This window comes from Dipteris shenzhenensis, chromosome 30, assembly GCF_047967505.1.
Source record: "Dipteris shenzhenensis isolate YYH24624 ecotype China chromosome 30, Dip_SZ_1.0, whole genome shotgun sequence".
NCBI lineage: Eukaryota > Viridiplantae > Streptophyta > Polypodiopsida > Gleicheniales > Dipteridaceae > Dipteris > Dipteris shenzhenensis.
The window spans coordinates 38,018,719-38,162,897 of record NC_141625.1 but is presented as its reverse complement, the minus strand read 5'-3'; the positions used below and the strand labels follow the sequence as shown (position 1 = coordinate 38,162,897).

Genomic DNA, 144,179 nt, shown 5'->3' with positions numbered 1-144,179 from the left:
CTATTTTAGGATAGCACTTTGTAGCAATGCAATTCATTTTAGTATAGCACTGGTTGGTTGTAGCTAGGAGGTTGGTTGCACACTAGGATTACAAGATGAATGGCATTTAATTCATTCATTTAGGATTCGTGGTCACTTGCTCAGTGGCTAAAATGTGACAATAGATAAAAGAGAACCAGCCTAAAGAGGACTGTTTTAGTATAGCACTTTGCAACAATACGATCCATTTTAGGATAGCATGTCAGTAGTGCAGGAAAAGTGATCACCACCATGGTGGTTGGTTGCACACTGGGATATTAACTACCACAAGCATGGTGGCTTGCTTCTACTATTACAAGATGAATGGCATACATTCTTTCATTTAGGATTAGCTCAGTGGGTGAAATCTGACAATAAATAAAGAGAACAAGCCTAAAGGGGATTGTTTTAGTATAGCACTTTACAACAATTTTAGGATAGCATGGCAGTAGTGCAGGAGGATAAGTGGTCGCTAGCACGATGGTTGGTTTCACACTAGGATATTAACTACCACCAATGCGATGGTTTGCTTCTATTATTCCAAGATAATAAGTGGTCACTAGCACGGTGGTGGTTGGTTACACACTAGGATATTAACTGCCACCAATGTGATGCTTTGCTTCTATTATTACAAGATGAATGGCATATAATTCATTCGTTTAGGATTTGTGGATTAGTTATGGGATGTACTAAAATAAGCGCGGTGGTTGTTTGGGATATACTAAAAACAAGTGTGGGATTTATCATTTGGGATTTATAAAAACAATTACAAAAACAAGCGTGGTGGTGGTTTGGGATTTACTTAAAGAAGTGTAGTCTTAAATATATTTTCCATTTTCCAAGATAAGTGAAATATTATTTCCTTTCAATAAGACTACTTAAGGCTTTGTTTATTGTATGTTGAATGCGCACCTGTGGAGAGGTTGGCTCTAATCCATGTTACAACATCATGGGCATCATTGAGCTTTCCTTGAGGGAATGTTAATTGGTGTTTAAATAGAGCTCACTTAATAAAAGCACCACATCCATCATGTTCACCCTTGCCATGGCTAGACCCAAAGATATTCCACATCATGTCTAGACCAGTCAGGGATTTGAACCTTGAGACAAAGTAGAATCCACAGTCTGGTCTAAATTGAGAGGATGCACCATCTGATCACACCCAATGTTGTTTTATATTTTCTACATTGGGATCTTATTTTTTTAGCCATTTCAAATGCAGTAGAAAAGCATGTTTCACAAATAAGGTATCATGTTTCCTATCATCTAAAATGTAGAAATGGTATGTGCATTGCACTGACCTGGACTCCTGTGAGTTAGCAAGCAAATTGGCATCAGTCCTAGAAGAATCAAGCAAATGATTGTATGTGATATGCACAAGAATTTTTATCTACTTGTTGTACCAGTGAGCACCTTGTATCTCATCTTGTTCTTGAAGTGAATAATTTTCTACAAAATCTATGACAGAGACAATAGTGTCGTGGGGGAAATTGGCAAGGCATGTGCTGAACTACTTATCCTGCCAACTGGCCATGAAATTGTGAAACACATATTTTGGGATGAATTGAACCAAGTGACCTATAAGCTCCCTCAGCTGAGTGCTCTTATACGATAGTAGCCATCTCTTTTTATCGAATCATCAACATTTAAATTTTCAAATCCCCTCCATTTTAGAGCAACAAGGTTGTCTTCTTGCATATCATGAAATTGCCTCTTCTTCATCTTCAAACTGCAATGCTTGCATGTGCCATGAATGCATTCAATGTGGTGCCAATCATGATTTCCCTTTGGACAAACCACTGGCTCCCACAAAGACCTTAGGCTACAAAAATGGGTCTCCCTTGCAACACATGATGAGGATTCAAGTGGCCTACAGAACGCATTCATCGAGGAGACATGGGCCATGGAGCAAATTTTCTCCAACACAACCAAATCTCACGTCATTCATAGCTTTCCACGCCAGGTCAAAGGATATGTGTGTTTTGCGACAACAAACATTCCTGTCTTTGAGTTTCTTGATGTACCAGGGCTTAAAATGCTCAAAGCTCCTCTACCCAATTCAAATGTCATGAATCTTATCCATAAACTTGAGATAAAGCTCTGTCTGGCTAACCCAACATGCAGGATTTATAGTACATTGAGCCCCTTTTTTTGTAGTACTATGAGGAAAACAAAACAAAATCGAGTACATTGAGCCCCTTTTTTTGTAGTACTATGAGGAAAACAAAACAAAATCGAGTACATGCAAAAATGCGATCTAATTAAACTAATCAACCTATAGGAAAATAAAACAATTTTGACCCTTGGGTTGGTTTAATATAGTCACATATAATGAATCTAATAATTAAAATAATCAAGGATCTACTAGAAAAACAAAATAATTTCAACCACCACGTTGGTTTAGGACAATCTCAATTTCAACAACCAAGCTGGTTTAGGATAGTCACACTTTCAACCACCGGGCTAGTTTAGGATAGTCACAATTTCAACTACCAGGTTGGTTTAGCCTAATGTTCACAACTTGACATATTAGACAATAACAAGTATATTTCTTTTCATTTTTGAATTTCACAAGTAGACAATACCAATATATTGCTTTTCTTTTATTTATTTCTGTTCAACCGCAATTTCAATCAGTAATTGTTATTGACGTGAACCAACACCGGTTAAGGACAATCACATTAAGTCCAAGCTATCCCAATCTAGACATTAAGTGGTATATGAACCGAACAGTAGGAAGTGAAATTTAACTAATTTAAGTACTAAGAAACACAGTAATTTCAACCACCGGGCTTGTTATCAACTAATGTATGTTCAATCACACTGGTTCAAGATAATCACATAATTGGTGATTGAGCCAAACCAGCCATGGTTGCATGATGTTCTAACCACTAGGCTTGCTTAGTTTTTTTTTTTAATATTTTTATTCTATTGCGAAATATATTGTTATTAATTTTTGTTCAACCATGTTGGTTCAAGACAATTACATAACTGGTGTTTGAGCTAAACTAGCCACGATTGCATGATGTCTGAACCACCAGGATGGTTTAGGACAATAACAATGTATTTCCGTTCTATTGTAAAACATATTGCTATTAGTTTTTATTCAACCACGTTGGTTCAGTACAATCACATAGATGGTGTTTGAGCTATGAACCAGCCACACAGTTGCATGATGTTTCGACCATTGGGCTAGGTTAGGAAAATCACATTAAGTCCAAGCTAGCCTAGTTTAGAAATGAAACAAGTAAACTATCCCAAAGCTCATCACAAACAGCCATCAGGCTGGTTTAGGCAACCACTGACCTATGTTATATTAAGCATGTGTATGATCTACTTATCAAACACCTTGCATCCCATTCACTTTTTATAGACGCCCTTTCTATTTGGATTAAGTCTTGTATTTTCATGCCAAAACATCATCAGTCTAGCAATGACTTCTGCACTTAGGATGTCTCTCCTTTTCTTGCATTTTGTTAGAGCCCACGGACTTCTCGGATTGGGATGATCGTGCATTGCTTCCGCTCTATGTTTAGTTGTTGGAGCCACGTTGGTCCTTTTGATTGACCATACCAAGCCCAAAAACTTGGCCATCCTCTACTTATGTCAGTCGCCTACCAACCCTAAGCATTACAACTCTCTTCTAAACCTTTTCTATCCCTACAAAATATGCTCTAGCTCTTACAGCCTCCTGGAGTTCACCTTATAGATATGTACTGTTGGATAAGGGTTGTTCACCTCCCAACCTATGAGTCCCCAAATGAGAGAGCATGAGCACAACATTGGAGGCCCCTTAAACCACATTTGATATTCTCAATAAAGTGTGTCCTTTGGTTAATAATAAGGTCACGTAGTTTACTTTTAAATGATTACTTGGTTGCATGTATGTATAGAAAAAAATCTTGAAGTTTTTGAATAAATTGTTATATCCTATACTCTTTGGGATGCATGCTTCACGTGTAGCATAGCACTTGTAATTCTTTAATGGTCTCATTCTAAATCTTTACTCCATATCATTATGGTCTCATGTTCAATTTGGGAATGTGTAATACAACTTCAAGACCAAGTTTGCCAAATTCTATTGAGCAATGCATAAGTTATGGGTCAGGCAAGATACCTATATACAAAAAATGTCCTGAACCTCACTAAAAATGGCTACACCCAAGCAAACATTGACCCTCCATACCATGTTTACAATGATTTTATAGGTATATCATATTCAAAAACTTATTATTTCTCATGTGGCCATTATATGCATCCTCATTCTTGACTTTATGTTCAAAATGTTTTTCTATACTTGACATATGTATATGACTCTTATTGCATGTCTTGGATCTAGAAGCCAAATAATTTCTACAAACATGATTTGGCACATTATATCAAAGAGAAGTGGTGATCTATGGTGACATCCTATCAGTTGTGATGCATGGAAGCATGTTGATGTGACATAGTAACAATTTTCTCTAGAGCCCCAAAACTTTCCTTTGGGATTTTCTTGGGATGGTGCTAACCAATTTGGAGCAATGGGCAATCAAAGGTGTGTATATGATACCTTTAATAACTTGCCCCTTTGGTTGTAAAGAAATGTTTCATAATGTTGATATTGATCATTCCTGGTCCAAAGCGAGTGAACTCTGATAATATTGATGTTTATCTTAAGGCTCTATGGTCCCAAGCATGTGAACTCTAATAACATTGATGCTTATCTTAAGGCTATGTGATTTTCATATTTCTTGATGAGTAATACATTTGAGTATTGCATTTTATGCCACTTGGTCTAACAATGCATGAACTAGATCATTGTCGGTGAATTCATCTTATGATATCAATGCACCTGCTCCATTAGAAAGGAATTTTACCATGAGAGGTATTATTTTATAGACTATTCATGATCCACCTACATATGGTTTGCTTGCAGGATGCTCCATAAAGAGATATGTGGGATGACTTGAATGTGGAGCACACTTTAAGGGAAGGTGATCACAAGCTTTAGGGGAAATGGTTTATTATGGCCATAGACTATATCTACCTATGCATCACCACTTTAGGAGGATAGAGAGCTTTTGATGGATATGTGGAAGAGAGACCACCATGTATCCATGAAATTCCCATTGAAATCATGGAAGCTTGCAATACTAGAAACTTTTGCCTAATGAACCTAAAAGGAAAACATGTGAAGACCCACACAAGAGCATGGGATGGAAGTGACTAAGCACCTTTTATACTATTCTACCATATTGGAACGTTCCATTTCTTTGTCCTTGCCATAAAATTTGTACTATGCTTATTTCAAATGTGTAAGATCTAGCCTATATTCATTTAAAATTTTTACTATTCTTGTTTTAAATGTGTACGATATAGCCTTTATTCATTTTTTAAATCCATGCAATTTATTTGTTTTTTGGCAATAAATCCATGCATTTTAGTATACCTTCTTGTAAGATTTTGGGATCTTACTACATGCCACACAATAGACATGATGCATGTAGAGAAGAATATTGGAGAGAGTTTGTGTAGACATTATGAAGTAAGAAAAAATATGAAAGGACCTTTGGGCAAAGCCAACTCAAAGAGACGGGAGCAAAATTCTATTACTAGTAGCTGCACCATACACATTTCCAAAGGAGGAGAGGGATATATTTTTACAACTTTTAGTTGGTGTACCCATAGGTTATGGATCTTATTGGGAATACCATGTAGGAGATAGAAAGGAATTAGCTATGAAATCACATGATTATCATATATTTGTGCAACATTTGTACCCCCTAGCAATTAGATATTCATTATTAGAGGGGGCATGTGTTGCTATCATGAGGTTACGCCTTCTCTTTGGAAGGTATGCTATAAGGAAGTTGATCCAAGGGATTGTGAAAACTTGCATGGGGAAGCTTTTTGGCATTATGTTGCTTGGAGAAGGATTTTCCACCATTGTTCTTTGACATGATGACTCATCTCCATATTCACCCTTTAGAGCAAACAAGATTATGTGGTCTAGTTAGGGTTGGTTAGATGTATTTGTTTGGAGAGGTATATGAATTACTTAAAAGCTTATATAAAGATTTTATCAAGGCTAGAGGGAAGCATTGCTAAGGGATATGCTATAGAAGAAGCACTTGGGCTTACAATAGAGTTCTAGAATGAATTTGAGGTAGTCAAATGAGGGATTGAATGAAACTGAAGGTTACAAAGATGAGCTAAAGGGAAAAGTTATAAGGGTAGAGCTTTCTTCAACCATGCTACTATAAGCCCACACTTGCACTCTTAGCAAATATTGAACCATGGAGAGAGTAATTCCACAATGTTATTTTCCAGCCTAACACATTTCTTTCTTGTTAGCATGGGTATCATACTCGTTTATCTCTTTCTTTTGTGAAGTCTTAGCATGCAACTATGTGAGAAATATATATTTTTTAATCTAAAATAATTATCTTTTGCTTTCACAAAGTTTGAAGATGAAGGGAATCATGTTGAAACAAGTACAAAAGTATGAGCAAAAGAGTTATACTACTTCAAAGACTTTCTCGATTGGCTTTCAAACAAGGTATTGTGCTACTAAATTCAATTATAGTTAGATCTAATTACATCTCATTAACAAGCTAATTTGCTAACTAATCATATGTTTTCTACTTTTATATTAACATAGCATCTTTTATAGATTTCTAAGCCCAGTTTCTAAGCACAGTAACGATGTGCATGTCTTGTTGTTTGAGTTGTAAATGGAGCTAATCATAGATCACAATCATATTCTATAATGAGCTACAAAGGATATCAATTTAAGATTGAGAAGGCTAATATTGGAAAGGTCACACAAGATTCAAGAGTTGTAGCTTAGTTTGATACTTGGAATCGTAGTAGTATAGAAGACAAACAACCAATATTAAGGTGCTTTAGCAGGAGGTTCTTAAGTCAAGCAAGGACATGTCTTTAGAGGACATGGCCATCAAATTGCAATCCCATATTCAAAGGAGATATCTTCAAGCAAGCAAGGAGATCTCTTTAGAGGATGTGGCCATCACATTGCAGTCCCATCTTTGTGGATAATACTTAGTGTTCTCTTCATCCCTGGTCATGAGTGGGAGGTTAAATACTCTCGTGTGAAAAGAGTTGGTGTAAGTAACATGCATCATGAAAATGATATCTTGCCCTAGTCATTAGGGTAGCCGCTAGAGTCATCGCCTATCCCCCCATCATCTGACTGCAAATGAGCAACCCAAATATTATAGGTGGTGATGCTGGCCATCATCTCCCAAACACTATTCTCTGGTGAGAATGTTGTTGTGAATAGGTGGGTGGTGCTGCATCAAAGACCTCTATTTGGGATACCTGGTGGCCATGGATCCTATAAGTTGGTGACATTGGGTCAATGGAAAAAGTGTGCGTGCCCTCTATAAGCCATGCTATCATCCCCCATGTGAAGTATCTCTACATCTGCTGTGTGCTGGCCATAATCCAAAATATCATGATCCAGATTCTCTGCATAGCCATGCAGCCCCACAGGCAGTGCGAGATCGTCTTGAGTACTCCCTCTGCACAACAAAGACATTTGCCATCAACTCACATCTACTCTAGCCAGGGACCAAAGCACAACCCTCCATGAACCATCGACCAAAAGAAATAGGAGACCTTTTGTGGGCCTCAAGCTGGTCTAGAGGTGAGGCCAAAAATGTGAGATGACCTCTGTGGGGACATCCTACTCAACCTAGTGGTGCTCCCTCGATGGGGAATCAGCCTTAAGAGGGAGCCCCACCCTGTAGAAGCAGTGGAGACAAGAAAGGAGAGTCTCCTGGAAGAAGTGGATCTTGAGGGGTACCCCTATCCACAAGATTAATTGGCCTAGCATTGAGGGGTCCAAGGAAAATGAAGCCCCTCCCACCATGAGATGGGGATCAATGCGTCAATTTGAGAAATTTATCAATCTACTTCTAAACCATCTATACCATAAAGCACCAAAATTTCACCAATGCATTCTCCATGTTCCCTCTCTCTTCCCTTTTCCTCTCCCCACCATCCCCTCCTTCCCTTCTCCCTTCCTTCCCCTCCCCTCCTTCCCTTCTCTCTCTCACCCCCTTCCCCTCCCCTCTCTCTTTCCCTCCCCCTCCCCTGCTTCTCTTCTACCTTCCTTCCTTCTTCTCACACTTGTATTCTTGAGATACTATACATGTATAAACTTATGAGGCTTGGGTAATATAAACAGTCCCTCCAGGGATGCTTTTGCATTGAATTGTGCCTTTCTCTCCTATGCAATACCTGTTGCAAGGTACACCACACAAATTGGCAGGAGGCATCAAATGGACTGTTTGATGTGGACCCCTTTGAGGGAGAGGCATTGGGATGCCCAAAGAGTGCCTCGAGATGTCTGTTCTAGGTTTTGAATGCAGTTATGGTCCAGTTTGTGGCCGAGGAAGATATCCTACTTCTTCTGGCTGGCCGCCCATGGAGGCTTGCCCATTGGCCCATGTTTGGAGAAGATGTGGGTGGAGGGGCAGTGTCCTTGTTGCTCTGGTGGCTTTTTGGAAACGATCCTGCACTGCCTATAGAGCTATCATAGCATAGCAAGGATTTGGATGGGAGCCCTCAGGATCATGACCCGTATATAGAGTCTTCAAAGGGAATACACTTGGGGGATGGTGGCCTAGTTGACTGAGGGAGGATACGCATTCCAAATTGATGAGATCTCCTTAGATATAGGGTGAGAGCATTCAGAGGATAGAGATCCATGAGGCAGTCCCTCCTACTAGCCTGGCTCCTCCTTCTCCTTTGGAGGACAGCATATGGGAAGTAGTAGCTAGTATCACTGTGTGGAACATTTAGGTTGCTCGCTACAGTCTGGTGATGGGTGAGCATCCGGTTCCACTCTTGGCTACCTTGGTCACCATCTGGCAAGATATCATCTACACCCTCTATGCCACCTGGGAGCGTGGGACCCTAGGCTCTAGGGCGATTGTCGTGAAGCATGCTTGATTTTGCAAGGCTTGGCCTATAGAAGTTTTCTACATTTTCACTCCATGAGCGATTCACTGGTTGTATAGTCCCCCCACTTGGCTGTTAGCCCCACTACCAGAGATCCCCTAGGCAGTGAGTTGGGTTTCTTTATAACATGCTAGTTTTTTCTTTCAGCCTTTTCTCAAAATTTTCCATACTCAGCACCTTCGGGGCTGGTGTTTTGTATGAAGCATTTCAAGCATTCATAAAAGGTTCCTTTCTTTGAAAAAAAAAAAAAGGCCTACCCTAAACAACCCCTCTAGTAGTATTCTGGAGTTTATTACCCTCAGACTACCTTGATGTCCTAAATGATTACCCCATCACCAGGAAGATGTCAATCATGACCCTTCAGCCCTGGAAAGGGGGTTCCATTGTAGCACTTGATAGCCCTTCCCATTAGTCCTCTTTGGCCAATGTTATTTGGTTGTACACATTGTACCCATCCATGAAAATATATCTCATGACTAGCTACCTCATCTAGGATGGTGTTCGTGAATGATTGTAGTGAGTATATCTTTGATGGAATGCTCATTTAGCTTCTTATAGCCAATGTAAACTCACAATCGCCATTCTTTGTTAGCACAATAATGATTTTAGATAGCCAAGTTTTTTGATGGACTTGGTAGATGAATATTGCCTTGAGAGTTGGTCAATCTCCACCTTGACAGAGTTGGGGGAAAGTTGGGGTTCATTTGGTATTGTTGTTGTGATGAATGGACTTCATATCTTGGATGAGATGTATTATTGGATCAAACTTGGTGGACCATGGCACCCACTTGGGAAGTTCTTTATTGATCTAGATCAACTTCTTCACATAGTACTTCATTGATTCCTTTTGAATGCCTAGCCTTTGGTGATTTGTCCACTATTGTTGACTCAACTGATTTTAGTTGGTGGCTATTCTTAGACTTGTTTTTTTCCTTCTTCAACTTTTGTGAAGCGTTTTAGAAAATCCATGTGTAGCTTTTGGCTTCTCGCATTCTCTTGGTTACTACCTATAGTGCATCGATTGTCATGACTAACATGATATTGAGCAAAAGCAGCTTCTCCTTGATGTCTGAGGCATGCCTTCTTCCACCTTTAGACATTCAAGCTTGTAGTCTCTCTTGATTATGCCTCTAAGCATTGATATTCACACATCATTGCCTTCTATTAAGGTATTATCTTTAGGATGACTGGATGCTTGTAAGATTGGATAGGATTTTAGGGACACATTTACATATTTAATATGTGGAACCTTGTGTATATTGTGTGGAGAACCAAGGAGATTTATCTCTTACAAGGATGTTGGCTAATGAAATATTGATGTATTGGCCTTGACTCTTGGTTGTGTGGTCTCCTCCATCCTTATCCCTCATCTTGTGTATGATATCTTCTCCTCTTCAATCTCCTCAACATGGTATCAAAGACCTGGGCTATTTCATTTAGATATTTTCCCCCTTTTTGCTAGCCATTGAAGAATTCTATATTCATCTCATTCTACACTACTCTAGCTAATGCTGCCTTCTCATGTCTAGAGCAAAGTAGTATAGCCAGCATACCTTATTAGTGATAGTGGCACAAGATAAGCAATAATTCTAGAGCAATACTAGATACCATAAAGACAAAATGTGGCAATGCAGCCAACAGCAACATGCAACAAAAATGCAACTAGCAACACACAACCAACCAACAAGCAAAAGAGAAGGCCATCATACAAAGTAGCTTAGCAATGAAATAAGTAGGAAAGGCAACGCAAGAATTAGTAGTGTCATAGAAGTTGGTAGTAAGGAAAGGATCAGTAGCCCATCACCTCAAAGAAGCATAGCATTAAACAATGATCAAAGCATTGTAGTAAAGCACGAGTAGCAAGCTAAGGAAACCAATATAAATAAGATAAGAAAATCAATGCATCAAATAGGAGTAAGCATCCCAAAGCAACTTGTATCACAAGAGCATCATAATAGTAACCTAGAGCAATGTTAGTGCTTCATGAAGTTGTTTTCTAAACTCACAAGAGCTATAGATGCTAAGGCATGATTTTTCACTGCTATAGTGGAAGACAAACACGTGTCTTATAATGTATATTTCCATCTCAGAGGCAGAGTTATTTCCTATATTTGAGGCATTTTTTTATTGTTACAAGGTGCCTTATAAGTTCAATCTACAAGTTGCTGCTTTCTTTAGAGACTGCTACAAGTTTCTTCTCTTTATTTGGCTAAGAAATTGTAACGACTTCTGAGGGCTATTCTATTGCATTGTAGAGTTAGATTTTCACTACTTTGTGGGCATTAGTTCTTGGGCTTTTTCTTATCATATTCTAGCCCAAAAAGTCCTCTATAAGTGTGGTTTTTCTACATACAGTTCCCATGTTTTTGGGACTATTATTGTTATCTTGGTTTGAAACTACCATGGTGTTGTCTATATTGAGAAGTCTAATGGAAAAGGTTACATTCATGGAAAAAACTAGTTGAGTATCTATTAATGTTCTAGGGTTTATGGCCATTAATCAACAGGAAGAAGGTACCCCATTTAATGAAGGTACCCCATTTAATGAAGGCACCCCATTGATGAAGGCAAATGAATTGAAAGGATGATGAATGATCTCAAACCATTATTATGCTTCACCTATATAAAAGACTTGTCCAAAATTTTGATGAGCTCTCAATGACAAAGGAAAAGTAGGATCAAGTGAAGAAGTCACTGTTCTAGTGATGGTCTTTTATTTAAGTTAATACCATGATTCTTATTAAACCAATTTAGTTAATACCATGGCTCTAATTAATATAATCTTGTAATAAATCTTGTTTCAAAAAGGCTTTCCACATTTTTTATATCACTTGATGTTGTACAATACTTGTCTTTGGTTTTGTATTGAGGGAGGGTATTTAGATATTATCTTTATCTCAGGATGATTAGATGCTTGTAAGATTAAATAGGATTTTGGAGACATGATTGCCTATCTAATAGGTGGAACCATCTATGTATTGTGTGGAGAACCAAGGAGCCTTATCTTTTGCAAGGCTATCAGCTAATGAGCTCTTCTCTCTTCTTATCAAGACCTTATTAGGCTATTATGAGGGTCTCCCCTCCCTAGTTGTGAAGCAACTTGGCACCCTTTAGAAATGGAAATTCCAACAGCATTGAGTACCCTCCTGTGCTCTCCATCTTGAACATGGTCAACATGATCATGAAGTAGGCTCCCTAGTCTTGATGTAGTCTTGATGTAGACATTAGCATGCCAATTATGAGCATCACTACCTCAGGTTCAACCTATTTAGAGAATCTGATGTTCATGCTTGAGTCTCCATTGATCGTTACACCACTCCATCCACTATGTGGTTTGGGTCAATGTTTGCTTGGGTGTAGCCATTTTTGGTGAGGTTTAGGACATTTTTTGTATATAGGTATCTAACTTGACCCATAACTTATGCATTGCTCAACATAATTTGGCAAACTTGGTCTTCAAGTTGTAGTCCACATTCCAAAATTAAACATGAGACCAAAAAATTATTTTGGACGAGATAATTAAAGCAATATAAGTGTTATGCTACATGTGACCAAAAAATCATAAAATAAAGATTTTGAATGAGATTCTTAAAGCATTACAAGTGTTATGCTACATGTGAAGCATGCATGAAGAGTATAAGATATAATAATTTATTCAAAAACATCAAAATTTTGTTTTGCACATACATGGAACCAAGTAATCATTCAAAAGTACATTACATGAGCTGCTTCTCAACCAAAGAGAATACTCGTAATTGAGAACATCAGGTATGGTTTAAGGGGCCTCCAATGTTGTGCTAAAATTATGCATACCCATTATGGGCAAAATCCAAGCTTGTGGGACTACTACATGGTGGTCTTAAGACATTGATAATTGGTGATATTAGTATCTAGATTTACCCTAGAATGGAAGAATTTGAAAATATGCACTCTGTGCATTTGCAAAGATCTTTTAATAAATCCAAAACTATTTACAATTTTGTATTTTTTCTTTTTCCATGCAATTCCTTGCTATATGGCTCATAGGCATGTCAAAGATCATTTCATTTCATAACACCAAGCACCCAACCTAATAGCATACCCTTTGTCCTATTTATGTTTTGAAGCATCATAGGCCACATTGTATTTGCTTGGGGGAAACCGGTATATCTAATTTTGCTGACATGTATTGCCAGAGGGGAGAAACCATGGTAGCTAAAAAATTTGCTACCCCTGCGCAATTTCAAAATTTCACACATCTTGCTCTACAAATCTTTGAGTATTAAAGCACATCCAACCTCTTGCCACCCTGCAGCCTGCACTGTGTAAAGTCACCTTAATGTGACCTTGTTCCTTGCACACACTTTGGTTTGGCATTATCTTCCTTACTTGGATAAGTTGAGTTCTATTCTTTGCTTAGCTCACAAGCTAGCTTATCTCTATTCTGGTGGTCCTATTTTGGTGGTTCACTGATCATCGCCATGGCATCAATGGCAAGATACAACTCATCATGGCTTGCAAGAGAAGCAAACAGAGGCTGTGAGATAGGAAAGCTAAAAAGCTTGGTCAAGGCACAAAGAATAGATTGTAGGGCGAGGAAAGAAATGGCACCATATTGAAATGGCAATGGAAGTGGAGGGAGAAACATTGAGTAGAAAGAAGACTCCTTGCAGAGCAACAATAGGAAGCAATTATAGATGCATGTAATAGATCATTGCCATCGGAGCAATGAATATGATCTATGGTCTCATGATTGGTGGGAGAATTTGAGGATGCAACATTAGGCCATTCAGGTGAATATCAGTCTTGAGTCTTCACAAGCTTTAGCATGCACCCTAATATTTATAGAGTGACAACCCTACCAACATCCTAGGAGATGCATGGCCAAGAGATGATGCTCTCTAACCTGAGAAATGGCCTATAGAAATTGGAAGGGGTGCACAGATTAGATCAACTAGCTATAAAGAGGGCCACATTAGCTATGTTGATATCCCCTGAAACAAGGGAGAAAGGGCTTGGGCACACGTTAAAGTTGTCAATTAGAAGGACCAATGTGACTCCAGTGGTTGGAGGCAGAGCAAAAGCAATGCATGATCATCTTGATCTGAGAAGTCTATGGGCTTCAAGAAAAGGAGTGATAGCCTAAGTGCAGAAGTCATTGATATAGTGACAACATTCTGTCATGAGAATACAAGAGTCTTTCCAAATAATTAGGACATCTACCAAAAGCATATGGGACATAAGAAGTGGGATGAGCCCATCATACACAGGCTGGTGGCTGGAGCAACAATATATAATTGAGCTAGTTAATGTGATTGTCCTAGATTGAGTTTTGTTATTGTCTAATTGATGACCGGCCCGATGATTGAAATTGTTGTGTTTTCCAGTAGTCAGATTAGTATAGTCATTTAATTTTTGGGCAGGTTTGAGTCATGTACGAGGTGGCTTAGAGTTAATGTGATGGTCCCGAACCACCAGCTCGGTGGTTGGAGCATCAATATATCATTGAACTGGTTCAGGTTAGATACCAGTTATGTGACCTAAACTAGCCCAGTGGTTGAAATCATTTTGTTTTCTAGTACAAAAATTGTTTTGTTTTCTAGTAGCTTGATTAGACTATGTTTTTGCAAGTACTGCATTTTGTTCTGTTTTTCTCATAGTAGTGCAAAAAGGAGAAATAAGACCATGTTGCATGTTGTATGTTGTTCTTTGCATGCCAAGATGGAAAGGCCTTGAAGAGTGAATACTACATGCACTATATCATACTTTTAGTAGCTTGAATACTACATGCACTTTGTTGTTATGCATACATATGGTGTATACTTGTGAATATCATAGCTTGAATAGTATTTGCATTATGATATATGCAAACATGTGAAGACTCTGAATACTAATTCTAGAAACTTAAGTTGTACTAAGTCTTGCTATAGTTTAGTAATTGTTCTTTGCATGCTTGAAATTTTATTTCCTACATGTTGGGTGAGCAGAGGGAGTTATAACTCAAGTTAATGACTCAGACCTCTAAACTTTTGATTGGGCAAAGTAGATTTGAGCATTGTAAGCCCTAATACATTAGGAAAATCAAAGACTAGAATGTGTGTTGTTGCAAACACACATAGACTTTGACTTGGCCTGGCAAGATTTGAATGACTTGAGATCTGGTTGTGTTGGAGCATTGCTCCATGGAGATATATGCCCATGTCTCATAGATGAATGCACAGTGTGGAGGCTACCTTGATCCTCATCATGTGTTGCAAGGTAGGCCATGTTTGTTAGCCTAAGTTCTCTATAAGAGCCATTGGTCTACCCAAAGAGAGACTCTGAGGGGCATCGCTTTGAATGCATCCATGGCACATGCATGCATTGTAGCATAAAGAAGACACAATTTGATCTCCATTCTAATGAAATGAGGGAAGACACCCCTGTTGCTCTAAAATGGATGAGATTTAAACATGTTAATGTTGAAGGATTGGAGACAAAGAGATGGCTACTATTGTATAAGAGCAGTTAGCCAAGGGAGCTACTAAAATGGAGGAGATTTAAACATGTTAATGTTGAAGGATTGGAGACAAAGAGATGGCTACTATTGTATAAGAGCAGTCAGCCAAGGGAGCTTATAGATCACTTGGTTCAATCCATCCCCAAAAATATACTTCACAATTTCTTGGCTAGCTATGACAAGAGAAGCAATTTAGGACATGCCTGCTAATTTTCCCCATGACACTATTGTCTTTGTCATAGATTTTGTAGAAAAATATTCATTCCAAGAACAAGATCACATACAAGTGCTCACTGGTATAAGCACATAACAATTCTAGCACATATCATGTACTATCATTTGCATGATTCTTCTATGATTTGCTTGCTAAATCATAAGAGTGTAGGTTAGTGCAACACACATACCATTTCTACATTTCGGATGATAGGGAACATGACATCTTATTTGAGTAGCATGCTTTTCTATTTCATTGGGAATGGCTAAAAAAACATGATCCCCATGTACGAGAAAATATATAACAACATTGGGTGTGGTCAGGTGGTGCTTCCTCTCAGTTAAAATCAACCCTTGGATTCTGCTTTATCTCAAGGTTTAAATCCCTAATCGATCATGGCAAGGAGGAACATGATGACTGTGGTCTTGCTGTGGTGCTGTTATTAAGTGAGCTATGTTTAGACACCACATAACATGAACTCAAGAGAAGCTCAATGATGCTCATGATGCTTTAACATGGCTTACAACCAACCTCTACATAGGGGTGCAATCAACATACAGTAAACAAAGCCTTGGGAATAGTGTAGTGTGTAGAGTGTTCCATGAAGTGAAAGTAAATGAGGTGCAAAGGAGAAAAAACATGATTGTGAGGCCGTTAAAGAAACTCATAGTTTGCACAACATATGGGGATTTTAAAACAACGACCTACTCAACAAGAAAACTTTTGTGTTTCTACAGTGCCTGCATCACAAGGGATCATGACAATTATGAGGACATTGCAATTGTGAAGAGATGGGAGCCAGTTCAAGTTTTCCCTCTATGTGAAGATGGGGTGACAAAAAGTGGAGAGACAAACAATGACTCGCCATAGCTTAGGGAGTGTTTTGATGACCTCATTGACTATCTGAAAGAGGAGGATATCTTTGAGCGAGGGAGATGACCCATACTTTTTCTATTGCAATGTATTAAACCCATCCATTAGTTTGAGGAAGCATTAGGGAACAACCTATGAGACGTGCAATGTAGTACAAAAGAACATCCAAGAGAAGCCACAATTACATTTTGTTACATAAAAGTCCACAAAAATTTGGACAAAAGAAGGGCAAGATTGTCTTAAAAATAAGTTGAGACACGCATGAGCACATCATGGGGTGTCTTGGAGTAATGGATGACTAATACAAGAAAATGTATTCTCATTGCATGCGTGTAGGTAATCCTAATGAAAATGTATTCCATTTAACTTAGGAAAATGTATTTACGATTAGCTTATACAACCACGATGCTTATTTTTAGTAAATCCCAAACAATCACCACACTTGTTTTAGCAAATCTCAAATAGTAAATTCCAAACAACCACCACACTTGTTTTAGTAAATCCAAAATAGTAAATCCCAAACAACCCCACTCTTATTTTAGTAATCCCAAATGAGGGAAAATTTATGCCATTTTATCTTGTACAACCACCAGGTTGGTGACAACAAATTCTAAACAAATGAATTATATGCCATTCATCTTGTAATAAGTAAAGGAAACCACCGCACTAGTGGTAGTTGGTGGTAGTTAATCCTACAAGACTTATTGCATGCAACCAACCATCGCACTGGTGATCTTATAACATGTATTACCATAGTGCAGGTTTGTGATCCTAATAGCTTGTATAAATGCAATTGCTAATATGGACCTTGAGAGTCTCCTTTAGGGACAAGGGCCATATTGACATGCCTCTGGACATAAATGGCATGTTGATATGGCCCTTGCTCCTAAAGGGGATCCTTGAAAGGCCATATTGACATTAAAGGGGACCTCGCAAGGGAAAATGATACAGAATATATGAATGGGACTCATATATTGTGTGCAACAACCACCGTGCTGGTTGTGACCCTATCATTTTTGTCAAATCCAGGTGGAATTTTACCATGCTGCAAAAGGCAAAGGTGTTTGAAATGTTGTGAGGACCCCAAAAAGCCAAAAACCAGCCATGGCATGAATCTGGGCATTTTGGGAGGCCCAAAATGCCCAAATTTGCACTGTGGCATGTTTTGGGCTCCTTGCAACGTCCCAAACACTTTTGCCTTCTACGACATGGTGAAATTCCACCTAGATTTGACAAAAATGATCATCAGAGTGCCCAAAATTGGTGAAGAGTATAGAAAATTGGCTAGAAACAATGGTTTTACACAATTAAAAGGATGGAATAAATATGTTAAACCGTAACATCAATGACTTTTAAAAAATACAACCACAAATTAATTAGATGGAATAAATATGTTAAATTCATCAAGACAACGATGACTTAAAACAAATAAGAAAGACATGTACCCATTAAAGACATGTGTCCATTGAAATATATGTTTATATTTGAGAATGTATTACAAGAGGCCTCATAGGCTATCTTTCTTCTTAGCTAGTTCTAAAACATCGAGAATAGGGGTCTTTGAATCCCCAAGTGGGCTCCTACATGTAAACCTAGATGTAACAACACTAATATCCTCCTCTCCTACTCCCAATGACATAGCTATTGCCATCAATGCCCTATCATCAAAATATTCGATCCAAATGCATTGGCGGCAACCAAGCGGTGGACCAAAATGCCCTTGTTGCATTCCAAGTGATGTTCAAATAGGCAATAGCATCCTTTCATTTCAACAAAGATAGGCCCTTGAGGAGAAAATTTGATGTGGAAGACCATGAGGTGTTGTGCCACATCACCCATGTAATGGGCTAAAGAATGATCTCGCCCAAATGCACTATGAACACTCCCTCGTCAAGATGAGAATTCATCGACCTCAAATGCCTCCTGCAACAATTCAACAAACATTAAAAGACCAACAAAACAAATTAACCAGATACCATCAAAAGACAAACACTACAGCACCGTCAAATTCTATTTCTTTCTTTCATGCGATGTTGATGGATCTTTGATGTATATTGCTCCCCCTAGGAAGTGGAAGCTTTCTTCTATTCTGTCCTAGAAGTGGAAGCTTTTGCATTAGAGGGTTGTGGATCATATATCGACATGTCTGCATCCCTTTATCATAAAGTCTTCCATTTTTTGGCTTTCGGAACCTAAAAATCTAGGATCTTTGACACTTGTGCCAACATCGAACCTAGATAGAACTTTGAGTACCTCATCCTCTTGTAGTCCAAAAAGAACCTCTATGTCATGGAGGAACACATACTCTTCTCCAATCAACGATGGAAGGGGACAATGACCATAAGTATGATTTTGGGTTAGTGGTCTCCAATGTAGATTCTTGCTCTACGCTTGCTGGGGGCTCTATGTATATTGCTCCCTCTAAGAAGTGGAAGCTTTCTTCTGTTCTATCCTAGAAGTGGAAGCTTTTGCATTAGAGGGTTGTGCATCATATATCGATGTGTCTACATCCCTTAGTGAAACTAGCATCGTCAATAGAAATTCTTCCATTTTTTGGCTTTCGGAACCTAAAACTCTAGGATCTTTGACACTTGTGTCAACATCGAATCTAGATAGGACTTTGAGTACCTCATCCTCTCGTAGTCCAAAAAGAACCTCTGTGTCACGAAGGAACACATACTCTTCTCCATCAACGATGAAAGGGGTCAATGACCATCAGTTTGATTTTGGGTTAGCGGTCTCCAATGCAGATTCTTGCTCTATGCTTGCTAGAGGCTCTTGGACTAGGCCCAATGCTTTAGCTGCTGCTTCCATCTCCTCCCTTGTATGGTCAAGCTCTCATCCATGTACAGGTTAGATTCTGGTCTCAGATTCTGGTCTAGGGACAAGGATATCAATAGTTCTAGTAGGGGGGTGCTTGATGCAATGAGGGCTTGCTAGGGGCTCTTGGACTAGGCCCAATGCTTTAGCTACTGCTTCCATCTCCTCCCTTGTATGGTCAAGCTCTCATCCATGTACAGGTCAGATTTTGGTCTAGGGACTAGGATATCAATAGTTCTGGTAGGGGGGGTGCTTGATGCAATGAGGCTTCTTCCTCTAATTCTTTTCCCTAGAGAAGAAAGATGAATGTCATCTACCATGAAAGGAATTTAGTCTTTGTATTTCCCATGATCCCTGCTTCCACGAGGTCATTTAATTCTAGCATCCTGAACCCTTCCTCTATAGCATTATCACAAAAGTGGGCCAAGCACTTCACAAACTTGGGTTTGTCTAGGAATATATATTTGATGTAATCTATCGAAACCCATCTTTTTGAAGACTCATCAAGTTGATATGCAAAATCAATGAAATTCTCTTGCATGTAGTTAATGAGATCTTTGAAGTCATCCTTGGATCACATATATGTGCCTAAAACATCTAAGGTCCTATTAAACACCAAAAAAGGCTCTTCCTTGCAATCTGCAATGCAGATCATGAGATGAAATCATGGAGCACATCTCTTGCTAAATCCAGAGAAGATAACGACTGAGGGAGTGAGATAGTTTTAAGGGTGGAAGTATGTATGGCTCTCTAAAAGTGAAAGTGAGAATCTAATGTAAAAATTTCTCTTACCTCGAGTCTACACACACACATTTTCTTTACTTTACAAACACACACATGCACACACACACATATACACACACCCACACACATACTTTTTTCTTTATTCTTTGATTTGACCCCCTTCTCCCCTTAGGCGATATTGTTCTTCTTTAGTTGATGATGTCTTTATTTTTTTTTATGATGCCCTTGAAAGTATTAGGTTACTTAGAAGATATTCCTAATGATTTATTTCTTCTTTAGGTAATTTTGTTCTTCTTTAGTTGATGATGCCCTTAGGTTACTTAGAAGATCAAAACACACACACACACACACACACACGCACAATTCTCCCCCTCCCATTTAGTATGATTTTTTGTTCGATAAATCCTCTACTTTTAAGTTCTTTCCCCCCTCCCTTGTGGTGGTTTTTTTCATGAAATTATTGAGTCATCTGCTGTACCCAGGTTCCCCTACCTTATGTTTGGAAAATTTTATATTTTTTTTGGGGGCAAGATGTTAAAAAAAAATTTCCCCCTATTCTTTATCTTATGGAACATTATTATATCTAGGACCATTCTTCATTACTTTCTGAAACTCTTTAATTACAGGCCTATTCTACAGTTTTCATTTCTATAGTCATTAAAAACTTGTTTAATTACCCATGGTTCTTGTAAGATATTCTTCCACTAAGTGTTTTTAATTCCCTTATGTTTGGAAATCCTAAAGATCCTAAAAATTAAAACAAATCATAAAATGCCCAAATTTTTTTGAAAAAATTTAACATGAACACACAGGAAAAAAGCATCAAAAGAAATTACACCTCCTTTTGAATGTCCTTTATTTTTTGAAACCAAAACTAGGACATGGCAAAAAAAATAAATTTTCATCTACACACTTGTTGGACCACATAGTTTTTGTTCTATGCATATGTATATTTTGAAAACAAGAATAGACAAACTTACCCCTCTATTGTCTTTATTGTTAGAGTCAAAAGGAAGCCACTGGCCATTTGCTTTCTTCCAACACTTATACTGAAAAGCTAAATACAACATTTGGCATGGTATATGGTATCTAATAACCACATTGTCCTTACATGTGTGACATTGAAACACATCACCATTTAGTTCACATGACATGGTTCCCCAATTTATCCAAGTAAATCTTCAAGAGCATTTTCATCTACACGCTTGCAGGACCACACAATTTTTGTTTTATGCATATGTATATTTTGAAAACAAGAAGCAAAAATGTGCAGAGGCATAAACCAAGATAACCTTTCTCATTTGGATCCAAATGTGAACTTCATGGCCATGCCCACATCCTCTCTCATCCTTGTACAATTGCAATGTCCTCGAGTCCACCATGCTATAATCCATGTCTTGAAGTTGTGGTGGTGCAATGCTTTAAAGATGGCCATAGCTTGATGATACATGTTTCCTTATACGAATACACATTCTTGGTGGCCATAGCTTGATGATACATGTCCTTAGAGTGATACATGTTTCATTATACAAATAACACATTCTTCTTTTGCAAGGAGGCCAACTTCTCCCTAGCATGCCTGTGCTTACCTAAATCCTCATGAATTGTAGTGAACTTTCCTATGAATGAATCAACTGGTTCCCAATCATCAAAGTCTGAAGAGGGAAAAACTCTACCATGAATAAGAGCTCTTATAAACCAAACATAAAATTTCCAAATGGATTCATTACATAGATAGAAATACTCACACTGTGATGGTATCCTAGATTGATTGAATGATGGAGGCAGCTATATATCTTTTCCCATGTAGATGTGTTGCACTTTTGCAAGCCATCCTTTCTTCCCAAACTTGAACTTCAAGATGCAACCCTTCCACTCATGCAAGATATCACCTATCTCATTCAAGCTATAGGTGCAAGGGATCCACTAATCCAATGCATTTCTAGTGTTGTGGAAGATACAAGAGGTCACAAATTGCAAGGTCTTATAGCCCTATTCCTCACCATACTTTCAGAGGTCACAATAGCAAGAATTGGACTTTTATAGAGGGCAGTGTAGCTTGGAGGGAGAGAGCATCTCCAACAGAGGAAGGGGGGGGGGAGAGAGAGAGAGAGAGAGAGAGAGAGAGAGAGAGAGAGAGAGGCAAGTAGGAGAGAGCAACTATTATAGAGAGAGACAAAGGAGCTACTATAGCCAAAATGAGCAGAGGACAAGGGGCTAGAACAAGAGGAAGGGGCAGAGAAAGAGGGGCCAGAGGGCAGATGCAAGAGAGGGAAACCCCATATTCAAAAAATGGAGGGAGAAACAAGCTGGACCAGAAGAGTGGACTAGAGAAAGAGGGTAGGCCACCTAGAGAGAGGAGGGGAGAATCAAAACTCACCCAAGAGGGCCCACCTCCTCTTGAATGCCATTTTGGGTTGATTTGGGGATGGTACACATGGGAAGAGGGTTAAGCATAGGTTAGGGGGGGGAGGATGGTTTGGGTGGTCCCTATTATAAGGGAAACAACCAATAGGGGTTTGCCCACCCTCTACCTCAACATACCATTGTCCCACACCTTGGAACACTCTCATTTGGACACCTCAAATCCCTCCCTAATTATCCCTTGAAATTAGGAAACACTAATTGAAGTCCCTTTTGAGACCCATTTCTCCCCTAATGAATGCATTCAGCATGTTGTAGAGCCATTTGTAAAGACCCTTCTTTTTTGCTCTCTGATCTTCAAGAAGTTCTCATTCTTGCTAGCCCTTGCTCTACGTTGTCCCCATCCATTCTAACATCTTCAAGCTGCTAATACAGCTACTTGATGCACTTTGCTGCCTCTTCTTTTCTATGCCTTTTCATCTTGGCCATTTTTCCAACAACCTCAGCTTACTCTCATGCCTGTAAGTCCTTCAATTCTACCTCTTCTACCTTAGCTTCTGTACCCTCCCTAAGCATTCTCTCATGTAGCACTATCTTTGCTGCATCGGTGGATTTCATATTTAGAAAAGACATCTTCTTATCATATTGCTCAAAAATTGATTTGAGCTCATCCCCATTAGGTGCATTATTGCAACTATGATGTAGTAAGACGACAAATTGGATTCACCATCCATGCAATTGTTGTAGCAAGATCTCCATGCATGAGGGGCAATGATTGATGAGACATGCATGCTTACGAAGATGGAAGATGTCCTAACAAGCAAGGTAAAGAAAACCCATAACAAACATAAGCAACAAAGGCCTATGAAAAGTTGAATCAAGAAGGTGGGTAATGCCAATTAGCTGAGGGTGGTGGGAGGGTGGTAAGGTGTAGTTCTTATCTCATTTTGTAAGTCATCTTTCACTTCTTTTGATGTTTCTCTACTTTTTCAAAGATTTTTAAAGGAGTTCTATCATATGTCCCTTTTTTTAAAAATAACTTCAAAAAGTATGTAACAATTATGAACTATCATCATATGTTTCTAAAAGCATGTATAAATATGCATACAACATTGGTATGGTAGCCTTACTTGACATGTTGTATATCCAAGTGAGACATTTGAGGTATCAATGGATGTAAGTACTTACCTAAAACTAAACTAATTTCATGCAAGTGTTTTTCCCAAACTTTGACATAGCAGACAACCGAGACACATAACCACAAACATGAAGCCCGATTGGAAAGGGGTGCAATTGAGGGTATGAATTGAAAAAGATGAAAATTATGTTCTATCATCTAGGGACATGGGAGACAATTTTGATGATTGCAAAAAACATAAAGAGAGACTCAGTGGCTATATCAATGAGTATTAAGGATGGATATTTTTGGGGAGCCTTTATTAGATGGGTCATATGTATCTACTTTAGTAGGATCTCCAAATGTTGTAGTCCAGTTTGGTGTTGTGCACCCCTATGTTTGTAGTATAATATATACTTGTCAATGTAGCGAAACAATGTCCATACTAAGTGTAATACTTGTGAAATAGTGCCTTTAAGCACTCCTTTGAACACTTAGGTTTGGGTCTCATTATTGAGGCAAGTATCATGAGCTAATTGATTCTTTGTATCTTGGGTGTTAGATATCAATGCTCCACTCTCATGTAACTATGGAGGAACCATCTAACTCTACTTGTAAGCCCCCCATATGAGGAGAAGGCATTTGAGTAGCTAGGTTATCCGGTAGGTCTTGGTTTGGACACCAGATGGGGGCCATGTGTGGCTTGATGGCTGGACAGCTTTAGATAGAGTTGGCATACTGCCAACTAGACTACATGCAAGTGCGGGAAGGCATCCCATGATTGACCGCACTGAGGGTAGATGGAGCATTTCCTGAGGTAGCCCACTCTCAGGTTGCGAGGCCCATTTGGAGCCCCAGATGATCTCGGATGGCTCTAGGCCGAATGGAGATCGTAGATAAGTTTTCTATTCTGCGCAACAGTTCTATCATGTGGTCAGTGGCCTATTTCGGGACCGACCTCCAGTCGGCCATTTTGGGCCAACTAGGTCGGTCACCCAATTAGGTCTAACCGACTATGACTAGTGGCTATATAAGAGCAAGCCCGTGAAGCCCATTATCATCACTAGCTACAGCAACCTAATTCCTTAGCATCTAGCCTCCGTCCTCTACTATTTCCAGCACGCCATCGAAGCTTCTCACACAAGAGTGCACGGTTGGGAGGCAGCACCATCTATTGTATCAGTTTTACAGTAATCAAATTTTTGATTCTTCATACTATCTGCTTTTCTCTCTTGCATAGGAGATCCTGTTATCTGTTGAGCACAGACATTGTATTGTTTTCTTACATGGTATCATAGCTTGGGCTCTAGCAAGAAGATTTGGTAGTGTGTTTCTGTTTGCAAGCAAATTGTGAGAGATGGCCTAGCCCGCAAGACTATGAATCCCACCATTCGAGGAAAGCAAAAAGTTGGATGGCACTAATTATCCACTCTGGAAGTTCAAGATGAAGACCATCCTAAGTACATACGAGCTTTGGGATACTGCTACTGGGGTGGACGTGAAGCGGTGGACGTGAAGCCGGTTGCGAGACCGGATCCAGCCAATGCAGGATAATAGATAGTACCAACTACGGATCAAATTCTTGCATGGACAAGAAGAAATGCAGATGCTCTGTGTTCTATTGTCTGTAGTGTAAGTGATTCTGTCATGGCATTAATTCAACATGTCACCACAGTGGAGGAAGCATGGACGGTCTTGAAAAATCAGTATGAGACCACGAATCAGATGCGAATTCAGAATATGGAGATTCAACTCACGAATGAGAAACTGTCTGAGTCTGAAACGGCAGAGAAGTTCATCATCAGGGTAAAGAAACTGCGTGATCAAATGACTGCGATTGGCATCACCATCACTAGCAAGAATCTAGCACAAAGGTACATACGGATTCTCCCACCAAAGTACGATGGTCTTGTTATGGTGCTGAATACACAGAACAGAAATCCACCCCTCAACTTTGAGGATTTCAGCACGATGCTTCTGGAGGACGAGATGCGTCAAAAGACAAGGACTGGAGAAGATTCGGCTTTCTCGACTGGATCAAAGAAAGGTAAGGATAAGGACTCTGGTAACCCATCTTCTTCTTATGATAAAAAGAGAAAGAAGAAGATCAAGTGCTTCTATTGCAACAAGGCAAGGCACAAGCAGAATGAGTACCGGAAGAAGATTGCAGATGAGAAGAATGGAGTAAAGAAAGAGTCCAGCAACAATGCGCAGGCAGTACCAGTAGAGTTGTTCAATTGAGGAGATTTGCAGGGAGGCAGTTCATGTACCTACGAATGAACCTTGGATTATTGACAGTGGTGCATCATGCCACATGACCAGTCGTAAGGATTGGTATACCTCTCTACATCCGATAGGGAATGACATCCTGGTAGCAGTCAACAATGATGCAAAATGTCTAGCAAAAGGAAAAGGTATGATTGCTCTCAAGTTAGATGGAGTTGTAAAATAGTTGTCCGATGTCCTTTATGTGCCAGATATCAAGAGGAACTTGTTGTCCGTTTCTGCGATCACGGATTGGGACCTTAAATTTCACTTCGATAAGAATGGCGCACAGATTTTGGATCTTCAAGGGAAGGTCATTGGTAAAGGTACACGGCGCAACAACATCTATGAACTCTTAGCTTTCAGTGCTCGAGCCGATGTGAGTAACACTAAGCTATGGCATGAGAGGTTTGGTCATCTAAACCTTAGTTCTTTAAAGGAGATGCATAAAAGTGGAATGATTGCAGACCTACCAGAAATTATAGATCTGCCCAATGTATGTGAAGCTTGCATGATGGGCAAGCAGCATCGGCAGCCCTTTCCTAAAGAGGCCAGTAGGGCAAAGGCTCCTCTAGAGCTCATTCACATGGACCTCTATGGAAAGATGGAGATGGAAGCTTTGGGTAGTTCCTACTACTTCATGACGCTGATCGATGACTACAGTAGAAGGATATAGATATACTTCCTGAAGACTAAAGATGACGCTTTTAGTAAGTTCAAAGAATGACATATAATGGTCGAGAAAGAAACGAGGAGGAAAGTGAAGAAGTTGAGATTAGATAGAGGTGGTGAGTTCACATCAAGTGAATTTGAAAATTACTGCAAAAGTCACGGGATTAAGAGGCAGAAACCCCCACCACATACATCACAACAAAATGGAGTAGCAAAGCGCAAGATGCACGTCATCTGCGAAATGGGCAAGAGTATGATGAAAGGGAAAGATTTACCAAAGACTTTCTGGGCTCAAGCATGTAACACGGTAGTTTATATTCTGAATCGTAGCTACACGAAGGCTATGAATGGGATGACTCCACTGCAGGCCTTTTCTAGTAAGAAACCTTCAGCTGCACATTTTAGAGTTTTTGGATGTGACTGTTTTGTGCATGCCCTTGATGCTAACAGGACCAAATGGGAACCGAAGAGCCGGAAGTGTATTTTCTTGGGCTACAGTGAAGAGGCGAAAGGGTACAGTCTCTATAATCCTGTTACCAAGAAGGTAATAGTAAGTCGTGATGTGGTCTTCTCAGAACAGCTGCATCAATTAAAGGAGGATGCTTCCTTCCCAGACAACCAGGACCAAGATATCCATCCAGTACAACCACCAACAGCAAACCGAACTCCCCCACTTGGGAAGATTCAAGATAAAGAAGAGGAAGAAGAGCCTGTAGAACCACAATGGCAACGGCCATTTCCGAAGTGGGTAAAGTAGCTTTTGGATGGCAGAGAACCTCCAGCCATTGAGGAGGATTCATCTGAACACCGCCGGTCCAAGAGATTAGAGGAGCAAAGAAGGGCACAGGAAAACTTGGTCAACTACGCTTTGATGATAGAGGTGATTCATGCTTAAGAACTCAGGTGTCTTGAAGAGGCATAGGGTGATGATAGGTGGATGGAGGCTATGCAGTCAGAGTATGGCTCCATAATGAAGAACAACACTTGGGACCTTGTGGATCGACCACCAAAACGTAAGGTAATCGACACCAAGTGGGTGTACAAGACCAAGTACAAGTCCGACGACACGTTGGATAAGTACAAGGCTCGGCTCATGGCAAAAGGATTCACACAAGTACATGGTTTTGATTATTAGGATACTTTTGCTCCCACAACTCGACCAACCACAATTCGTAGTGTTTTGGCTTTAGTAGCACAGGAAAGTTGGCCCGTGTTTCAGATGGATGTAAAATCTGCCTTTCTGAATGGAGATCTCAAGGAGAAGGTATACATGGAACAACCACTAGGTTTTGTGATCCCCGGTTTGGATCCCTGGTTCAAAAGGTAAAGTCTGTAAACTGAAGAAGGCACTTTATGGGCTAAAACAGGCCCCACGAGCATGGTACCAGCGGATTGATGCCTACTTTCTGCAAACCGGGTTTAGGAGGAGCGCATCTAATGCAAATTTGTATATCTATAGAGAAGGAGGCAGGTGTATGATCGTCGTCCTTTATGTGGACGACCTTATTATAACAGGGAACCATGAAGAGAAGATCTTGCAAACAAAGCAGTTGCTAGGAAGAGAGTTTGAAATGACAACCCTCGGACTGATGCATTTCTGTTTGGGGATTGAAGTTTGGCAAGAGCCAAAACAGATCTTCATTTCACAGCTGAAGTAGGCTGGAGAGATACTGAAGGCATTTGGCATGGCTGAGTGCAAGACAGTTGGCACCCCTATGGAGGTTGACGTGAAGCTCTCAAATGAGGATTCATCACCACTGGTGGATGAAGCGAAGTACAGAAGGCTTGTGGGCAGTTTGATTTACTTGTGCAACACGCGACCGGACATCAGTTTTGCAACTGGTGTATTAAGCAGGTTTTCCAATAAGCCCCGGGAGAACCATTGGAGGGTAGGGATGTGGGTACTGAAATACATCAAAGGCACACTTGATTATGGCATCACCTATACCAAGGGCAACATCTTGACCGGATTCTGTGACTCAGATTGGGCAGGAGACGTGGACAGCAAGAGATCAGTGACAGGTTACTATTTCTCACTTGGATCTGGAGCTGTGTCATGGGTCAGCAAGAAGCAACCTACAAGTGCTCTTTCTTCTACTGAGGCTGAGTACAAATCAACATGTTTTTCTTCTTGTGAGGCAGTGTGGTTGAGGAGGATTTTAGGGGACATGAGTGCAGTGCAGGACAAGCCTACACAGTTATCATGTGACAATCAGAGTTGCATGGCAATTGCCAAGAACCCTGTGTACCACACTCGCACAAAACACATTGAGATTCAATATCACTAGGTCGACTTGGTGTATTGTCCAATAATAGAGAATGCTGTAGACATCTTCATGAAGGCTCTTGGAAGAGACTTGCTGGAGATGCATCTTCATCGACTTGGCATTGGGTCGAAAAAGTAAGTTCACTTGCAGGTGGACATTGAGGGGGGGTGTTAGATATCAATGCTCCACTCTCGTGTAACTACGTAGGAACTAGCTAACTCTACTTGTAAGCCCCCATATGAGGAGAAGGCATTGAGTAGTTAGGTTGTCCGATAGGTCCTGGTTTGGATACCAAATGGGGGCCATGTGTGGCCTGATGGTTGGACAGCTTCAAATAGATTTGGCACACTGCCAACTAGGCTACATGCAAGTGTGGGAAGGCATCCCATGACTGACCGCACTGAGGGTAGATGGAGCATTTCTTGGGGCAATCCACTCTTGAGTTGCGGGGCCTGTTTGGAGCCCCAGATGATCCCGGATGGCTCTGGGCTGCTGAACGGATAGTGTAGGTTGGTTGTTCTATGCTACGCCACGGATAGTGTAGGTTGGTTGTTCTATGCTACGCCACGGTTCTATCGTGTGGTCAGTGGCCTATTTTGGGACTGACCTCCAGTCGGCCATTTGGGCCGACTGGGTTGGTCACCCAATTGGGTCTAACCGACTACGATCGGTGGCTATATAAGAGCAAGCCCGTGAAGCCCATTATCATCACTGGCTACAGCAACCCTGATTCCTTGGCATCCAGCCTCCATCCTCTACTGCTTCCAGCATGCCATCGAAGCTTCTCACACAGGAGCGCACGGCTAGGAGGCAGTGCCATCTATTGTATCAGTTTTATAGTAATCAAATTTTTGATTCTCCATACTATCTACTTTTCTCTCTTGCATACGAGATCCTGTTATCTGTTGAGCACAGACGTTGTATTGTTTTCTTACATTGGGCCTTGTTATGTATGTATCAAAAGCATTGGAGAATGAAGGTAGCTGTGCATTGATGATTAGAGAAAATATGCTTAAATATACGGTTATGTTAGGATGATGGGTTTAGTAAGGTAGTCTAAGAAAAATATCTAGAAGCCTAGATCCCCTTGGGATCCCCTCAAGAGCATGCTAGTCTTCTTGTTATCTTGTGCTTGGATTTGTGGCAAAGCTATATATGTTGGCACTTGTTCATATGGATGATCTTGATGGACTCATGCTCACTTCCAACTTATCCAAATTGTGGCAAAGCAATATGTTGACACATGTTCATATGGATGATCTTGATGGACTCATGCTAGGCTTCCAACTTATCCAAATTTGAGGTGGTTGTTTGGAGACATGATAGAAAGCTAGGGGTAGCTGCCATGTCCTAACAATTCAATAGATGCCATGATGAGGGGCATGATTGGCACTATTTGCTATGCCCCACCTTTCTTCCTTTCATTAATAGCATGTATAATTGTTCTTTAAAGCATGGTTCATGAGGTGAACTGAACTATCCTTTAGAATCTAAAAGAGGTGCTAAGAATGAACACTTTGTGTTTTCAAGGTGTATGTAGGCTTACTTTTCCTTCACCTTTTTAGTGAGCATCTTCTTGCCTTGGTGGTTAGATCACCATTTTCTTCTTTTGAATGACTAGTAGAATAGAGCATGGCTCACAAAATAGATCACCATTTTCTTCTTTTGAGCGGTTACTATAATAAAGCATGGCCAACATCACTAGCAACATGTTTTTGTAAAGTTTTGGGGTGGAAGGCTCTAATTGTCTCAAATTGCGGGATTCTTATGATCTTATTGCACGATTGATGCATTTCTTCTCTACTTGGCTACCAATGTGTAGTGCGAACCACACATTGGCAGATTTGATTTCCCCTTATCGGCATGTCTATGCAACTTTGAAAAATGTATAAATCTTGTGATGATTCCTTACGTTGCAAGATTCAAACAATGGAGACAGCGTGTTTTGATTTGTTTTATGCTACCTATTGACATGCATTTGGTAAATAGTAGTTAGATGTTAATTGAAGTATTGCAACCATCTATTAGCAATGGATGATTTGAACTTCAAACACTTGTTATGATTTTCATAGCTTCAAAGCATTGGGTAGCATATGCAATTAAGACAAGCAACAATGAAACCATGCAAGAAGAACCTTGGCACTAAGATAGGCATGGGGTAGCTTATGTCATTAAGACAGGCAGCAATGAAACCATGCAAGAAGAAACTAGGCAACAAGATCTTTAAACTTCCCCTAGATGATTAGAGACACATTGGTAGCCCATTAGATCCCTATCTAAGAACCTAAGAACCATGCTGCATTATCCAGAAGACCGTGGGAGATAAGATGGAATCCACCTCCACACGCTGCATAGAAAATCCTCTACAGACTGGCATTTGATCTTCCGAGTATTCTCTTTTTCGTTGTAACAGGCTCATGTCGAGTAGCTGATCCAACTTTTGACGCAGTTTTTATGCCGCATGCAGTGGCACACTGGCAGCTGGCTGATACAACGGTTGCAGTCGTGCAGATTTGGTGGAGAAAACTTAGCTTCGAGGCACCGTCGACGTTATCTTGCACAATGTCGCAGTAACATTTAAATCACCACGCTGGCCGTAGCAATATACAAGCAGGAACCTTCCGTGTAGAACTATCGACACGGGATTCTGGAAGCACTGAATCGGGCTCGCAATGTTGACATTTGTACGAAGGGATTGTACCCGAATGTGATGTGGGTTGTCTGTTCGAGCTCTCCAGAGCCCAGACTCCCTGCTGCCGGGGCCGTGCCCACAGTCCCGTGACGAACAGTCAATTCGAAACTATCCTGCTGACAGGGGATAGCGAGACTGCGAACACATGACACGATTGAGCAACTAACTGTTACCAGCTTTCCGTTGTGCTATAAGATGTATAGAATCCTGTGAGTCGCGTCCACGGTACTTTATGTCATATGAATTGAAAAAAAGAGATGCTAAAGCGGACTGAATAGAGTTGTACGTGAAAGGTAGGCTTCTGATTGTTTCGGAAACGCTCTCAGACTGTAAAAAGGCGACAAGGCTGTAATCTGTAGCTGTCAATTCTCAAGCTTTTTTCAGATGATCATACCAGGCAGGCTACAGAGGCCAGCCTTTTCAAAATTTTTGCTGCTATGTCACGGGTACTTTCCGTGGGTGCTACCCTCTCTTTGCAGCTTCATCTTAGAACTTAGATCCAGTGCACACGCAGGGAAAAATGCGTAGCCAATGCTCACTTGATGCGACCTTGAAGCTCAAGATGAGGCTTAGTGCACACGCACAGGCTGGAGCGCAGCCTGTGCGCAGCTTGTTGAGCAAGACTTGGAGGCGCTACAAAAGTCTCGAAACACGAGCTGTCCTTTTCCAGCGATTTATCCTTTCTAAAGCTTGTCGTGCTCTAACCACCGGCTGCTGGTCTGTAGTATAAGTGAGCTTCCCTCTGCCTCCCCTCTCCTTTGCTCTGCCTACCGTCTGCTCCCCTCTGCATAGGTGATGTTCAGTGCTCACCAAACCCAGTTGAGCATATAAAATTCCCTGTTGAAATTGAAAAATCCCGGTTGGAGTTAACGGTTGCCTTTTATTTTAAGGACCAGGATTTACATATTTTAGTTATAAATCCCGGTAACACTATAAATTTTTATGGACTTTTATAATTTCACCCCGGTTCGATCTTCGTGGTACCTTTAATTTTCAAGGCTCAGAAAAATATTTTTGTCGAGCACTGGTGATGTTGGAAAGGCTACCGATTGCTTTAAGTCAGCTTGGAGTTGAGCACTGGTGGCCAAACCCACACGCCAAAAGATGGAGGCGTGAAATGGAGCTCTGACTGCGCACATCTTCTCCCTCAATATTAAAGTGTGTGCCCCAAACTGCATTGCGACCAACCACGCTGAACTGGTCACGTGTGCACTGGCTCTGAATTAAAGACTGGGAACTAGTTCAAAAATCTGACAAGACTCTTTGAGTGAATGTCAGAATGTGTAATTGGCCATCGAGACACATGCAACGAAGAGACTCAAGACTCGTCAGGAGTAAAGTCTGTATGTGCACCTTTACCATTGGCTGGGCAGAGCAGCTTCAGCAACTATGGATTCCTGCAGGAGCATTGACTTTGCAAGGCCAGAGACAAATGGCATTCTCCCATTAGATGCAGGAGAAATGGCACTCTAGTTGCCAACCCTTCAACCTCCAGAATGGAGGTACAAGCTTGAGCACCAAAGTGGAGCTGGAGTTGCTTTGGAAAATCCTATAATCAAGCGTGTGGGTAGATTTGAGCATCGGTGCTCCATTTCGCATCCAACTAATTAGGGATTGCCATTTGGCTCTGAGCATTGTCTTCAATGCTCCTCCAACAGTCAAGAGCCTCTGCCCAGCCAATAAAACACATCTCCCTGGAGGGTCATCAGCTTTGCAAGAGTGCAGCTCTTTGCAGGTAGTCAATATGCTGTAAAGACTTTCCCTCATTTGTTCACGTGAAAAAACTCATTGAAGCTCACAAATGCACATTTTTGGCCTCATGGGTAGAGACTCTTAGAAAATGGATATATGCCATCTTTCACCGTAGTCTTGAAAGGTCTTTACTTGGGAACCGAAATGCTTAAAAGTAGCCTTTAAAGGAAGGTACATGTTCAAGGTTTTAGATGTTTCGATGTAGGGAGTCAGTGAAGCAAACACGATACATGAATAGCTGATATTGTAGCTTCAAATAAGCCTCCAAGGTTATGATCACTATAAATAGCTTAAAACACACCTCAAAGGCTTTGGCATAGTGGTTTGTTTCCAATCCTTTTCTTAGGCACCCACTATTACCAAGGCTTCCACTTGAGTCCATGGTTTCAAATCATGGAGGCACTCGCATTCAATGCTTCCATCCTAGTTCTAGCAAGAGCTCATGGTTTCAAATCATGGAGGCACCAACCTTCAAGCCTTTCATAGTAGTTTTATGGTTGCCCCTAGGGTCTTGTACGATAGGGGGAGAGTAAACCCTCTCATGCCCTCAAGAGAGGTATGCTTGTGGCCCTCTCTTAATGGAACCTATGCACACAAAATGTAGGTAGGAATGATTCAAGCAAGTGCATACACATAGCAAGTTGTGTGGGTGAGTTGTGAATATTTTCTAAAGCTTCAAATACACACACATAGGACGCGATTCTTTAGATCCATGAGAAGGTGCTTCATATGTCATAACCATATTGCTAATTCATTTGGCCAAACTTGCCCATTTAGTTCCACCCGGTATGATAATGGTAGTTATCTCACAATAACTCTGCCCCTTATAAAAATCCAATAGGGTGGGTAAGGGTAATTATCTTGCAATAACTCGTGCCCCTTATACAGACCCAAAATTTGGGCATAAATTCTCAAAATGTTTCACTTCACCCCACTACACATCTTTAAGTTCACAGATATGGCAGTCCTCCTTGATCTTCCCCCTTGTCCCCCTTCTTGGAACATATGGCAGTCCTCCCCATCGAATCTCCCTCCTTGTCACCCTTCATGGCACAAGGAGCCTCACCTTTTGTGCCCTCACATCTGCCTATTTTTCAGATCCAAACATCTCTCTTTCTTATTGGCTTAGTTGAGCACAACCTATTGTGATCACATGTATCTTGAGCCCTACATCTTTAATCCCAAAGCTAGCACCTAATAGTGCTTCCTTCTTACATCTTGCTAAATCGTAAATAGCCCCATACTCCATAAACTATGGCATGAGGTGGTGTGGGAGACCTACTGTTACCCAAGCACAACAAATCATGCAAAGGCTCAAACCTTTGGCTCAGTCTTGCAACAAAACACACTCAATAAACAATATGTAAGCTCTTATGTTACATAAAGCCCTTGAACTACATGACGAGTATGCTATCATTTCATTCCATCAAGAGTTCATCCCAGATTTGCATGTCTCACTTTGCTTGCCTCTGGAGGTTGTATGGTTGCAAACATGAACTTGTACACATAAATGAAGGTTTTTGTGTATAAGAGTATGAATTGGAATGATAAAGAAAGACAATGCTAAAGTCTCTCCACTATGATGTACATGCTCAGCCAGAAAGACAATGCTAAAGTCTCTCCACTATGATGTACATGCTCAGCCTAATAGGCTTGGATGTGTTATGTGTGGGGAGAGGGGGGGGATCCGCCACAATCGATTTTCTTTAGCTTTCATAACAAATTGAAATACTTGTAAGTAATTAGGTACATATCCCTTTACGTAATACATTATATGCATTATACTAAAAGAAAGTAAACATTGTAGGAGAGAGCTGCTTATAATATAGCATTGTTTCAAAGGGTAACAACAAAACTACACACACAACTATCCTAGCCTAGGGGGATTCTGGAAACAACAATGTATGTAGCCCAAGAGGTTTGTGGAAACAATAATGTATGGCACATTCTCTTTGTCTTCATTCTAATTTCATGATGTCCCTTACCTATGTAGTATGGTGTCCCTCCTTTTTGATGAACAAGAAGGCCTTGCATGCTCCATTGTGGGCTCCCTCAATTGAGCCAAGTTCTCTTGGAAAAGATTAGCTTCCTCCCATGGTGGCCCCATGGTGTTGCATGGAGTTTCCTTGAGATTCATGTATTGCACCTAGCAAGATCTTTGAGCATCTTATACTCATTTATCAATTTCCCTCTTCTCTTTTTGTCTATAGCATTCTAGGATTTCACTCTCTTAATTTCTTTCTTTAATCTTAGAGTCAGTGTTGCTGACAATGTGAAGCAGATATGGTTTTGGGATGGTAAAGCATTTGACTATCAAGTGCAATAATTGATAGTTCATGATCCTCCATATTCCCATTTGAAAGTAGGTGTTGATCTCAAGTAGTTGTTGATCTCCACATTCCCATTCCCAAGTCAGTGTTGATCTCCACATTAACATTTTCAAGCAAGTGTGGATCTCTACATTCCCATTCTCAAGCAAGCGTAATCTTAAGCAATTGATAAATAAATCATGGCCCTCCACATTCTCATTCTCAAGCAAGTGTCAATCTTAAGCAATGGATAAATAAGTCATGGCCCTCCACATTCAAGTAGGTGTCAGTCTTCTACATGAATTTTGATAACCTCATGACCATATATGGTTGTTACTTATTTGATGTAGGGAATTAAAATCTATCCTCGTGTACCACGCATATAAAATATATTATGAAGTAAAAGCCTTAAGATTGCTTTAACTATATTAACATTAATACTAATCATAGTAAGACTAAGTCCATGTTAGGCTAAATTGCTTGAACACTTGCACACTATATAGCACAATGTACCTTTCTCAATATGCCCTCTTGAAATGTGCTTTGTAAGATGATGGAGTAGTTATAATGTTTTTTGGATTTTGATCTAGAAACATTTTGAGCTGAAAAATTTACAAGAGAGGAGACTAACCTTTAGAGGTTTAGTTTAGTGCTAACACACTGTTGAGTTGCAAATTAAATTGCAAAAGGTGCACAACTTAACCACTATTTCCCCTCTTAGGTTGTGAGCTAGAGAATAAATGTCATTTTGGACAAAGAAGACAGTTGTGGATAAAAAAGAAGTATTACCCTTAAACAATGAGTTATAAAAAACGATAACAAAATCATGCAAACGACAATTCAACTCCATTTTGGGGAAAAACACCAAAAAGTGTACCTTTATTCATTATTTTGGGACAAAAAATAGACTTCCATGTGAAACATTTTTTTAAAACCACTACTTTGATGAGAAAAGAATGCATAAAATAGTACTTTTGTTTGACTCGAACCCAAAAATGCTAAAATTTTGAATTATAAAAAGAGTTCTATTATTCAAATTGGAAAATAGGACAAATTACAAAGAATAATAATTCTTCCATTGAACGAGGAGAGTCCTTCCACCTTTTGCTTTGAAATATCAATGGTTTTTTAGCACAAATATCCAGAACTTTTTAACTCAAATACATACACAAGAATTTCTATATCCTGCAAATTAAGAATGTCCACACAGCGATGGGTTTCACTTTTTGTTCCTTTTTTTCTTTGTTTAATCATATCTAGATCATACTTTCCCTTTAGTGCATCAATTGAATGAGTTCTATACCAATGTACTTCCACACCACTAACAACATTGCCCTCATAGATAAGCTTTGTGACTTTGTCCAACCAAAATGGATGATTGTTTTCATCATCAGTAGCAAGAGCTACTATCATTGTGCCCTCATTTAGCTCATTCACATTACCCTGCCACATTTCCTTCTCTTGTAGACGATGTTTGGTTGATTTTGTAGGGCCAACATACATTTCCCTTGTTTCTCCATGGACCATTGCTAATAACTCTTCTCCAATTGGCATGTCATTGAGTGTTGCACTACAATCCATGGCACTGATGTTAGAAACTTCAATTTTACACTACAAAAATGGTACATTGAGCTGAATTGCATCATTTTTGAACTCCTCAATGAGTCTCTTATTGTAACAAAAAATGGTGCCACCATTGTAGTGTACTTGCAAGAAAATATGCATGTGCACCCCACACTACCTCCTTAATTTCATTCAAGCACTGAAGAAAATCCATTGAACAATTATCTTTTTGGGACCTTGCTATCTCACCTATGGAAGAGAGTAGCATGTGCTTAGCTCGAACTATTGCACGTGCTAGAATGGATAATAAGAACTTGAGTTCCTCTTGTGGGAGCCAAGTTTTAGAGTTGGAATACTTTTTGCTGTAGATCCTATTTCTCTATTTTAAATTGATGTTGAAAGCTACGATCATTGAGCTGCACAAATGAGGCATCATAGACACCTTCTCTAGCTGCATATGATCTAAAATCATATGTCTCCAATTACTTCAATGGTAGGCATTAGAACATATGCATCTTGTAGCACATTGCAAACATGCAGAAGATCGAAGGCACTTTTCTTTGCAAGTTTGACAGAGAGCCTACTGAACATCTGATCAATCTGATCATGTGTGTATCCCACTAACAAGAACCCAATTTTATTTTTTTTGAAAATCCCTTTATGCACTAGCATGTTCAAATATGCAAGTAGAACTTGATTTTTGTTCTCTCTACTTGTATTCTCTACTTGTATTGTCAAGCTACAAGTAAAATAGGTGCCAAATTGACCAGGCCATCCATCAATGAGCTTTTGAAGTATTGTAACTGTCAAGTTTGAATCATTATGAATGTTAGGAAATTTGATGAACACTCTTGATGACAAGACACTGTTGAACACCAACGCTCCAGCAACATGCAATTGGATGATGTGTTCCTCCTTCACTTTTTGGGAGTGCGTATGAAGTGAGGTATCATGTTTTTTTTTTAATCCATACCATCAATGACGAAGCCCAAGTACTTTTCTTTCTTCTCCAAACATTTTTTCATATGCTTTACCAACTTTTGCCTTTCTATGCCTTGTTGTTCTCAATGTATGAGAAAAATGCAAAAAAGATGCGAACAATGTTTAAATTTCAATTATTTACCCTTTAAAAAAATAAAAACCTCTTAAGAGAAACTAATGTACTCACCCTTGTCTTCTTTGGTCTTTGCGGTGTCTCTTTTTTCTTTCAATTCTACACAAATTTGACAAACGCCCATCTTGCTCTTCTTAGGAATTTTCACATGAGAGAAATATTGCCTCCAGACTCTCAAGAATGAGGGAAGGGAGAGAACCTCTTGCATACTCTCCTTGAATGTATCTACATAAAATATTGTAGACTTCTTTCCTCCTTCTTTCTTTGTGAAACTATCTGGCAAATGAGTGAATGTAGAATTTGGGAGGACTTCCCCTTTGAGCAAGACAAAACTTTGAAGCCATTGTCTCAACAATGAAAGTGGTGGTGTTTCTTGAGAGCCATAAGTTGGATGAAACTCCTCAACTTTTTTGCTTGAAATTATTTTCCCCATTCTTAAGTTTCCAATGGAAAATACTTTCATGAAGCTTGGCCTGCAAACCATTATGACACTTTCGATTATGTATATAGCCAAATGTCCATCATTATGTAGTGCTCAACATCTCATTTTTTATGTTTTCATGGTCATTGTAAAATGTAATCTACACACCAAAGATGTAAAAACATTAGTTGTATCTCTTATTTTTGCACAATGAAAATTTGAAATAACCATAAATCAACTTACGGTTCATAGTCATCATCATTTGTGCTGTCTAGCCAATATTTTCAAATAGTATCTTGTGAACTTTTTGATTTCATATCTCCCGGCATCTTCCAAAACCACAATCACAACTTTCCCTATAGACTTTGCATCTGTACTTTGAAGTAACCGTGTTATTGTTGTAACTTCATATAATGTGAATTTGACTGTGCGAGCGATGAGCTATGTGATAATAGTATTTCAATTTCCTTTAATATCAATGAAGAGTTAATCAAGTTTATTTGTACAAATGAAAAAATCTTGATTCTAACAAAGTTTTCTTGGTTGATCAACTTCTCATGTTTACTAATGAGGTCTTTATCAAGTTGTTATGTAATTGTTGTTAGACCATCTTAGTCAGCTAAATCCACTCTGATACTAAGATAAGCTATATTCTTGTTCCACTCCTAAGTTCCATAACAATTCAAAATCATTCCCTCAAATATAACTCCTTGCTTATTTGGTATTATCTTTTATTTGTATAGCTTCTAGTTTTGAAGTTTCTTGTTTTCGTACTTTGTTTTACATTGGTATGTAATTATGTTTGGTTTTGGCGCTTTCATTTTCAATGCTAGACATCATTTTCACCTCAATAATGAACTAGAGCTAAAGTAAACATATAAATAATTCATGGAAATAAGAAATCATTACATATGAGGCACATACAAAGAATGTAGTATAGACTAATGTAATATGAAGAAAATAAAAAAAAGAGAGATTGTCATATGTACATAATTTCTTTTCAAGGATAGTGATATATTCCATTTAAAATAGACAAAAGGCAATTATGTGTGTGTGCGTGCATATGCACGTGCACATGTTCATGTTCATGTGCATGTGCATGTGCATGTGTGTGCATGTGTGTGTGCATGTGTGCGTACATGCACGTACGTACATACATACATTCATATGTGTATGTGTGTGTGTGTGTGTGTGTGTGTGTGGGGGGGGGGGGGGGGGGGGGGGGGCTATTTGGCCGAAATCTTGCTCCACTGACTCAATATTCTTTGCTCCTTTTTTGGATTAGATATTGGGCTCTTTGGACTTTGTGGACTGAACATAACATGGCGTATCTACATAGATAGTTTACTCAGCCATATTAGTTCTTCAGAGCCTCCTTGAGGCAATCTATTTATGATGCCTATCAAGAGGGTGATTTTCATACCTCTTGCATGGAGATTGTTTTCTTGTGTTTTTGATGTGCATGAGATTCTACTCTTTCAAGAACCTCTTTGTAAAATATTGAAACTATAATATTATGACTGTGGAATTACCCCCCCAAAAAAATGTGTGTGTTTTAGACTCAACAAGACCCCTTTCCATAGTGAAATGAAAACAATGTAGCTCAAAAGAGAGAGCAATTGAAATTAATGAAAAATATTGAATGCTAATGTTTTGTCAAAAGATCAATGAGAGGTAGGCATTTTTTATAAAAAATTGTAGAATGAACAATTGTTCAAAAGGTCGTGCTTTGATAAGTTGTGGCAAGCATCACTTTTATTAAAGAGGGGAGCCTGCATACCTACCACCATCTAACAAGAGAAACATGGTGAGAACTAGTTAAACCTTACTTGGGAAGACAGGTGTCATAAACACTCCTCCCTTGTTATCGGAGTCACAATAAAAATAAACCCTTGACCACAAACTTACAAAGCTACTTAGTAAAAAAAGTATGAGTGCAAGGTTGTAGATTTGGGGTTAAGAGAATTATGGGGATAATGAAGTGGAGGTGTGGTGAAAGAGTAGACACGGGAATTGCAAAAAAATTTGAGAACTTTAAGCTTTGAAGGAAAAAATTAAAGTATTATGAGCAATTAGACGGTAGGGAGAAGGAAGAAGTTAGGAGAGACCATTTAGAGAACATTAGGAAATATGGATAAAGGACGCTAGAAAAAAGGAGGAAAAGAGGTATATAGAAAGGAAGAAAAGGAGAGAGAGAGAGAGAGAGAGAGAGAGAGGTATATAGATGGATAAGAGGGGGGTTAGTGAGCAAACTAGAGTGTTAAGTAATTGAGATAAGATTTAGAAAAAAGAATAGTAAGGCACTTTTACTATAATGGTGGGTTTTAAAAAATTGTTGAGCAAATAGGCAAAATAAAGATTTAGAAGAGGGAGAAAAGAAATCAATACCTAAAAGGGAATAAACAGAGAAAATTAAAGAGGGAAAGAGTTTAAATACATGAATAAACCGAAAAAAGGGGGGGGGAAGGGGGGGGAAGCTCTAAAGTACCTGAGCTTGAAGACTCTGTTAAGTCCATCGAAAGGTACAAAGCTCTAAAGTATATGAGCGTGACAACTTGGGTGGCAGTAGAAAATCGAAGCATACTTTCTCGCATGGCACAAGGCATACTGAGCAGTGAGCGATTGGGTTGCAGTGCAGCAATCGAGGCTTCAAGACGCATGGAAGCCTGTGCTAAAGGGGTCACAGCAGGTGACAGCAGGACTCGGGACACACACAATTTGCACAGGTGGAGGGAAGAAAGGACTACCAAATCAACAGTTTTTAATGCACAGCAACTTAGCGAGGTTTGAGCGAGCAAGGGACTAGAGGCAACTACTAGTAGGGGGGCGTGGCATATGCGGGTGCGTAGTTAGAATGATAGGCATGAGTGAGGTAGGGAAGAGGGCTTATATAGGTGAGGGGAGTCTCAGTTAGGGATGGGGGGTCGGGAAACAAAGTCGGTTTTTTTTTTGGTTTGGTTTAGGGAGTAGTTTAGCAAATAGTTAAGAGGGGATAATTAGGAGTTTAATTAAAAAAGGAAATTAAAAATAGGAGATAAGAGAGATAAATAAGATACTAAGTAGGGATCTAAAAAGGTAGAGATTTACTAAAAAATCAAGGAACCAAAGAGTTAATTAGGAAAATAAAAAAACAAAGGGAAAAAGGAACATTAATAAGGAAAATACGGGGAGGAACGGGGCAAAATTAAAGGGAGAAATTAGGATAAAATTAGGATAATTTAAGGAAGAAATTGGGAAAATTTTAAGAAAGAAAATTAAAAATAGGAAAATAGTGAGAAAAAGGAAGTAATTAGGGACTTTAAAGAGAAATTAGAGGAGAAATTAGGAAATTTAAGCAAAATTAGGGGGAATAAGGGAGAAAACTAGAAAAAAATTAGAGGGGGGGTTAGAAAAAATAAAAATATATAGGAGAATTTAAGGGAAATTCAAGCAAAATTAGGGGGAATAAAGGAGAAAACTAGGGGAAAATAGAGAGGGGTTGGAGGGAAGGAAGGGGAGGGGGGATTAAACATGGAGATAAATAGGGGGAAGGGTTAAAAAGTAAATTGAATGTAAAGTGGGAAAGGGATAGTAAGCGTGTGTGTGTGTGTGTGTGTGTGTTTACATATATCCAACCTATCAAGAACAAAAAAAAACCCCTACAATGTGCTATGGAAGAAGCTGGAGCATGCCAAGCACCTGCAAATAATGAACCTACCTATGCATTTCCAATGTGTTGATTGGAGTGGTAGAATCCCTACAATGTTACGGTTAGGGCCAATTGAAGAAAGGGAGAATTACATGAAGTCTAGATCTTTAAAATTACATCACAAAATGAGGTTACAAATTAAAGTCAATATGTAGAAATAACATCTCACTTTAAAATAGTATATATTCATATAAAATCATAGGAGTGTATATGTTCATGTATAAAAAAGCATGATTATCTCAATGAGTTACATAAAGCAAGCTTTCTACATAGCTCAATGCCTTGTTCATCATCATTGTGTTTATAGAGGATATTGCCAAGCATGTATTTGTTAAGAAATTTTTACAATTGTACTTTACTTGCTCTTACGAAAGTGACCAATGCACCCATAAATTTATGTCATACTTGCTTTACGTTCTCATTGACAAATTTCCATGAAACCTCTAATGATTCAAATCTAGTGTTGTATATGTTTATTGGAGTGATTTGTTGAATCTCCATAAAATCCAATGTCTCAATGATTCAATTGATTTTTAGAGTAAAATCCAATGTCTTAGTGATTTTTTTAAAACCTATGACGATACCTTCTAAGGTGCAATCAATTTTATTATTTGTGATTCGTGATTATACACTAGATAACTAGTAAAATGCACTACTAGCCAATGTAGAAATATCCATAGCATGATAAGGAATCAGAATCCCATGGATGATTTTTTCCTAATAGTTTCATTAAGAAGTGAAACTTTTATATTGGTGTCGAAAGTTTGTATGTCCTAATAAAAATAAAGGTTTGAAACATCATTCGCCAGGATTTGAAACTTTTATGCGAAAATTTTTAAAGTGTCGCCAAGATTTACAACTTTTTCTTCAAATTTCAAAAGAAAATATATAAAATTATAATATCTTTTATCAAGATTATGAAACTAAAAATTTTCGCTTGATAAACTTTCACTAAGATTTTATATTAAATATAAGAATAGCTTCAATAAAAACATCCTGTGACAGTGGATCTCATGGGGGATAGCCCATTGGTCCCTAGTTAGAGCAATGTGGGTAGATGGAAGATGCTTCTATTGTGCAGAGGGAGTTTTGGAGATGATCCCCCATTGCCTATGGGGATGCCTTGTGGCTCAAAGGATCTGGCTAGCGCCCTTCAAGATTGTGTCTTACAAGTAATGGATGCAGCAAGAATTCACATGGGGGATGATTGCATGGCTCACGATAGAGGGTATGCCTTCTCGATTGATCTAATTTCACTAGCATGTAGGGTTTTTCCATTTAGCAGGAAATTATCTTTACTTTGTGCATCATTTGGGAATGTGGTGCTCTAGGGTCAAGAGCTATTGCTGAAAGGGAACGGTTTTGCAAGTCTTGGCCTGTAGGAGCCTCATACACCCTTTCTATAGGAGATAGTTACTGGATGTGTCGACTAGCACATTGGTTATTAGCCCCTGCCTTGAAGGTTCCATAGGCAGTGGGCTAGGATCTTTAGAAATAGGTTGGCTCTCTCCAACCAATTTTTCGCTTTGTACTTACCATCCTTAACTCCTTTTGGAAGATGATTTGTATGGTGTTTTTTAGGGATTAATATAACTCTCCTTCTTGTGGGAAAAAAATTTGATAATGGATCTCTCTTACCATAGATCAGTAGTATGTCCTTTCATACTTGTAGCAAATCCATCATATGAAAGGATAGCTATACGCTTTCTTGAGAGGTATAGCATTTCCTGTCATGCAATGAACCAATGTTTTGGTTCAAACTCGTCTCCAAACCTTGATAGTATTAAAGCATAGTATAGCAAGTCAAGCCGATATAATAAACCCAACCGTATTAACTTTTCCAAAATTGCTAAATATAAAGTAGATTCAATAATTGAAGGATTGAATAAGAGTGTGAAACCTTCCAAGTTTCATTAGTCATCATCTTAACATGCCTATCATTCTCAAACCGTTGAACCTTAATGTTAAGAAAGCTCTTTATGGTACTCTAGCCTTTTAATCCACAGACTTGGTTCTTGAGCTCATCTTGCAACTTGCAATCCATATAAATATTTAGCCATAGTATTGATTAAGTAATATGTTCATAAAACAACTAAGGCAAGGAGGATGAATCTACTATTTATCTTTTTTATATATAGTTTTGGCATTGTTGAGCTTTTAACAAAACTAGGATATGCCAAAAAATTTGCTAGAGGAAACTCCCAAGTAGGTATAACAAAAAAAAAATCAAACTAGCCGAAGCGATGATCATGTGAATGAAGCCTACCTTCTTGCATTTTGAAAGAAGCATTTAGTGATTTTCTTCTTGCAAGAACTATAATAAAGCAAGTCTTTAAAATTAGCCATAGAACCTGTAATAGTAAACAATAGATATTTGCTTAATAGATATTCAATAACATCTAGATGCCAAGAAAAAGCACCAAAGAAAGCTATCACATACATAGAATCTAGAATGAGCGATATACTATGAGTTTACATGATGTCAATTTGTTTTACTAAATTGGTAAATTGTTTTAGGAGCAATTGAAGTCCATTTCTTCTATTGTCTTTAAAAATTTAATATTGGTTAACCACTGTTCCTTGTGTGTGAAAGTCCAAAAATTAGGTACATGATTCTCTAAATAAAAGCTAACCTTACAAAGTTATAAGACTATAACTTAAAGAGAAAATATCTAATGCAAATGTCCAAGGTCTTTTTATAGTATCATCATATACCTCACGAGCTAACTAACCCTTACTAAAAGGGTATCTCTTTCTATTTATATTCTATTCTTGTATACTAAAAGACATGACAGATACAAGCTGGTCACATGAGTTACAAAAGCATATCATGACCATCATATGCAGATAAATCCTTGTCTTTGAAAGATAAATATTTGCTGCAATCAAATAATACCCATGAGCCACACTAGGGATTTCGAACAATGTTTCTATGTAAGATGCAGAGATTGTTTTATGAATTTCCCTACTACAAGCTACACTTGTCAGCTATAAAAAAATGCATATGAGATATATAGGCGGTGCTGGCTTTGAAGGCTAATTGTTTCTAGCAAAGATAAAGGAGATTGAGGCATCAATCCAATTAATTACTATGTGGCCAAACATTTTAAAGGGAATGTAGAGACGAGACATTCAACTTTTATGAAATAATAGACCATGCAAGTAAATCATAGAATACTAGTTCACTCAATCAATATATCTATAAGTCCACCACATTGGGTTTTTATGCCATTTGTCAATGAAATACATGATACAAGTTTTTTCAAGAACCCCACAAAAAACTCATGCCCTGCAAGTTTGCCTTAGATGCGAAGCAAACTCTTTCAAATAAAATAGAAGAAGTTGTGGCTCTAGTACCAAAGCTTTGTTTTTCTTTTGCCTTGGCCTTTGAATTTTGCACAAACAGGTTGGATCCATAATGAGATGCATAGTGGAAATTCTCTATTGGACTATGCATTTGACAAGCGAGTATACATTGGCATCTTTGATTAGGGACGTGCAACACATGTGACAAAGTCAAAGGAGAACTTGCTACTTAAGCATTCTAGTGAGACAGATAAGCATGTCATTTTAAGGTATGCGTGTCGTGGATGATGTAGGTGAGATGAGGCCGCAACCACTACTTCAACTGTGTCTTTGGAACGAGCTAGTTTTTTAAATTCATACTCAACAAATGTGGAAAAAACCGATAAAGGTTGAAAGAAAAAACTAGCCTGTTCCGAAGACGGTCTGTGTGTCATTCATGCAACTAGGGAAAGAACTCTACTATGAGATGACAAAACGGTGCAGGTAAATATGATTTTACTAGGGCATTTCAATATGGTTGAGTCTAAAAGAAACATATGGCAAGGACTTGGCAATGTCATTAGGGGCAGTGAGCTGACTGTGTGGAATTCACTAAAAGAATCTTATGAATTAGTTGATATGTCGAAAGACACTTCATTCAATCAAATAGGCCAAAATCACAGGAAAGCTACAATGAGGCTAGAATAGACAGAGCCTACATATCAAGAGTACTATTAGATGAAGCTTTAACTTGCAAAAGTAGTGCCTTGTTGTCTCTCCCTTTCTCGAACCCCAAACCCATCTTGTTTATTCTAGATAAATGGGGTGGGGGAAGAGCTAAATCATGGTTTAAATCCAACCCTTGTTTCTTCCAGCTTCCTTATGTTCAAAACAAAGTATTTAGTATCTGGCATGACGGAGCATGCCTCCTATTCTACTAAGGAGTGCATATGAGTGAGGTCTCCTATTTCACTTGGGTTTCCTATTTTGGGAAATTGTGCAAATCCCATTTTTGATGCTATGTAGGTTAGGTGAGATTTTGAGTTACCTCTCCCTCTTATTTTTTGGCATTTGTTACTAATAGGTTCCTTAAGATGTATGTCCATTTATGAGGGAGATTGCATCCATTTCCTTTAGTGACAAATAGTGTGTCCTTCCCCCTTTGTGGACTCTATGTCTTGTGGGAAAGGATGTATGTGCATTTGTGAGGGAGATTGCATCCAATTCCTTAAGTCAATGATGAATTGTGTGTCCTCCTGCACGATTCCCCCTTCGTGGACTCTATTTCTTGTGGGAAAGGAGTGAGAGAAACCCTCGTGATCCATGGGGAGAGAGCTCTTGAGAAGAGGTGAAAGGTTTTGAGAAGGGCTCCCTCCTTGCTATTCGGTGGCACTCTTTTGGACCTTTTCAAAGACGAAAGCCAAAGTTTGTCAGCTCAACTCATTCGCTCCTTATTCCCCTTGTGACTTAAACTTCACTTATGACTTGAACTTTTTTTCAATTATCTAAGAATCCATATGGTTGTCTATATTCATAGGTAAAGCAATAACAACCCAGCGAAAATAGGCATTACCTGTCCACCCAAATGTAATTATGATGTTCTAACACCTAGTTTGTTTGGATGGTGGCAGGTAAGTGGACCGTGACCTCAAAACCTGGACCCCCTAAGGATTCGACATCTTTTTCAATATTGTGTTTGTAAAACTCAATATTATTAAAAATTCTTAATTTTGGTGGAAATTTTTGCAAACTCTAGTTGTTGCATTTTTCAACTTAGATGTCTCAAACATTTTTTCCTTATATGTTCCCCTTTTTTTTACCTTTCATCCAATTGATGGAATTAATTGTATGGCTCAATTATTGATGGGACTTTTTAACACACACACACATCCCCAGGATGCTTGTGATCTTGGAGTTATCGACATTTGGATAACCCATGCAAACATTATCGGCTTTGACCCCGTGTCACTGAAAGAAATACCTATCGACTTCTTATACCCTATAGGGAGATTAGGCATATTATATTAGACCCCTTAGATTATTTGTTGACCAACTATGTGGTCCCATGGTCATGGGGACCCTTTTATACTTCGAATTTTTCAAAGTATTGATAGTCCATGGAAACATGTGGTCATCTTAAAGTCCTTATGGAAGTATATGAGTTATTGGAGCACTCCTCCTATGTATTGTATACCATATATGGGCATACATACACTAGACCACCATGATATCCATGGTAGATAAATTCATGATGGCCCAAAAGTACGTATATAGTTGATATGAATTGAACACTGTCAGTGGTACCATTCACCTATTACTAGTACCATATATCTCCTTCATAAATGAATGAGATATTGAGTGATATAGTGGATATGGACACTCTATATCTCTTTTGACTATTGGAGATAGAGCCTGTACATATAAATGGACATGCATTATAATATCAAACAAGAGAAAGGTATAGTTAAGGCATGGCTGTATTCAAGAGGAAGCGGGAAAAATGGGAATCCAACGTGCAATTAAGGCATGGCCGCCCTCGAGTAGTACATTCTCTTGCCATTCTCCTACAAAGCTTGGCTATTCAATAGCCATATTTCCCCATGCTTCCACACAATGAATAGTCTAGAAGGTACACTGGAGACTTCCTCCATACATGCTCGAAGCCTGTTTTATTTTTCTTTGACCTCAAAGGTCTCTACCCTCCTCCTTCATGTGGCCCAACAGCAACACCTATGACTGTAGAACAACTACGAGTCCATGGAAGCCACAACGTGAATCCATGGAAGATACATCATTACAAGTCCACAGTTCAGAGCAATGACGATGCAAAAAAGCTCAAGGAGATTAGCCAGGTATGTTATTTGACCGTTTGTGCCCTCTTGCACTTAGTCTTGGGCCATGGTTCATCTCTATGTGAGGACCCAGCTCTACATCTACAACAAGATGTTCTCCATCCGACTCTGTGCACCCACAAGGAGGCTTCTCTTGATTTTCGGTAGAAAATGAGCCTGTAACTATGCAACGTCCTTACACAAGGGTGTCTTGAGTTCTCGCTTCTGGCTATTACCAACATACTTTAGGATTTTGTCCCGAAATTGCATCACGTCGATTGGATGGGAGATCGATGTTTTATCTGAACTACCCTGAACTATCCTAGATCTAAGAACTCTGGGAAGCCCACATAGGAGGCTCAGTCACGTTGTTTACTTCTCCTATACTCTTATGTGCTATTCTTTTGTTTACGTATTGTTCTTCTACCCGCCACTGGCTTGTGGCATTATTCTGAGCTCTCAAACAATGGATTTTTAGTCACTCTCACTCTCATTATGGTTCTTGAAACATTATGGACTCTCTTGATAAGCTTTGGAGATGATAAGCTTTGGTCGAATGATAAGTCTGGCTACTAGTGCATAGATATAATGCCTATGACCCGTGCTTGCCTAAGGGATCACCATGTGATCGTTTCATCGTGGCTCTGCATTTTAGAGCTCCATTTGGACTACGTGTTCGGCTCATGCTTCATTTTGGAGCTCCATTTTAGACTATGTTCGGCTCATGCTTCATTTGGAGCTCCACTACGATCATGTGTTGTGAGCAGGACTTTACTCACCCTTAGGATTACCAAAAGTGTTTCCTTCGCTGGTACACTATATGGCTTTGGTTTACTTTGATGCATTTTCCTAGAAGCTTGGTACACTATACTAGGGAGTTACCAGAGGTGTTTCCTTCGCTGGTACACTATATGTGATGCCCCAACTCACGATATGTAGACTTGGCACGCCCAAGATTGTAAAAAACTCGACTATTTTGGTGGACTAATAGTAGAAGATGACTAGTCATGTTTGCCACTGTAGCAAAGCATTCGACTTGGACTCAAAGAAGGAGTAGAAAAAGTTGGAGGAAAAGAACGTTGAGTAGTTGATCATCTTGGACTCCTTGAACTAGAGATCTATTCATGCATTAAACTCATGTACCCGGTTCTGTCCTTGGAAGAGAGATAGCACGAGATATAAGTAGATAAAACGATATGGGACGTTTGATTTGTAGGTGCTATGCTATCTCATTTCTATTATGGGTAATCAAAGCTATGGTTAGATTTGTTATGACTATTCTCACCTAGACTTGTCTCTATTACGGGTAATTAAAGCTATATTTTGCTCTTATTTTGCATGATTGGATGCTAACAGTTATAAATACGACTAGAGATCTTTTTTAGCAGGGAAGGATTTTTTTAAAAGTCTAGAGGTATCCTTGAGTGCTTCAAGGGACACTCCATGAGTATGATATGGAGGGAGCTCCTTAATCTATTAGAGATGGGGATATTTCCTTTACATGTGAAAATGCAACTGAGGCTAGTCCCTTCAGCATTTTCTTTAGCAACTAGGGAGAGTAATAGCTTATGATATAAGAGACTCATGTTATAGAAGTCAGAATTCATGTCAAGACCATATTATACTTTTGTTTGCTTTGGATACTTGGACTTAATGGTCAGGGAAGCCACTTCCCATTAGCGAACCACTTTACAACCTTCTATGGTGCCTTTGGGGAGGTACTTTACAGTACTGTAAACGAGCACACAAGTTAATTTGCAGGTTGTGGAGCTTAGGATGAAGTTTAAAGTTGTCCTTTACTTTGAATTTTACTAGGACATTACTCTATTATTCATGAAAAAAGAAAAAGAAAATGAGAGAATTTCCCAGAGAATAGTTGTAAAATTAAAGAAAATGAGTCCATGGGTAATATTTTACCATTAGGACGGTCTTGGCTTACACTTTACACTTTATACTTGGATAAATGGAAAAGGCCATCATATTTCATGATTATTTCTAGAACTTATTTGTCTAGCCTATTCCAAGTACATACCTTCTACATATGTCTATAAAATTTTTACTCTTTGTTCATGACTTATTTAGGTATGTCAATCTTCCCGTGCCTCCAGGGATTTGGAGTGTTATGGAAGAATGAAAAATGCCAAGATTCATTGATGTTGATCTAGATAGCTTTAGGACCATGGGATTTTATGTGATTCCATTGAACATTTTTCACCTTATGGGATTTCCATGGGGATTTTATCTATAGAGGTCAAGAATATAACATGATTTTATGTGTGAAATGATGAATAGGCTATTTTTTAGCATGGAGTTTGTTCTTCAATTTTGACATTCTCGAGGACCTTATCGCACTTTGATGTGTGCATAAATTTAATTGTGATATTGATAATTGAAAAATGCCAATAGGAGATCAAAGAAAGGTATAAGTATATTGATGTTATATTTGGATTTGTTGACCTTGGGAATTCCCTTGGACTTGGTTGCAACACCCAAATTTATGGTTTACTTAAGATTCCCATTTATTACTTGGATTACTATTGAATAGTAAAATGCAAGGATTTGATTATGCTAATCTAGATCGAGTGACATGGATAACAACTGTGTGCCGGCATTGAAGCGTGTAGTCCCACAATTCATAGTGTGCATGTTCTAAAGTGCTATGTTCGTGGATGGATGCAGGTGAGTCGGCATACGTCTCCATTAAATTTGCATTAGAAAATCCAAGGCATAAAGACACGGTGTTGGCAACTTCGAGGAACACTCTACAACGGATTTTCTCCAAGTACTGTTAAATAAGATTGAACTCTCTATTGGAGACTAATCATCAGTATCATTGTACTTTCTGCAATGTAATGATATAAATGTGAGTATAATATTTGACTCTCACTTTGACACATTGTTAAGAGGAATGGTATGATATGGATTATTCTCACTTATACGGTATTGAGAAGTTGGTTAGTAATGGACTACTCTCACTAGATGTTTAAAAAGGGCAATAGCAGATGTGTGCAATTGGTTTACTATGACATTGAATATTGGTCCAGTAGTATAGTAGGATATATGTTTGATAGGACACACACATCTTTTTTATTGAAATAAATAGGACTGAAACTTTCCAATGGTTCTACGCACGGGCTTCCATCATAGGTACTGCAAAGTAATCATCCATTCATCTCGACGATCGTTTGTGTGTAAGGCGGTGCTCACGAGTACTAGCAAGTGTCATCAGACAAATCTTCCTCTTCTTGTTGCAAATTCACTCGTTGCGCCTATCTTCGTCGCCAATGCTGAACCCGCACCATGAGCTAAACAACAAGCGATTACAAAGCCGTTGGAGAGGTCAGCAGCAGTAGCAGCGGGTCCCAATCTCGGACGATGGAGCTCTCTAGGCTGAGTGGAAACAAACGATGCCTTGCTAGCAGAAATGCCATTGCTCGCCTATGTCGGCTATGTGGGCAGAAATGCCACTTGGCCTATGCTAGCAGAAATGCCATTGCCGGCATGTGTCCATCGTCGGCGCGGTGAGTGAGAACACCCTCGTAGAGCCCAATGACTACTATGCGTGCAGAAATGCCACTGGGCCTATGCCAGCAGAAAGGCCATTGCCGGCATGTGCCCGCTATGGGGGCGCTGAGCGGGAACACCCTCTTAGTGCTGAGTGACTAGGTAAGGACACGCGGCGCATGTGCATCAACTTACCAAAGTTAGCAGGAGCATCCACCGTGGGAGTTGCTGAACGAAGCACAGGGGCTTTCAACCAAGCAAAAGAGAGCAGCGAGAAAGCTTGCAGAAGCTTGGCCTTATGTAGAAAAGAAGTGAAAAGGGTACTGAAGAGGCTGTAGCAAAGTTCACATAAGAATTCATCAATCACAACATAGCGCCTACAGTAGTTGTTCTCAGTGGAGACGACCAACTCAAGAGCGGCTTGTTTGCATTGGAGGCCAAGCAGCCACGTTGGGTACTGATTCAGGGGGGATGGTGTGTCACGAATATTGCAAACGTTGTCAACCGAAAATGTATGCAGGTGTCGACATCTTTACAGTTTTGTGAGCGGTAGCGTTTAGCTGGGTGGTGATTACATCTTAGGCACTGGTGTTGATCAGCTGTTGAGCAGTTGCGTTTGGCTGGGTGGTGATTACGTCTCAGGCATCCGTTAGTTCGTTTGGATTTTTTTGGAGGAGCTGCTGTATGGGCAAAGGCAGCTACAGGTTCTGTCAAGGAAGCGTAGCAGGATGATGGCAAGTGAGTCAGCCTACCTAAAGAGCTTAGAAAACATATCATGACCTATTAATAAGAAAGTTCTGCTAAAGGATGTACATAGACATTTCCACTTTTGTAGCAAAAAATCATTCTTTATTGCTAGATAGCTGATCCTTTGAATAGAAGATTTAGCGTTTAGCAAGTTGCATAATTCCAGCTTGCCCAATGACAAAAATAGAGAGCCTTTTTAGCCTATATTAGATTGATGTTTTGAAAAGAGGATCTTACAAGATATATGCTGTTAACTTCCCTTACCTTTTGATTTTGGGGGAGATTTCATACTTCAGAAACTATGTAGTGTGGCAGCTAATTTTGACCTAAATATAATGATAACAAATGTATTGGTTGACAGAAGGGCAGCGGGCCTTTTTCAGAAAGATGATCTCCCCTACCTACTTGGTAGATGCAGAAGAACCAAGATTCGGCACCATCCCTAAAGCTCCTTGCATTTTGCTAAAGAAAAGTGCTTGGAAGACAGTGGCTAGCATCACTACCCGAAACATTCGGGTTGCACGTTGGAGCTAGAGATGGGGGGGACAGCAGGTTCATCCGGCTACCACCCTTGTCAGCATCTTGCTTGATGTCATCTATACCTTGTGAGCAATTTTGAGCAAGGTATAGAGGGCTCGAACATTTTTGCAAGGCTCTACTTGCAAGTATTTCCTACATTTTTATTGATTGAGGAATCCGTTGGTTATAGTCCACCTCATTGGTTGTTGGTGCCTACTTCCAGGGTGCCAGGAAGTGACCTGGGAAGACCGTAGGATAACTAGCTTTCTCTTAGTGTCTAATGGATAGCTGACTCTTTGTATTTTTTTTCATGGTTCAATAGATGGTACTTTTCTCTAGGGGGTGGAAAAACCATATTTCAAGGTTTATTTCCTGGGACAATCACTCTTGAGATGCTCTTAGCACTTGTGTCTAATGCCTATAGATATATTCTATAACTTTGAGGTAATTTTTTTTTTCATGAAAAAGACTTCTATTAAGTATGAAAAATACCCGCGTGAGCAAGCTCAAAGCGGAAATACATCATGCTGTGCATGAGGAAACCCCCCTGAAATAGGGAACATAAAACTCAAAATGAGCTAGAAAGAAACCAAGGTTGAGGTTGCAAGTGCCAGCTCAACCTTGCTGTAGTCTCTAAGAAAAGGGGGAACCCCTCCATTCCCTAAGGAATATAACCCTCCTAGCTGAGGCTGCCCAGGAAGAACCCTGCATGCTCGCTCAACTAGCCATCAGTGTGTGAACGGTCTGGAAATATGAAACCTGTCTCCCCTAACCCCTCCTATGAGCACCTGGCTGTGGGCTGACCTGTACAAGGCTGAGACCCCTCTGATCCATGCATTTGAAAATCCAAATTGATGAAGGGCGCCCTCCAAGAAGTCCCAATCTACTGTCATAGGCTTTTTCAAAGTCCAGGAGTAGCTTTTGACTGTTCTGCATGGCCCACTCAAAAGCTTCCCAAAAGGAGAATATATGATAAAAAATGCTTCTGCCATGAACAAACCTTATCTGCGTATCATGAATAAGATAAGGAAGTAAGGGATGCAAGTGCAGGCAGATTGCTTTCGCCAGAATTTTGTAACAAGTGCCCAATAGAGTGATGGGTCTCCACTGCGATACTAAATTTCTGCCCCCCCCTTCTGGGATTAAATGTATGAGACCCTCCGTAAGTGAGCCAAGCATCTTACCGGAGTCCCAAACGCCCTGCAAGGTTGAGGTGATGTGATCCCCAATCATATCCCAAAAGGTCAAGAAAAAGGAGGGTGTAAGCCCATCTGAACGTGGGCATTTCCCCTTATGAAGGGCAAGAAGAGCAGTCCTGAATTCTAGGTGGGTAAAAGGTGCATCAAGAGAGAGTCTCATATCTGGACTCACCAACCTAGGGATACACTACCAAATAACTTGTTTGGCATCATCTACAGTCACACTACGAGGATCTGCTGAAAGAAGGGAGGAATAAAAATCTGTAGCTATGCGCATGATGGCATTTGGATTTGACTGCAAAACTCCGTCTGAGTCAATAAGCTGAGAGACACTCTCTCTACTATGTTTGGGGCCATGAGTAGAGAAGAATTGCTTATTGACTCTACCTCCCATCTGTATCCAGAAGGACTCTCGTACATGAAAGGCAAACTCTGTTCTTTGATCCAACAAAATCTGCTGATGAGCCCTTGCTGCAGCAAGTTCTCCTGAATCCAAGCATCAAGTGGCCTCTTCTGCTCTTCCCGCTAATTGCTGGCGAACACCAATCTCTCGCTTGAGAATCTCACGTCTCCTGGTACTAGCAACTAGATGATAAAAGTTGCTAATATCAGAGAGAGCTGCTGCCATATGTAAGGGCACTCCACCCTGTACATGAGAAACCCAGATCTGCAAAGCTACCTCTAAGAGGTCCTCCTCTGCACTAAGGGTATCAAGAATCCTAATGTTGGCAGAATGTCCTCTCAAATGCGGCTCAAAAACCATAAGAACCATCGGAAAGTGATCCGAAGTGGAAACCCTGGGAGCAATGCAAACTGATCCTCCTCTATCCAAGGCCCAATCATCAACATAAAATCGATCAATCCGTGCATGGATATGCATTTGCGGCCTCTTGTTCGACCAAGAAAATAGGAGTGGCTGTGATTGAGTGTGAAAAGTATCATCAAGCCAAACATCTCTGCCACTGAAACTGAAGAGAAAGGCATCCCACACTACCCTCTCTAAAGAATGGATGCCACCCTCTCTACCCCCTTTTTTATCTGAGGGTAACTCTACCATGTTGAAGTCCCGCCTATGACCCATGAATCTGCAATGGGGGCCTAGGAGAGCAACTCCTTCCACAACAATACATGATCCCCTTTGTTATTAGGGATGTAAAAGTTGAGGAGTCCAACCTTGCGATCCCCAATCAAAAGAAGAACCCACTGGGCTCTAGAGGCTAAGATCACATCATGTGCGACAACCGAGGGGAGAAAAGAATCCAAAACTGAAATACAAGTATCTCCCCTAGTATCAAAGGCAGGTGACCAAAAGGTGTGACTTGAAAGTAGCTTGCCTGACTTTGTACAATCATTGGCATTCAGTTTGTGCTTTTGTAAGAGTAAAACATCAATAGAACTGCCAATAACACCTGGATGAAGTTGATTCCGAATCAGTTGTCTACAGCGGCGATGAGGGACGCTACCAAGGCCCTGTATGTTCTAGCTAACAATCATCATCGGCGGGAGGATGTAGAATGGAACATCTTACTCGACCTAGTGGCGGAAACAAACCCCTCAACAGGGGAAGACCTCCCGCTCAAAGAGCGAGGGAAGGAACCAAGTGGCAGAAAATCAACAGGAGAAAACACTCTGCCACATGAAGAAGAAGACGCCCTGTCAATAGGAATCCCAATCACTGCCTCACCAAAAGTAGAGGGCACAAAGTCGTCCTCATGGAAATCTACCAGGGATGAAAAGGAGTTCCTGTGAATCAGGCCCGACACAGGGGTGCGGAGGACAGAGGGAAGTGGATCCAAGAGGGGAGCTGAAGACTGCTCCTGAGAACCCTGTGTCTGAAAAGCTGTGTGAGGGAAGGGAGAGGGGATACCACTGGGACAGGGAAGAGGGGCAACCTCTGGGTTCGGGCGAGAGGCTGCAACCGGGGCTGCAAATATAGCTGAAGCGTCCGGGACTGCGTGAGGTGCAACACTGGGAACAATCAGAACGGGAGACTCCAAAGCTCCTAAGGAGGTGGAGTGGAGGACAGCGGTCTCCTGAACTGTTGGGGGTGGAGGCTGTGTACGAACCGGGACCCAACGAAGTGCTGCAGGTGCTGCTGGGGGACGTGAGGCAAGAGGCGGCGGTACCGAAGGGGAACTCTGTGGAGGAGGAGCTCTCTGTCGTGGAGCAGTACCACCACCTGCCTAGGTCGGGGAGTCGGCGTAGGAGCTGTCCCACCCCCCCGTCGAGGGCGAAGGGGAGCTTGTATCAGAAGGCTTTTTGGGCCTTTTCTTCTTCCTGGGGCAATCCCTGGCGAAATGCCCAAGGGTCTTGCAGATCCTGCATTGGTCCAGTCTGCCTGCAACCTCCTGTCGAAAGAAAGATCCATCCGGGCACTAGAGCAAGATATGATCATTTGAAATGTTAGGGTCCTTCGTAAGGATCCTAACTCTAGGGACCTTGTCAGACTTGGTTACCTTTGCAGCTGTCAAGGGCAATCCAGGGAGGGGGGGGATCTCAAGGACCATACCGAAGTGCACCCCAATTACATGAAGAAGGCAATGGAAGACCTGGGGGAGCCCGGGAAACTTGATGAAGAGCGAAAACCCCTCCTTATCCTCCTCCATAGGGTCAAAGCCTAGAGAGAAGGCACCAAAGAAAATCTTCCTGTGTCCCAGGTATAGAAAACGAGTTGGAGCATGGCGCTCGCAGCCTCTGGAGAGTCAAAAACAACATGGAAAAAACCTTGTCTCAAAAGGCGAACATCTTTAAATTGAGGGGTGATGTCTGGGAGAAGCGTTGCAAGCATGAGTCTCTAGCTTGTGACCTAGAAGTGTGAGACCCATAGATGCGTGCGATCAAAGTGGTTGAGCATTCAAGCTCTATGGAGAAGGATTGGCTGAGGGAGGATCCATCGCCAATGGAGGTGAGAGGGCCGACTCGAACAGAAGAAAGCTGTCCGTTCCAGAAAAGCTGCGGGAAGTAGAAAGGCGAAGAGGGGCAGGAAGAGGAGAGAGGAGGAGAAGGGGTCAGAGGAGGAAGCAGGTAGAGAGGAGGGAGGCAAGAAAAGGGGGGAGAAGCAGGTTGAAGGGGCGGGAGAGAGGGTAGGAAGAGGGGAACGGGGAGGAATCTCCGGGGGTTTATGGCATTATTACAGCGGGTTGCCGCCACCAGAAAGGGCAAGGAGCCTAGCGGAAAGGAGAGGCAAGAAAGGCCGGGGGGAGGGCGGGCTGAGAGGCAGGGAAGGGCGGGAGAAGGGGTGGGGGGTGGAGGCAGGCTGAGGGCGGGGGAGGAGGGGGGAGAGGAAGAAAGGCGGGGGGGAGGCGGGCTGAGGGCACGGGAAGAGGGGGGCTGGAGGGCAGGGGGAGGGGGGCAGGTAGGCGGGCTGAGGGAGGGAGGGGGTAGGTGGAGAGGGAGGGGAAGGGATTGGCTGAGGAAGAGGGAGAGGGAGAGGGCTGAGGCAGAGAGAGGTTGAGGGAGCAGCCTGGAGCGGAGAGGAGCAGCAGCCGCTTTTTCCAGTTGAGAAGGGGGCCTTTTTGTTTTGAGGTAATTTGAGGTATAGCTGCTTATGCTTGGGCACTGATGACGACATAAGTGTTGCTTTGCTTGCTAAGTATGTCTTCCTTTTGTTTTTCATAAAAGTTTTTGTTTACCTCTTTTTTCTTCTCTTTCATATTCTCTTTTATTTTCTCTTTTATTTTCTGTGTAGATTTTCGATCTTTAGAACAACAAAAAATCTAAATTTGTATGATTGGACTTATTCTAGTCTGACAAAGGTATATAAAATTTAGACACCCCCTATTCCATCAAATATCCACTTAAAAATGGGTCTAATGTATGTATATACTTAGCTTCCTCTATATAAGATAACCCACTCATATACATACTTAACGCAGGCCTATTAAAATGTCCCTATGTAAACAATGTAAATATATATCTATAGAATTAACTCTCCCTTCAAGGTAGCTGATATCATGAATTTCTAAAGAGTGAGGACCCCAGGGTTTATCCAGTTTATGTTTGCTAATTGGCATATTAAATGCTGAAGCTTTATATTGTGCATGTTTCCTTTAACAAAACAAAAGCATATGTATGCATATAACTAGAATGTATATACAATAATGAAATGGTATGCAATGTTTAGCAGGCTTTATGAATCCATCACAATTTCAGCTCGCAAACTCATTGTTGGTGTTCTTGTCCATTCCTGCTCATTGTTGGTGTTCTTGTCCATTCCTGCTCATTGTGTTTGTGGTTAATGCACAGGATTTGGGAGTTAAAAAACCTCGCCATGAAGCTCATCACATCCCTTGGTTATCTGGCTGTTTGCAAGTCTTGCTTATCACATTTTAAGGTTTGGAATTTTATCTTTCATCAGTTTAGGATTCCTCATTATGTCACAGATGCTCTTGTTATGTTAGTTTGCATCTGCGTGTGTGCGTGCGTGTGTGTGTGTGTGTGTGTGTGTGATGGAGCTTCTAATACAAAAGAAGAGAGGTACTGCAGAAATATGAACAGAATGAGCCAAACTGAGTGAAAACTTGCAAAAATGTCACCATAAATCTCGAATGCTCATGTTGGAAGGACTGCCTTGAGGGGACAAGCTTTCTAGCAGCCTCCTGGAGAGGATAAGATACATCAAACTAAGAGTATAGGGGCTGTTTCTGAGTTTGGAGGCTTAGAACAACTTTTCTACTTCAAGTTAAAGCAAAAAGATGACCTTCTTCAGTTGATAGCGGGCTGGATACTCTTCCAGCTGGGCTGAGATTGCATAGGCAGCTTAGCAATGTATAGGAGAGTGTGTCACAGGGCTGAGAGAGGATAGTTTGACCTGAGATCGAGAAAGGGGAGTCCTGGAGCTGATGGTGAGGTTGTCAGCCAGACAAAATAGCCACAATCTAGCTGTTTATATAGAGGAAGGGCTGACTGAGCTCTCCTGCACAGACGCCCCTTCTAGGGAAAATATGTAGGTCACATCCCTGGAGACAGCTTATGCATGTTTGGCTGTTGGATAGTGCAAAGCTGCATGGTAAGGATGAGGGAGAGATGGTAAGGATGAGGGAGAGATGCCAAGTCTATGGAAGAGCTTGAAGGACTGACATGTGAGGATGACTCATTCTCTAGGTGTCTGTCTCCCTCTCACAGCTCGAGACAGCTCGACAGACGCAGATACGAGATTTTTTCGCAGCCCACCAAAGAGCCATCACTGTACCAGGCTTCGGTTTTGTCCCAGCACCTGGATAGATTGATTGATATGATATGATTATGATCATGTTTATGATTATGATTCTGTTAGCATAGATTAGTGCTCAGCAAGGGTCCTAGCGTACCCTTTGCTTCAGCCCACTGAGGCTTGTATGAGTTCACTTTTCTGTGCGCTTTGTCCCGTAGGCCCGCGAGGTCTCCGTGGACATTGATATATCTTTCTTTCTTTCTCTCTTTCTCTCTCTCTCTCGCTCGCTCGCTCGCTCTTAGGACTCTGAAAAGAAATAAAAAGTAATATATATATATATAGAGACACACACACACACACAGATATAGATGCACACAGATATAGATATCCCTATACCTATACTTACAACATCTATTCTATCAACATCTTGCTAGCACTTCATTCTGGACTTCATGGATCTTTAGTATAAATTGTAACCCAATGGGAATAGAAACTCAAGCATAAACATTGACATTGTGGCCTTGTTTTTGTTTTAGTAAGAGCACACAAAAAGACATTGACATTGTGGCCTTGTTTTTGTTTTAATTCAAAAGTCGTCGTGAGATTCACATTCTTGCTATGTCTTTTGTGCAATCAAACTTGCTCTCTCTCTCTATCTCTATATATATATATATATAAATATATTATGTAAATTATTATATTTATATTTATATATAGTATATTATATTCTCTCTCTCTCTCTCTCTCTCTCTCTCTCTCTCTCTCTCTCCGTGTGTCAGAAGTGCATTTAATCCCGTCTTCCGTGCATCGATGGGCAATCTTGCATGTGTGGCATGATGTTGCCTCGTGGCTCGACGACGCCATGACACATGGTGTCCCTCGAGCTTTTGGGCTTGAGTCGTGTGCATTTGTGGCGAATCTCCTCTCTCCGTGCAGACCTGCGGCAATTAGCTCTGCATTTGTTCCACCAGACCTTAGCATTTACTCCGTTGCTCCTCTCAGAGTTGATCTGTGACTCAGCATGCTTGGATTTTGGCCCATCCAACGACTGGAGGGAGCCGTGGACTATCTGTTGCGCACGTATTGAGGCTAGTCGTGGAGAAGAGGCCATGTGTCATGATTTCTTCAGCCCACGCGTATGGCAATTCACTGTAGCTGCCACATGTCGCGATGCCCCCAGCCTTTCTACCCACGTGCCCTTATGTTCACCACGTGTGTTTTTTCTTCTCCCTCTAGCCCGAACTTGCCTCCTCCTCGCCGAATCTCCCTCCTCTCTTCCCAAGGCTCCAAATGGCTGCCATGTTGGCAGGTTTGGTGAAAATCACAACATGGCAGCCTCTTGTGCCCCTCACCCTCCTTTGTATATAGCACAGTTACGCTGAAACGCGTTTCAGAGCCCAGCCAGGCCTGAAACGCCGTTTCAGAGAATCCCCGTTTCTTGAAACGCGTTTCAGGGTCTGAAACGGCTGGCTGAAACGTTTCAGCCAGTCTGAAACGCGTTTCAGAGCCCTGAAACGTGCCGTTTCAGACAACACAGGCTACTAGGTCTCCAAAATCACATTTTTTGTCTTTTTGCTTTTGATTTTGGTCTCCAGGCTCCTTCCACTCCTTCAGCCTCATACTCTCTCCATCCTCAAGGTTTTCCAGCCCTCCTTCAGCCCCATTCACTCCTTTCCTCTCCTTTCTCTCCTGCAGCCTGCTTCAGCCCTCCATCATCATCTACTCCCTTCCCTTGCTGACGTGGCGTTTCCCCGTTTCAGCCCTCCCAGAAATCCCGAAACGTTTCCGTTTCCGTTTCCGTTCCTTGTTTCCCCGTTTCCGTTTCCCCTAACTATGGTATATAGTAAGATTGGTACAATTTTGGTAAAGATCCAAGGCCTCCATATCGCAGGGTTGTACTGACCGAATATAGTGGTTTTGAGAAATTGAACTTTGGAATAGATTTGAGTCTCATGATGCCTTTTCCAACTAGTTTCATGGTTAGAAGTCCATCTTTCAGCTACTTTGATCTGTTGGAAAGATCACCTCTGCATCTGTAAACCCCCAAATAAGGAGAGCATGGGGTAGGGATGCCTAGGGCAAGGTATGCCCAGAGAAGAGAGAGAGAAGGGGCTGCCAAATGGGCAGCATGTAATCCCACTTCGTAAAAGACAACAAAGACACTCTCTTTTTCTCTCCCTCTCTCCCTCTCTCAACAGATACACTAGGGCCCAGGACAAAACGTCGGGCTGGACCCCCCTGAGAGAAAGCTGTTACAAAAGTTCAGCGTAGAGCTGCTTGCTACAAAAATCCAACATGAATCCATATTTCAAGAGCTTCAAGCTCATTTCAAATTGGCCACATGCCACTTGTCTAAAATCTAGACTAAGTCCTATTACGCCACTAAGGGCAACTCTGGAGTCTTCGAAGCACTTGGTCACGCGAACCACCTCCTAGATAATTGTTAGGCTCCCGTAGCGCTTAGGAAAATTACTCTTCCTAGTACCTGCAACAATTAATTAAAGCGCACCACCATGGCACCCATTAATTGTTAGCGCTTTGCATGCAAATAACACACTGTGGACTAATTCTAGTCATAGTGGGCATCCCCACTGAACACATGTGCACACATAACAAATATAAAAATATATATTTATTCTCTGGTTAATGAAGTCAACGCTCTTGATCATAATTAAAGGGGCTTTGACCAAGGGTCGAGGCACCTTAATTATAGTCAAGTCTCTCCAACCGAAGTTGGCACAACTCTCCAACCGAAGTTGGCACATCTTGGTTAACCGCAGTTAACCCTCTTGGCGCATGCCAAGTCTCGTTGACCGAAGTCAACACTCTCACTGTAGTCAGCTCTGTGGTTCTCTGGTTAACCACAGTTAACCCGCTTGGTAATAAACCAAGTCTCCCCGACCACAGTAAGGCTTACTTGACCAGAGTCAAGTATATTTGACCGTAGTCAATTCTTTGACCATTAAAAGAACTCTTTGACCATAATTAACACATATGAAAACTCTTTAATTATGATCAGATAAATGGTCAACTGTACTTTGACTTAGGATATTTACATTGTGGTGACATCCCCTCGGCTTCTATTCAGTTGACCTCAACTAAAAAGCTTCCTTGTAAACATCGAAAAGCTGTGGATGATCGGACAACATGTCTTCATCCATCCACTTGGCATCCAATGCTGTATAATTCTTGAATTTTACAAGATACTTGTACTTTCTGACACGTAAGGCATTCAGTAACAAATTGATGTATCGCATCCCTGGCCAAGAGAAATACCTCTCTAGTGCTTGAGTTGCTGCTGTAATTCCTCTATGTCCAGCATAGGGAGGTGCATGGCATTCCTCCAAAATCTTTTTCCTCATCTCTTGAGTGATGCATAGGCAATCATCTTTCATAAGATACCCATCTTTCAGGGAATAGTGACTGGTGGACTGCCCCTCTTGCATTTGCTGTAAAATCTCACCAAAATCTGCATCATTAGCATATTGCTCCCTCATATCTTCCAGGTCTTGATGATAAGCAATAGTTACATTGTTGACCTGGGGTCTTCGGGACAAGGCATCTGCCACTCTATTCCGAACTCCTAGAGTATGGACAATCTGAAAATGGTACATTGACAGCATGTTTGCCCATTTCATATGCTTCTCGGAAAGTTTTGTCTGAGTCAAAAAGTATCTTAGACTTTGGTGATCTGTTTTAACTGTAAAATCTGCACCCAAAAGATAATGCTTCCATGTATGGATGGCATGGATTACAGCCAATAACTCTTTCTCATAGATTCCCAGATATCTCTCTGCATCTCGGAGTCTCCTGCACTCATAGGCCACTACATGACGATTCTGATGCAATGCAGCCCCAACACATTCCCCACAAGCATCACAATCCACATCAAATGGTTGATATCAACAAATCTGGAACTATTAAGATTGGCTCTGTAGTCAGCTTCTCTTTGAGTGTGGTAAAGGTTGTCTTTTGAAAATTTCCCCATCTGAAAGCTGCATTTTTCTTAGTAAGATCGTGGAGTGGAGTGGCTATATCCGCAAAATGCCTGATAAATCTTCTGTAGTAAGAACACAGACCTAGGAAACTTCGAACTTCATGCACAGTTTTCAGCTCTGGCCATTCCTGAATGGCACAGATCTTTGCTGGATCCATCCGTATCCCATCTTTGGATATTATATGCCCCAAGTAATGGATTTCTTCCAGGAAGAATTCACTTTTCTTGCTGTTTGCATAGAGTTGATGATTTCTCAGCTCTTGAAACACTATAGAAAGATGTTCCTTGTGCTCTTCTTCGGACTTAGAAAAGACAATTATGTCATCGAAGGTACCGGTGAATTGTCTGTAAGGTCGGAAGATACGATCCATCATCCTATTGAAAGTAGCTGGGGCATTTGTCAATCCGAAAAGCATCACCAGATATTCATACAATCCAAAAGTAGTGTGGAACGCTGTCTTGTGCACATCCTGAGGCTGTATCCTCACTTGGTGATAGCCACTCTTTAAGTCTATCTTGCTGAAAATTGAAGCTCCATTTAACTGATCCAGCACATCATCAATGCGTGGAATAGGGAATCTATTCTTGATGGTCATTTTGTTCAGTGCGCAGTAATCGACGCACATACGGAATGAGCCATCTTTCTTCTATACTAGCAGTACAGGGGAACAAAAAGGAGAAAAACTGGGCTGAATCAGCCCGTTGGACAACAAGTCCTGCACCTGAGTCATAATCTCTTCTCGCTGAGTTGCACTAACTCGGTATGGGGGCCTATTGGGTGGCTCGCTGCCAGGAATGAGTTCTATGCCATGATCCTCAGATCTCTCAAGGGGTAGCTCCCCTGGCAAAGTGTCAGAAAAGCAATCTTCAAAATTTTCAAGAAACTGAAATTTATTCTGATCTGCCTCGCTTATTTCAGCATGATTTGCCTCACTTATTTCAGCATGTATTTCCACATCTCTCTCTTATACAAAAATCATGTAAGCTGAAACTGCAGACTTTATTTCTTTTCCAACAGAACAATTTGATACAATGGGAATAGTTTCCCCTCTATTCCTAGCAACCACACGATATACTTTGCCCCTATGTATTAACTCCAGCACTCTTTCAAGAAGAGTCAACTTTACTGCCTTGCGATGAAACCAAGGCATACCCAAGACTACATCATGATGTTTCAGTGGAGAAATGGAGAAGTCTTCATGATCCACATAACTCTGTTTATGAAGACGGAGCTTCCCTATCAAGGGAGTGATTGGCACAGGGTTCCTACAGAACATCTGATCCGCATCCAAAGCCCTGCCCAACTCCTCCGTCTTTATTCCCAGCCTCAGTAGCCCGTAGATCAAATAAAATCAGCGCTTGCTGGTCTCTGACTTTGCCCCATGATAGCAGCAATTCTCATTCTTGTGGGTTTGAAACATGACCCAGTATGTCACAGCCAGTGTATGTTGGATAGCTAAAACAGCCAACTATGTAGCCCCCAAGAAATGGAAGGACTTCAAGAAAGCTTTCTATAAACAGTTTATTCCCAAACAGTTTCAAGATCATGTCCTTCTGGGTTGGGAGAGCATTCATATGGAAGCACAAGTTACAGTTGAGTCTTCTAACTAGAAATTTTGCGACGCATACTTGCAGGTTTCGCCTTTCAAGTATATTTCTGACAAGACTCAACTCAGGAAGTACAGGGCAGGACTCACTCCAAAGATACAGGCCCAAGTGAACACCAAAGATATTAAAGAAATATCAGATCTCATGTATTCAACCAATGTGGCTAGTCTCATGTACATGCACGATCCTACTGGTGTGCCTTCACTACAGGCAGGGTTATCGAGGGATAAAAAGCCAGTGACCCCCAAGTTTGAAACAAGAGAGTTTCCCAAGGCTCAAAAGAGGGGATTTCAGCCTCAAAAGCCGAGGGGAAACCAGGTGCAAAAGCCCTATAAGGGAAGAGCACAGTTTACCCTTGAATAGATTGAAACTTTCAGGAAAGAGGGTAAATGCTTCAGGTGCGGCAAAGAGGGGCATGTGGCTGCCCAGTGCCGGTTTATGCCCCCCAGTCTTCTCGTGATAGAGCTTTGATCTGGGCTGCCATGCATACTTATCCACGGCGACAACATGCCTTCATTTGTGGTGACTTTAATAATGCCCCTCAATCGGGTGACAACACCTTAAGCCACCCTCATATGTTGGCTTCTGAAACACAGGCATGGTCTGATTTTTTGCTTCAGCTGCGCCTGGTTGATCTCTGGAAGGAATTACAGCCCATGCTTCCGAGTTATACCTTTCAGCATAATGCTCAATCTTCTTATCGGGCATGCTTGGACAGATGGTATCAGATTGATCCACAGCATTGTGATGCCTTTACTTGTCAAATTTGGGTTGATCATGCTTTCACACATTCGGATCATGCTCCTCTTTGGTTGAGGCTTTTCTTACATGAATTTCCCACTGACAGATTGCCTTGCCGAAGGCTTTTGCTGATTAATAATAGTTATCTGGAGCATGCTGACTTTAAAGCCTTGGTCTCTGATGCTATCCTCTCTCTCGTCAGATACGCATTGGTTTGGATTATGCCTGGTAGGCTTTTGTTGCTCGGATGCAAGTAGTTATTCGAGATTATGGCAAATCCTATATGCAAGCCACAAGGGAGACTGTAGCACATGCCAAATTTACATGTCAAAGTTTGACTGAGCTTGCTCATCTTCGCCCTTTGTCTTCAGAGGAAAGCATGCTCTTATGCCAGGCTCAATTCTCTCTTCAATCTAATGATCGCAGATCGCTTGCTAAATGGGAAACTCGATCCAGACAACGGGCATTTTTGGATAAAGGCTGCTCTTCCAAGCAATTTTTTAAGAGTTTACACTACAAAAGACAGGCTGCCAATATCTGTCGGATCCGGATGCCTGATGGTTCTTGGTCAACATCTCGTTCAGAGCTTGCTGATTTATGTGCGCAGCACTTCTCCACTCATTTTGGGCATCTGGATACTCTTTCTCCTCGGGTCGTGTCTGCACGTCAGCTTCTTTTGCAGCATGTCCATCCAATTTTGACTGATGCTCAGGCTTTGGAACTTGAACATCCCTTCACTGAAAGGGAATTGTCTGATGCACTAAGATCCTGTGGTAGATGGAAATCTCCAGGATGGGATGGTCTCACTGTTGAATTTTTTCTTGCATTCTGGGATCTTCTTAATTTCACCTTGCTGCAAATTGTAAATACAGCATGGCAAAATCAGCAGATGCCTTTGTCATGGAAAAAAGGTCTTCTCAAGCTGATTCCAAAAAAGTAGCTATGTGATTCACTGGGTGATTGGAGGCCAATCACACTCATGCCAGTCATTTACAAGATCATTGCCAAAATGGTGGTTGATCAGATTAAAGGTTATTTGCATGATGGGTTGCATCCCTCCCAATATGGCTTTGTTTCACATCGCCATATCACAGATAACATTGCCAATGCTTATATTGGGATTGAATATGCCAAATACATGCGGCAGGATGTTCTACTCTTGCACGTAGATATTGCAAAAGCCTTTGACACAGTTCAATGGGATTTCATCTCGCAAACTATGCGAGCTTTGGGGTTTGGACCAAAAATGCAGCAGGTTATTTACTGGCTTTACAGAGATAGCAATGCGGCTTGCATTATCTCTGGGGATATCTCTGATGAGTGGACTCTTCGTTGTTCGGTCCGTCAGGGATGCCCTCTGAGTGCTTTACTGTATGCCATTGCTACTCATCCTATGCTGCAATATATTGATCATCTTGTGGCTACAGGATCACTTCATGGCTTGGAATTGGATGCTAATCACAGCATGGTTGCTCAAGCTTATGCTGATGATTCTTTCTTTACACCGAAGAATACGCCCCATGATCTTGGTGCCTTGATGCAGGCCCTCTCTATTTTATGGTTTGGCAGCTGGTCTTCATGTTAATTTTTAGAAGTCTCAGTTACTCCCTTTGCATTCCAAAGACTGGCATAGTCTATTATGGCCCGGGGATATCATTCCACCCACTCAGTTTGTTCGTCATCTTGGTTACCCTTTGGGGTGGGAACTCACTCGCCGACAACAAATTGATTGGGTTTTGGCTAAAAGCTTCGGAAAAAGCTTGAGTATTGGAAACTGGCAACCTGGCCTTTGCACGTTCGTCTTCGAATAGTGCAGTCCATCCTTGTGGCATATATTCAATTTTACTTGCCATTGATCATGTTCACTAAGGCAGATCTTACATCTTTCATGTCTGTCTTTATGGAACTCTTCTGGCGATCCAAACATGGCAGAAAAAGTCTCAGGCTGCTTTCGATGCATCACGTTTGTTCTCCCAAGATGCATGGTGGATTGAACATCACGGATATTCATGTGCATATTCTTGCCCATAGGGGGAAAATGTTGCTGCAATTTCTGCAAGGTGATCAGCCTTGGGCTCTTATGATTAGGACTCTGGTCACTCATATCAGTATTTCTGCGTTTGGTCATTGGCAACTCGATCACTGGGATTTCTTTTTTGGCTGCACTGATGGCACTTTGCGTGGATGCCCTTTTGTCTCCCGCTTGCTTCTTGACTGGAAGCATGTTCTTTCTCATCTGGAATGGAATGGACGGCAATCTTTGCTTGGGAATTCTTTGATCCGCCAGGGATGCCCTCTCAGTGCTTTACTGTATGCCATTGCTACTCATCCTATGCTGCAATATATTGATCATCTTGTGGCTACAGGATCACTTCATGGCTTGGAATTGGATGCTAATCGCAGCATGGTTGCTCAAGCTTAATGCTTTACCCCGAAGAATATGCCCCATGATCTTGGTGCCTTGATGCAGGCCCTCTCTATTTATGGTTTGGCAGCTGGTCTTCATGTTAATTTTTAGAAGTCTAAGTTGCTCCCTTTGCATTCCAAAGACTGGCATAGTCTATTATGGCCTGGGGATACCATTCCACCCACTCAGTTTGTTCGTCATCTTGGTTACCCTTTGGGGTGGGAACTCACTCGCCGACAACAAACTGATTGGGTTTTGGCTAAGCTTCGGAAAAAGCTTGAGTATTGGAAACTGGCAACCTGACCTTTGCACGTTCATCTTCGAATAGTGCAGTCCATCCTTGTGGCATATATTCAATTTTACTCGCCATTGATCATGTTCACTAAGGCAGATCTTATATCTTTCATGTCTGTCTTTATGGAACTCTTCTGGCGATCCAAACATGGCAAAAAAAGTCTCAGGCTGCTTTCGATGCATGCATCACATTTGTTCTCCCAAGATGCATGGTGGATTGATATTCATGTGCATATTCTTGCCCACAGGGGGAAAATGTTGCTGCAATTTCTGCAAGGTGATCAGCCTTGGGCTCTTATGATTAGGACTCTGGTCACTCATATCAGTATTTTTGCGTTTGGTCATTGGCAACTCGATCACTGGGATTTCTTTTTTGGCTGCACTGATGGCACTTTGCGTGGATGCCCTTTTGTCTCCCGCTTGCTTCTTGACTGGAAGCATGTTCTTTCTCATCTGGAATGGAATGGACGGCAATCTTTGCTTGGGAATTCTTTGAGAGCTGAAAGCATTCACTGGTCGAAAGTCTTTCAGCCTCCCTTGGCTTTACAGGAACCTCAACGTTCCTACTTTGTCTCGTTTAAAGGCATCACCTCGGTTGCTGATGTTATAGATGCTGCTGGTACTGTGCTCCCCTTTTCTCTAGCAGCCACTACATATGGATTGGGCTCTCATTATCGTCCTTTGTGGCGACAAATTACTTCTATGCTCTCGCCCTTTGTTCCGATTCCTCCTTTGGAACTCCAGGACCGACTAGAAGATTGGACTTTGACTTCTCCAGGGTCCTCTTCTCGTCCTTTGAGGCTATCTCAGATTACTGTACCTACATTGTATAAAATCCTTTTGCCTCAACCTTGGGTTTCAGAGAGAGGTGATTCTGTTTGGCGAATGCATCGCCCAGCCAAGTGGTGGAGGAAAAGATTACAGCAACTTTGGGCCTATAAAGTACTACTTCGGCAACAGGTTTTCTTTTGGCGAGTTCTTTTGGGAGTGTTTCCATCTGGACAGCTATTAGCTCATCGACACATTGCTCCTGCACTTTGCCATAGGTGTTCTGCTTCTTCGGAGACTGTGCCTCACTTGTTTTGGAAATGTCCGTGCTCTCGTGAGTTTTTTTATCTGCTTCGACAGCACCTGCGAGCGAGATTCCCATTTGTTCCGTTTGGGAAGTTCTTCTGGCTATTTGGGTTTCATCCATCCAGACCAGAGTTTCATCTTTTCTTCGTTTGGGTTCGCTACTGGGCACTATGGATTTTATGGACATATAGGAATTGTAAAGTCTTTGGTGATCCTACTTTCTCTCTATTTGGCTTTTTTAGACATTCTCTGCAGCAATCTTTCTTTGATTGCTTGCAGACCCGCTGCATAGATCATGAGGTCTTTTTGGCATATACTGAAATTTTCAGTTGATGTAATTGTAGAACGTTTCTTTGAGGTTACTACTCATATAATATAATCAATCAATGATTTCACCCAAAAAAAAAAAGTATGTGTTAGAGAGAGAGAGAGGGAGAGAAAGAAAGAAAGAAAGAAATATATATTAACATCCTCGGAAGACCTCGCGGGTCTATGGGCCAGAGTGATACAACATCAAAAAAGATCTCATACAAGCCTCTGTGGGCTGGGGCAAGGGGTGAGCTAAAGCCCCTGCCAAGTACTCATCTAGTGTCTAAATAGAATAGAATAGAGACAAAATCAGAATCTGAATCAAGAGTCAGGAGTGTCCAGATCAAGTCAGGTTAGGTCTCTCCGCTGGGCCATGAAGATCTCATACAAGCCTCTGTGGGCTGGGGCAAGGGGTGAGCTAAAGCCCTTGCCAAGTACTCATCTAGTGTCTAAATAGAATAGAATAGAGACAAAATCAGAATCTGAATCAAGAGTCAGGAGTGTCCAGATCAAGTCAGGTCAGGTCTCTTTGCTGGGCCATGAAGATGTCACGTATCTATAACTGTCGGGCTGTCTCGCGTCTAGGTGGTGGCTGCGGTTGCCTCGATCTGAGTACCCGTCAGGCTACGTTGATCGTGATCCCTTGTCTCTGGCTCTGGCGGTCCCCTACAAGTAGTGCTGTGATGGGACGAACCTCAATGGTGTGCGCTCTGGTGGTGTGCGCTCTAGTAGTCCGAAGAGTCTGGTGTGACCGACTGCTGATCCAGGCTGCTCTCATGTCGACAATCTCCTCATCCTCAACTCCATTGTGTCCAGGAGCCGTCTCGAAGGCATAGAAGTCTGTAACCTATCTCTGAGGTGGGTCCGGCTTTGTATCCTGTAGTTTGTCGGTGCTGATAGTGCTCTGGCCTATCTCAGTAGTGCCTCTTGGTGTCAGCGCATCTCCATCAAGTACAACCCTACACAGACCTGGTCCTGGAAGTGTATCAACCCAGAGAGCGGGTCGAAGGCGGTCCCCTCCTGATAAAGGCAGTGATATTGCCTCGTATCTCATAGTAAACCAGGCAGCTACATAGGAAGTGCTCCTCAGTCTCAATGGTATCCACGTCGCATAGTGTGCAGATCCTGTGTTCTCTGGGTAGACCTGCAGCTCGGCCTGCCTCAATCCTAAGCTGATGGGAGGAAACTCGCATCTGGCCAATGGCAATCCAGAGTGCATGTGAGACTCCTCTGTCATCTAGATAAGGAGGTCGGATAATGAAACCATCATCAGAGACTCTGAGGAAGTGATCACGATAGAACTGCATCTTGGTGGGGAGCAGCTGGTCCCTCAACCAAGTCTGGGATGTGGTGAGTTGAAGGAGGTCTAACCGTATGATACGGTTAATCTCATCGTGGGGAAGTCGCTCAGGAGGGGCATCCATGCTATACTGAAATGGGGGTAGTCTGTCCATCAAAATGCCATGGCTAGTCAGCCATGTGTCTGTGTGTGCATACCAGGTGGCTGCTCCCTCACCTGCTAGGTGTCGGGATGATTCCAAAACTACCCTCGGTAGTCTCCAATGAGGCAGAGCCCATACCCTGTGAATGAAAGTCACTGTCTGGAAGATAGCATCGGCATATAGTGGCGTCATGGCAAACTTTGCCTGTATGATCTCATGTGGAACTGAGGGCTTACTCCGTATCATCTTGGATCCCATTGAGACCTGTAGCCTCTCAAACTTCCTCCAATCTACTGTTGGAATGTCACTTGCCTAGAAGGGCACTGCATACATGGCGGTCGCGGCCGTACTGGAGTGTCAAAGAGCCAGCTCTTCGTCGGAGGATCTTGGAAGTGTGCCTGGAAGCATTGTCTCTCTAGTCGGGCTAGAGCGCTCCGGCCTCATGTGAGTCGTGCCTTGGCAGCGTGGGTCATCGAGAAAATGGGTCCTGCGAAGACCGTGCACAAATATGTATAGGACTGTACTATCTCCACTGGCTCCCCTCTGTATGAGAAGTTGTGTCGAAGAAGCGTTGGACGTGAGGTATTAAAGATCATGACCTTGGTCTTGCCAAGGTTGACAGTCAGGTCCCTCTCTCTGCAGAACACCTCAAGGGCATCCAGATGCTTCTGTAATCCCTCAGCCGATGAAGATAGAAGAACTATGTTGTTGGCATATAGTAATATCTGAATCAAGAGGTCAGCCTATGGTGAGCCCTCTCCGCCCTAGTCGGTCTAGGAAGGATGTGATCTCATCGATGTAGAGTCCAAAGAGGGTCGGCGAGAGAGGGCAACCCTGCTTCACCCCAATCATGCTCTCAACCCAATCTGATATACCTCCTGGGGCTCAGACTCTTCCTCTGACCGACTCATATAGGCTCATAACCCCCCAAATCAACGTCTCTGGGATCTATAGCTCGCGCAATCTTGTGATGAGACAGGCTCGTGGGATAGTGTCGAAGGCCTTCCGAAAGTCTACAACTTTCCGGTGTCGGGCTTTGGCTTCCTTGATGATGGTGTGCAAAGTAAAGATATGATCCAAAGTGGAGTGCTATCTCTGGAAACCCGCCTGCCCTAGTGCTCGCTGCCCATGGAGCTCTATGTGGTTGCTAAGTACCCTCTCTAGTAGTGACCCATAGATCTTGGCCAATGTGTGGCCAATCATGAGGGTGCGATTGTTCCCCGTGTCCATAGGATCCCCTGCTTTGTGTATCGGGACTATGGTGGTGGTGCACCAAGTATGTGGGAAGCCGTGGCATACTGCTGTAGGCCATCTTCTCCTAGTTCTAGTGATGCCCTATAGGCCCTGGTATGTGCCTTGTAGGCATTGGTATAGGCACTTAGTTTATTGTGTGCCTTTTATGCCACATAGGACACTTAGTCCTAGGTCTAGGTACAAGGACTATGTACTTTGTTCTTCACACACTACTCAAGATTGATATGACGGCTATGACTCTTCGACTCTTTGTACCTTGCACTCTCTTTTCATTCAACGATCCTACAATGGTATCAAAGCACGGATCTGCTTCCTGTCCCCGTACAGTCTGTACAACTGTCCCGTACATTTCCATACCAGCTGCCCGTACATCTGTCGTACCTACTCAGCGTCGTACCTGCGATCTGTACACTCGTCGTACATTGCTGTACATGCGCTGTCGTACAATGTACCTGCATCGTACATCCGTACCTGCATACCGTACTGTGCTCCATTGCATTGCACCTTCCGTACGTCCGTACTTGCATACAGTACTGCGTCATACAGTTTCCGCACAGCGTACCAGCAATGTACCTGTTCAGTACACCATACTTACCTCGTAACTGCATCCGTACTTCTGTACGTTGGATTCAGTTATTTGCTTCATACTGCATTCAGTACATCGTCCCTAGAGGCTTCGTGCTGCTTCCGTACATGCATCCTACAACCTCCGTACAGGCATAGTACCTGTTACTGTACTGGCATCTGTACAGTTGTGTTTACTCCGGGATTTGGTACAGCATTTGGCACATGTTAAATTTCTTGCAGTCTTTTACTGTTTTTTGACAGTTTTTTACTGTCAAACCCTAATTTCCAACCGAAAAATTTAGGGCTTTTGACATCTGGACCTTCAACCTGTCAATACAATACTTTTGACAAGGTTGACAACTGAAATCCTTCCAAAAATTGAAGTTTTCAGTTAATTTCAGGTTCAGGACTGTCACATTTGCCACGTCATCACTCAGGTCAACAATAATTTGGGGCTTTTGTGTTGGGAGCTCAATTTCAACTGGTGTTTGGGACAGTAACTCACATTTTTGCAGTTTCAAGCCTTGAGGCTATACATTGGGTCACATTTGCAAAAATTTCAGCAAAATTTGGGGCTTTTCTGCATTTTCCCTCTTTTTGGCCTATTTGCCCTCAATAAATTTGCGGCTTTTGCCAGATTTGCTGTTTCTGTAGTGAACATTACCTGCCACAGTCACATTTGGGTCAGATCTGCATTTGCTCTTTGATTTGGGTCGGAAATTTGCAGATATTTGCTGTCATTTTTGGACAGCCAGCTTTTTGCAGTGATAGCCTTGAGGCTTTTTGGGTTTTCAAGTCTTTTTCAGGGTATCACATTTGCTATGGCTGGGAACAATCAAGATCTATTTGGCATTCTTCGTGAAGATGATAAGTTGGATGGCACCAACTATCCGATATGGTCTTATCTCATGAAACATATTCTTGTTGCAAAGCATTTGTGGAATATTGTTTCTGGGGTTGATCTGAGGCCAGCCAATGCTGCAGTGGTTGCCTCTACTGTTGGTCCCTCTGCAGGGGGTACTCCTGATGCCTCATCTTCTAGCACTCCTGCTACTACTCTTCCAACTGAGGAACAGACAAGATGGGATGCAAGAGATGCAAATGCACATTCATGTATTGCTTTATCATGCAAGAGAATCATTATTACACACATCTGGTCTTGCAGGACAGCAAAGGATGCTAGGGATAAATTGGCTTCTCTCTATCAGATTCGCAATGAAGCACGTGTCGCATATTTGAGAAGGCAATTACAGGAAGTCAGCATGAATGAAGGTGACTCTATGGATGCATGCTTGACAAAGGTCAAGGACCTCATGGAACAACTTGCCAACATTGATGAGGTGGTGCCAAATTCACAGCTTGTCAGTACCACATTGAATGGATTGCTAGATACATATCAAGGGTTTGCTACAACCCTTCGATTAGTGGCCATGGGTAATTCAGACCACTATTCTTTTGATTAGCTAGTTACTTTGCTTTTGCAGGAAGAGCAAAGTAGAGCTAATAGACAAGCCATTATTCCTGATGATGCATTTGCTTCACAGCAGACAGGAAGAGGCAAGGCTTCCAAGCCTATGGGCAAGCCAAAATCTGCGCATAGCAGCTGCAATTCCTCCCATGCATCTAAAAATACAGCAGATAAGTCAAAGAAGAAAAGATGCAACTATTGTCGCAAGCCTGGACATGACATTTCAGAATGCATAAAGCGCATTGCTTCGGAGAAAAAGAAAGCAGGATTGATAGTTAATGCCTCACATGCTATTGAATCCCATGAGTCAGTAGATGCTTCTCATGCACATGCTCTTCAGGATGATTGGGCATGGGCTGTCCATTGCTCATTTGACCCCTCTAAAGCTGATGCACTCTTTACTGTTAATGATGCTCAGTCCTAGTACTTTGATAGTGGTTCTTCCAAGCATGTCACATCTTGCAGACAATTGTTTCACTCTTTAGTTGATGCACCTCGAGGGGGGACTGTCACATGTGCTAATAATGCTTCATATGCTGTAAAAGGAATTGGAGATGTGCAGCTCACATCTATTTCAAGTCAGCCTATCACTTTGACAAATGCTCTCTTTGTGCGTGGAATTGAAGTCAACCTGATCTCAATTTCAGCAATTGCTACTTCAGGTTTCAGAGTGATTTTTGATGGCTACAGATGCCTAGTTTATGATCTTCATGATGACAATGCCATAGTTCTCACTGGCACTTTGCAAAAGTGGCTTTATCACCTTGATCATCACTCAGCTGCACTTTCTATTGAAGCATTTGCTATTTCAGATTCACAGCTTGCTGAAACTCATCTTTGGCAAGAGAGAATGGGTCATCTCAATTATAGAGCTCTTGCAAAGCTACATTCGCAGCAGATGGCAAATGATGTACCTCAAACTCACACAGTTTCCAAACATGTGTGTGAGGGTTGTCTTTTGGGTAAGATGCATCGATTTCCTTTTCAAAAGAATTGTCCAAAACTCTCACAATGAGGACAAATGCCATTGGGGGGTACAAGTATTTCATGACTCTCATTGATGATTTGACAAGATATTGCTGGATATATCCTTTAAAAGCCAAATCTGAAGTTTTCTTATGCTTTCAGAGATGGCTGAATATGGTTGAGAATGAATCAGGGTGCAAGCTTGTCACCCTCAATACAGATAGGGGGGGAGAGTATATGTCAAAGGAGTTTGATGCATTTCTGTCTTCATGGGGAATTATTCACTCATGTACTACTCCTTGCACTCCTCAGCAGAATCCTGTTTCTGAAAGGAAAAACAGGTCCACAATGGAGATGGCCAGATGCATGCTTAAGGCCAAGTGTTTGCCCAATAACTTTTGGCTTGATGTAGTGATGTGTGCCAACTATGTGCTGAATAGATCACCTACACGGGCATTGAAGACTGTTACACCTTATGAAGCATGGAAAGGCAGGAAGCCTTTACTTTCACACATGAGAGTTTTTGGGTGTCTTGCATATGTTCATATACCATCTCAGGTAAGACATATGCTTGATGACAAGGCAATCAAATGCATATTTATTGGTTACAGCCAGGAGAGCAGAGGGTATCGGTTATACCAACCAAATACTGGGAAGATTATTGTCAGTAGAGATGTAATCTTTGCTGAACATTCAGCTTCTCCTCTTGTGGAATGCAAAGCTAAGCCAGATGTTGACATGTTTGATGCCTTTGAATCTTGGTTACCTCTGCCATCCTCAAAAGAGGACTTTAACAAGCAACATGAGCCTCCTGCAGGCCCTCCACCAAGCAATAATCAGCCACTACCTCATGCTGATTTGCAGGTTTCTCTTCCAGCACAAAATGATCCCACTATTCATGAAGCAGTCATTGAAGAAAGAGCTGTCAGCAAAGGCAAGTTCCTAGATGGCTTCTTGATACATTGAGGGACAGCAAACAAGATCAGCCTTTTGCTGCCTGGACAAGATCAGGGAATAGACAGCATGGTCACTTTCTTGAGTTTGCACTCCTTGCTACAGCTTGCAATGAAGAGCCTCTGTGCCATAAAGATGCTTTTGACAGCAAAGAGTGGATGGATGCAATGAGAGCTGAGTTACATTCCATTGCTAAAAATGACACATGGGAATTAGTAGGTCTCCCTCCCGGCAAGCATGCCATTGGAACCCGGTGGGTCTACAAATTAAAAAGGAAATCTGATGGCAGCATAGATCGATACAAAGCCCGTCTTGTTGCAAAAGGGTATGCCCAACAACAAGGGATTGACTTTGAGGAGAGATTTGCTCCCACATCCAGGATTACTACCATTAGATGTGTCATTGCCATTGCAGCCCATCATCCATGGCATGGTATGCCAAAATTCATGCACACTTACTATCCCTAGCTTGCAATTCATTTAGGATTTGTGGTCATCAGCTTGGTGGCTGAATTCCCATAATAGATAAAGAGAACCACCCCAAGTTCTAGCTCACACCCCAAACCAGTATGCTATTCCAGCTATTTAACAGCTCCTATGTTCAGGCTTGTGAGTGAAGGTGTGATTATCCATTGGTATCCTTGGGTCACCATTACGGTACCTGACTCAAATTATTGTGAGCCCACCTGGACGAGTCACTAGACATAGCAATTGGATAGTGGGTTCCGAGTTAGCCCCAATGTTCTTAGCTGCACCTCTAGTTACAACTTGGTGGAATGTAAATTTCATGAACAACAACTAATTAAATAAATAAAAGGATACTTGTTTTTGTTTTGTTCTAAGGTTTTACACATACATACACATATATCATTTCATCTATCTGCACACGCACACACGCACACGCGCACACACACGTACATGCGCTTGCGCACATGTGCGCGCGCACACACACATTTGTGTATGTAGGAGATTTGCATTCTTAGTGCAGGGAGAATTGAAACTCCTTTTCATTTGAAGGCTGAATTGCTATTTTTTATTGGATTAACCTGAACTGCATCATTTATTGGCAGCCATTTATACCTTTTCAATCATCTTGTTCTAATTTGGCGCCTCCAATCTATCAATATGAAGGACAAATCCTTCCTTTATGGGCATGTTTTGATGTAAAATTTGGGTTGAAAAGGCTCTACAAATCTGCTCCCTTACAGGTGCGTGCGTGCGTGCTTCTAAGTTTCTGTCTGATCTTGCTCTTTTTCCGGTTTCAAAAAAATGAAGTGCTTTCACTTACTATGTGTGCTTCAGGAAGGAAGTGCAAGAATGATGTAATGGCTTGCTTTTAGTGCCATCGCTTTATTCTATACGTTTCAAAATTGTGTGAATTCCCGTGCACATTCCTTCCCCCATCGTTTTGAGAATAGCCTTCCTTTTGTTGTTATCACGCCAAGGTTTCATGCCTCACATGAAAAAAAATGGGTCTAAAGGCTTTACTTGTGAGAAATAACAAAGATAGACGTGGAATCGTGAGCGGAAACCGTGACGACTATTATCTTCTCTAAAACTTGAACACTTCTGCAAACAAGTGGCAAAACAAAGCTGAATATACAGACTGCAAAAGTAAGTACCAAATTGCAACTACGACTGCCATCATAGGCTGCTCTCAATCGAAGCTCTTGTCAATGTTTCACATTGCAGAAGCATAAACGAGAGAGAGAGAGAGAGAGATTAATGTCTTAAGAAGCCCTTGCGGGACTATGAGACAAAGCGCACACTTAAAAAAGGGTAAACACCAAACATCAATTATAGCTGAGAGTCTCTTGGAAGTGCATATACCACTCCCAAAGTTATTATAGATTAGCTACATTGTACTATGTAAGATGATCAGCCTGCAATTGTGGTGCAGATGTTGCTACCCTGTGTATCTGTAGTACTTCCTATATGATGCCTTGCTTGCCATTGTTCTCCATCTCCTTCAGTTTCTTCCCAAGAGCTGTGACCATAAGTGTGAGCTCCCTAACTTCCTAGTGTAGAAAGTATATTTGCTCCTATGGGTCTGAGCTAGTCCTCTACTTGTAATGCAATGTGTATGGGCTGGGTGTTGCTGCGATGTCGGAGTAGGAGGGTTTACTGATAGGCCTTTGGGAGCTCCATGGTGGCGTGTGAATAGCTGGGGGCCCTTTTGCTGTCTCTGACACCCCAGACTAAGCTCGGGGAGCTCAGCCTGGGGGCTGAGGATAGGTTGTTCTTGTGCCTCTCCTAGGCTGACGATCTGTGAAAAAAGACTAACCCCCCTCCTACGTGACCTAAGCTTCAAAACGGGCTGCTGCTGTCCCGACGCCGCCGCCACGACCTGGCGCAGGGCCGGCCTTTACTGATGTGCTGCTGTGTTGTGCCCTGTTGTTACTACAGCAGACAGGAGGAGCGGGCGGGAGGAATGGGAGGAGAAATGGGAACGGGAGGAGCTAGGCACTAGGCAGGAGGTGCATGCACAGAGGGAGCAGGAGGGGCGGAGAGAGAGAGAGAGATAGCTTTGCTTATAGCATGGAAAACAATGCCAACCAGAGGTGTGTGTGAGGATGAAATGGAACACCTAAAGAGTGGCAAGCGAATCCTATTTATAGGGGAAACCAGCCAGCAAACCCACTGATAGGCCTGTGACCTAGCCGACCTAACCCGACTAGATCTGGTTTGGTTGACTTGACCTGGTCAGGTCGGCTGACCGGCATTGGTCCAGGTCCTGGGTTGTCCATGATCTGGCCTGGTCTCTGGCCCATATAATGGCCTATACCAGGCTCTACCCGCCCTGCTGACTCACTGAGAAAGAATTAATTGACTATATCTATCTTTGGGGGGGCACACCCACTTAAAGAATCACTCACCACGCATGAGATGAAAGATATTCTAACAGCTTAGTGTTAGCTGAGCGCAAGGCCCCTACATCTAGCCTTAGGTGGGGCTCATGAGGATGGCCTAATTGGCTGAGTGTGGACATAAATTTTGCAAAAAGGATTGCCTCTGTAAACAGATTTCTGGAACACAAAATTTAGGAGATCACATCTTTATCTTCAATGAACCCATGAACGACATTGAGGACATAAAATAGGAACACAGAAACTGTGAACACAATAAATACCTTGGTATGACAATTTGTGCCCTTGCACAAAAATATAACACATCACTGGGTTTGCAGGTTAAAGTTTGCAGGCAGGACTTGTGGAACACAAGTTCCACAAGAACACATTCTCACAAGGGCAGTTTCAGGCTTTGGTTCAAACTTGTACAAGGTGCAACATTTTGCATATAAGCATTACGGGTGACAGGTCAGTGAGTACACATCACATATAAGGATAGCTGCGAACGCTAAGTTTCCAAATCTGCATCACTCATACAAAAAGCCTTCAGATTAGAGAAACGCACACGGCGCATAGTTACCAAGAGAAGCCACTTAATTATATCAGAAATAAGCCGTGCACACTCCAAAATTTCGGTACTTACTACTCATTACAAGGTGCAAATTTAACTTAAAGCCTTGTCAAACCCAAAAAGTTCAGTTTTATTGGACATACAACAGCTACATCTCAAGGTAGTTTACTGAAACAGGAGGAAAGGAAACAGAGACTGCAGTACAATTGCAAAGAAATTGCAGCTGATTAACCTTGTCCACATCTGCAAATTCGACGAAATTACAGACAATCAACATCTGTGCATACTGCAGATACAAACCAAACAACACAGCTGAACAAGCTTCGTAGATAGTTAAGAAAGACCAGCAGAGAACTACAGAGGGTTATAGAAAATATGTACATCTACATAAATGTGCAGAACTACGAACTCCAGAGACTTGCAGAAAAGGCACACATATACATTCGATTATTGGATTTGTATGTCTCTGCATAAGGAGTTATTGTGCATTTGGGTTGTCGCAGGAGGCCTCTTTCTGTTTACTCTTGGTCTACTAACCTCACCTCAGCTGTTGCGTTGGGTTTGTGAGCTAAGGCTAGGATTATGGCCCCTGCTCTGAGGACCAATTGAATGATGCTCTCCAAACCATAATCAATATGTGGATGAAGGAAGCAAACAAGAATGCAGACGCTGTGTCACAACGATGCCAATGGTCTTATTCATGCCTAGTGAATGCTGCATAGCTAGGTAAACTTAAGCAAAATTAATTCCCAACTTCTTGCTCGTGATTAAAGCTGCAAAATAGTTTCCAATATGTCACTCATGCAAATCAATGGCCTGGCATTCAAACACTGATGTAAGTCGTAAGTGCCAGGAGAACAGAGTGGGTTCAGCAGAACAAGAGAAGCAGACTTAAACATTGGGGAGGTAAAATGACATGAATTCTGGGGAGGAGCTGTGCAGAAAGAAAGCACCAAAGAAAATTTATTAGAGGTCTGCGGAAGGCGAAAGGGTCTATGAGACTAAAAGAAACTTGATACAATGATTTGAGGGGTGGAGCCGCTAGCATCAACACCCATGATGAGTTAAAAAAAGAAAAAGTCCATAATCATGATCATAAAGGCATTAATACATAGAGAGGAAGCTCTCCGGGCTGTGGCGTCCATCCCGAGAAGGGGGCGTCGATGTGTGAGGCTGAACCTATGATGGAACGTTGGTGGGTGTCAGCATAGGTGGCCCATTGTGGTCTCCTGGCCGTGGCGCTACGGCGGACAAGTGCCACTTTCACCCCTATGGTCGTGTCTCCGGTCTAGTCATAGAGGAAGGTCCCCTAATACGATCAGTGCCTTAGTCCGCTGGCGAGTTTATCGAATCCCTAGCTTGGGTCCTCATGTCCACGGTCTCCATAGTCCTGTTGATCATTGTTATCTGGCTGGAATAACTCATTGATCATGCTCTTAGAGGAGTCTGGTTGGGCATCCTGATCGTGCCTACGTGTCTGGAGCAACGAATCTGTGTGTCGGATGGCCTCGTGAATGAAGGCTGCCAAGCATCTTTGATCTGGGTAGGACATGAGACTGGATATGCGTCCGAGACTATCTCTGAAGAGGTAGTGATAGCAACCTCTGATCTCGTAGTACACAGGGCCTTTGAAAGCGAAGTCTCCTATCCTGGTGAGCATAGAGTGCAGATGTGACCCTCTCTGGGTATGTCCTCCGATCGAGCGCTCTCAATATTGAGGCGGTGTGATGAAACGTGGAACTGTCCGGTCGATATCCTCAAGGAGTGGGGGAGGTGGATACGTGTATATCCTGGCAAATTGATGAAGCCTCTATTGAAATTTGCAGGCAATGGTCCTATAGAAGCTGAGCTTGATAGGGAGCTCTTGAGGTGCCAACCAGGTCCTAAATGTCCTAAATGTGTAACTGTAGGAGATCCTCTTGGATAACTAGGTTCATCTTATGATATGTAAGTAGGATGGAGGGGCCCTCGACTTTGTAATGAAACTGGCCTTAAGTCCAACAAAGGGCGGTAATAAACAAATAACCAGCCAATACTTTCACATCATCAATTAAGCAAAAATGCAACTAACAGATTGGGGGCTGGCAAAGGGTTAGAGAAGCAATTCCCAAATTGACTAAGGAAATGTGTCCGCTCTTAGAGAAAACAAGCTGTGGATCATCAGACTTATCATCCATTGCAAAAACTAAGTACTCGGAAAGATGATTTTTTTTTTTTTCCAAAAAGAGACTTCTATTAAGTATTAAAGAAAACCGTTAGAGCAAGCTCCATACGGGATACACCATGCAATGCATGAAAAGCTCAAGAGCCAAAAAGAAAGAATTGGGGCTGATAGTGCCATCTCAATCCAGTAGAAACCTCAGAGAAAAAGGGAGAACCCTTCCAAACTCGAAACAAAATAGTCCTTCTAGAAGAGGCTGCCCGTGAAGGGCCCTGCATGCTAGCCCAAATGGCTATCAAAGTGTGAACCGTGTCAGTCCAAATACCTGTGAACACCTGTGAAGGGTGTATTTGGGTGCCATCCAAGGCCTCTGTACATCTGGCTCTCCAAATGTGCCAAGAGGAAATGCTAGCCAAGATCTCCCAAGAGGTGTCCACTGAAGCATGAGAAGCCTTGAAGGGAGTAAGTGGTACATCCTGAAGAGAGCAGGGCTCTATCACCTGCCGGCGGACTGAGAGTGCCCAAGAAGAAGGCTCACCCTCATAAAACACCTGGGGCCCAGTAAGGAATAACCATACGACCGAGCCCCAAGTCATGAAGAAAGGGGAAGTATGAAAAATGCTGAGTATCCTCACAACCCCTTTCCAAATAGTCCTCGTGTGACTGCAGTCAGATAGATGATTTTTCATCAATGAGCAAATAGCAAAAGCAGATACAATAGGAACTGACTCTCCCTTGAGTTTGACATCCAAAACATGAGTCTTTCCTATATGCATCAAAGTGATCTTCGGATTATAAGTATCCTGTATAGCATGAAAACCTTGTGACACCATGGCATTCCCAACAAGACATCACAGTCCTCAAGTGGCGTGATATAGAACTCCTCACTGTCCACAAAACTCTGTATATAAAAACGGAGCTTTCCAACGATAGGGGTAACATGTGTACTGAACCCAGGACAAGCCAAGCCTGCCTCGCTCATGGTCCCATCTCTTTTGCACGGATTTCCAACTTGCCTGCTATCTCAGGAGAAATCATTTTTTCACAAGCCCCTAGAAAATCAAAGACATCTGATCTTTTGCCTTGCCTCATGCTCTGCATACCTCTGTAGCATTTGATTGGGCTGCTTACCAATGACATCATGCATCAATCGTGTAGTGGGCTTAGGCTTCTTGCCTGTCTGTTCATTACCATCAGTTTCCCCCTTTAATTTGTGCTTTGGGCATTCTTGTGCTACATGTCCCTCTTCTTTGCAATGAAGCATTTATTGGCATCCATTAAGACCTTCCTTTCTTCATGCGAGATCCAGGAAGAGCCTGGCCTATCGCATTTCTTTCCTCTATTGAAAGGAGGCTTGGGACATCGCCTGGCTATCCTGCTTTCTTAGGATTATAATGCTTACTGCTCTTGTAACCGCTAGTCTTCCCAAGCAACAATGCATCAGCGGTAGTTGCATTTTCAATCAACTGTAACATGTTGGTTACTCTAGTCTTAGTGCTGTAGTCTTTGATTTCTTTGGGCAGCCCACGACACTCAATCTGCTCTCTTGTTATACTCTTCAAGATTGTGGCAATTGGCTGCATCCAACTTATGCAAGCTGTCATTACATCCACATCAAATGTGGTTGTAAGCCAAACGGCTGAGAATATATGTTATTATACCCAACTAGACTGTGCTTTGTTTTGAAGTTGCGAATTTGTCCACCATTGTAATGCATTCTCTTTCAGAAAGGTGGCTGCCTTACGCATTTTAGAAGACTCAATGAGGTTAAGTTCTGCAAAAGGCTGCATCAAACTGCTGAGCAAAGTTCAAAGCTTTCAGCCTATCTTGTGCCTCATTAAAGGTCTCAGAATTCACTGCTGCCTCACCTTCCTTAAAGTCTTTCACCTTGCCTTTGGGTGCCAAATTATCATGAACAGGTGGCTGCAAATATGGAGCATGCATAGCATTACCCACAGCCTAAGTAACATTGCCATACCCATAGCCGGGTTCGCCATACCAGCCCCAATTCCTTGCACACCAAACATGCCTGCAGGAGCTCCCATGGTGCCACGCATTCCACTTTGCATTCCTGGCTGCATGCCGATATTTCCATACATAACACTTTGCATTCCGGCTGCATACCCCAAGCATAGACCCTTGCATACCTTGCATTCCAGGCTGAAAACCAGCAGGGTAGTTTCCAAGCATTCCTTGATCATCATTAACTCGACCAATCATTTCTTGAAACACTGAACCACCACCAAAACATCCTGGATGCAATGTGGGATGCAGAATGCCTTGCTGTCCCTGATTTGCATATAGAAAGTTATTGTCTTGGCCATGCATATCAACACCAGGACCATGGAAAGACTGTGGCGATGGAGCACCTTGTGCATTTGGCATAACTGATGGTTGTCCATCGAATGGCATAGGACCATAAGGCTGCCTTTGAACTCCACTGGGTTCCCCTAAATCTGTGTGTCTATTTTTCTCCTTAGTCTTCGAAGGAGCATGCGCAATTGTGCCTTGAATAGTGCATCGGCCTCGTCTACATCATCTACCTCCTTAAACCCTTTAGACAGAGAAACATTCACATCAAAAGTATTTGCAGCTTGCTGTCCGTTGGCATTTTGATCATCATGAGAAGCTCCCTCATACATAAATTGCCCATCTTGCCCATCTTGAGATGACTGCTCTTCCATATCCCATCTTCATCAGTGTTTGATATACTTCCTGAATTAAGTAAATTACAACAAGCTCCAGATTCATCAGCCACTACAATCACTTTGCTGTTCAGGCCACTGCTCCATGGGCAGCATCTCATCTATCCAATACTTGCCCCAGAGACAATCATAGGCTCACCTCCATAAAGAAGATGGTGATGTCTTGGCAACGGAACCATGAAACCGGCCTTAAGTCCACCAACAAAAGGCTGGTAATAAACAAATAACCAGCCAATATTCTCTTTTTTTTTTTTCAAAAAAAGCACTTCATTAAGTATGAATAAAGTCCGTAGAGCAAGCTCAAGTGCGGGAGTACATCATGTCAAGCATGAGAAAAAACAGCTCATAATGAGCGAACAAAAGTCCCGGGTGGCGGCTGAAAATGCCACCTCATCCCTGAAGGAGAGTCAGAGAAGAAAGGACAATCCTTCCAGACTTTGAGAAAAGCAACCCTCCTAGCAGTAGCAGTCCTGGAGGTTCCCTGTATGTTTGCCCAAATGGCCATCATAGTGTGTATAGTATCTGCCCAAATACTAGCCATAGTCTCAGAAGGGTGAACCTAGGAGTCCTCCAAAGCCTCTGTACATCTGGCTCTCCAAATATGCCATGCTGTGATACTAGCCAGAATCTCCCAAGATGTGTCTAGGAGTAAATGGAACATCCCGGAGGGAGCATGACTCCACAAGATGTCGTTGAACAAAGAAAGCTGTGTCTGTGTCATGTCCCTTAAAGAAAGCCTGTGGACCAGTGAGTTACAACCAAGCAAGTGATCCCCAGGTCATGAAGAAGAGTGCTCTATGAAAAGTGCAAAGTATCCTAGCAATACCCTTCCAAACCGTCCTCGCCTGAGTGCACTCCCAAAGGCAGTGCTGAACTGACTCAACTGCTGAGTGGCATCGAGGACATGTAGGGTCAGCCCCGAACCTGGATTTCCACAGGTTTACTGCAATCCCTCCATGAATAGTAAGCTAGATGAATAACGTGATTTTCCTATTCCTGAGGGATTTCCAAAGTCTCCTCCAAAAGTTTCTCTGCATCTCTGCAGAAATCTGAAAAGTATCTCAATGAGGAGCTCTAGAGGGGGTCTCCAACCCCTACAAGTGAGTTGGAATCTCCTGGCATTTTTGACCGTGTAACAAAAGAAGGGGATGCTCTTCTCTCGGTGCCCTGCAATTATCCACTCCCATTCCCCTGGATCCCACTGCAAGGATCTAATAGGAGAACCTCCATACAGCCAAAGCCTCCAAGATCCAATAGCCAGGTCTACCCATCTCCATGTATCCTGCAATCCTAACAGGCTAAAAAGGAGCCTCCAAAAGAATGTCCTCTGAAGATTTGTGGAGTTTGCCTCCTGCATAAACCTGAAAGACAAGGGTATCCTCATGTGCATCGCACAAGGCTATAACCTGCAGAGGGATACCTGTCCTCGAAAAAGCTCCCAACCAAGTGGACTCAAAAATAGGCAAATGGTTTGTATTTATCCACTCCACTGGTATGGCTGCATCTATCTGCTGCATCCTGGCTGCACTTCCTCTGAGGTGACTAATTGAACGAGCTCTCTGATTCTTTGGAAGCCTCCTAAAAGCTTTCCAAGTAGCCACCGTGGATGCAGGTCCCAACTCCCATGATTTGCCATGCTCATCTAGTATGCAATCATTCCACATGATGGGCTGCCTGTCAATTTCTTCACGAGAGGAGGGCGGAACTCTCCAAAGAGTACTTCTGAAGCTGTCCCAAGCTTTCATAATAACAACCATGAGAGGGGAAGTAGGAGATCTGAGACGGGCTGACGTAAAGATCCATCTAGGGCTGTCCATCCAATCCCCTCCCTGAGAAGATGTGCCTGTCTGTATACTGCGTAAGAAAAAATCCTTCCAAGGCTCTTGACCAGGCATCAAACCTCTGACCACCATCTTGCAGAGCAAGGCTCTACACTGCAAGTCTGGATCAATAATATTGAGACCCCCTTCCTCAGTGGGTAGAATAAGAGTCTCCCAAGCCACCTTGGCTATCACATCTGAAGTGCCGTCTAATCCACTCCACAAAAAATTCATGATAGGTCTCTTGAGCTGAGTGATATTGCTTGTAGATCGGCTCCAACAAGAGCAAACAAACTAGGCTATAGCCAAAAGTACCTGGATGCAAGGTCAAGTCTGACCGAACTCCAAAATAGGAGTTTCCTCTTGATGCTCTCCAACATGGAAGCGAACTGCTGTACTGGAGAAATGCCCACCCCAACCTGGCATCCAAGATACTTGACGGAGACACCCCTCTGAATCCAAGTAAATCCAATATCAGCACCCCAATCTGGAGTGTCCTCATCACTAATCCAGAAGCTATTGGATTTGTTCCAGTTAATGTGAGCCCCTGTTGCAATGCAAAATAAATCCAAGGCTGTCCTGAAAGACGTGAGTGTCTGTGGAGTGGCATCCAAGAAAATAGTTGTGTCATCTACCAGCTCACTGTCCAACAGCTCCTCTTCCTGTCTCAACGGAAGTTCTAGCCCAAAAATATTAGCTTCAGCTCTAATATAGAGGCTTATAGCTTCAGCCACAAATAAGAATAGAAAGGGGGCTAGAGGGCATCCTTGTCGGGCTAATTTGGATATCTAAATCCTTTCTCCCTTGACTCCACCAATGAGTACTTGGCTATGGGCTGACCTGTAAAGAGCAAAAACCCCTCTAATTCACAAATCTAAAAATCCGAAGCGAAGAAGAGTTCCCTCTAGAAAACCCCAATCTACCTTGTCATATGCTTTTTTGAAATCCATGAGTAGAATTGTTAGTCTATGGTCCTCATGCATAGCCCACTCAGAAGCCTCCCAAAATGAGAATATATCATCAAAAATGCTTCTGCCATGGACAAAGCCTGTTTGTGTGTCATGTATAAGATCTGGTAGGATGGGCTGCAATCGCAAGTTGATGGCTTTTGCCAAGGTCTTATACAAAGTGCCCAATAAGGTGATTGGTCTCCACTGAGACACTAAATTTCTGCAACCTTCTTTTGGGATAAGATGAATGAGACCCTTCGAGTCCGGCATCTCACCTGAGTCCCAAACGCCCTGAAGGGCTGAGGTGATGTAATCAAAGAAATAAAGAAAGAAGGTGTAAGTCCATCTGACCTTGGACAACTACCCTTGTGAAGGGCAGTAAGAGCAGTCCTAAACTCTATGTTGGTGAAGCGTGCATCAAGTGAGGCTCTCATACCTCTATCCACCAACATAGGAATATGCTGCCAAATAACCTGTCTAGCATCATCTCTGGCCTGTGAATCAGGATCTGCAGTCAGAAGGGAGGCATAGTAATCTGAAGTAATTTGCATGACGGCATCCGAATGTGTCTGAAGTATCCCGTCTGATTCAACAAGCTGCGAAACACTCTCTCTACCAATATTCTCGAGTCAACCATTCAACAAATATACAACTGACAGATTGGGGGCTAGAATGCTCCTGCACCAACACAGATTGACCCCAAACCTCAGCGCCCCTTCCGGTATTTTTTTAATATTTGGAAGGCCTTGAAACGAGGTTATACAATGGATACAATTCCTCTTGCATAAAGGGCACTCCACAACCATAGTTGCACGCCAAAACAGAAACAGGGGAAACGGAAACGGTAAGTAATGCCAGCCCAAGCCGAAACGTCAGAACAAGAAACAACAATATGGTATAATTTATGTGTAAAAATAAATATTTTATACATAATGCAATTATCAATATAGTGCTTAAAGTGAGAAACTATGCTACTTAGCATTTGCCACTAAGTCATGACTGATGCAGCATGCATGATGCTTCAACATCTATGATTCTATGATCTTCATTCATGAATGATGATTCAAGAATCAACACCAAGTTACAACAATTTGAAAAGGATTACAATTTGCGACTGCACAAGTAAAAAGCTATTAGAATTATTGTTATAATTTAGCAGTTTCGTACACCTGCTATCCGTACAGTTCCGCCGTACACCTGCTATCCGTACCATTTGCGCCAGCCTGTACAGCTCGTCGTCATCAGTACCTGCTCTTTGTGCTGCTGTGCGTACAACTCGTATAGGCTGTTTCGTACAGTTGTACCTGTTTCGTACAGACGTCGTACATCAGTCATACATGTTTCGTACAACCGTCGTACAGATCTACGTCGACTGTTCCGTACAAGAATCCATACATCCATACAAAGAGCTCCGTACAAGTCGATGTACACAGTCCGTACATTGTACGGATTTCGTACCGATAGTTCCGTACTATCAGTTTCATACATTCTGAGGAGACCGTACTTTTTGCAGATTTTTTCTTTGCAGGTGGACTCTAGAAGGTGTTTCGTGATAGACATTTGTGCAGAGAGCCATTGTTTGGCTAAGATCTTGCAAGAATTTGGGGCATTTCGTATTTGGGGACAGACTTTGCATTTGTTGCAGAGAATTGCAAAAATTTGGGGCTTTCAGTTTTGCACTGCAATTTCTTACATTTTTGGGGCTTTTAGACCATTTGCCCCTTTCTAGTTGCAATTTCAAGCCCCAAATTGGGGCTTTTGTGTTGGGAGAGCAATTTTGCAGGTTTCAGTTCACAGTGTTTTTCTGTAAGTGTTTTGAAGCACTTTTGGCAGGTTTTGGGAGAGATTGGATGCTCTGGCAGATTTCTGACAGAGACATTACAGAGATTTGAGTTGCATTTTCAGCCAGTGTTTGGCTGTATTTTTTTGGGAATTGTGCACTCCATTCCCAGCAAGGGAATTCAAATTTGCATTTGCTGTATTTTCTTTCTGAGACATGTCCTAGCAAAATCAGAATGATTTCCAGTTCAATGGTCTCTCACAAGAGGATAAGCTGGATGGTACCAAGTACTCTCTTTGGAGTTTTATGGTACACAACATTCTGATTTCCCGTAATTGTGGGACTATGTAAATGGGGATGAGATCCGGCTAGCAAATGTGGCACCTAATACCCCTCCCTAGCAAGGAGGAGGCAGAGGTCGTGCACAGGGTACAGCTCGAGGACAAGTTATTGGTGCAGCTATAGCTACTACTCCAGAGCAAAAGAGATGGGATTCACGTGATGCTTTAGCTTTGTCGTGTATTTCTCTTTCAGTGAAAAGATTCATCATTCCGCATATCCAGTCGTGTAAGACCTCAAAGGCAGCATGGGATATTTTGGAGAGCATGTATGCAGCTCGGAATGATGCCAGGGTGTCTTTTTTGAAAAGAGAATTGTCTCATACACATATGGAAGAGGGTGACTCCATGTCAATGTACCTCACAAAGCTACAGGATTTACGAGAGCAATTGCTGAATATTGATGAGATCATTCCTGATTCAGAGATGATTACCATTACTCTGAATTCTCATCAGAGTCTTATCTCAGCTTCCATACCTCGCTAAATTTGTAGTTGAGGGGGGGTGCAAATCCTCTCAATTTTCACGAGTTGATAGGACTTCTGTTGCAGGAAGAGCAGACCAGGAAAAACATGGCTTCACGAGCAGGTGAACATGCCATGCTTTCAAAATTCAAGCCTAAAGGAAAGGGACAAGCAAAGACATTAGCAAATCAGCCTTCCAGTGGTTCAGGACAGCCTTCTCAAAAGGCTAAGGGGGATGCAGGTAAGCCCAAGAAGAAGGGTATATGTCATTACTACAAAAAGCCAGGTCATCACATTGGAGAATGCAAGAAGAGGCTTGCAAAAGAAAAGAAAAACAGCTCCGGTATGGCTGTTTCAGATTCAGCTCCTCATGCATCTGACAATGAGGAAGCTACAGCCAACTTTGTGGAACACGACTATGCCTTCTTGTCTTGCATTTCAGACTCTCAGTTGGCTGCTCCGGATATTACAGCCACTTGTAATGATGACTCTTATGCTTTTCTGACATACAGTTATGATTCTTCCAAGGATGCATCAGCTTTTAGTGTCAATGAGACACTAAATACATGGTATTTTGATAGCGATGCCTCAAAGCATATCACTTCCAGAAAGTGTCTTTTCACATCTCTGCATCCAGCTCCCGATGGTAAAAAGGTCACATGTGCCAATAACTCCTCCTATTCAGTTCGCGGTATAGGAGAAGTTGAACTTACAGCCATTGATGGCTCAACATTCAAAATTTCTAATGTCTTGTATGTGCCTGGTATCACAAAAAATCTACTTTCAGTGTCCACTCTTAACAGAGCTGGATTTCAGGTCATTTTTGAAGATGACAAGTGTGCAGTCCATGATAGAGAGAATGACTATGCCTTGAGATTGTCTGGCACTTTGTTACGTGGTCTTTTTCAGCTTGACATGTATGAGAAAAGACCAGCACATGCTCTTGCAGTTTCCACTCCTACTGGTGCTATGCAGAATGCGGAGTTATGGCATGCCAGATATGGACACATGCATTATGGCAGCTTGATGACACTTCAAAAACATGCTATGATTGATGCATTGCCTCCTCTTGAAACACCTCCTCCACATGCCTGTGAAGGGTGCATTCTTGGTAAAATGCACAGATTTCCTTTCAAGAAGGATGGATCAGTAAAAGCTGTTCGAAAATTACAGCTTATTCATAGTGATGTCTGTGGTCCCATGAGGACTCCATCATTGGGTGGTCATCTTTACTTTGTCACTTTTATAGATGACTACTCCAACTACACTTGGTTTATGGGCTGAAACGCAAATCAGAAGTGTTTATGGGTTTCAAACACTTTGCAGCCATGGTTGAGAATGAATGAATCGGGCTTCCACAAAAGCTTTGAAGACCAAGGCTCCCTATGAAGTTTGGAAAGGGAGAAAGCCTTCTGTGGATAATTTTCGTGTTTTTGGATGCCTTGCATATGCTTATGTGCCCGTTGAGTTTCGGCATAAGTTGTCTGATAAGGCAATCAAATGCATTTTTGTTGGGTACAGTGCACAGAGCAAGGGCTACCGTCTCTACAATCCTGTCACACGCAAGATTATTGTCAGTAGAGATGTTATATTTTCAGAAAATTCAGCTCATACTCAAGCTGAATTTGATATGCCTACTTCTTCCGATGATGTCTTTGAGGGATTACTACCCATTGCCTTGGGTTCCCGTGCTGATATATCTGATGCAAATCACAATTTACAGATACCTCCACATGCTCCGATTCAGCCACAGGATGTCTTACCACCTCCACAAGCAGTGGAAGAGGTTGTTCAGCAAGAAATTGCAGATATACATGCAGCAAAAACAGTTTCAAATTGGCTGTTACAAACTCTTAGGGAGAGTAAACTTGATGCTCCATTACTTGGCAGAACTCGTAGTGCAGTAAGGCATGGGGGGGGAGCTCTTTCAGTGGAATCAGCTTATGCAAGTACTCTTCTTGATGAGGAGGAGCCTGAGACATTTGAAGAAGCACAGGATAATGTGCATTGGATGAATGCCATGCACGATGAATTGCAATCCATTCAGAAAAATCAGACATGGGAAGTTGTGGATTTGCCACCAGGTAAACATGCCATAGGTTTCAAAGTCAAAAGAAAGCCAAATGGGTCCATTGATCGGTACAAGGCAAGGCTGGTTGCAAAAGGATATGCTCAGAAAAAGGGCACAGACTATGAGGAGACTTTTGCTCCTACATCCAGAATGACAACCATCCGGTTAGTTATAGCCATGGCTGCAAATTTTGAATGGAATGTTCATAAGTTGGACATTAAAACAGCTTTCCTTAATGGAGACTTGTTGGAAAAGGTTTATGTCAAACAACCTCCGAGCTTTCAAATTTCAGAAAATGCACTTTAGATATGCAAGCTGAATAAAGCTTTGTATGGGCTGAAACAAGCCCCACGTGCATGGTATGCCAAAATTCATGCCTTTCTGACCAGCAAGGGGCTGCACAATAGTCCAATTGAGAGCACCCTCTACATCAAGAAGGATGGGGGGGATATTTTAGTCATCATTCTTTATGTAGATGACTTACTGCTCACAGGGTCAAATGAGGATAATATTGCAGATTTTAAAGCTGAATTGCAGACCACTTTTGACATGTCAGATTTGGGGCTGCTACACTTTTATTTGGGGATCCAGTTCACTCAAGAGAAAAGTGGCATCGTTGTGTCTCAATCCAAGTATGTGTAGAAACTCTTGGACAGATTCAACATGCAGGATTGTAAGCCCATAGCTACTCCCATGGAGCTGGGGCTGAAGCTTACAATGCATGATGCAGGTGAATCAATTGATGTCACACTCTATAGTCAGGCTGTTGGATGCCTCATTTATCTCTGTAATACATGACCTGATATTCAGTTTGCAGTTTCTCAGGTGAGCAGGTATAAGCACAGCCCAAAGACTATGCATTGGCAGGATGTAAAACGCATCTTACGTTACTTGCAAGGTACAAAGTCTTTTGGTGGATGCATGCCTACAGTGACTCAGATTGGGCCAGAGACTATGACACTAGGCAGTCCACAAGTGGCAATTGTTTCTTTTTGGGCAAAGCTTGCATTTCTTGGTTGAGCAAGAAACAATCTACAGTGGCTACCTCCTCATGTGAAGCTGAGTACAGAGCAGCTTTCACAGCAACAGTTGAATGTGTTTGGCTGGGTCGTTTATTTGCTGATCTTCATCTTTCATTGGAGGGTCCTTCTCCAATTCTCACTGATAGTTAGAGTGCTATTGCAGTGGCAAAGAATCCTGTGTTTCATGCTCGCACGAAGCACATTGAGGTTCACTATCACTACGTCAGAGAGAAGTTGCATGCAGGAGAGATCAGTATGATCTATGTGTCAACACATGACAATGTTGCAGACATTTTCACCAAAGCACCTTCACGTGAAAAGTTTGAGGCATTTCGCAGTACCCTGAACTTATCTCCTTTTGGTGATTGATCATTTCCTTGTACATGACATTGGCACTGCAGGGGGGTGTTAGAATTATTGTTATAATTTAGTAGCGACCAATGTAATGTAATAAGTAGGTTAGGGGCACTTTTCCCTCATTTTAAAGGTTTTTCTTTCTAACCACAGTTAGTTCACTAACTATGGTTAGTGAAGGATAAGGTTTTGTCACTTAGACAAAACCTATCCCACTCTTCAGTTGTATCACACTCTTCTATTGCAACTATTGCTTTCAGCTCTTACTCTCCTACTTTACCAACTACACTTGGCTCTATGGTCTCAAGGCAAAATCAGAAGTGTTTATGCATTTCAAACACTTTGTGGCTATGGTTGAGAATGAGATAGGACTCAAGGTGCAGACACTTCGAACAGATTAAGGGGGGGAGTATATGTCTCATGAATTTGAGACATTTTTGAAAGAAAAAGGCATCATGCATCAGCTTATAGTGAGGCTTACACCTCAACAGAATGGCAAAGCTGAGCGGAAAAATCGCACCGCCATGGAAATGAACAAATACATGCTCAGAAGTAAGAAGTTGCCTCACAGGTTTTGGCTGGAAGGCCTCATGTGTGCCAACTATATTTTAAATCGGGCTCCTACAAAGGCTTTGAAGACAATCACTCTCTATGAAGCATGGCATGGGAGAAAGCCTTCAGTGGACCATTTCAGAGTTTTTGGTTGTGTTGCATATGCCCACGTGCGTGTGGAGTTCAGACACAAGTTGTCAGATAAGGCACTCAAATGCATTTTTGTGGAGTTCACAAAGCAAAGGCTATTGTCTCTATAATCCAGCTACACACAAGATTTTTGTTAGTAGAGATGTTATATTCTCTGAAAATTCTGCACACTCACATGTTGAATTTCAGATTCCAGCCTCTTCAAATGATGTGTTTGAGGGGATGCTTCCTATAGCATTTGGTTACCCCGTTGAAACTCAGAATTTATAGCAACCTCCGCAAGATCCACATGTACAGATTCAGCCCCCAGCTGAATTAGTACAACCTCAGGGTGTGGATGAAGTTGTCAAGCAAGAAATTCAAGAGATACACGCAGCCAAAACAGTCCCGCATTGGTTGCTTCAGACTCTCAGGGAGAGTAAGCTTGAAGCTCCATTGCTTGGCAGAACTTGTAATGCAGTAAGGCACATGGGGGGGGCTCTTTCGGTTGAATCAGCTTATGCAGGTACTCTTCTTGATGAGAAGGAGCGTGAGACATTTGAAGAAGCAAAGGATACTGTGCATTGGATGAATGCCATGCACGATGAATTGCAGTCCATTCATAAAAATCAGACTTGGGATGTCGTGGATTTGCCACCAGGTATGAATGCCATAGGTACACGTTGGGTTTTCAAAGTCAAAAGAAAGCTAGATGGATCCATTGATCGGTAGAAGACAAGGCTGGTTGCAAAGGATATGCTCAGAAAAAGGGCATAGATTATGAGGAGACTTTTGCTCCTACATCTAGAATGACCACCATCAGGTCAGTTCTAGCAATGGCTGCAAATTTTGAATGGAATGTTCATTAGTTGGACATTAAAACAGCTTTCCTTAATGGAGACTTGTTGGAAGAGGTTTATGTCAAACAACCTCCGGGCTTTGAAATTTCAGGAGATGCACATCAAGTATGCAAGCTGAATAAAGCTTTGTATGGGCTGAAAGAAGCCCCACATGCATGATATGCCAAAAGTGATGCCTTTCTAACCAGCAAGGGCTGCACAATAGTCCAACTGAGAGCACCCTCTACATCAAGAAGGATGGGGGGGATGTTTTGGTCATCATTCTTTATGTAGATGACATGCTGCTCACCGGATCAAATGAGGAAGTAATTGCATATTTCAAAGTCCAATTGAAAGCTACATTTGATATGTCAGACTTGGGCTTGTTACATTTCTTTTTAGGGATCCAATTTATTCAAGAGAAACGTGGCATTGTTATGTCTCAGTCCAAGTATGTTCAAAAGCTCTTGGACAGATTCAATGCATAAGGTACCATTGTAGTTTTAAATGGTACAGGATAGGGTCTCGGAGGTTTGAGTTTCATAGACCCCGCCTCCCTATGTGGGGGGAGAGGTGGGTGCTCGAGGGGGGCCTGTAAGTAGTCGTCCATCTCGAATCACCATCCACTTCCCATCCTTGCGGGCCTGATCCCGCTACTATAGCAAACTGTGCCTCTCCTCAACCTGTAGGGGGTGAGATCCTCATCCATGGAGATCGATGGTTGATCGCGTAAGACTGACCTGCGCCGCAGAGCTAAAAGTCATGCCAGAGCGTCACAGAATCGTATGACAGAATCGTATGATAAGGGGCTGTTCTCAGTTGGGGTCTCTCCCCACCCCCCATGCCCTCGCGATCCTGTGCTCAGCTACCCCAAGAGTAGTGGCCACAAATGCAGCTGCATTACTCATCGGTGTAGTCTGAGTGTGTGGGATGCCACGGACTCTGATGTTGAGAGCCTTACTGGCTCTCTGCTGCTGCTCCATGACAGTAGCCGAAATGGTTGCCTTCGAAGGTTCCCGTTTGGCCACATCGATCCATCTGGAAGTCTCCTCAATTACAGATTGCATGCTCGCAATCTATGCCTCAACTACTAGGGTACTCCCTGGGACTCTGTGTATGGCTGTGACCTCCTGTTGGAGCTATGAAATGTCTTGTCTGAGCCCCTGAATAAGGGTACCCTGCTCATGTATGATACGAGCCTGTTCCTGGGCAAAGCGGGCCTGCTCTTGTGTGAAGCGGGTTAACTCTGCCTCTCGTACTCGAATGCTGTGCACCTCCATCAAGAGGGACTCCCAGGCATCAGGTGGGGTGGCTCTATGAAAGCTCAGTCCTCGTAGATCGAAGGGGTCTAGGACAAATGAGGGAGGATGGGGCTGGATGATGGTCAAAGCTAGAGTGGGCTGAGTGGGAGATGACGGTGAAGAGTAGCCGTGGAGCGTGGGTGTGGTAAGGCCAGATGAAGCAATGAAAGGTGGCTGGCTCAGTGACAGGAATGAGGCGTACTTAGGTGAGCCACCATGGGCTGTCCCTAATGATGGTGCTGCTGTAAGACCTGGCCCCTCCATGGATGGAGTGGATAGCAAAAAAGAAGCTGCTGTCAACGATGGTGATGATGATGTGAGAGCTGAGGTGGGAGCTGATGTGGAGGTGGAAGCTGATGTAGAGGCTGATGTGGAGATTGCTTGTGTGGAAGCCCTGGTGGTACCTGTAGGCCACCTGATTGCTGCATTTGTTGACATCCTCAAGTGTGAGTTGTTGCCTTTGTTGTTTATCCTCTTTTTTGTTGGGTCTCTCTCTTTCCTTATCTGCTTTGTTCCCCTTCGCCATTTTGAGGGTGGACTGAAGTGAGCTCCTGTTTTTTAATCTCAGTGGCAACTCCTAAGTCCGTGAGCAGGTCGGGGGCAAAGAGACACATTTTGGGCCATTTCTTTGGTTCTTGATTTCCGACAGGCTTGAAGCAAGATGCTGTGGCGCAGATGCATACTGGAGGCTGCAGCGTGGGCGGAGGGAGCTGCTGTGGTGACAGGTGGAGGAGGCTGCAGCACGGGTGAGGAGGGACTGTGGAGAAGCTGCAAGAGCATGCGGGCAGTGGGAGTAGAGACAGCGCGGCAGCGGGGGTGTTGCCGAGCAGCGTGAGTGGAGGGAGGTGCTAGGGAGGCCGAAGGAGCTGCAGGCAGACGGGAGGGGCCGCAGGCAGACGGGGGAGCTGCAGACGGAGGGAGCGAGCTGCAAGGAGGGGTGGGAGAGAGAGAGAGAGAGAGAGAGAGAGAGAGAGAGATTAACATCCGTAGAAAGCCTCACGGGCTTATGGGACAAAGTACAAAGTATAAAACAAAATCCTTACATCATCTAGATAAACCAGAGAGGGTCGAGGAGTGCATATGGCAACTCAGCTCGAGCTTATTTTAGCACACATCTAAGTTGTTGTCCTATATCAAAATGGCCGTCATTACATCAGTTTAAGACTAAGGGCCTTTAGATTAAGATTTGAAATCTCGAATTAATGCTATTCCGTTTCGGTAGACTGCCCATTTTCCAGCTTTTCGTGCATCCTTGACTTTAGTGAGTTCACTATTCCTTTGTTTGAGTTGAGTCGGGGGGAGCTCCTCAGGTATCCATATCTTTGTACCCTTCAAGTTATTTGTTTGTCGGAGGATTTTGACTCTCTCTGTTATGCTCTAGCCGAGATTGCATGACCTCGAAAAGATCGGTGGGCATTTTCTCTTAGATGACCGACTTCTGTAATATTTAATGTGCGTAAATAAAATGGTCAAGAGAAGTAACTGCCAAGGTCCTAGGTGAGGGTGTGATGGCATTGACTAGGTGGTTCTGAGTGCTAAGGCCTAGGTGCACCTAAATGTGTAATAATGCTAAGGGGCAAATGTTCTAAATTGTGCCCCAAGAGAGATGTAATTGGTGTACCAAGTAAAAAGGCCTAAAATGAGGACATGTGGCAGAGGGAACCATCTAGGGAGATGTGGGTTTGTGGATAGGCATGAGAGATAAAAATTACATATCATAAGAAACATGTGATCCACGAAATAGGCTGGGTGGATATACCTGATGCCATCGCCCGTGATTGATGAAACCAAGAGAGAGAAATAGAAATGGTTCGTTTCATTTTGGTATCAGAGCTTATGGTAGAGATCAAAGGCTGGACGAACGGGATGAGAAGAGAGCGTGAAGTGCAGCATGATCTGAAGCGATGGGGTGCAAGGAATGCGTGATAATCGGTTGCTCGTGACGTGCGATGGAAGGGTTGTTGCCCGTGACGACGAACAGCGTGGTGGCTGAGTTCGTTGTGCAGGAGACCTTCGATGAGCATTCACTTGATAGCGAACGATAGGCTTGGAGTGCAGGTTTGACGAGGGGGAAAGGAGCGGAGCAGGTTGGCGGTGTGCTGCGATGGCATAACGAACCTTTGACGGACAAGCTTTGCACGGTATTGGTTGATGCCAAAAGCTAAGCTTACAGGTATTTTGCAAGTGAACGAGTCGCAGAGCCTGGACCTGCCTGGTGGTCCGACAACGTGCGGGTATGCTGAGCGGTGATGTGCACCCATGCGGAGTGGAGCGGGATGATAAACCTGTGTAACAGCAGACGAGAAAAAAAAATAGACATTCTTGTTTTACACAGGTTGGAAGACCTCGAAGGGTCGTGACTTATACCTGTGGTCCAAAACCAACGTAATAGGGTTCAACAGGAGGAGTGACGAGGGATTTCTGGGTCTCAGGGAGCAAAAATTTTTTTCTTCCATATCAAGTTTTAGTTTCCAGTTGCAGGCGATTTATTCCTATACAGCAGAGGCTGCAGTTTATTATTCCTGTATAACAAAAGGGGAATTTGAAAAAAAAAAAACTATTTTCCCTTTTGAAACTATGGAGGTAGAGGGACAAGATTCCAGGGTGAATCCTAGTGAATCTAGAGCACGCTCTACACAACAAATGTCCCATCACACAACACCTACTCTGGTGGGTAGGATTTCGGTATTAGAAGATGCTTTACAGCAGATCATGAACCAGCAGCTTCAAGTGAACGCTGGTCAGAATGAGATTAGGTGTCGGCTAGGCCATCTAGAATTGATAAGGGCAAAGCTCCAGCAGAGCCAGAGCCCAGTATACACTCATCAGTGCGTGCGAAGGTCAAGGTGCCTAATATTGCCAACTATAGACCGGAGAAGTACGCTGGTCGGATGATCGATCGAGGTTTGGTTACACAAGAGGGAAGAAGCCTTCGCCATTTGTGAAATCAGATCTGATCTAAAGAAAATCCGTGAGGCCACTCACCTGTTTATTGAGGCAGCGGATAGATGGTGGATAAAGCAACAGAAAGATCAGGCTGCCCCTACCACCTGGGAAGGGTTTAAAGCTGAATTTAAGAAACACTTTCTTCCACCTGACGAAGAGTCCCGAGCTTGGGATGCTTATAGAAATCTTCGTCAGAGGAATTTGTCGGTGGCAGAGTACACTGACAAGTTCAGGGAATGTGTCATGAAGATAACAGACCCTCTCCCTATGTCGGTTCAGTGAATCCTAGTGAATCTAGAGCACGCTCTACACAACAAATGTCCCATCACACAACACCTACTCTGGTGGGTAGGATTTCGGTATTAGAAGATGCTTTACAACAGATCATGAACCAGCAACTTCAAGTGAACGCTGGTCAGAATGAGATTAGGGAGATGGTGCAAGCCTTGTCGGCTAGGCCATCTAGAATTGATAAGGGCAAAGCTCCAGCAGAGCCAGAGCCCAGTATACACTCATCAGTGCGTGCGAAGGTCAAGGTGCCTAATATTGCCAACTATAGACCGGAGAAGTACGCTGGTCGGATGACCGAGTGCAGTTCTGATGTGATCGAGGTTTGGTTACACAAGTGGGAAGAAGCCTTCGCCATTTGTGAAATCAGATCTGATCTGAAGAAAATCCGTGAGGCCACTCACCTGTTTATTGAGGCAGCGGATAGATGGTGGATAAAGCAACAGAAAGATCAGGCTGCCCCTACCACCTGGGAAGGGTTTAAAGCTGAATTTAAGAAACACTTTCTTCCACCTGACGAAGAGTCCCGAGCTTGGGATGCTTATAGAAACCTTCGTCAGAGGAATTTGTCGGTGGCAGAGTACACTGACAAGTTCAGGGAATGTGTCATGAAGATAACAGACCCTCTCCCTATGTCGGTTCAGTTGAAAGACTATATCTATGGACTGAACGACAAGATTAAAATGGAAGTTTGGGCTAAATATGGGACTACATTAGATGAATCTATTGCAGCAGCCCTGAACTATGAGGATGCCAGAGGCAGATCTAGTGGATTTGTGCAGGCAGGTACTCAGTATGAGTACTCGAGAAAAGGGGGATTTCAGAGGAAATGGACTTCAAAGACAAGTGTCTCCCAGCCAAGTGGCCAAACCAAGCAGGTGAAGCCGGTTGAGGGACCAGCAAAAACAAGTACCACCGTTGGGGTGAAAAGGAAAATAACTCCAATGGCAGCCCGGGCTTGGTCAAAGTCCTCGTTGACCCCTGAACAAAAAGAGAAAGCTAGAAAAGAAGGATTGTGCTTCGGCTGCCTTCAGCGACATCAGTGGAAAGATTGTCCACTGAATAAAGACCGTTGCACGGCCAATATGATAATATCTGAATGCGACGCGGAAATGCAGGAGAGTCCCAATGCGAAACATATGCAGATGCAATTGGCGGGACCTTCTCAGAGGTTAGTACCTGTGTTGTTAAGTGTGTCTGTTACTAAGTTAGTAAGCGGTGCACTTGATAACATCCACTTGATAACATCCTTTCAAAGCCCGCAACAACGGGGTATACAGTTTTCGATGAGCCCGAGTTGATCAAAATGAAAGGGCAAGTAGCCAATCATGATGTGATTGTGTTGTTTGACTCAGCGTCAGCACACAATGTAATCAACTCGAAGCTTATTAAGAGGCTCAAGTTGAAAACTAGTCCGTCTGACTATGCTTATATGGTCAGGATGGCGGACGGAAGTTCAACTGAAGTATGGAACCAAAGGGTTACCCAGTTGGAACTTCGAATTCAGGACTATGTTAAGAAGCTGGACTTTGAACTGACTAGACTTGCTCATGCAGATATAGCCCTAGGCATGGCTTGGCATTTTTGGAAAAATCCAGCCATTAATTGGAAAAAGCATATTTACCAGTTCAAGATGAACGGGGTAGAATAATATGTTTTGCGAGGTGAAAAGGATTTACCTCGAGGACCATTGATTTCAGCCATGGAAATTCGAAAGACTCCGAAAGAGTTTCTGTGTCTGTGTATAGCATCGGTGGAGTCAATTGATGATGCATTGACTAGCACTGAGGCTACCCAAGATGGGAAAATGGCCGAGTTGGCTAAAGAGATACCAGAGAAGTTCTCTGAATGTTTTAGGGATGAACTACCTTATGGGTTACCTCCAGAGTGGAAAGTTCAGCATAAGATTGAACTGATTTCGGGGGCAGAACCTGTAAATAGACCTCCCTATAGAATGAGCTTCATTGAAGAGGCGGAGGTGTGTAGACAACTGGAAGAATACCTCAAGTTGGAGCAGATTCAACCAAGTTTCTCACCTTTTGCTTCGCCAATGATATTAAAGAAGAAAAAGGATGATACGTTTCACCTCTGTATAGATTACAGAGCATTGAATAATATCACTGTTAAGCACAGGTATCCGATGGCTCGGATTGATGATTTGCTAGATGCATTACATGGAGCCGTGATTTTCAGCAAGATAGATCTTAAGTGTGGCTACCATCGAATCCGGATTAGAGCCGAGGATGTGCATAAAACCCCTTTCAGAAGCAGGTTTGGTCATTATGAGTTTTTGGTAATGCCCTTTGGACTTACCAATGCTCCAGCAACATTCGTCATGCTTATGAACGATCTACTACGTCCGTATATCGGAAAGTTTGTAGTACATTTTATTGACGATATTCTAGTGTTCAGTAAAAGTATTACTGAGCATCGTGAACACTTGAGAATAGTGTTCAGTACTTTGAGGAAAGCCAATCTTTATGTAAATAAAAAGAAAACTATACTGTGTATGGTTAGACTTGAATATTTAGGGTTCATAATTACTCCACAGGGGGTAGAAATGGATCCGAAGAAAGTGGCTGCGATACTAACTTGGCCAATCCCTCAGAGTCTGACCGATTGCGATCATTCTTGGGATTTGTCCAATTTTATAGAAGACATATCAAAGGATATTCCGAAATAGTATCGCCATTGACTGATCTGACCTCAGATAAAGTAACTTTTATTTGGGGACAGAATCAACAAGAAAGTTTTAACACCATAAAACAAGCTGTGGTCACAGGACCGGTGTTAAAAATAGTTGATCCCCAGAAACCGTTGTTCCTAGAAACCGATGCAAGTAGCATTGCGGTAGGAGCAGTTCTCCTTCAAGAGGGAAGACCAGTAGCCTTTGAAAGCTTTCTCCCTCTCAGAGGAATTGGCCAACTCATGAATCGGAGTTTTATGCTGTTATCCATGCTTTGAAAACATGGAGACATTATTTGTATGGTTTAGAGTTTTATGTGGATGTGGATCATGATGCTCTGAAACATTTTTGTAAACAGCCTGACTTGAGGGGCCGCCAAGCTAGGTGGGCAGAGCTCATGCAGGAGTTTAATTTAACGATTTGGTGCCGAAGAGGAAAAGATAATAAGGTTGTTGATGCGTTGTCTCGTATTATGCACAATATGAGTTTCACGGTATTAGAGAGTGCTCTAATGACTGAGATCAGAGAAACTCAAAAGGTGGACGAGTTTGTCCAAAGCTTATGGCCTAAAGCTCATGTGTTAAAACCCGAGGAAAACGAAAAGGATGACCAGGCATCCAGAAAAGGCCAAACTTATGCAAGATATACCATAAGGGATGGTATGTTGAAAAGAAATGGCAAGGTTGTAGTACCTAGTCAGAATGATAGCCCGTGTGTGGGACACCCAGGGGTCGAGAAGACATATGATCTCGTGAAGCGAGATTTCTTTTGGCCAAAGATGAAAAAGCATATTGATGAATATGTGACACGGTGTTTCTCATGTCAGGTAAGCAAGGCCGAGCGGGTGAAGCCACCCGGACTTTTACAGCCCTTGGAAATACCACTAAGTAAGTGGGAGAGCATTTCCATGGACTTTATTGTAGGGCTGCCTACAACACAAGGAGGGTATGATTCTGTCCTTGTGGTGGTTGATCGTCTAACCAAGATGGCTCACTTCATTCCGACTAGAGAGTCTGTTAGTGCCCCGCAAGTGGCGGATTTGTTTATTAGACATATATTTCGTCTGCATGGATTGCCTAGATCCATAGTGTCAGACAGAGATGTCAAATTTACCGGTCATTTTTGGACAGCGGTATTTGAGACACTAAGGACTGAGTTGGGAATGAGTAGTGGGGATCATCCTGAGACGGATGGTCAGATGGAGAGAGTCAACGAGACTTTAGAGGATATGCTGAGGGCATATGTGTCATTGAGGCAACATACATGGGACAAGTGGTTGCCATTGTTAGAGTTTGCCTACAATGATAGAAAACATTCCTCTACAGGGTTCAGTCCGTTTGAGCTGAACTATGGTTATAGACCAGCAAATCCAACTATAGTTGGAGTACCTCAGAAAGTGCTTAGTGCCGCGAACTTTGTGGTTCAGAAGCGGGAGATGCTAGCACTTGCGAGAGCTAATATCCGCCAGGCTATGGATAGAGCCAAGGTGTATGCGGATGAAAACCGGTCTATGAGAGTATTTAAGGAAGGAGAAAAGGTTTTTCTCAGAGTTCCTTCGCACTCGAAGTCATTGACTTCAAGAGAGTGTGCTAAGTTATCACCTCGATACTGTGGGCCGTGGTTAATTCTAAAAAGAATAGGCAAGGTAGCCTATAAATTAGAATTACCACAGGGGTGTAAGGTGCACCCAGTGTTTCATGTTTCTCGTTTAAAGAAATTTTTGCATACTGGTGACTCACTAATCGAAGGTGTGGTTTTGTTTCAGGAGATAGAGGATAATGCAAGACGCAAACCAACAAGAATCTTGGACCGAAAAAGGCCTAGAATGAGGACATGTGGCAGAGGGAACCATCTAGGGAGATGTGGGTTTGTGGATAGGCATGAGAGATAAAAATTACGTGTCATAAGAAACATGTGATCCACGAAATAGGCTGGGTGGATAGACTATGGCCAGATTGAAAGAGACGTACGAGTGGTCAGCTCCTGGCATGAAGGGGTGAACTATGAGATCAAAGGTGTGTGAGGTGAAGGTAAGGGATCCCATGACACAGTTACTGAACTATGGCGACCCCCACATGGGCATGTGTACCTCTCTTATCTTGGCCATTTCTGCACACTGTTGAGTAGTGCACATGTCCAATAACTATCTCCCATAATGTATGATTGCGAACCCGGCATTGTGTCCTTTGAGCTACATTCAGAATCAAGGGTGGACAGAAATCCACAGTTTTGAATAGTTCAGAAGTTTTCTTCTATCCTTAGCTATGCAGAAAACTCTCAATATGCTTGGCTGGCAGTTCAAATGAACATGAATTCTTTTAGTATCACATCTGGAGAAAAGGATTCTTAGATGATTGTGTCTGCAGCCATTACTCGCAGTAGAGTTAGAGCAATGTCTCGCTTTTTTTTTCTCTAGACCATGATGAGTTGCAGGCTTCTTTTTAGAATTGAAATTTTCAATATGACTACACCTTTTAGTTTAGTGTGCACTTTATGGTTTGTGAAGATGTCTTGAAAGAACTGTTTGTGTTGCAACAGGAACGTGAGATGATTGATAGACGTCGTATACATGTGACGGGTGGTGCTGGAGGGGATGGATGTACCAGCTTCCGCAGGAGCAGGCATGCTCGACATGGTGTAGCTGATGGTAGTGGATATTATTTGGCAAGTAGCTTCTGAGCATTGTGTATTTTGAAGTCTGATGGTCGCCTTCATACTGATGCAGTCAAGATTGACAGGTGGAAGGGGAGGAAAAGGTGGAGACATTATTCTTAAATGTTCGGAAGAATTCTGGGATTTCGGTCATCTGCAACATCACTTAGTAAAGTCAAAGCTTTTTTTTCTTGTGCACAAAGAGTTAATAATTTGATTGGAAGTTCTAGAGGCTGATATAAAAGTTAAGCTACTAATGTTGATTTGTAAGCTACAAACCTCTTGTTTGTACTGATTTCACAAGGCTTAAGGTTTCAAGATACTAAAGCGAGAAGTTTGTGATTTTTTTTGGGATTATGCAATGTTTGCAGAATGCAAAGAAAGGTGGAGCAGGGTCCTCCAAGAAACGAGTTGGAACTAGAGGACAAGACAAGGTTGTGGCATATCTTCAAGTTAATCGGATTAAAGACTCTTTTAGAATTGTAGCTTTGAACGCTTATCAAATGGATATATATTGTATTGTTAAAATAAGAATGGGAGAGCCTGTAGGAGGGTATGTGCATATTCTCATGGCCCTCAATAGAATTTCCAATGCACTACAGTAGAGAGAACAGAATTCATTACAAAAGGGAAAATACAACAAATGCCCAAGAATTAGTCATGCAAAGGGTTTTCACTCTGTTGTGCAATATATCTACAGGACATGTCTTTTTTTTGGGCAGCAATGTCTTTTGACAGCTTCTAAAAACCAGATTGTAATGGCCTTAATGGTCATGATCACCATGACTTAATCAGAAGGCCTCACAATTAGGAAGGAGGAGGAGAAAAGGCATCCACCCCAAGCAGCGCCATTTCAATGTAAGAAGCCTGCTTCCCAAGCGCTGGTAACCCAACCACAGTGTGATCTTCCCCCAAAGTTCCTGGGCAATCTGCATGCCCAAAATAGATGTAATATTGATTCAGCATGATGTCCACACACTCCACAAGATCTATCCATTCCCAGCAAGTGTCTAAGATAGATTTTAACAGATGCATTGAGAGACATGACTCTCCAGAGTAATATTCTGCACTTGGCCAAGTTAGTGCCTCTCCAAACCTTAAGAACCGCCTATTCCAACCAGGCTCCTAGTCTCTCGTTTGCCAGATTCTGTTGTATCCCACAGCTTGGAGCTCCAATGGGCACGTTGGTAATTATGGGATAGATCATGACAGATGAAAGATTTTCCGGAATGGGGCCTCACAACCTGCTCCAGTTCTTCCACCACTTATCATCCCTGTCTATTCTAATGGAAGACTTCCAGCCTTCTACTGTGTCCAACACTGCTCCCAGAAAGGGCTTACAACAATAATTGACTCCGTATAGGGCTTGAAGGACCTTCCACTCCATCCAATCTGATTTACGAGGATCCCAAATATCTTCCCATTTCCTGATGCCCAATTTGTTCATAGCTCTGGCTTGGGTTAGGTGAGCTTGGGCCCGGTCCTCTACTCTTGTTGCCTTGCCTGACCATAAGTGCCCCATCTCCTCTTATTCCATCTTGTCCGCTCCACTTTGCTTACTCCAGGCCTAGACACCTTATTAGATCCAAACCCTTAATTTGAAGGGGGATGACAGAGAGCAACATCATGTTCCAATCCTGACCATACCATGTGTCCACACCTTTCTGTCCCAAGTGTTCAATGAACCAAATTGCTATGTCTGCTCACAGTGCTCCTGTGTTTCCAAATTTAAGGAGCCACTTGCAGATTAGTGTTTCGGATCTTGCCTTCACTGGGTATTCCCACCCCCCTTCCTCCTTGGAGTGGTTAGCATTCCCCATAACACAGTATGCATCTTTTTTCTGCCCACTAGATAAGGCAAGAGGAAGGCCCTGAAGATTTTTTCTAATGGATCCTACTGTACTCTTTTAAAGCTCCATTTTCTACCAGTGTACACAGTCCTAACTGCTAAGACATGAATGAGAACCACGATGTGACCATTCCAGCCAATTGTTTTGTTCTGTCACTTGTCTAGCTTGAGCCGAATCTTACCTGAGAACCAGTCAATGCGATCCGTTATTTGTCAGTCCATTGTGTGCGAGGTCAAAGCTGAAGGGCATAACATTCTCCTTGCTATTTTTCGAGCCAGACATATCTCATTATCTCCATCAACTTGCCCAACTTATCTTCCTCTTCCACTGAAAAGGCATTGGAGTCGTCCGCAAACGTCTATTCTCCATGCTGTCCTGCTGGGCCAGGGGAGCCCCTTGAGCATAGCCTTTTCTCTGCAACATTGCATCTTTCTCAGGAATAGTCAAGAGTTCTCATCATTCTTTGAAGAATGGGACCTACCCTTGCCAAGCTTGTCCTTGGTCATAAATTTCTTCTCGTTACAGTTATCTCCATGATACACATTCATATAAGCCTTCTCACGAAGCAACAATGGGCCCCATTGCTTGAAAGTAATTGGCTTCGATTGTTCTCCAGCTATAATGGTTGTTGCCAACGCTCTGTAATCGTTCTCCATTCCTTATGTTCCATCTTTGCTATTTGGGAATTATCGCATCCACAGTAGTCCATATAAGCATGGAGATTAAAATTGTATCCTTCAGGTTCCACTCCAACTCCTTGTAGGAATCGTAACCTTTCTTGTCGAATCCCTGACATCAATGGGTCTTAGCTTTGCTCCATACTTGGCCACCAAATGACTCCAAACCTTCACTTTCCTAATTGGATAGTTGGTTTCATCCAACTTTCCAATCCCACCAAAATCTTAATAGGGTGTAGATGACTTGAAGTCTAGATGACTTGTCTCACTGCAAGCTGAACATGTCACACCTGAATATGGAAGGTCCTTCCTTCCTACTAAGGACTCCATCCTTCCCTTTTGGAGTAGATCACCATCGTAGATATTTTGGGATCGGAGTCACAAGTTGGCTGAAATATAATCTCAAATAAAATAGAGAGCTTGCTCGCTTAAGCCAACTCCTTGCAGCGGAAGACTTCCCTAAGGTCACACAACCTTAAGAACAAAGATCACACTCACTCCTCATGCACACAATAGCTTAATTCACAAGCTTAGTTCTAAGAAGTGCACAGCATGTACTACAGCCGAAACATGTAAAAGGATACTCCAAACTAGGACAAAGCTGATACAAAGTAGATTTCAGTGTACGCTGTCAAGCAGCAGGGTGGTGCCTTGGGGTGGACCACAATGACTTTCAGTCTGCTGTCTTGTAGCTCCCCTTGGCACCTTTAAAGTTTAGCAGCTTGAGTGCTCGCCCCTTCATCTTCAGTGGGATGCAGGACCCCTCTTGGATCCGCTGGACTGAGTACCAATTGGGGGCACAAGGGCCGTAGGACGGAGGGATTATCAGGCCCCAGTACCTGGAGGACAGACGAGTCTCATACGCTATGAGAATCTCCATCGGACAGATGCGGGTCTCGTTCCATCAACTGAGGATTGAGGTAGGGAGAGCCACTGGTACGCCCAGAGAGCAGCGAATCTATACACTATGCATGCTAGAGGAGGTGGAGAGAGAGGAACACTTCTTGTGTACTTGACCCGTTTACTATGAGCTCCAGTCTGGATGGATGAGACCCAAATAGCCAGAAGAACTTCCCAAACGGAATAGATGGGAATCTCGCTCGCAGGCGCTGTCGAAGCAGATCAAAAAACTCATGAGAGCACGGACAATGCCAAAACAAGTGAGGCATAGTCTTGAAGAAGCAGAACATATGTGTCAAAGTGCAGGAGCAATGTGTCGATGAGTCAATAGCTGTCCAGATGGAAACACTCCCAAAAGAACTTGCCAAAAGAAAACTTGTTGCCGAAACGGTACTTTATAGGCCCAAAGTTGCTGTAATCTTTTCCTCCACCACTTGGCTGGGCAATGCATTCGCCAAACAAAATCACCTCTCTCTGAAACCCAAGGTTGAGGCAAAAGGATTTTATACAATGCAGGCACAGTAATCTGAGGTGGCCTCAAAGGACGAGAAGAGGACCCTGGAGAAGTCAAGTCCAATCTTCCAGCCGGTCTTGAAGTTCCAAAGGAGGAACAAAAGGCGAAAGCATAGAAGTAATTTGTTGCCACAAAGGACGATAATGAGACCCAATCCATATTTGGTGGCTGCGAGAGAAAAAGGAAGCACAGTACCAACATCATCAATAACATCAGCAACCGAGGTGATGCCTTTAAACGAGACAAAGTAGGAATGTCGAGGTTCCTGGAAAGCGAAGGGAGGTTGAAAGACTTTCGACCAGTGAATGCTTTCAGGTCTCAACGAATTCCCAAGCAAAGACTTCCAACCATTCCATTCCATATGAGAAAGAAGATGCTTCCAGTCAAGAAGCAGGCAGGAGAGCAAAGGGCAGCTAGGCAAAGTACCATCAGTGCAGCCAAAAAGGAAATCCCATTGATCGAGATGCCAATGACCAAACGCAGAAGTACTGATATGAGTGACCAGAGATCTAATCATAAGAGCCCAAGGCTGATCACCTTGCAGAAACTGCAGCAACATTTTCCCCCTGTGGGCAAGGATATGCACGTGAATATCCGTGATGTTCAATCCACCATGCATCTTGGGAGAACAAATGTGATGCATCTTGAAAGCAGCCTTAGAATTTTTCTGCCATGTTTGGATTGCCGGAAGATTTCCATAAAGACAGACATGAAGGATGTAAGATTTGCCTTCGTGAACATGATCAATGACAAGTAAAATTGAATATATGCCACAAGGATGGACTGCACTATTCAAAGATGAACGTGCAAAGGCCAAGTTGCCAATTTCCAATACTCAAGCTTTTTTCGAAGCTTAGCCAAAACCCAATCAGTTTGTTGTCGATACCTAAGGGTAACCAAGATGACGTACAAACTGAGTGGGTGGAATGATATCCCCGAGCCATAAGAGACTATGCTAGTCTTTGGAATGCAAAGGGAGCAGCTTAGACTTCTGAAAATTAACATGAAGACCAGCTGCCAAATTATAAATAGAGTGGACTTGCATCAAGGCACCAAGATCATGGGGTGTATTCTTCGGGGTAAAGAAAGAATCATCAGCATAAGCTTGAGCAACCATGTTGCGATTAGCATCCAATTCCAAGCCATGAAGTGATCCTGTAGCCACAAGATGATCAATATATTGCAGTATAGGAGGATGAGTAGCAATGGCATACACGAAAGCACTCAGAGGGCATCCCTGACGGACCGAACAATGAAGAGTCCACTCATTAGAGATATCCCCAGAAAGAATGCAAGACGCATTGCTATCTCTGTAAACCTTATAAATAACCTGCTGCATTTTTTGTCTAAACCCCAAAGCTCACATAGTTTGCAAGATGAAATCCCATTGAACTGTGTCAAAGGCTTTTGCAATATCTACCTGCAAGAGTAGAACATCCTGCTGTGTGTATTTGGCATATTCAATCCCAATATAAGCATTGGCAATGGTATTTGTGATATGGCGATGTGGAACAAAGCCGAATTGGGAGGGATGCAACCCATCATGCAAATAATCTTTAATACGATCAACCACCATTTTGGCAATGATCTTGTAAATGACTGGCATGAGCGTGATTGGCCTCCAATCACCAAGTGAACCACATAGCTGCTTTTTTGGAATCAACTTGAGAAGACCCTTTTTCCATGACACAGGCATTTGCTGATTTTGCCATGTTGCATTTACCATTTGCAGCAAGGTGAATTTAAGAAGATCCTAGAAAGCAAGAAAGAATTTAACAGTGAGACCATCCCATCTTGGAGATTTCCGTTTGCCACAGGATCTCAGTGCATCAGACAATTCCCTTTCAATGAAGGGATGTTCAAGTTCCAAAGCCTAAGCATCAGATAGAATTGGATGAACAGGCTGCAAAAGAAGCTGATGTGCAGACACGACCTGAGAAAAAAGAGTATCCACATGTCCAAAATGAGTGGAGAAGTGCTGCACACATAAATCAATAAGCTGTGAACAAGATGTTGACCAAGAACCATCAGGCATCCGGATGCGACAGATATTGGCAGCCTGTCTTTTGTAGTGTAAGCTCTTAAAAAATTGCTTGGAAGAGCAACCTTTATCCAAAAAAGCCCATTGTCTAGATCAGGTTTCCCATTTAGCAAGCTTTCTACGATCATTGGATTGAAGAAAGAATTGAGCTTGACATAAGACCATGCTTTCCTCTGAAGACAAAGGGCAAAGATGAGCAAGATCAGTCAAACTTTGACAAGTAAATTTGGCATGTGCTAAAGTCTTCCTTGTGGCTTGCATATAGGATTTGCCATAATCCCAAATAACTACTTGCATCCGAGCAACAAAAGCCTGCCAGGCATAATCCAAACCAATGTGTATCCGAGAGAGAGAGGCTGAATAGCATCAGAGACCAAGGCTTTAAAGTCAGCATACTCCAGATAACTATCATTAATCAGCAAAAGCCTTCGGCAAGACAATCTGTCTGTGGGAAATTCATGTAAGGAAAGCCTCAACCAAAGAGGAGCATGATCCGAATGTGTGAAAGCATAATCAACCCAAATTTGACCAGTAAAGGCATCATAATGTTGTGGATCAACCTGATACCATCTGTCTAAGCGTGCCCGATAAGAAGATCAAGCATTATGGTGAAAGGTATAGCCCGGAAGCATGGGTTGTAATTCCTTCCAGAGATCAACTAGGCGCAATTGAAGCAAAAAATCAGACCATGCCTGTGTTTCAGAAGCCAACATATGAGTGTGGCCTGAGGTGTTATCACCCGATTGAGGGTCATTATTAAAGTCACCACAAATGAAGGCATGTTGTTGCCATGGATAGCTATGCGTGGTAGCCCAGATCAAAGCTCTATCATGAGAAGATTGGGGGACATAAACCAATGCAAATTCAAAAATTTCCCCTTGAACAAGGCATTGAACAATAATCCATCTACCATGGCGATCATTGAGGGCCACAAGAGGTTGAAGGTAGTGCTTTACTAAAAAAGCCATGCCATAAAAGGGGTGCTCTCCAGCATGGAAGATATCATAACCAGCAAAATGGCCTATCTGACCAGCATACATATGCTGATTATGCTCTTGCAAAGCAACTATATTAGGCTGCAATTGGCTGATATTCATCCAGACCAGTTTCCATTTGCGACCATCACACATTCCCTGTACATTGCGAGTAACACACTTCCGATGATCAAGCATATTTACAGTTATGGGACAAGTATGTAAAGCAGCTAACGGGCTGTCTATGTCTGCATTTCCACCTCAATGTCCGAGCCTCTGCCCTGGGATGAAGCATCAGCCTAAGGAGAGGACAAAAGTGCAGCAACTTCCTCTTCAGGAAACAAGGTCCGATTTGCAGTCACAGCAGCTTAGGTCAAGCCAACACCAGAGTTTTCAGCAGGTGTTTTCCCATGAGAGGATGCACTACTCCAAGTCCGAGAAGGCAAAGGTCATCTGGGGGAGATCACTTCGCGAGGAGTTTGCCATCCGTCAGTCAAAATTTTTTCCTTCCCTTGAGGTGGAGAGGACAAAGACACAGGAAGAGAAGCATTACATTTGAGACAGCCAGGGCTTTGCCTTTGTCTTGAACAGAGAAAAATTGTTTGACCCCTTTGTTTTTTACCACAGAAGAGGCATTTGCATTCTTATTCAAAGGCTGAACCATTTCAGCTTCCATTGGCATCCATGGAGCTTGGGAAGGGCATTGTGAAGCCATGTGCCCAAATTGCTTGCATTCAAAGCAAGCACCTGCAAACAGCCCCCACTTGAGCTTGTAAAAGGCACTTCCCATGGAAACATTATTCACAGTAACCGAATATGAAGCTAGAGTGGGATGATCTGTGTCCCACAAAAAGCAAAAGCGATTTGAATTTCCATTGGGTCGCAGTGGACATACCACCTTACCTAGGGAAGCTGCAATTTTAGGTAGAAGAGAAGACAAGCATTGAGGAAAATCCACAACTTCCACCCAAATAGGGCAACGATGCCGAATCAATGCCTGATAATCCCGGGTGGGAGACGAGGGCAAGAGATGGACCATCTGCTAGCCATAGAAGAAAAGAGAGTGCTCCAATAAAACTTGACGGTGCTCCTCATCAACCATGATCATCTCAAAAAAAAACCCTCGCTACATAATGAATTTTTTTGACATAAGAACCACCTAGGGTTCGAGTCAACCAATTCCCAACATTTGCTGCAGCAGGCATTCGTCCTAGGAAGAAAATCATAATGGCATGTTTTGCATACTTCTTAACTGGATCAAATATATCATCCACTTCCACCATAATGCCAGTGGTGGGAAGTGGATCTTTCCAACCCTTGCGGGTGTCTTCAAACCCTTCATGCATAACCTCATAAACAAGTTGAGCCTCAACAGAGTCATGAAGGGAATCATCTGAATCCATAACCTTTTTTTGTTTCTTGTTGGAAACCAACTTATCTTTGTGAAAGGTTTTCTCATAGGAATAATCCGCCATTTGAATCAAGGAAAAGGAAAAACAAGAAACAAAATGGAACGCTTGGAAGCAGAAAGGCTTTACAAAGAGGACGGACTGACAACAGAAATAGTACAGGCAGTATGAACAGCAGGAATAGTACGGACATCATAAATTGTATGAAATTTTGACGGACTACGGATCTTTGTGCTGAAATTTTGACACGGTACGGATTTTGTACGGAAATTCTAGCACGGTACAGATTTTTGTACGGAATGTTTTACGGATTTTTGCACTGAAATTCTGACATTGTACGGATTTTTTGACACAGTACAGATTTTCATACGGATTTTTTAGAAAAAAAACCAGATTTCGTACGGAAAAAAACATGAGAGTACGGATGAGCAGTTGTAGCGTGAGAGCACGTGGGTTGGCACGGCAACCAAGAAAGGGTGCAAGGAGCCCTAAACAAAGGGTGCGTAGGGTGCTGGCTGCAAGCAGGTCTCTTCCTCTTCACACACTTTTTTTTATACTGAAATCTTTATATTTCTATGTGGGAAAGCTCAAAAGAGGTAAAAACCCACCAATAAGTACAAGAAAAAAGTTTTTACAAGTAAAACCTCAGAGCAAAAGTCATGAGGTAGCCAAGTAAAAAGTGACATATCAAGCTGGAGGAGGATCAAACACGGCATCCTCCAGCTTCAAGTTGTTGCTCTGTAAAAATTGATGCAATGATGAAACCACACCATCAATAAAAACAAGCTGTTTTTTGCCCTTGTGATTCTTCTTGATATAGGCTGGTACGTGAAACTTTTGAATCAGAGGGTCAAAAACCTGTTGTAACATGAGATGAAAAGATTCCAGTAAAAAAGGTACTTCTACATCCCGGACAGAAGAAAACTCTGGCACAGGCAGCAAAGGCAGAGAAGCTAAATCAACATCTGTATCTTCCCATGAAGAAGCTGCAGCTGATAAAGCAGGGATTATCATTTGAGCTTCATTCGGAGGATCAATCTGAGTAAGAGCAGAGGCAGCATCCTGAGAGAGAGCTTGCATATCATCTTGTAAAATGCCCTCTGCAAGAGGTATATCCATATCCTAAGAAGAAGGAAACTGATGGTGCTCAACAAGGGTGCCTCTCTTCACACACACACACACACCCCACACACATATTTCACACGAACACCACACACTTCTCTCTCTCTCTCTCTCACACACACACATACACAGACGTGCTTCCTCCTTGTGTTTTCTTACTCTGTGTTTGTTTTATTCGCTTCTGCATTGCATCTTGACATGATATCAAAGATTTTCTCAAACTCGCCATTGAGTAGAGGGTTGTGGCTGCTGTTCAAGCATCAGTGTCTTAAAGATACTGAGCTGCAGGAAGAGGGCTGGAGACTCGTGACCTTTTTGACGTTTGGAAAGGTTGCTTGGTCTGAAGTGCTACTCAAGGCTGCATTTCCTTGTAGAGCTTGGCACGACACATCTCCCCGTATGAAAATTATTATTGTTGTGGTTTTCGGGGATTTTTTGCATCTCACAGGTGTGTGACGTTACATTGTGCTTCCCCTACTAATGCTGTAATGACTTGTGTGAGTGAGATATTTGGAAATCTCTATTTATTTTCATGTTGTAAAGAGGAAGGGATCAGAATCTTGCAAATCATGTAGTTAGATCTGTGAAAGTCACACAAAAGCATTTGAAACTCACATGAAAGAATGTGAGTTTTGATAAGCACGCGAGTATTATGTGTGAAACTTGGATGAAAGTGTGCATGTTTCGATCTTCAAAGAAATTCAAGGCAGAAATACATCAAGGAGAACATGAAAATCTGGTGGTAAAATACACCACTCATAGAGAGTTTGAACAAATGAAAGACTAGATAAAAACCGGGACTGTGGTTGGAAGTGCCATGTCAAGCCTATGATGCCACAGAAAAGAAAGGACAATCTCTCCACTCTCTGAGAAACATGATCCTCCTGGTTGAAGCTGCCCTATAAGTACCCTACATCCTAGAACAAATAGACACACAAAATGTATATGTGTATTTGTGTGTACACACACACACACACCACACACTTTTTTTTAAATAGTGAAAGCTTTGATTGATTATATTACAAGAATAGTCACCTCAAAAAAGAGACGCTAGAAAATACATCAACTGAAAGTCTCAATATAAGCCAAATATACATCCTGATCTATTTGGCGAGTCTGCAAGCAATCAAAGAAAGATTGCTAGAGAGAATGCTTAAAGAAAGCAAACAAAGAAAAATTGGAATCACTAAAGACTTTACAATTGCGGTCTGTCCATTAAGTCCAAAGTGCCCAATAGCGAGCCGAAATAAAGAAAAGATGAAACTCCGGTCATTGTGGAGCCAGAAAAATTTCCCGAAGAGAACAGTCGGGAATCTCGCTCGTAGCCTCTGTCGAAGAGAATCTAGAAACTGCCGAGAAGACGGGCAATGCCAGAATAAATGAGGCACAATCTCCTAAGAAATCAGACACTGACGACATAAAGCAGGAGCAATGTGCCTATGGGCCAGCAACGGTCCAGATGGAAAAATTCCCAAAAGCACTCGCCATAAAACAACCTATTGCCAATGCTTATGTTGGGATTGAATATGCCAAGTACACGCAGCTGGATGTTTTGCTCTTACAAATTGACATTGCCAAAGCTTTTGACACAGTTCAATGGGAGTTCATCTCGCAAACAATGCGAGCCTTGGGCTTTGGAATAAAAATGCAGCAAGTTATTTATTGGCTCTACAGGGATAGCAATGTTGCTTGTATTCTTTCTGGAGACATCTCTGAAGAATGGACTCTTCGTAGTTCAGTTCGTCAAGGCTGTCTCCTAGTGCCTTACTATATGCTATTGCTACTCATCCTATGCTGCAATACATTGATCATCTAGTGGCTACAGATTCTCTCCGTGGTTTGGAACTGGATGAAAATTGCAGCATGGTTGCTCATGCCTATGCTGATGATTATTTCTTTACACACACACACACACACACACACAATGTAATGTATATGTATATTCATATGGTGTGTTTTTCTTATGAGTTGTAGCTGTCTCACTTTGCGACAACTATGAATGTACATTTTTCTTAATGAAAGGTTCTTTCACCAAAAAGAAAAGAAGTGTGTGTGTGTGTGTACACACACACATACATTGTACTAATGTGATAAAGAATAAGGAGATTTAATCCTGATTATTGTTTTGCCTTTTCTTGCGATTATGTTTATAGATTGTGCATGTTCCCGTGGGAACAGTCATTTATTTAGCAAGCGGATCTCTTCCCTCATTACCAGAGTCACTGGAGGCTGAAAGTGTGATTTTGGAAGACAACAGGACGTTTGTTTCAAAGGACAATGGACGAAGGCAAGCTGAACAGGCCACAAACATTATTGCTGCCGATGAATCTGAAGACTTTTCTTCTGAGGCATCAGACCTGGAGCATGATAACAACAGCAACACGAATTCTGGAATGAAGCTAGACAATTTTGATGGAAACATCAGTGACAGCTCTGGCACTGAAGTGGAAGATGATGGACATACTGACTATGAGCTACAGCATGATAGTTCATTACACGGCACAGAAAGTTTTGTGGCGGAGCTTCTCAAACCAGGACAAAGTCTGACAGTGGCATGTGGTGGAGAAGGAGGTCGTGGCAATGCATCCATGGCGAGAGGGCGCGCATCCAAAAGGACACTTCCGAGTAGGGAACATGAATCTGGGCATCCAGGAACAGAAGCTATTCTTGTGCTTGAGCTGAAGACTATTGCAGATGTGGGACTCGTAGGAGCTCCAAATGCTGGAAAAAGCACACTTTTAGGTGCCATCTCAAGGGCCAAGCCTAAGGTAGGACACTATGCCTTTACTACTTTGAGACCTAATTTGGGCAGGCTTGAATTCGAAGACTTCTTGTCAATCACGGTGGCAGATATTCCTGGACTCATCAAGGGAGCCCATCAGAATGTAGGGCTTGGTCATGATTTTTTGAGGCACATTGAGCGGACTAAGGCTCTTGCCTATGTTGTTGACTTGGCTGCTTCTCTTGGTAGCAATAAGGGTGCTCCACCATGGGATCAGTTTGAAGAACTGAAGTTTGAGCTAGAAATGTATCAGTCAGGGCTATCTAGCAGGCCATTCTTGGTGGTTGCAACCAAATTAGATGAAGAAGGAGCTCAAGATATACTTCAGGAATTGAGGAAAAGATTACCTTCCATGCGAATTCTTCCTGTTTGTGCTCTATTAGAACAAGGAATTCATGAGCTTAGGCTAGCATTAAGAGACCTTGTATATGGCTCTGAAGGCTGAAACTAGCCTAGGAATGGTAAATAGTTTTTTGAAGGAAACTACTGTTGATGTTTTTTCTTTAGGAATACTTGGGGAGCATGGGCAAGGGAGGGCTGGGGAGTTGTTACTCAGAATGAAATTTTTTGATGACAAGGAAAGCAGTGCTTTCTTTCCGGAAACGGTCTTGCTAGTCATACTGTGAGAACAGCTGGTTTATTCATCTTAAAATATTATTTTTGAAGGGGATTCTTGTAAGATCTGATTCTTTTGGGATGCTTGGATTTCAATTATACCAATTTCTTCAGCATCTGACAGCCCAGCTAACCCCTATGAGTAGTAAACCCCATGAGAGCAACCAGCATGGATGGGCCAAGCAAGCCTCTATGCCCATGCATATGTCTAATATTCTTTATCGAAATGTCTGGCTGCTCCATGTGATTTCCTTCTCACTACTTCATGAGAGTTGAGTATAGAAGTGCTCCAAAAGTTGGAATGATTCGTTTGTGTAACACAAGTGGATCACAGTAGTATTATGTCATATAGCTGGATCATTGTGTGCATATAAAAGTAGTTTTTAAACAATATGCCAGTGCATCTCTTACAAAAAAAAGGTGTGAATTTTACTTGTTAATGGAAAATAGCCATTGGTGCAATGTTTATAACCGTGACTCACTCGAAGAATAACTTGACCTGTTTCATCACTAAAAGCTCTTCCAGGTCATCTTGGAGGGGAACGCTTTTAAACACATTCACCACATTCAATATCATTGATTTACACAGAACGCAAGCGTTGTGTCCAGGGCTTTGTTTAGAAAATAGATATGTTGCTCCATTTAAAGCCATCTAGCATTCTTTCTAATTAAGCAAGCATGATTTCATATTTGGGGTTTGGTGAAGATATTTCAAGTGGTCCATAGGCTTTCAAGAAGAGGTGTAGAGTCATCTTTCCCATAGGAGCTGCTTGATTTTTCGGGATGCATTATTTTTAAGCGTGGCTAAAGTTGTAAATTGGCATCATCTATCACGACAGCTATGAGGTGAGCATGAACTATTTTAGAGCATTTCCCATTGTAAAGCTATGAGGTGAACATGAACTATTTTAGAGCATTTCCCATTGCAAAGCTTATTTTATTTTATTTTTTACGGAGAAAAAAACCATGCAACTTATCCCAGCATAGATCATTGCCAAGCTCATGAAAAGATGAAACCATAGCGTTCTTAGCTATTGTTACAAAGCTATTTTCACAAAGGAAAATCATTCTTGAAAAGTGATGATCACAATGTAGGCAAGAGTCCCCAAAGAAAGAACCCAACGAGAGAAAGAAAGTTTATTAAAGTCTTTGGAAGACCGATGGGTCTATGAGACTGTGAAAAACTTGATACAATGAGATGTGGTAGTGGAGCTACTAAACGAGCATCCATACCAATGCAGAATGTAGAAAATGCAAAATGGCAGTACTAAATCCTAAGTACAACATAGTCATATCTCGACTATATATATATCAATCTCAACATCATCGTCGACATCATCGTAACTATCATCATCAACGACAGTAGGACATCAAGATCGATGAGGTTGCGGAAGTGGAGGCATGAGGTCAGCAATAGAGCATTGTCGCCCTCCCAAGGTTGCAATCTTGGTTAAAAACCATGCAACTTATCCCAACATAGATCATTACCAAGCTCATGAAAAGATGAAACCATAGCGTTCTTAGCTATTGTTACAAAGCTATTTTCACAAAGGAAAATCATTCTTGAAAAGTGATGATCACAATGTAGGCAAGAATCCCCAAAGAAAGAACCCAACAAGAGAAAGAAAGTTTATTAAAGTCTTTGGAAGATTGATGGGTCTATGAGACTGTGAAAAACTTGATACAATGAGATGTGGTAGTGGAGCTACTAAACGAGCATCCATACCAATGCAGAATGTAGAAAATGCAAAATGGCAGTACTAAATCCTAAGTACAACATAGTCATATCTCGACTATATATATATCAATCTCAACATCATCGTCGACATCATCATAACTATCATCATCAACAACAGTAGGACATCAGGATCGATGAGGTTGCGGAAGTGGAGGCATGAGGTCAGCAATAGAGCATTGTCGCCCTCCCAAGGGTGCAATCCTTGTTAAAAACCATGCAACTTATCCCAACATAGATCATTACCAAGCTCATGAAAAGATGAAACCATAGCGTTCTTAGCTATTGTTACAAAGCTATTTTCACAAAGGAAAATCATTCTTGAAAAGTGATGATCACAATGTAGGCAAGAATCCCCAAAGAAAGAACCCAACGAGAGAAAGAAAGTTTATTAAAGTCTTTGGAAGACCTATGGGTCTATGAGACTGTGAAAAACTTGATACAATGAGATGTGGTAGTGGAGCTACTAAACGAGCATCCATACCAATGCAGAATGTAGAAAATGCAAAATGGCAGTACTAAATCCTAAGTACAACATAGTCATATCTCGACTATATATATATCAATCTCAACATCATCGTCGACATCATCATAACTATCATCATCAACAATAGTAGGACATCAGGATCGATGAGGTTGCGGAAGTGGAGGCATGAGGTCAGCAATAGAGCACTGTCGCCCTCCCAAGGGTGCATTCCTGGTTAGTCTCCTGGTCGTAGCTCTGCGTTTGACCAGGGCCACTGTGACCCTCGTCAGTTGGGCTTCGACCCTAAACAAGGAGGGATGTCCCCAAGTATGATCTGTGAGTCAACCCTCTATCTGAGCTGTCAGGTCACAGGCTCAGGGTCACAGTCATGTCGAGGCCTCGCTTCATGGGGGTCTATGTGATCTGGTTGAAAGAACTCTGTGATAGAGCTCTGAGAAGTATCTGTCGAGGAGGAAGTTTGCTCCTATCTCTGTGCTCGGAGTATTCTATCGTGGTATCTGAGCACCTCTTGAATGAAACCAGTCAAACATCGATGGTCTGGGTAGGAGAGGAAACGAGCTAAAACTCCATAACTATCTCTGAAGAGGCAATAGAAACGCCCTCAGATCTCATAGTAGACAGGACACCTGAAGATGAAATGCTCCTCTATCTCAACCTCCTACATGTCACATAGTGTGCATATGTGCCTCTCCTTGGATAACCGTTCCGCTCTACCGCTCTCAATACAAAGTTTGTGTGAAGAGATTCGAAACTGCCCAAGAGAGATCCTCAACGAGTGGGGTCGGTGAATTTGCGTGTATCCTGGTGGATCAATGAAACCCTCCGCTGTGATATGTAAGAAGTGATCTTTCTAGAAGCCCAGCTTCACTGGAAGATCACTCGGGCCCAACCAAGTCTAAAATGTGTGTAGCTGTAGTAGATCCTCATGGATTACCTGGCTGACCTCATGTGATAGGAGGGGAGAAAAAGGAGCATCCATGCTGTACTGGAAAGGAGATAGTCTATCCATGTGGAGCTCGAGTCCTGCAAACCATCTCTCTGTGCGTGCATACCAGCACCTTTGGTCCCCCCCCCCGTTGCAAGTGCCATAGAAGAGGACAGTGCTAGCCATGGTATCCCGCTACGCCCAGATGTGTATTCCCCATACTCCGTGACTCGGTACAGATACATAATGACTTGAAATGCAGCATCTAGCTATAATGGGGGTGACCCAAACGTCGCCTGAATGAGCTAGTGAGAGATGAATGGCTTACCACAGATCATACGTGATAACATGAGAACCTGTAGCCACTCCAGCTTGGCCCACTCTGTATCCGACAAGTCTGACCCCCAACATGGACTGCCATACATCCCTGCTGGGTGGACCAAGGAGTCAAAAAGCAACGCTTTGGTCCGTGGATCCTGAAAGTGAGAGTTGAAGCACTCTAGCCTAGCCAATGAAGCATATCCCTTGCTCAGGCATGCACGCATCGCAAGTCTATGGTGAAGATGGGCCTAGAAAAGACGACCCCAAGATAAGTGTATGATGAAACTATCTCAACAGGGGACCCATTAAATGTGAAATGCTCATCTTGCATGATGGATCGAGATGTATTGAAGATCATAAATTTGGTTTTACCCAAGTTGATCTTCCAATCATGAGACTCGCAAAAGGACTGTAGTGCGTCAAGGTGTCTGTGGAGCCCCTCTGCTGAGGACAAGAGAGCCACGTCATCTGCGTAGAGTAATATCCGGATCAACGTGTCCGCGAGGGAGTAGCCTACCCCACCCTGTGCCTGCATCACTGTCTCGAGCTCGTTGATGTAGAGGCCAAACAAGGTAGGTGATAATGGACACCCTTGTTTGACCCTGATAGTGTTTATGATCTCGTCTGTCCATCCAGTCCGGACTCTGCCTGAAACTCGATCATAAAGTGCCATGACAGCCCAAACGATCTCCTAGTCTTGTAACCCAAATCCTATAGGCATTGTATGAGGCAGGCTCCTGGAACGGTGTCAAATGCCTTGCGGAAATCCACAAAGCAACAGTAAACCCTATGCTTCCGTGCCCTCGCCTCCTCGATGATACACATGAGCGCGAGAATATGGTCCATGGTCCCATGATCCCTCCTGAAACTGGCATGTCCCGTTGCTCTGAGTCCTCGACACTCCGCAAATCTGCTGACCTCAGAATCAAGTATTGATGCATAAATCTTGGACATGACATGTCCAATCATAATGGTCCTGTAGTTCCCCGTGTTCATGGGATCCCCTACCTTGTGGATGGGTGAGATAGTGTTGATGGTCTGGGTGCATGGGAACCCTAATCAAATAGCTAAGCTTGGCTAAGGTCGGGGCTAGGAGGTTAATCCCATATGCGATGAACTCAGTACATAGTCCCTCATGATCCTTCGCTCGGCCATTATGAAGTTTCATTACTACATCCTTTAACCCTCCCCTAGTGAAGAGGGTGCAGGACGTGGGGCATGGTATATGTGATAGGTTAGGGGCTGGTTGATTTGGGATATCATAGAGTGTGCGTGCATAATCAGTCCACACCTGAGTGTCAGTGAGTGGTGGGGAGGACCGTCCCTCTAGAAATCTCCGCCAGAAGTTTTTAGATTTGTTATTGAACAGAATGTTCAATAGCTCCTCCTCGTTCCTTCGTACGAGTTTCTTCCTGTGTACTAGACGACGGTTCTCGCATAGCGTCTCTGGTTTGCCTGGATGGCTGTTTTTTGTTTCGAATCTGAGCTGACAGCGTAAAGCCTTACACTCATCATGGTACCAGCTATTACACGGTACAGTCCCAGCTGGTGGTGGGTGAGTGGAGCGGGTGGTGTGGGGGAAGGCGTGAAGAGCAGCCTTGTGTAGTGAGCGAGTGACTAGGGCAGCACGATCCTCTAATAGGGGTATAAAGTCAATGTATGCGAGAAGTATGTACAAACGGCCAGAGTAAGTAGGTGAGTGATCGTGATCAAAGCGTATATCATGGTAGGTGGAGTAAGAACTCAATGGGGTAGAAAGTGTTGTGGGGCGGGGGGTAGAAATGCTAAAGAAAAGATAGGTATGATCGGCCCTTGGAGGGAGAGGTGCTACGATAAAGTCAATGATGCGAGATGTGAAGGCAGGGGATCCCATGATGTAGTCCACAACAGTGAAGCCTTCCCCATGTGGAAAGCAAGTGAAGCCACCTGATGCAGGCCATCTGTCCATCTCGTACTACTGCCCACTTCCCCTCCTTGTGGGCTTGATCTCGCTGCTGTAATAGAAAACACCTCTCCTCAACTTGTAGTGGAGTGAGGTCCTCATCCATGGAGATCACTGGTTGGTCGCGTAAGGCTGACCTACGACATAAATCTGAAATCGTGCCTAGGCGTCATGGAACCGTATGATAAGGGTCGGTTGGGGTCCCTCCCAACTCGCCATGCTCTCTCAATCCTGTGCTCAGTCGCCCCTACGGTAGTGGTCACAAAGGCTTGCGCATCTGCCATCGGTGTAGCCTCAGTGCGGGGAATCCCACGTACTTTGATGTTGAGAGCCTTGTTGGCTCTCTGCTACTGCTCCAGGAGGGTAGCCAAAACGGCTACCCTTGCAGGTTCTCGTTTGGCTACGTCAACCCATCTGGACGTCTCCTCAATGGCAGATTACATGCTCACAATCTGTGCTTCCACAACTGGGGTGTTCCCTGGCACTGTACGTATGGCAGTGACCTATCGGAGCTATGAGATCTCCTGTCTGAGCCCCTGAATAAGATCAGCCTGGACTCGGATAGCCTGAGACTGCTCCTGTATGAGACGTGCCTACTCCTAGATGAAGCGCGTCGACTCCTGTGCGAAGCGTGACATCTCCCTCTCGCACTCTCGGATGCTCTGGACCTCCATGAGCAATTACTCCCAAGTCTTACATGGGTCAGCTCATCCGTGCTCTAACGGAAACTGAAAGGACTATGGCCTGAAAGTGTGAGGATGAGACTGGAGGCTGGGTGATGACTGGGTGAGATGGGTATGATATGGAGACGATAGTGGCTTGGAGGAGGCGATCCCATCAGGGTGTGGGAGTGTGGGCTGATTGAGAGGCAGAGGGGAGAGAAAGGTCGAGTAGTGCGGGACAGTGTATGACCCCTCCAAAAGTAGGTGTCATAATCGGGGAGAGAGAACTGTAGCAAGAGAAGAAGGGAGAGATGGTGGCAGTGGCAATCCCTCTATCCTAGGGGGGGTGGAGCATTCGATGTCATGGGTAGGGGTATGTCAGAGCCAATAGCTGTAACTGTAGAGGCTGTAGGCGTAAGTGGAGCTAAAAGTGGAGCTGAAACTGGAGCTAGAGCTGACGCTGAAGCTGAAGCTAAGGCTAAGGATGAGGATGTCGCTGAGACCGAGGCTGAGACTGAAGTTGAAGCTAAAACTGAAGCTGTGATTGAAGCTGAGGTAGAGGTGGGTCCCGCCTTTGCCTTACTATCCACTTTGAGTCCACTGCGGTTGTAGCGTGTGTTCACATCTTCGAGTTTCAGTTGTGTTTGTTTTTTGGCTTTGTTTTTGTCTTTCTTGGTGGCTTTACCTGTATCCTTACCAACTTTTCCCATTTCGTTCAATAGACTCGTGTTCGGTGTAGGTCCTAGTCTTACTGTAGGAGCAGGAGTGTGAGCGGGAGAGGGAGCATGTACCCCCCCCCCCCCCCCCCCGATGGGAGGAACCCCCAGGGGGTTGACACGAGGCTCAAGCACACCTCGAGAGCAGCGAGACAAGAGAAGAGAAGGGCTAAGGGTGGGAGGGAAGGGCTGAGTGTAGGCAGGGAGGGCTAAGGGTAGGCAGGGAGAGCTGGGGGGTGGCGAGGTTAGCTGAGGGTATTAGGGTAGGTGGGGTTAGCTGAGGGTTGAGGGTAAGCAGGGAGGGAGGGAGCTGCAAGTGGAGGGGCTGGGGTGGAGTAGAAGCGAGGGAGAGAGGAGGCGGGCAAAACTGTCGGCGGGGGGAAGCAGCAGGAGCGGAGGGAGGACTAGGAACGGAGGGGCGGAGAAGGGAGCTATGGGTTGAGGAGGGAGCTGCAGCAGCGGGCGGATCTACAGTGAAGCGCGAGAGGGAGGAGCAGTGTGGGAGGGAGGAGGAGCAGCGCATGTGGAGCAGCGATGGAGCAGCAACAGGAGCTGCAGGCTGAGGCGCAGGTGGGGAGCACGAGCGGAGGACAAGAGCGGGGAGTAGGAGCCGAGAGAGGTTGAATGGAGGGTAGGCAGGAGAGGATGGATGGAGGGGAGGTAGGAGAGGCAGGAGCGGAGGGGAGGAGAGACAGAGAGAGAGAGAGAGAGTCATATCAATGTCTTTAGGAGGCCTCAGGCCTATCAAGCAAAAGTACAATCAGCAAAATAGCTCATACAACCCGCTGTGGGTTGAAGCAAAGGGCTCACTAAGGCCATCGTTAGGTTTTACGCTAAGCTAATAACCTCAACATAATCTCAAAATCTAAACATACTCAAGCAGATAGTGCGAATGCTCCAAACACATATCCGAGGGCCATGGTAGCTCACCGATGGTACGACGTGAAGATGTTGTGTATTTGCAACTATCGTATCGTCTTGCTCTGTAGCAGGAAGTGTGGTCTCTGTGATCTCTGTATTTGGTGGGACATATTGAGGGTGACACATCGGGTCAAGCGGTCTCCTCTGAGTAGAGCAACGATGGGTTGGACCTCTATCGTGCATGCTCTAGGCATTCTCTTTGTTGCACGCTCCACTGCTCTATGTCGTCTCTTCTTGTTGATCCATGCTGCCCTCATGTCGGCTATCTTCTCGTCGTCTGTCCCATTGTGTCCTAGGGTTGAGTCGAAGGCATAGAAGTCAGTAACGTGTCTTTGCTTGATTAGTCTCTTGCAGCTCCATGTCGTCACATATCCATCAAAAAGAGGCCATTGCAAACCTAGTCATGGAAATGGATCAGTCAAGGGAGAGGTCTGAAATCGTGCCTCTCTTGAAAGAAGCAGTGGCATTGTCCTTGTATCTTATAATAGGCAAAGCAAATCTAGGAAGTGCTCCTCTGTCTTCATTGTTGCTAACGTGGATAGTCTATAAATTTGCTACTCTTGAGGTGTGCCTACGGCCCTCCCTGCCTCAATTCTCAGCTGATGAGACGAGACCCTCATAACAATCTTCGATGCATGTGTGACCTGTCTGTCCTCCAAGTACTTGGGCATGGTGATCAGTCCATCCTCTGATACACTCAAAAAGTGGTCACGGTAGAACTGAATCTTGGTGGGAAACTCTTGGTCCCCCCCCAATTCCATGATGTGTAGAACTGAAGCAAGTCCGATACAGCTGATCTCATCTCGCGGGATCTCGAGAGTTGGTGCGCCCAAGCTATACTAAAAGAGGGAGGTGATCCATTTGAATACCTTGGTTGCTAAACCATTTGGATATGTGTGCATACCAAGCTATGTTGACCCCACTCTCGACCAATCGTCTGGATGACTCTAATGTCAATCTCGGTAGTCTCCAATGAGGTAAGTCCCATATCTTCTATATATATGTCACTGTCTGGAAGATGGCATCAATTTGCAGTGGTGTCCTAGAGAACTCCACCCGTATGATCTAGTGAGGGACCGAGGGCTTACTCCGAATCATCCTGGATCCCATGGTCACCTATAGTCTCTCAAATCTCCACCACTCAGTTGCCAGGAGATCACACCCCCAGAAGGATACTGCATCCATGGCTATCAATTGCACTAGTCTATCAAAAAGCCATCCCTTCATCAGGGGTCTTGTGGAAATGTGCCTAGAAGCACTCTCTCTCTAGTTGAGCTAGATCTCCTTGCCCTTGTGTGAGCCATGCCCTAGTCGCATGTGTCATCGTGAAAATAGGTCCTGCAAGGGCTGCCCCAAGGTAGGTGTATGACTATACAATCTCTAGTGGCTCTCCTCGGTATATAAAGTTGTGTCAATGAAGCACTGCTTGTATGAAGTGTTAACGATCATAACCTTGGTTTTGAACATCATACCCTTGGTCTTGCTAAGGTTGAAAGTCAGGTATCTCTCCCTACAAAACACCTCTAGAGATGAGTATGTACAGTAGTGTAGTACCCTTCCGATACACTAGTGTACGCAGATGAGGGATGGCTTTTTGATATGCTAGTGTGACTGATAGCCATGTATGCAGTACCCTTCTGGGGAGTGATCTCCTAATAACCGAGTGTGTACACTATTGCATACACTAGTGTATCAGAAGGGTATTGTGCTAGTGTATGCCAGCAGTGTATGCCAGCAGTAGTTGAGGAAGAGATGAGGACTATGTCATCTGTGTACAACAGTATCTGGAGCATCAGATCCATAAGTAAGTATCCCTCTCCTCCCAGGCAATCAATGAAAGTTGTGATCTCATCAATGTATAGCACGAAGAGTGTCAGAGAGGGGGCATCCTTACTTCGCTCCAATTGTGCTCTCCATCCAATCTGATAGATATAAGCTCATCACCCCCATATCATGACTCCTAGTATCTGCATCTCTTAGAGTCTTCAAATCATGCAGGCTCATGGGACAATGTCAAAGGCCTTCTAAAAGTTTATGAAGCAGGCCTAGGCTTTATGGGATCTCACTCTTGCCTCCTCAATGATTGCCCGTAATGTGAAGATATGGTCAAGGGTGGAATGCTGCCCATCAGAAACCAGCATGTCGTCCATGTGCCTCTATGTATGAGTTGTTCTCTCTCTCTATAGCACCAATCCATAGATCTTGGCCAGTGTGCAGTAGTTCCTTGTGTCCATGGGGTCCCATGCTTTATGTATCGGTAGAATAGTGCTGGTGCTCCAAGTAGACAGGGAGCCATGGCATACTGCATGGTTGAAGATTTGTGCTAGGATCGGGGGCCAAGACCTCTTGCCCATGTGCAGAGTACTCCCTCCTCAACCCCTCATGGTCCAAAGTTTTTTTTAATTGTGGAGTCAGCGTAGTGCAGCTAGCACAATCTGTGCAATGAGCAAAGTGGATGTGGTGGGTCTAGGTAGATAAGACCGATCCAGTGGTGCCTGTATCAGAACGTCGTACAACGAAGTCGCATATGTGTGCTAGACACCCACATCAGTGATGGGGATAGGTGGCTTACCCTCAAAGAGGAGCCCTCATGCAAAAGTGGGGTCCCCTCCTCAAAAGGATTTGACCATCTCATCCATCCTATGTGAAAGGAGAGCTTGTCTCTTCCGATGACTCAATCAACGTGATATCTGTTGTGCCTCGGTCCTCATAAGGTGCCCCAGATCCTGCTCACACATGCGGTGGGATCTCATCTCTCAACATTCATCATCGAACCATGCATTCTAGGGCATCTTCCCAGCTGGGGAGTGTGGTGTAAATCGAGTCGTGGGGAAGGACCGAAACCCAACATCCTGAACCATTGATACTAGAGTGCCTGAGGCATGGGAGAAGTCCGCAACTTCTTTAAGGGAGGCTGGTAGTTCATGGGATAGGTTGCTCATGTATATTGCATCAAGGGCATGAACCATTATATATGTACACACAACCTATTTTAAAGAGTAAAGTAGACACAACCTATATTAAATGTGAAATATGTTATATCAAACTATTAAGAACATTATGTATTTAGAAATTTATTTTTTAACAAGAAACTAGTGCACAAGAGGGAGTTCTTATTTATAGGCAAATTTGTTAGTCTGTACTTGTTAATGATTATTTGCTTGCAAATTTGTTAGCATTTTCTTAATATTAGCATGTATATATTAAGAATTCTTTGCATGCTTACTTTAATGGGTTGCTTTTTGATGGGTTTGCTTTGATTGCAATGGGTTACGTTAAATGGGTTTGCTTAATTTGCGATTATATATTAACTGGAAAATTACTAATTCTCAAAACAAGCTTTGTTTTCATCATGAAGTCTCTGGAGTGACTCTTCCATAGTATCTCATGCTCCCACTAATGCATATGAGAACATCTCATGTAATGGTGACATCTATTTGAGACCTCAGACGTTTGTCACAATAGGAAGAGAAGTCAACAAGGAGTCCTTTGATAAAGTGCCAATATAACCTCTTTGCAAAAGTATAATGGGATATCCCCATGGTAAGGCTCCTTGCCATATACATCAATGTAAATGTTGTGCGCTCGAGCTCGGATCTCTGTGTGCCTATAGTTAGTAATCTTCCATTTGCCATAATGCTTAATTGGCTGAGAACCCAGTGCTAAGCGCCTCCATCTTCTTTGGCTTCCCTCATATATTTATTGCTCCCTGGACGTCTACTTTTAATGTCCTTCGATTGTGAGCCCTTGGGATCTTCCCAATGCGAGGTACGCTAGATGATGTCAAGCAAGCATTGAAGAGGCACAGTGGCAGTCCTTTGCATGCACTCAAAACGTGCTCAAATCTCATGAGCGCTCTTCTTCAGTCTCGTCTCATGTTAATGATCTCTTCCCTGCTCTTCTACTTCTCCCACCATGTCGATGTGGCTCCTCTCCTAACCTTGCAATTACTATGTGAAGGTAAAAGGCACATGCTGTGTGAAGATACTGGTGGATGCAACGACTCACTCCAATTCGCTCCATGAGGCATCGATCCTCATTAAAGAGAGCTGTCACCATGTAATCATAACCCATTTCTCTAGCTACTCTGAGTACTTCAAGCACCTCATTATATTTTGAGATATTTTCACTACTAGAGAGCAAGACTACAATTGTGTCATCCTCATCAATTCTTATTTTTTTAACCTTTCTTTCCTTTTTTTAATGTTTTTTAATTCTCATCAATTCTCAGCTTGAGGGCATGCCTATCATGCTTTAGTGCTCACTAAGAGTATCACCTTCATTGGATTAAACTTCTCCTCGAAAAAAACCTTGCTGTTACTAACAGATTCTCAAGCTTCTTCCAAACTTCATTTATTGTCTTATAAAAAATACACATGATGGGTCAAATTATCAATAAGTCCAAGGCCAATCATTGCCATGGCTTTGTTATTTTGATTCTCCCCAAAAAAATTTGGCAAATTTCATTTTTTCTTCCTTCTCTAGATTCCTTCTCGCATCAAGAGAAGACAACTCTTGGTTTGCCACATGGAAAAATCAGATCTAGAGAACTTTTCCACAAGCATACCATTCCTGTGTGCAAATGAAATGATTACAAGCAACAACGAAACAAAAATTGAGGCAAAGAGGTCATGTTTTTATCATATTAGTACGAACAGAAGTAAGAAAAAGACGTCACTCTCTCATCTGCATTGCATCTTTGGCGACGAGAAACATTTATGGAAGAATGTTGTGTAGAGCTAGAGCAATGTTTTCCACAACTGAAATAGTTCATAGGCACATATTGATGTGAATTCAATACTGTAGCATTCTTTAGAATCATTGATGATCCTCAACATAGCAATTCTTATAAATCTCCTCAAGGCCGCCTAGTAGAACAACATTGTGTCTGTGAAGAAGGGTGATGACGAGAAACACAAAATCGGCTAGCGATGGTTTTGCCAAATAAACAAGGCATTCAAAAGAGATGCAATGTACAAGAAAAAGTGAACTCAAATTTCCAGAAGCAGCATCATAAAAAACAAGGCTGGTTTTGTTGCAGAGATAGCAACCACTGGTGGCGAAATTCACAGGTAGATAAATGTAGCTGTCCAAGAACAACAATTGATCTCAACAACCCAGATAACGGGCAAGGTAGTGAAACGAATCTCCAAGAGAAAACGCTTTGATACAATGTGGAATAACCTAGAGAGGGGAGTGACGTAGGCACAGAAGATCTCATGATGGAGAAGTAGACACAAGAATTGAGGCAATTTAACGTAGATGATTGCTTGATCTAAAAGCAAGTACAATGCCTCTTTAATAGGCTAGGAAAGCATTATCTTCCATCACACATAATCTAATCATGAGGGTCAATCTTTCCATGACACATGTCACACTCCTACTAAACCCCCAATCCCCAACAAGGATGTCAAATATGTTTTAAAAAAGGCCAAGTCAATAAAGTTGAATATCTTAAGGTAGGCAGATGCTGCATCCTTTGTAGATCTCGTCTAACAAATGGAAAAGCATCTCTATGGATTTTATTGTTGGATTGCCTAGGACAAAGAGGAGGCACAAGTCCATGTGGGTTATCGTGGATCGGTTGACCAAGATGGCTCAATTTATTCCAACCAATGAGGCCGTTAAAGACTTCTTAATTAGCAAAGCTATTTGTGGTGCATATTATAGGTTATATGGGCTACCAGGTGGTATTCTTAGTAATTGGGATAACAAATTTGACAATCACTTTTTAAGGGTTGTTTTTATACTAGTTTAAATATGAGCATTGTGGATCATCCATAGAGTGATGGTCAAATTGAGAGGGTGGCATCTTATAGTATATTTTCTTTGCAAGATCACCTTGACTCCTCAAGGCCAGGCTGTAGAGACCAACTTTTGTCAACCCATCCATCAAAGCCAGATTATAGAGACTCAGAACAAGAGTTAAGGAAACCTTTTAAGTTGCACATGGTCTAAAACACCTTGAAGACACCAAAAATCCATGTAAAAAGAAAAGGGGAAGTTAATCCCATGGAGCAGAATGCTGCTCTGCTTTACTTACCTAGAGCAGAATGCTGCTCATGACAACACAAGTGCCTTTTTGGCCATCAATAGAGCACCATCATAAGTTTTGTTTCCTCCAATGAATCCACTCATATGCACGAAAACACAGTTGTCAATATTACTCTCTTTTGAGAGGTCATCGTCTCTTAATCCCCTCCATGACAATGGAAGGGCCTTCCTGCTTTCAAACCTTCCAGGACCTACAGACACAGCCTGCACACGCCATTGTTTGCTCCGATCATCCTGCACCAGCCAAGGTTGCAATGAATTCCCTGGGAAAGGAAAGAGGTGCAGAAAATTGTGCATTTACTTTTTGTCACATTAAATTATATTTTCACAACTGATGTAGAAGAAATCATTACGTACTTCTCTGATACCACTTCACGTGAAAGAAAAGAACCCGCCAGTTCACAGAAAGCGCACAAATCTATTTCAAATGGTCCACAGGCTTCAGCCACCAAAGCATGTAGAAAACAAGCACTCACGACTCTTTTACATGCTGTTTGAAAAGGAAAAAGGTGTGCTACGCACCCAAAATCACCTCCATTTGGCATCAAACTCGAACAACTTGTGTTGGAAATGGTGTGGTCACCTCCCCATGAGAGCATGGGGGGTGAACCAAAGTGTGATGTGGCTGCCACATGGGCAGCACCTTGGCTGCCATGTAGGCAGCATACAAAGAACAAAACATGGTAGCATGGGGCTGCCACATGTGCAGCACATGGGCTGCCATGTGGGCAGCACAAAGGAGAAAGTACCTGGCAGCTCTGAGCCACCATGGCGGACAGCAGGGGTGCTGAGGTGCCACATGGTTGTCAGCGATTGGAGGGAGCAATATTGCACAGGGAAAACAGCAGGAACAAAGGCAATGACGTGGTAGTGACGTCAGCAGCTGTACGGGCTATTTGCAGAGGCAGTACGGAGCTCTTTGGAGTGAACTCCAGGGCTGGAGATGGTCAGGAACAGTGTGAAACAGCAGAAGCAAGCAGGCACCTGTTTGGAGGTGGTTTTAGGCCTCAAATAGGTCCTGGAACAGGCTGAGGCAGAGGCAGATCTGCCTAGGCCAGTGGCTGGATGCCACGTGGCCAGGCAGGGTCTGTAAACACCCAAAAAGAGAGTCCAAACAGGTCAGCTGGACAGACCAGGGCAATCGGCTGTTTTAGGGCTGTTGGGTCGGCTGATTTGGAGGGGCATTTGCCCTATAAAAGGGGGACCTTGGGGCCTCATAGCGTATCATCTAGAGCAGCAGATCAGCACCTATAGGAGGCTGAAGAGCAGCAGACAAAGCTGAGTTAGGGCTGCACAACTAGGCTGACATCCAAGGAAGCAAGGTATAGAGATCAGGCACGGAGACTAAGGTCTACCAAAGCTCATTGAGGAGCACACAGGCTCAAGGATCTAGAAGTGCCACGGAGGTAGTAGGACAACACCTTTTGGGGTAAGGACAGAGGACCACAATTTGGTGGGACTCTCGACTTCTTTTGTATTGTGCACTGTCAGACAAAAATATATTTTGGTTGGTTCTATATCTCTTGTGGAGCATTGTCTACTTACTAGCTTACACACACACATGTACGCAAGTAAAGACGTTTTGGATTCCATAGTTTACCACTTCCGTGTGAATTCCTCAGATGCTCTATCAGTCTTCCACTGCAGGATACCCTTTGGATCAAAAGTTCATGGGAAGTGAGCTTGAAGGCAAGGCCCATGCTGAAGGATGACCTTGATTCAAAGCTTGGGGGAATCTACTTCGACATCTGAAGAATTGTGCACTTGTGAGGAGGAGGGAGGCTCAAGTTCAGACAAGTATACAACACTCTTACTCTCTCTCTTTTCAGTTCATTGTCATGGCCCAGAGATATACTATTCCTAATTTTGGAAAGACAGACGGAGCAATTATCCATTGTGGAAGATGAAATCCAGAGCCATTTAGTGTTTGCAGGTGCAAGTACAAAATTCCACTGCTGTACGGGCAAATTGGTACGGTTGTGTACGGGACATTCATAAGGTGTGTACGGACTAGTACGAGATTGCTGTGCGGAAAGGCTGTGTACGGGCTGGGCACACTGTTGTGTACAGATCAGCTGTACAAAGAGTACGGACAGTGTACGGGCTGTGTGCTGATCAGCTGTACAGCTTGAACAGGCTATTGCAATTGCTTTGGGATGCGTGCATGGGCGAGTGAACCAAGGTTGCGCGGAGAGCTAGCTGTGTGGCAGTGTGGATAGAATGCTCTCCGAGTGGTATGCCTTAGCTCGTGAATGAGCTTGGTGGGCTGGTTAAGAATTCACTCGACTCAAGCACGATTAAGTTATTATTGATTGAAGATTTAGGCTGCTTGTAGGTCCTAGGGGCAATAGGAAGGGAAGGGTGCATTGAATGGTAGATGCATGGGTCATAGGCTAAGGGTAGGTGTAAATGGGAAGATGGAACTTGAGTGATCTCAAGGAACATTAATAAAAGGATATCACCCTTTCATTGTGAATCTCACGTAGCATTCTCTCTACCACATTGCATTCATACGCCATCTCTCTCATACCTTGCATGTAGGTCGAAAATAGAAACAAGTACTCTCACGAGGACGCTCTTCCCCATTGGGGGCCAATCGGCATTCAAATTTTGCATGCATTGCACAGATTTGCATTCTTGAGAAGGCTGGTTCTTCACATTTGGTATCAGAGCATCGGCGATCCACTAACGAGACAGAGGGTGAGAGGGCACGAAAAGACTACCTAGAAGAGAGCCACGGAAGGAAGGCTGCACGGAAGGCACAAGAAGAGCGGAGTACTACGCGCAAAGGCTGTGAGCAAGCAGACAGGCAGGCGAAAGGAAAGGCGCAGGATACCGCACGGTGGCCTACAGATTCCTGCGCGCAACAGTGCCTTGGTTGGCGCGTGCGCGAACTGAAGGTCGCTGCAACGGCCCAGAAGAAAATTGGCTGCAAAGGGCGAGTTTGGAAGGCTCGCCACAAAAGGCTGCAAGCAAAGGTGCAAGTTTTGAAGGAAGATATTTCTGACAATTTAAGGGTTTTAAGGGTCTATGCACATGGGAGGGAGTCACACCGTTAGGACACCCCGTTCCCCGTCCAAAGACCAGAAAATTCAGAGAAATCTCTTACCTCAGGCCCTCCAAAATCTGTACACATGGATTATAATCCAAGTGCAGGAGGGAGAGAAGAGTCTCCCGTTGATAAGCTGGTTTCTCAGCTTAGCCATATGATTGAACAGTCCATTATGACAAAATTTGGGACTAAAAGAGTGCTGAATTTTGGGGATGAAGATTTAGGTACCCCCTCGAAGAGAGCCAAATTTCAACCTCCAGAGAGAATAGAGTTCCCAAAGTATGATGGAGCAAGAGAGGCGGATAAAATCCTCAATTGGATTTGCCATTTTGAGCTATATTTTGCCCATCAAGATAAGACCCACCATGAGAAGCTTGCTCTTGCCACACTACATCTACAGAAGGATGCTTTGATGTGGTGGTCCTTATCACAAACGGGAAAAGAGCCTATTCTTCAATGGTCCAAATTTGTAGAGCAGCTTAAGGCCACTTTCATGCCTCCAAGGCATGAAGAAGAATTGACCTTCCGCTGGGAAAGGTTCAGGCAATTTGATAACGAGAGTAACGCTGAATTTACCTAAAACTCTCTTTAGAGTTACCTGAGAAGAGTGAGGATGATAGAAGGAAGAAGTATTTAGTAGCCCTAAACCCGAAAGTGAAGTATGAGGTTGAAATGTTCAACCCAACCACCTTGAAAGACCTCACTAAATTGGGTGAGATTGCTCAGAGGAAATTGAATCCTCGTAAACCCTTCAACAAAGGGAAAGAGAGAGCTATTGTACAAAATCTTAACAACCAATCACGTCCTGGATGGATACCATTTCTTTCCATGACTGACGATGAGAAGAAAAAGCTAATTAAGAAGGGTAAATGTTTCAGATGTAAGAACGAACATCAACTAGATAAGAAACTGGCGAGACACAAGATTAGCAATTATTCTCCGCCACTTGAAACAGATCCACCAATCGTATAAATACCTCCCGCGCTCCGGAAGCTTCTCCGAAATAGACCGTCCTTCCATTTGATAGCAAGTACAAGTCAGTGAAGAGCTCAAAAACATCACTACTGGGCTGATGAATGGATGCGATAACAGTCTTTCCATCCATTGCAAGGGTTTTCAATCTGTTCACTACGTGAAATGCGGCAGCGCTGCAGCACGATACAACAGATTGATAAGCGTGTGTCAATTCGTCGTGAGAAAACTGTACGTATATATGTGTATGGCTGCAAGCAGAATCAATTTAGGAGACTGCTGGAATAGCTAATAACGAGGAACTCATTCACCTGTCCAGACCACTCGTAGGCCAGGGCATCCATGGTATAAATGTCCTACTATATTAGCCAAAATTGCCAAAACAAATTTTGTAAAAGGAAAAGGCAAAGCATCCAAGCAAGAGGGTGAGGCTTCTACATCCTCATCCCAAGGCTCTATGGTGAACATAGAACCAAGAGTAAATGCTATCCATTTGGCCAACAATGGTGTATGGAAGTGTGAACTGAATAGAGAGTAGGATATTCATTGTAGAGTATGGACAGAGAATAAATATTTTTCTCCTCTGTGTAGAGCGTCTGATAGGATGAATAGGGCTGAAATAGAAGAGTTGAAAAAAGAGATTGAAGGTCTATAGTTTCTATAGACTAAGTAGTTCTCCATCGCAAAATCAACTATGACCAAGGTCTACCTAGTTCAATGAAACATTTGGGTGAGAGAACCATTTTAATACTGACCAGTTTGTTGAGAATATGTTTCAGCTTATTGAGCAGGTTACTATAAAGAGATTTCAGCAGCTTTGTATTCAGAAGAAAGTTCTGAGTATGAAGAGATATTGAAGAGGCACTGCAGTGGTACTTCTGCATTTTGAATATTTAGCATCAAGAGGAATCAGAACTTGAAGATGAGATTTAAGTTCTGATTAAGAAGAGATCATGTACTACTAGGAGAAGACTATTTGCAGATTATAAAGAGGAGATGGAAATGCAGAAGTAAAAGAGAAGCGTACGCAAGAGAAAGAAACAAGAGAGGATCCAGAAGAGGACTTCTGTCCATTCAAGCAAGAGGGAGTGTCATGACAAGAGAAATCACTAATTTGTGATTAGTAGACATTAAAACTTTATTATATATTATATGCTAATGGTGTAACATGTATATGTATTTATGATGGACACCAACTGATTTGTTATGGCGGTGGATCATCTCTGTAGATAGGACTAGTCGAGCTGGAGCCACTGCTTCAGACGGCATCGAATTTGGACATGTGACACTTATTCTATTAATAAAAATGTGCACACACCTGTCTAGGTCCTAGGGGCAATAGGAAGGGAAGGGTGCATTAAGGTGCAAATGGGTCATAAGCTAAGGGTAGGTGTAAATGGGAAGATGGAACTTGAGTGATCTCAAGGGACATTAATGAAAGGGTATCACCCTTTCATTGTGAATCTCACGTAGCATTCTCTCTACCACATTGCATTCATCCGCCATCTCTCTTACATCTTACATGTAGGTCGAAAATAGAAACAAGTATTCTCATGAGGGCGCTCTTCCCCATTGGAGGGCCAATCAACATTCAAATTCTGCATGCATTGCACACATTTGCATTCTTGAGAAGGCTGGTTATTCACACGCACAGAGAGCATTTGCGTTCCATCGCCTACAGGCACGAAGAACAATAAAACTAGACGGGATAATGATCTCGAGATTTATGGGCTCATGGGTTTCCACCAGTTCCTCCAGAATGGTCTCCAACAACTCTAGGAGTCCAGAATGGCACTGATCTTGAATTTCCAAAGCGTGTAGTTAGTCCCATCAAGTTGCCTTCAATGTCATTCAAGGACAAATTCAAATAGCTAGAATCATAGCAAGAGCAATTGCTCGGGCAGATTATCAATCGAGGCCATCACCCCCAAGGAAGATTGGACTTCTTGCAATATCATCACTAAGAGCACCTCGTGCTCTGATACTTCTCTCAAGAGCGATCTAGTCAAGAAAACTATAAAGATCACAAGATAGGCTTCGTCCCCATCTAATATATCCCATTAATCAAGTGAGTCAAACTCAGCAAGACGAATCTTCAAACAAGTCCATAAAATTCCTAAGAAATGCCTTACTTGTCACGGGCATCTACACCCGTGGCCATCTAGGACTACTTAGCAGCCTATTGGACCCATCAAGCTAGGATTAAAGAATTTTGAGAAGCCAAATAAGCACCATCAAGGCAATGCAAGGTTGCAAGTCAATTGGTGCCTTTCACACTTTCTTTTTCCAAAGCAAAATACCTTCTATACATACATACATACATACATACATACATACACACACACACACTTTTTTGGTAAATCCATGAGAGGTATATTATCAGCAAGATTTACATGAGGGTCTCAAAAAACAGAGAGCCTCAACAGGAAATCAAAAGCAAAGAGAAACTATTTCCAGGCATGACTGAGGAAGATCTCCTTGATGGCAAGCATCATAGATAGATTGCCGTAGGGAGAGTCTGAAATATTCATAAGATTGCAAGAACGGATTCCCAAAATATCTCATGTTGTGATCCTGCCATATGGTCCAAAAAGCCCAATATCTGACACAGTACAAAAATAAAGAGTAATGGACTTCATACACACACACACACACACACACACACACACAAAAGAAGTCATCTATCAGTGAGGCACTGACAAGAAAGGCGGCTAGGCTGGCTGCTTTATAGCCTTCTTCAACGAGACCCTTCGATCATACTTGATCCATTCAGCAAAGAAGGTCTCCTTATCCCTTGATGCAATCAACTAAAGGCATCTCCAGCTCACACGTTCATGTACAACTCCAGTCAACGAGCACTATCTAGATCAATAGGTTTTGTGTAAGTTTTGCCAGTAAGCACTTTTTCCAAGAATATCTGTGACTTTACTTTTTCCTCACCTTTGCATGCACAAATTTGTCGTCACAAAAAATGACAAAACAATGCGTTGCTTGAACTACTTAAGATCTATGTGCGAACCATGTGGGGGAAGCATCACCCAATGTTTCAGTGCACACTATGAAGGCGAAACAATTTCTTGTGGTCAAGCCCCCCTAATCAGAATCACTCAACACCGTAACTGGATCTTGGACTTGAGCCCTCCACTTGCCTGATAGAATAATCCTTGATCACGTGTACCTTGTAGAAACCTGAGGATTCTCATCCCTGCATCCCAATGGGTCTTCAAAGATGTCTGCATGAAGGAGCTCAACAGCCCCACAGAGAAGCTAAGATCAATCTGACGTTGAGAAGCCAGATCAAGGATCCAATCAGCTTGCAGTAAAAACCTGCATCTACCAGCTCACAGGGATCATATTTGGACAGCTTTGTATTGGGATCCATGGGGGAAGAAATAGACTTACACTCTTCCATCTTGAAGGCTTCCAGAAGCTCCTGCACATACCGCTTCTGAGAAACAAAAAAGCCTTCCTTACCCTGCCAAATCTCCCAAGCCAAGGAAGAGATGAAGTAGCACCAAATCGATCATCTCAATTGCCTACACCAAGACTCAAGAAAACACCCTCTGCTACTGGGCAAAACCTCCAATACAATATAATAGAACAATGGAGGGAGGAGCCCTATTTATAGGGCCCCTACCTCAACCAACCTTGTCACCTTCAATGGGACCTTTTCTTGGTCGTGGGGAAGTTTGGCTCATCCGATCTGGTTGGAGGCTTGGTTGGCCCCCCAACCCAAGCAGGTCATGGCGTGGGTTAAGACGCCTACGTCTCCAAGGGGGTCTAGAGGCAAGTGAAAACAGCCCCGCACACCTCGCAAACAACCGCAATCCAAGGTGCCACCACGGCGGGTGAAAACAACACAAACAGCCGTGCATCCCCTCACCAACTGTACACTCCCCACCACAGGTGGGCACACCCACAATGAAGCCCTCACTCATACATCAGGAGATGCTAACTCTAATACACACCTCCACAAGAAACACATCCTTTAAAATTATATATGTCCTAGTCATGCCTTCACTAATCAGCCCTTTACTATAATCTATGGTTTGGTGGCTTGAGTTAGTCCAGCCCATCTTTCGGAAGTTATATGCTCTTCGCTTGGAATTAAAAGGTGGGCATAAGGAGGGGGTCCCATATTCAGCCCTTCAATCCACATGCAAGTGGCTAGTGCATATCTAAGCTTTTCTCTCTAAAATTTTGTCTCAAGAGATTGACTGTGAACTCTCCTATTTATTGTAATGGCAACTATTTGAGGTGCCATGGTTTTGTCTATGGCTGCTCTATGATCTTCCCCTTCATCGGTCTAGCTCGATAAAGAGCTCTATGATAATCTAAGTCCGAAGAGCTAGACCTTAAGATAAAAAACCTTCCGCACCTCAACCTCTCTTGCCTCCCAGAAGAAATGGAAAACCTTAGAACTGATACAAGATTGTATTTCCGATACTTCTTGCTATGGATATTATCTGATTTTTTGTCATGTTGACTATGGTAGGGGTCCTAGTGGATGCTTTGTGTGCTTTAGTTGGAGATGCCTAACTAACCTATGATTTGCCAAGCTAGATGGTCGGCATTGTGGGTGACTCCATGTTAATACTGATGTCACTAGTCTTATTGGTGTTATGTTTGATTATTGTACTCTGAGCGCAATTATATTGGGATTGATTGCTTCGGTGATTCATGTGATTGTTAATAACTAATGTAATTGACGGCTTGAGTACAGGTGATGGAACTAATAAGGAGGATTGGGATAAGTGCTAGGGTACCGATTGAGGGGTCACACGGTACATAGCATATGACCATGGCCAGTTTTGTATTTCATTGATATTGTAAAACCTTGGGCAATATTTTGTGGTAGAAGACAAACCATTTTTGAATAAAGCAAACCCAAAGCGGCTTTATAAAAAGTAAGGGACATAGATCGTTTTGGATAAAGTAAGCCTAAAGTGGCTTTGTAAAAAGTAATCCCTTACTTTGGAAAAAAGGGATGCTTTTGGATGTACTATTATTGGCTCTTTGCCTTTGAAATATGCAATTATTAATACTCTAGATAGAAACCATCTAGAGGGAGCAGATTGGACCCCGTACAGCATCATTCTCTCTCTTCTCTCCCTTATTCCTTTTCCTTTGTTCATGTTTTCCTTTGTTCTTTGCATCATGATTTTAGTGGCTCATAAATTTGGAGTACAGTTAATCTCCATTTTTCATAACAAGAACACTATTAACTTTATCTTGGACAGATTCACAAAAATCTTAATGTCTTCACAAGAATCCTGCAATGCATCTAAGTGGAACTCAAGACCTTGAGGAGAGACAATACCAACACCATATTATCTACATGGAGGAGCAGTACCAGACACGGATTTCATCCAGTAACAAACCCTTCATCCAAATTGTATAATCCATCTCTCTAAGTGACCAAACGCAAATACCCTTTTTCTGCCTAATGTTACTAGTGATTTCCTCAAAGAAACCTGATGTTGTGCAAGCTCTAGCTATCACTGCTCACATGCATGCCTAGAATCCTCATGTTATATATCACCCAAATGTCAAAAGGGGGATATAAAACCTACTAACCTGATCTACCTAGATAATTTGCTCCATACCATTGGTCTGGAGAGTCTGTTACCTTGTGTAATCAACAATTGAGTCCAACTGGGAGAAGATTTTTGCAATAGTTGACGAGCTAGTTTGGCAATCGGGATCAAAAGCATTGATCGGAATACTCATGCGTCAAAGTGGACATAACATACTCAAGAATAAATCCTAGAAGACCTACTCAAGTTAAATACTCAAGTGTCAAAGTGGAGTTAACATATTCAAGAAGAAAGCCTCGATCGCAATATGTCCCTTGAAATTTTGACACACATTTACCTCATATAAAACATATTTGATGACTGCGTCAAGTTTCAACTCCTCTTCCAGTTCAAACAGATGTAGCTTCCACTGGAGAAACAACACAATAAGTCAATACTAAGGAGCAGTCACGTCATACTGAAGCACATACTAATAGAAAGAAATTCAGCTTGACCCTCAAATTTCAATACAGATTGTGCACACTTGTCCATAGTATTTCAAAATAGAGATTGCATGCTTGACCAAATGCATTAAAAATTACAATGGATCTTAGAAATGAAATTGTGCTCATGGCCACTCTAAGAAAAGATCTCAAACATTGCAAATTACTGATATTTCTGGAATAAAAGGCACAAGATAACTGTCTAGTAAGCCAAGAAAAAAACATCGATCTCACCGGGCAAAATTGTTTAAGAACCATTATCTCTCCACTTGGATCAACTTCCAACCTTGCAGCTATACATTCTGCAACAATGGTCCTTGCTGGTAGCCAAGACTTCGCGAGGTAACGGAGAGCCTGCTTGTAGATAAGAAGGTGAATCAAGACAAGGGTGTACTTTTGGGGAGATGCAACAGAAACAAACCATAAGTTTCTAAAATCTATGTGTCTCATGTATAAACCTGCTGCTTTCTTTGTTTAGCATGATTGTAACCAAGGATATATCATCACAATGTAAACTTCCATTACACGACATCTTTCTCACCTGCATACTAGTGGCAAAAACTGCAACCACGTGATATCATTACCTCTAGAAATTCTCCACCAGCCAGATCCATAGCGCGAAAAAATGCAACATCCTCTTTCTCAGGTGACACCTCATCCATCCAATCTGGATTAAGCTTACTGATCCGAGCTGATAAATGTGTGTTATCAACATACCTTGGCGGATCGTTGACATCATACTGATTTATTCCATTATCGATTGCATCTATTGCCTGTTCAAGAAGAGACAAACTTATCAAAGATTCAAGACAAAAGTAGATAGAACTCTAAATTAGACACACTTTGTCATACTGTAAGCTATTATCTTCCCCCAGAGCGACAGAACTTTCTAAAGAGTAGAGTAGATGCAGAGACATGTTGCCCCTAGAAAATTTCTTAAAGAAAACCTAGTCTGCGATAACGAATGCAGCCAAAAGACAGAAACACACACAGAAATCCAAAGACCCTAATCCCTAAGAGACACCTGCTGTACTCGCCCAGCCCTTCAAGGAGGCCTGTCAATTATGACCCATCAAATGAGAAGCATGAGCCCTCACTGGTCCGGGTGCTGAAGGAGCAGCAACACAATATCATGGGCATCACTGAAGAAATGTTCTCTCTGAAGAAATGTTGTCATCTGAAGAAATGTCATTTTATCAAACGGTCAAGGGATACATGGAGGAACTTGGAAATGCTCCCTATAGAAGATTGTCGTCTCTTCCAATGTGAGAGAGAGCTTGAGGAGATCATGTCTAATGATGCGGTTTAGGACAGACCTAAACTCTGACAACTGAGGATATCTAGACTAAACTTGACGTGGAGCAGTATCAATCAAGGAGCCAAGGAATCCCCCCTCAATTGAATGAAGGCCATCATGAAAAGTATCTCCAAGGTTTCTTTATTTGCCAAAGCATCTTTTTGAGTTAACATGTCTCCAATTTGGCAAACTTCCAGAGACCACTTCAACTCACAACATTGCTCCAAATAAGCAATCTCTTAGTGTTCCGAACTGGTAATAGACGTAGATACAAATTGTTGGCTCACCCCCTAGAGGAGATACAAAGTGCCAACTAAATATCATTATGGCTAAGGCCTCTGCATCACAAATCTCTGACTGCATCACGATTTACTGGTGTCACTGCTTACCCAGCAGCATTCTTGATATCCTGTGGTCTTATCTCCACTCCTGTCATAATCTCCTAGGTCTCCTTACCACCAAGTGGCTCTGGATCTCATTTCCGAAGAGGATAATTTGTACCATCGAGCTTACCCAAAGATTGAGGTGGGTCTTCCACTAGGATGTGAAGGGCTTAGGAGAAGTAGACCTGCCTAAATCTTGATCACCCTCCTTCTCGCAAAGGTACCCGTCCTTCAGATGTAGGAGACAATTTGAACAAGACTGAACTGAGGTCTACTTCCAAAGATTCTCACCTTTGATTTCCTGCAATTATGAGTCCTCTAGGGGGCTTTAATACCATGTTAGAAAACGAAGATGGAGGATGCTGTAGCCAACACTCCCTCAGCAGAAGATTGTGTAAAGGTTTGTCCAAAAATCACACAGTGCCCGAAGTCCTCTTCTAGATCCTCTCTTGTCTCTTTCTCTTGCGTACGCTTCTCTTTTACTTCTGAATCTCCATCTCCTCTTCATAATCTGCAAATAGTCTTCTCTTGGTAGTACACGATCTCTTCTAAATCAGAACTTAAATCTCATCTTCAAGTTCTGCTTCCTCTTGATGCTGAATATTCAAAATGCAAAAAGACCACTGCAGTGCCTCTTCAATATCTCTTCATACTCAGAATTCTCTTCTGAATA

The 144,179-nt window shown here is 42.6% G+C and overlaps 2 protein-coding genes across 6 annotated transcripts in view; one reads left to right on the top strand and one right to left on the bottom strand.

Annotated features, from left to right (window-relative positions):
• Nucleotides 1-52,212: 52,212 nt before the first annotated feature.
• Nucleotides 52,213-118,175, top strand: LOC147882077 (putative GTP-binding protein OBGM, mitochondrial). 5 transcript variants are annotated; one of them, XM_087401712.1, is made up of 8 exons: nt 52,213-52,473; nt 52,604-52,699; nt 58,672-58,759; nt 77,729-77,866; nt 105,023-105,131; nt 105,223-105,305; nt 105,508-105,570; nt 116,777-118,175. In XM_087401712.1, the coding sequence occupies exons 3-8, from the start codon at nt 58,697-58,699 to the stop codon at nt 117,848-117,850; spliced, it is 1,530 nt and encodes a 509-aa protein (XP_087257838.1). In that variant the 5' UTR covers nt 52,213-52,473; nt 52,604-52,699; nt 58,672-58,696; the 3' UTR covers nt 117,851-118,175. The 5 variants fall into 5 exon arrangements, with proteins under 5 accessions (XP_087257838.1, XP_087257836.1, XP_087257837.1 ...); XM_087401710.1 differs by having other exon boundaries at nt 52,561-52,699; XM_087401711.1 differs by having other exon boundaries at nt 52,213-52,481.
• Nucleotides 118,176-131,707: 13,532 nt separating this feature from the next.
• The window catches only part of LOC147882076 (uncharacterized), a 52,528-nt gene continuing 40,056 nt past the window's right edge, over nt 131,708-144,179 (bottom strand). The window contains exons 4-7 of the mRNA XM_087401660.1: nt 142,411-142,599; nt 142,061-142,180; nt 141,682-141,753; nt 131,708-132,017 (exon numbers count right to left, since the gene is read on the bottom strand). Coding sequence (XP_087257786.1) covers nt 131,790-132,017; nt 141,682-141,753; nt 142,061-142,180; nt 142,411-142,599 — 609 coding nt within the window. The 3' untranslated portion in view covers nt 131,708-131,789. The remainder of the gene's footprint in view (nt 132,018-141,681; nt 141,754-142,060; nt 142,181-142,410; nt 142,600-144,179) is intronic.

Bases quoted from the DNA above. Each gene is read 5' to 3' on its own strand.
- LOC147882077 (XM_087401712.1), top strand. From the start codon at position 58,697: ATGAAGCTCATCACATCCCTTGGTTATCTGGCTGTTTGCAAGTCTTGC. The intron at 77,867-105,022 runs GTGCGTGCGTGC...GTGTTGCAACAG, and splicing joins ACAAATCTGCTCCCTTACAG to GAACGTGAGATGATTGATAG. The intron at 105,132-105,222 runs GTAGTGGATATT...CAAGATTGACAG, and splicing joins TCGACATGGTGTAGCTGATG to GTGGAAGGGGAGGAAAAGGT.